Below are 143,690 nucleotides of genomic sequence, written 5' to 3'. Positions count from 1 at the left end.
CAGGGGACTGTGCCTAGCAAGCGTGACTTTCTCTTACTATTCTAAGTGATGAATTCAGCTTTGTCTTTTTATCTCAGTTCCACAGGTTCCACTGAGATCATTCAGAAGACCTACCATGGGATCCTTGGACGGTAGGAGCATTTACTGGACCCCAAACTTTGGTTGCCCTTTGGATGTGCAGCCAAGGGCATCAGTGTTGGCAATGAGTTGAGCTCCGACTATTTCTCCTGGCCTCGTATTGCTCAAGGCATTGTGTTGTCCTAGGATTTGTAACCTAGCATGTCCTTGTATGAGGTCGTTAGGCTGAGGTCTTTGTACCAAGTAACTAGATCTTTCACTGAGAGGTCCACCATTAGATAATTGACTTACATCTTTGCATAAGGCTTTAGGCCCCTGTCTGGTCTTGGAGGTGTGGCACTTGAAAAATAGTATTATGCCGTTAAACTACTTATTCTATGGTGCTTGCTTTGCTTTTGCTACTGTTTGTCTCTAGGTATAAGTCTCATTGCATAGGTTTCTGTTTTATCTGGAATGCATTTTTCTGCTGACTATAAAAATGATTGTTCTATAAGGCATGGGCTTGATAAGTTTTCAGTCCAATCTAAGCCTGACCTGAGAGCTAATGACCATGAGACCAGTGACCAATTTATGAAAAAGCAATTGGTCGACCTTTGCTTTGGGTCCCATACAAAATTTCTGTGAGGGCACTCCTGACTTGTCAGTTTGTGAAAGTATGTCATTTTGTTTCATTTGTATAACAGCTTAGTGATTGTTGAGTTGGAGGTTGTATGGCCCCTTCCTAGGCTCTGATCTGGCATCCTAAGACACAATTCACAAGCACAAACATTCTTGTGTGTCATGGTTCATCTCTGTCAAAGTCTCTACTTCTCCTTGAAGAATGTCTAGTTCCTATTTTAAAATGCATTATAATCCTAGGCGGCATCCATAGCTCAGTGGGTAGGGCACTGGCCACATACACCAAGGCTGGCAGGTTCAAACCCAGCCTGGGCCAGCTAAAACAACAATAACAACTGCAACAACAAAATAGCCAGGCACCTATTGTCCCAGCTACTTGGGAGGCTGAGGCAAGAGAATCACTTGAGCCCAAGAGTTTAAGGTTGTTGTGAGCTGGGATGCCATGGCACTCTACCCAGTGTGACATAGTGAGACTCTGTCTCAAAATAAAATAAAATAAAATAAAATGTATTATAATCCTAATTCTTGCACTTTTCTTCATAAATGCCATTCTTTTCCCTAATGAAAAGCTTATGGCAAATCAAAATCTATAAATTAGATTTTATAAATTCAGAGAAGCTCTAGAAAAATTAGGAGATAAACTTCAGTTAAAAGTCAGCTGCTTTAACTGGTATTTTGAAGTCTTAAAATAAGATTCCAACTCTTAAGACAAGTCTCAAAGATTTTGTAACCTTCCCCAACTTTCTCTCCTTGCATATTCCTCTCTGGTATACTTCTGTTCAGCTTTATCTAAAAATCCTACATGAACTACCCTTATTTCAATGTTTTCTTGGGAAAAACACAATTGTATTATAAAATTTTTAGGCAAAAGTTAGATTTATAAAATTCAAATTTAGACCCAAATTTAGAGCTAAGGTAAAAGTCATATGAAGAAATTTTCTAAACTCCAGGGAGGAAAGCAAAAAAGTTTAGAATTTAGAATATTTTTAGGAAATCAAACAAAATTCTTATTGTCTTGGACTACACATCTGTACCAACTAATTAAATTAACTGAAATCAGACCGAGTGTGGTGGCTCATGCCTATAATCCTAGCACTCTGGGAGGCCGAGGCAGGTAGATTGCTTGAGCTCACAGGTTTCGGACCAGCCTGAGCCAGAGCAAGACTCTTATCTCTAAAAATAGCTGGGCACTGTGGTGGGCACCTATAGTCCCAGCTACTCGGGAGGCTGAGGCAAGAAGATCACTTGAGCCCAAAAGTTTGAGGTTGCTGTGAGCTATGGTGCCACAGCACTCTACTGGGGTCAACAAAGAGAGACTCTGTCTCAAAAAATAGTAATAAAATAAAATAAATTAACTGAAATACCCTCACATGGAGAAAAAAATGTTTAAAAGAAGGATAGAAAAGGGGAGAATTATATAACCTTGCTATGAAAATTTACATATAAAAATAGAAAATACATATGTTGATTTCAGAAGCTTTTAAGGAAAGGTTAAATAAAGGTTCAAAATTGTAAACTAAATAAAGATAGAAAATAGACTTCAGAAAACTTGCAAGCAATATCTGGTATCAACTTGACAGCTAAAGTATAGCTTTATTCTGTCTTTCTATAAGTGGGTTTTAACCTGAATTAAGCCTAACAAGAAAAAAATAAACTAAAATGTGAAATTGCCAATTCAAAAAATATCTAATAAGGGGCTAGACATTTCATATAGACTTAAAAAGTGGATGCTCAGAATCACTCTGAGAAGTGGTTCTCTGGGTGAAACATCCTTGAAGGCCTCTGATGTCAGGGACTTAGGAGCCTACCGAGGTCAGGATCCCCTATATCTGAACCTGGGTTAACAAAGGTAAAACAGTCTATATTTAAGCTAGAATAAAAAGGATCACGGTTACCTAAGAAAGACACAGGGAACCTCTGGGACAAGCTTTCTTGATCAGAACTGGGAAATCCTGGGTCATCACTTGGGATGCCGTTCAGTCCCTTCTTACAACATTTCTAGCTGTGCTTGTTAGTGTCATAGCTGTCTGGGGGCTGCCATCCGGAACGTCACAGGCTTTGCCCAACACTTCCTGACAGATGATTCAACAAATAATTCTAAGAACAGGATAAAATCACGTTAGTTAATGTGCAATCAGAACATCAGATGTGTACAGATGAAACTCAGGGTTTGAGGACAGAACCAACAGCAGTGGTGAAGAGCTGGGTGATTCTTGAAGTCTCTCCTGAAGGTATGGCTGAATTGGGACTAAGAATAGGGGACCAAAAACTACATGTTCCCACAAACCTAGGGAAAGACTGGGTGTTCTTTAGTGCAAAGCCAGTTGTAAACTTATTTATTGTATCAATCAAGGACAATTTATCTCAATGAAGATGCTCTTAAAAGCCAACCTATGGGAGTCTCCTCACTTTTGAAATTCAGACCATTAGGGTAATCTCCTGCAGCAAACCCCCACTGGACTAACAACCAGTCGACATCAGCGGTTCATACAGATGATGTCATCTGCTCACACCTCTGTAGCCTGCCAATCCCTGACGTCCCGAGTGCCATTTAACGATAGCTTTCTGCTCTGCTCAGAGAAATTGTCCCTGAAAGCACAGCTCTCCCACTGTAGTAAGCAATACATTTCTCTTCGGCCTGTTATTTCAAGTCCTCAGTAGTGGCTGCATCACCCTTTGACAAAGCTTATCTGTCTCTTGTTCCAGTTCTAATCTCAGTGGCTGTCATAGGTTAGGGTTTGCATGAATTTGAATAAAACTCAACAGATAAAGAAACAAGAAGTGTTGTGGTTTCCCTGGGTAACACAACTAGCTGCTGGTGGAACTGTATTTAGAAACTCTGACACCCGCTACCACAGAGAAACAGTTTGTGATTAACCCTTCAACGTACGGAGCAGAGGCAGCCTCATACTGTATGTAGAGTCCTGGGTCATTTAAGGTCTTGCAAAGCCAAGGGATCCATTTTCAAAGTGATCTGGGGGAGAGAGAGAGAGAGTATGTGTGTGTGTGCTCCACACATACACACACACACACACACACACACACACAGTCTTATTCCCTGTCTCTCCCAGATCACTTTAAAAATGGATCCCTTGGCTTTGTAAGACCTTAAAGGATATATATATGACAGCACAAAGATGTTATAATGTGTTGCTTCTGCTATCTCCAAAGCAGAGAAATGAGAGAGCCCTTTATCCTTTTATAATATACCTGAGACAGAATTATAATTGCTTCCCCTTTTTAAAGCTGTATTTGGTATCGATGGTAAACCATGTTTGCCTGGGTAAGCATCCTGGTAGTAGAGGACTAATGTTCAGTGGGGCCTCAGTGGTGGCCAGTCCTCTTGCTCCTGACCTGGAATTGGTGTGGGTGCTTGCACACAGGGAACATGGCTCCAGGCAGTTTGGTGGAAGCATCCGTGTTCTTTTCCATCAGCTCTCCTTGTTCAGTTTAGAGATCTAATAGATCAGAGCTTCCCAAATTCAGTACTGTGGACGTTTTGGCCTAAACAGTCATTTGCTGTGAGGGCTGTCCTGTGCACTGTATAACACTTCCCAGCATTCCTCACCTCTGCACACCAGATGCCGTTAGCACCCTCTTCCCCTGACTTGGGCATCAGAAATGTCTCCAGACATTCCATATGTTTCCTGGGGGACCAGAGCACCCTGGTAACTGCTATATTAGATAAAGAACAGGGAGCCCCTGACTCCTTTTCTCTTTCTTTCTTCTAGAACAGCACACTCCCCACTTCTTTTCTAGCTATATCTCTGGTTCCTCTGAGCTTAACTGGGCCTGGTGAAAATTAGCTACTGACTTCAAAAAACACATGCAGAGCCAATGGCAGGTGTCCGTTTCCCTCACTGGACCAAACTTTTCACAGGCAAAAACAATGCCGTTACCATCCTTTCACCAAACCCATAGTATGTACTCAGCAAGTAATTGAAAATAGGAATTGTGTACATTTCTGATTTAACTTCATATGTGAATTAAGTTCAAGGAATCACCCTTGGCAATGGAGAGGGGAGCTGTCTACATGTCTAACATTTTCAATTTATATGTAGTTTCAGAATCTCGAGTCATTGGGTCAGATTATTAAGAGTTAACGCAAAGCAAGAAAGTGTGGGTGGGGCCAGGAGGAGGAGAAAGGCCCTGATTGTGGCCGTCTAGTGGTTGTCATACAGTAAATGCCACTTGTAGAGAGCTGGATTTTTAATTTCCTCTTCTAACTCCACTATGTTCGGGAAGATAGACAGTGGTCCTCAGTTGCACACAGCCTTTCGTGTGTGGGAGAAACACCAGAATAAACACCACAATGTGATGCAGGCAAACAATTGCCGCTGCCGGGTCTAGTGGAAGCAACATTTGTAGTCCCACATTAGGAGGGAGAGCGATGCAAAATGCTAGTAACCTAGATGATGATACCACATTTTGCAAAATCAGTTGCTATTTTGCAAAGAAACAATGGGCTGGGCTGAAACCCTGAGCTGCTTAGCCTGTGCGGGGTCGTCTTTCTGTCCAGTCTCACCTCCACCCCTTCCACCCTGAACACCCCGCTGAAAGTGCAGAAAGCCTACTGACCCAGTGTACCCCAGAGACCAGCCTATCCAGATGTTCTAAAGGGTGCTATAAATTCATAAAATTCCAGGACCAAAGGAGACTCTGGAGAATTAAGTAATCCAGACCCCTGAATCTACAAATAAAGGACTCCTCAGAAATAGCAAATGGAAAACAAAAAGAGTGATGGTGAGGACCTGACTGGCCCTGTGTGAGGAAACACGTCTGGCAGAACCAGTTTCTGACGCTCTCTTTCCATCTCCAGGTCCATTCCACCCCAAACCAAAGAGCTCTGCTTGCTACTCGGGTGGGCAGCGGGGAGGCGCCCTGGGGACGATGTCTGTACAAATGTGAGTGCCGGGCCCGGGGTCACACCCACCTGCACAACCTCGCGCACGGGTAAGACACTGTTGGTCTTCCTGGAGCCCAGGCGGACCTTGGCGGCCCTGTAGATCTTCCAGTACACGAAGAGGACCACGCACAGTGGCAGGTAGAAGGCACCGACGGTGGAAAACACGGCGTAGGAGGGCTCGCGGCTCACCTGGCACTCCTGGCGCTCCTCCGAGTAAGTCTCCCCCCAGCCGAACGGCAGCGGAGCCAGAGAGATGACAGCGGAGATCACCCAGGTGAGCAGGATCATCACGTTGGAGACATGCTTGCGAATGCGCAGTGTGTATTCCAGGTGGTGGGTGATGGACCAGTAGCGGTCCAGCGCGATGGCCGTCACGTTCCAGATGCTGGCCGTGCAGCAGAGCACGTCGCAAGTGACCCACAGCTGGCAGAGCCGCCGGCCAAGCTGCCAGCGGCGCCGGGACATCTCGTGCACCAGGCTGAGTGGCATGACCAGCGCGGCCACCAACACATCCGAGACGGCCATGGACGCCACCAGGTTGTGCGGCACGCGGTGGAAGGTGCGTACGCGGAGAATGGTTGCCAGTACCAGCAGGTTCCAGGCAAACGTCGCCGCCACCAGGAAACCTAGTAAGGTCAGAACGAGCACCCCGAAGATAGAGCGTGGGGTGGGGCTGCCGCGCAGGCCGTCTGGGCTCGGGCCAAGGCTGTGGTTGGTCTCCAAAGGGGCGGGGGTGGACAGGGAAAGAAAGGTTAGGTTCGCAGGCAAATCCATCTCTGGGCAGGAGACGGGCCCAGGATGTTTGCTGAAGGGGCGTTCAGGAATTAATTGCAAAGGAGGCGTTCAGGTGCCTTTAATTAGTTGCTGCACCCAGCGCCAATCCGGATGTTTGCAACCTCTGGCCAGTGGCGCGTTTCTGGGAAATGCCTGTGAATTCCGCCCCAGCCTCCTGCCAGTGAGCGTCTGTGGCCAAGAGGAAGGGGCTGGGCTGGAGCACCGCAGATCCGAAGCCCTCAGAGGCCAGGGTCGCAGCCAGGGCCCCTCACCGCGGCGGAAAGGGCTGTCTGGTCAGCGGAACGGGACATCTCGCAGGCTGAAGAGGCCGGCGGCCAGGCGTGTGGACGCTGGGAGAGGGGCTGGTGCGTCATGCAGCTGCCTCGGAGCGTCACCTCCTCGCCCCTCCCTCCAGACTGCAGACCAGCAGAGGAAGCCAGTTGTTCTGGGCCTCCTGCGCTCCGTCTAGGTCTCCCCGCGGCCCGTGCGGGGCTGTGGCCCCGGAGTGCAGGCTGCGCGCCCACCCGGCCCTGCCCGGTGCAAGTGGGAACCGGCGCGGCGTCAGACGTCAGCCTGCGAGCCCCGCGCTCCCCGCCCCAGCCGCAGCCTGGAGCTGTCCGCGGTGCTGCCGCCGCGCTCGCCCGGGCCCCCAGCGCTGTCCTGACGCCGGTGCTGGCGCTGTCCACTTGCTCCCCCTCGCCCGGCCCCGCCTCGCCTACCCCGAGCTTGGCGCTGGCCATGGTACCTTCGCTCCTTCCTGAAACGGGTTGCCCTTCCCTTGAAACACTCGGCTGGCCTCTCCCACACGTCCTTCGGGTGCTCTGCAGTCTTGAATGGCATCTCAGCTTCTCTGGGTGCTTGCCTCTCCTAGCAGTGCTCGGGTCCGGGGTCTAAGGGACCTTCGCCGGCTTCACCTCTGACGACGACTTCAGAGCCCGAGCGCTGGGTCTCTGCGCAGCTGCGTCTCGGGCGAGACGCCCCCAGCACGCACGCGTGTGCGCATGCGCGTGCGCTCTGCGCAGGGCTCCGAAACTTACCTGAGTTTGGTGAAACTTACCTGACGTGTGGTCTCGGGCCACACGTCAAATACACTAACATAACAAAAGCTGACGAGCAAAAAAGGTCCGTGTGTAATTTTGGTGACATCGGAGCCACCAATCCACGTGACTCAGCTTCCCGGAATGCTGGGATTACAGGCGTCAGCCACTATGCCTAGCCTTCTTTTTTTGTTTTTGTTTCACTTTGTCACCCTCGGTAGAGTGCTGTAGCATCACAGCTCACAGCAACCTCAATCTCTGGGGCTCAAGCGATTCTCTTGCCTCCGGCTCCTGAGTAGCCGGGACTACAGGTGCCCGCCACAACGCCCGGCTACTTTTAGAAACAAGTTCTCGGTCTGACTCAGGCTGGTCTTCAACTCCTGACCTCAAGCAACCTGCCCGCCTCAGCCTCCCAGAGTGCGGGGATTACACGTGTGAGCCACCACGCCTGGCCACATTAAGCTTTTTTAAAAGTGGATATAAGTAGGTTCGGCTCCTGTGCCTCAAGCGCCTAAGGCGCCAGCCACATACACCTGAGCTGGCGGGATCGAATCCACCCTGGCCCGCCAAACAACAATGACGGCTGCAACCAAAAAAAAAGAAAGAAAAAATAGCCAGGCGTTGTAGTGAGCACTTGTAGTCCCAGCTACTTGGGAGGCTGAGGCAAGAGAATTGCCTAAGCTCAAGAGTTTGAGGTTGCTGTGAGCTCTGATGCCATGGCACTCTACCCAGGGCCACAGCCTGAGACTCTGTCTCAAAAGAAAAAAAAATGTGGAAACAGCCTAAATGCCCACCAACCCAGGAATGGATTAACAAGCTGTGGTATATGTATACCATGGAATACTATTCAGCCATTAAAAAAAATGGAGACTTTACATCCTTCGTATTAACCTGGATGGAAGTGGAAGACATTATTCTTAGTAAAGCATCACAAGAATGGAGAAGCATGAATCCTATGTACTCAATTTTGATATGAGGACAATTAATGACAATTAAGGATGTGGTGGGGGTAGGAGAAGGGGAGAGCAGAAAGAAAAAGAAGGAGGGTGGGGTGGGGAAAGGAAGAGCAGAGAGAGGGAAGGAGGGAGGGGGTGCGGCCTTGGTGTGTGCCGCACCTTTGGGGGGCAAAACACAATTGTAAGAGGGACTTTACCTAATAAATGCAATCAGTGTAACCTGGTTTCTTGTACCCTCAATGAACCCCAACAATAAATAAAAAACAAACAAGCAAACAAAAGAAACAACTATCATTATTCAATTTCAGGCATTGGGGGAGTATTTGTAAATCATGCATGAAACAAGCCTTCTCACCAAGGGAAACACCTGACAGCATTTCTTCCCCATAACAAAATTTGAGCTTTCAAGTGAAAATTAGAATTTTGAAGAAACTTATATTTACCACTCTGAACTTGATAGCTTCCCAATACTTAAAAGACCTTTCTGATAAGATAAGTAGTGATATTAAGAAATGATTTTTTTTTGGTATTGTATTATGAAATGAGTCAGCATCTTGAAGATATGGCTAATTCAGTGAAGCAATATTATCCCAATGACCAATGCACAATGCTGCAGATCAATGGATTTTAATCTAACAGGGTACAAAAAGTATATGACATGATTTCAGATTCCATGTTGCAACAAACCTTTAAAAAACTACCACTTAGTGGGTGGTGTCTGTGGTTCAGTGGGCAGGGCGCCAGCCCATATACCGGTTCGAACCCAGCGCTGGCCAAACTGCAATTAAAAAAAAAAAATACCCAGGCGTTGTTGTGGGCACCTGTAGTCCCAGCTATTTGGGAGGCTGAGGCAAGAGAATCACCTAAGCCCAGGAGTTGGAGGTTGCTGTGAGCTGTGACAGCACAGCACTCTACCAAGGGTGATAAAGTAAGACTCTGTCTCTAAAAAAAAGAAAAGAAAAGAAAAACTACCACTTATGAGTTTTACTATAGCATCACAAATATCCATAATTATATGAAAAGAATATTAAAATGCTCCTCCATTTTTCAGTTATATATTTGTGTGTGGCTGGATTTTCTTCACAAACTTAAACCAAAATAACATATCACAACAAATGGAGTGTAGAGACACATGATATTCCAGCTTGAAGAGATTTGCAAAAATGCAAAAATTAGCCCCAGCTGTCCTATCATCTGCACTACTAAGCCATCACCTCCCATGGGTCACAGCTTGGCTATGAGACCAGCTGAGGGGGTCCCAGGTGGGCCAGCCTGGTGTGTTAGTGCAAGTAAGAAGATGATTGCTGCTGTCACGGCCCTGCTCTGATGTAGGCTTGGCTCAGAGGTCAGGGGCGTTTTTCCCAATAGGCAGTGCTGTAGGTGGGGCCCCTGTCAGCTTGGCAGAAAGAGAAATGGCTGAGGTGAGACCATCAGAAGGCCCCTGAGCAGTGGCAGAAGGCCTGAAAAGTGGGAGACTAGGAAATAGGAGGTCTGTAGAAGAGGCGTGCGGATAAGCCGGAGAGAATGAGCACAAGGTGTGAGCCTCTTTCTGTCCCTGCAGCACCTGCCAGAGAGTGTCTGCTCCAGACTAGGACATGGAAGACATGTCCTCTTCCTCACTTCCCTAAGGACCTATCTCCTCCATGGACCTCCTGGAAAATCGCACCCAGCCCTCTGCCTCAGAGCCCATTTCCAGGGAACAGTCCAGGACAGCAGCACTTCACGCCCAGCTGCATGCGAGGACACAAGGGTGTTAGTAAAAGCTGGGCCCTCACATGCTGTGAATATCGCTCACAGTGCTCGGCAAGTGCTCAGATGAATATGAAACACAAGCCTGGGAGAGCTAATCTGCTAAAAAAGAAAATTCAAGATGCCACCGAGCGTCTTGACACATGATGACATGCTGTCCACAAAGGACCTCACACACAACAGTGGTCTTGCAAGATCACGACGGAGCTGGAAAATTCCTCTCACCAGCGGTGCAGCAGAGACATTCCTCATGAGTCTGTGGTGACGCTGGTGTGAACGGTAACACTGTGAGGGTTTGTAACCCAGGAGCAACAGGTTACCCCAGACAGCCTGTGTGGGCGGTGGGCTATCCCACTGAGGCTTGTGTAAACACTGACATTCACACCACGGAGAAAATCACTTTGCACATTTCTCAAACGTATCTCTCTTGTTAAGTGCCTTAATTACTTTTTCTATTGAATAAAGTTACTATTCTGAAGTTAGTGAATTACTGCGAAGAGACTATTTCAAATCTTATGCTAGAACAGAACCATTCTTACTTGCCTTAACACATTCTTACTACAGAACTTCTTTGCAAAGAACAGGACACTGGTTCTTGAGAACTGGAAGCCCAGAGTTTTCAGAGGTCAGCCTGCCCGCTCCCTGGTGGGAAGCTGCAGCCAGTCTGCTCCCTGCCGCAGGACTAAAGCAAAGGTTAAAAGCATTGCCTGGCCCTATACAGAGAACAGTCTATGAAGTGAGGGAGTTTCCAGAAGGGTGAGGACCCTGGGTCCTTCATTGACAAGAAGGGCAGGAATAGAAAACCAGTTGAGGAAGAACTCACTGATTTGAGGGCACTCTCTCAGCACATGAGACTTAGTGCCCCAGAAAGGACCCCTGGGGATGGGGCCCTAACTGCAAGGGCAGAAAATGCTGCTGAATTAGCTGTAAAAAGCCTGAGCTGCCTTGATGGAGGAAGGAGTAGCTGGCCGGGAAGGGGCTGGCTGGAATAGACACATCACGTAAGGCTGAAGATTCAGACGGTTGATGTGTTCCAGGGGGCTCAGAGGATGCCCCCCACCATGCCAAGGCCAGTGGAGATGAACCGGAGGGCAGCTCAGTGGTGGATCCCCTCTGAGGCCAGGAGGGAGGGTACAGGAGGCAGGTCACAGAGCTGGGCCCACCACTCCATGCAGGTGGTGAGGTGTGAGTAATAGGGGCCAGCTGTAGGTGCTTGGTCACCAGAAGCCAGGAACTCATAAGTGCCGAGGAAGTTTACCCACCCCGGGAGAGGGGAGGGGCTAGGAATGCCCTCTATCCCTAAGGGGAAAATAGGCAGGCCGCTGCTGAACCTCTATGAGTACTCGCGTTGGCGGAGTAGGAGGCTGAGGGCCATCACCCCAATATAAAGCTTACTTTCTTGCTCAATTCCAGGAATGAAGTTAATTTTCAGATCCAGAACCCATTGACTAAAAACAAGGCCTTGTTCCTGGTAGGGAGGACCCTGCAATGTCCCGTCAGTATCCTAACAATTCCCCTGGTCCTTTCCCAAAGGAGCCTCCAGCCATTTACTCAAAGGAGCGTCTATGTGGAAAGGGGGTACCCAGACGTGTGGCAGATTGCTAGACAGAGGATCACAAAGCATCATCAAAAATTTTCTATGTTCACCTCACCCTCAGCTCTCACCTTGGCAGGTCAGGGGTTCCCTGGAAGTGTCTCCGGACCTCCGCTCCAAAAGGGTGTGGCCTCTTGGCCATCCAGCAGCACACGTCTGCTCCTAGTTATGACGGAGCAAGGGAGGTCTCTGCTTTCCAGTGTCGTGACCAGAGACCACCCATCTCTACCACAGTAAGTACATTCCTAAGTGTTTTTTTTTTTTTTTTTTTTTGAGACAGAGCCTCAAGCTGTCATCCTGGGTAGAGTGCCATAGCATCACAGCTCACAGCAACCTCCAACTCCTGGGCTTAAGCGATTCTCCTGCCTCAGCTTCCCAAGTAGCTGGGACTACAGGTGCCTGCCACAAATGCCCAGCTATTTTTTGGTTGCAGCTGTTATTGTTTGGCAGGCCCTGGGCTGGATTTGAACCCGCCAGCTCAGGTGTATGTGGCTGGCGCCTTAGCCGCTTGAGCCACAGGCACCGAGCCTCCCTAAGTGTTTTGATTGCCCCTAATATACCAGATTGATGCAGAAGGGACACCTGCCCTGAAGAGTGTGAGATAGCCCAACGCACAACACAAGCACGGGACAGGCTCCAGGGTGTGAATCAGTCACACGGATGTGCAGCCCAGGGAAGACCCTGGGCACAGTGACCAGAGGGGGTGGGGGATGCAGGCTTGTAGACAAGAGGGTGGGTGGTCCTGGCTCCAGCATAGAATGTGACTGGCATGTTTGAAAAGTTCCACAGCTGGCAGGAAGGTGAGACGCCTGAGGCAGTGGAGCAGGTGGGTGCAGCTGGCTCAGTGATGGGAGCTCTAACGTGGGGGAGGAGGAGGCCTTCCCAGGGGACGGGCATCTCAGGAAGAGCAGAGAGCTCGGAGGTTTGACCTGGGGTTCTGCGAGGCTCCAAGATGTCAGGGCAGCTTTCGAAATTTGGGGCCTTAAAGTTACCAGGTGCCCTGCTTACAGCTCCAACCATGAGGAAAGTTCCCTCCCCCTGGTGTTTTGAGGGCATCCCCAACGGTAGCTTTGACACAGCTGTCATGATTTTCAACTTGCACCCATACACTGAACCAACTGAATCAGAAACCAAGTTCAGGTTTTCCTCCTCCCTCACTGATCTCCTGGGAGCCCCAGCAAGACCCTAAGTGTTAACTAGGGAAGTGGCTCTGAAGTAACTGTGGCAAGGTACATGGGCGGCTTGGGACACCTCCCACAATCAAACCCCCTGAGCCATTGTGGGTCCTTGCCTCAGCCACCTTTTTTAATTTTTTCAGGGAAAGTCAGCAAACAGATTTACCTCTGGAAACTTTGCTTGGAGGGAAGATGGTCCTTGACGGCTGCACTTTAGAATTCCCTAATTAGGGCTTTAATGCACCGAATGTCCCCTTCCTGCTGGTGCAGCCACAGACCCACTGGCAAATAGGCTGATCAATAGCCAACCCCCCACAAGACGACAACGTGGGTTGGGGAGAGGTGGGCGAGTTCAGAAGCAGGTGGCAGGGGACGGAGTGTTCTCAGGGCCACCTCCACAGTGTTTCCGTCCTTGACGGCTGCACTGTGCACGCCAGTGCTCTGATCTATCCATCTGGATGTGGTGGCTGGTGAGGCTCCCTGCACTGTGCCCCAGACCTGGCCAGGGGCTCTCTCCTCACTGCTGCACCTAAAAATGCAGCCGGTGTGTCCCCTGGAAATGGGTCAGACCAGACTCCAGCAGGGCGAACCTTGAACCATTTTCTTCAAGGTGGTCTCCTTCTACTTTAGAGGGAAAAATAATACCCCACGTAACTAAGTGTCCTTCCAGAAACCTCCCATCTTCTGGCAGGCCCCTGTTTTACTAAGATAGCCATGGTGCTTGCTAGTCCCTTCTCAGCGGTGTAGTCAGCGTCTAGTTTATCAGCATAAGGACCAGCTGGTGTTCTTTGGGGCGTCAAGTTCCTTCAAGAATGGTACAGAGAGCAGGAGGGCTGACCACCATGCCAGGGAGCAGAGGATTGTTTCTGAGTTTTGTTGTTGTTTTTTTGTTTTGTTTTGTTTTGTTTTCCCAAGAAAAGTCACATTTACCATAGCAATGCCTGCATGCCAGGTGCCATAGCCTATATTAATTTACTCCACAGAAAATGCAATCTCTGGATGGTAGCTGCAATGACCACAGTCACCGTCCCAGACCCACCCAAGCATCTTTCTATCAGCCACACAGGTGATCGAACTGGTGAGTGCTGAGAATAGACGCCCTGATGATCTCCATAATACCCCCAGGATGCAGGGCACGGGGAACTGTCCCCATAACTGCAGCTGAAGCCAGAACTGGACCCAAGGGCTAAAGTATGTGGCAACAAGAGCTTCCCGATAGCTAGTCCTACAACCTGCTGTGTCTCACATCTTGTTTTTTTTGTTATTTTGAGACAGAGCCTCAAGCTGTCGCCCTGGGTAGAGTGCTGTGGCATCACAGCTCACAGCAACCTCCAACTCTCGGGCTCAAGCAGTTGTCCTGCCTCCGCCTCCCAAGTAGCTGGGACTACAGGCACCCACCACAACGCCCGGCTATTTTTTGGTTGCAGCCGTCGTTGTTTGGCAGGCCCGGGGCTGGATTCGAACCCACCAGCTCAGGTGTATGTGGCTGGCGCCTTAGCCGCTTGAGCCACAGGTGCTGAGCCCATATCTCACATCTTCTCAGCCCATTTTTCCCCTACCCTAGTGCAAGGACCCAGCCTCTCTGCAGTGGTGTGAAGGAAGATTTGTGGTCTACACACACCACCACATTACGGGGGCTCCCTCTGTGAGAGGACTCAGGTCTGGGAACCGCATGAGGGGCTTTAAGACTCCAGTTTGGCAATTGGAGTCAAATTTCTAGGCCTGTCCGCCAGGCCTAGAAGGGTTTTTTCGATTAAAGAAATATCTTCTTAGGGGCGGCGCCTATGGCTCAGTGAGTAGGGCGCTGGCCCCATATGCCGAGGGTGGCAGGTTCAAACCCAGCCCCGGCCAAACTGCAACAAAAATAAATAAATAAATAAAATAGCCGGGCATTGTGGCAGGTGCCTGTAGTCCCAGCTGCTAGGGAGGCTGAGGCAAGAGAATTGCATAAGCCCAAGAGTTAGAGGTTGCTGTGAGCCGTGTGACGCCACGGCACTCTACCCGAGGGTGGTACAGTGAGACTCTGTCTCTACAAAAAAAAAAAAAAAAAAAGAAAAGAAATATCTTCTTAGGATGTCTACATATTTTATTCCTAGAGATCCCAGGACTGACTAGCCACCACTTGGGATCCCCTGGTCAAAATCCTTTCTCTCTCTGTCCCTAGGGTCTATGACATTAATTTTGTGAACAGGTTTCTGACAGTTGAAGACTCCCTGACACCCCAGTATTTCTCTTTAATTTCGTATTGATGTGAGGGTACAAACAATTAGGTTATAATGCTTTCATTTATTAGGGAGAGTTCCTGTTGGATACCCCAATATTTCCATTCAAAGCAGGACTCCAATTCAACATGTAATTTTCTCTCTTGATGAGACAGCCTTCGTGGAAATTTTTAAGGATGTCTCTGCTATTTCTGACTTTTTTTTTTTTTTTACTTTTCTATGATAGAAAATTTCAATTGTACACAAAACTAAAATGACTTGTGTAGCAAAGTTCCACACACCCATCATTCGACTCCAATACCTTAGTTCATGGCTGATCTGTCTGATGTACACCCCACCTCCTTTCTCCCCTCAACCCCACAAATCCCATGATATTACGTTCATGAGCATTTTAGCATGTATCTCTGAGATAAGGACTCTTTAAAAACATAACCACATGCATTGTGGTCTACACACACCACCACATTTCAAGGGCTCCCTCAAAAACAAAAAAAAAAAGAATTAACACTAATTTCTTTTTTTTTTTTTTTTTTTTTGTAGAGACAGTCTCACTTTATGGCCCTCGGTAGAGTGCCGTAGCCTCACACAGCTCACAGCAACCTCCAACTCCTGGGCTTCGGCGATTCTCTTGCCTCAGCCTCCCGACTAGCTGGGACTACAGGCGCCCACCACAACGCCCGGCTGTTTTTTGGTTGCAGTTCAGCTGGGGCCGGGTTTGAACCCGCCACCCTCGGTATATGGGGCCGGCGTCTTATTCACTGAGCCACAGGCTCCGCCCAACACTAATTTCTTAATATGTCTAATCTCTAGTCAGGGTTCACATTTGGCAACTTTTCACTTTGGCAGCCACACTAGTTGGTTTGTTAAAATCAGGATACGGACAGGGCCCACGTATTATAGTAGGTTGATGGGTCTCTTAAGTCTTCTTACTCTATGGGCTCCCCAGGTCTTTTTTATTCTCATGATACATTTATTGAAGAAGATTGGTCATTTATCCTACACATCGTACTTCTCCAATTTCAGAGTCTGAACAAATCATCCAGGGATTTTTTTTTTTTTTTTGAGACAGAGTCTCACTATGTCACCATCGGTAGAGTGCTGTGCCGTCACAGCTCACAGCAACCTCCAACTCTTGGGCTTAAGTGATTCTTTTGCCTCAGCCTCCCGAGTAGCTGGGACTACAGGCGCCCTCACAACGCCTGGCTATGTTTCTGTTGCAGTTGTCATTGTTGCTTAGCTGGCCTGGGCTGGGTAGGAACCTGCCAGCCTCAGTGTATGTGACCAGCGCCATAACCGCTGTGCTACAGGTGCCGAGCTCACCCAGGGATCTTCAAAAAGGAAGGTTCTGATTGAGTAGGTCTGGGCTGCAGCCTGGGAGTTGGCATTCCTAGCTAGCTCCCACGGGCTTCAAGCTGCTGGTCTGCAGATCGTACTTTAAATGGTGAGGCTGAAAAGTGTCACTCTCTTGATTTAGCTAATTGTGTCCTGAATTGTGTCATCCAGCATGTTCCCCTGTCACATGTATCTCTTACCAAGTGATGATTATAACTAGAGGCTTAATCAGGAGTACTTCCTACACCGTGTTCCCAGTATTAAGAAGAAACACAGAGCTAGTTGCGATTGGTCAGGGTTCAGGTGTTGTCAGCCTGTTTAATCCCACTGTAATAGACCCCAACAGTTTCTTAACAGTTAATAATCATTTCTTACATCCATTATTTCACTTTAAGTTTCAAAATGGAGACATAGTTGATCATTTCTTCTTTAGTCAGTAGCTGGATCATTTTTATAAGTTTTTTCCTTACTAGCTATTCAGTCACATTGAAGTGTAGTTAATATATAAAAGTAGAATAAATGCTTTATTCTTCCTCTTTATTAATTTCTTGCTATTGAGACTTGAAATATGGCTAGTCCTAAGTGTGTTGTGAGTGCAAACTACACACCAGATTTCAAAGACTGATTGTGAAAAAAGAATATAGGGAGTGCCCATAGCTCAGTGGTTAGGGCACCAGCCACATACTCCAGGGCTGGTGGGTTTGAACCCAGCCCAGGCCTGCTAAAGAAAAAAAAAAAATAGCAGTAAATTTAAAAGTATCTAGGTAGCTCATATTTGCAGCTCACATTCTATTTCAGTTGAATGGCAAGATTTTAGGGAATGTCCAACGTCTCTACTTCATTGAACCAAATCAGGAGAACCTAAGAGTCTGTCACCACTGTCTCAGTGAGTGCTGAGTGCCAGGAGGGAGCACCTGCCTGCCCCTGTCTCTGTAGAGCCTGCCTGTTCCTGCTGCACACGTGACTTTCTAAGGCCAGCACCCAGAGCACATGTCTAGAAGTGTTGCCCTGGTTCCTGCCAGTACAATCACCTCCATCCTGCACCTCTTTCTGCATAGAAGCATCTTTTCCAAGAGCAGATCTGTGGCCCTAGACCACACTGGACATGTCCTTTGTTGGGCTTGGAGGAATTGGGGTCAGCAGATGTGTGGAAAGCAGCTTGGCAGGCCGGGAGTGCTCCACCTGTGGGGGTCCCTGCAGGAAGCAGCATGTTCCACAGAGGGTTCACGCGAAAGGACACTTAGGGAGGCTGGGTTGTGGGCGAGGCGTTCAGAGCCTAGTGATATTTGGAAGGCATTAGCACACACCCACCCCCCCACCTGGAAACAGGCTGCTGAGTGGTGACAGAGCCGGATCCAGGGAGGGATGAGATGGGCTGAGTCAGAGCAGTGCATACACAGAGGGTGGCCAGAGAAAGAAACTCTACCCTGCCAGGCCCCCTGCCGGGGCCTGTGCTGGCTGAGCCGGAGTGCGTGGGAGTCAGTGCCCAGGAGCCCATCAGGGCAGAGATGGGGCAGGGGTGAGAGGCAATGGGACATCATCCGCACAGGTGCAGAGCTGGATAACAACCATGTGCGTTGTGCGTATCTAGGGGTAAAAGTCTTTTACAGAAATTTTAGAGGCACCTTGACCAAAAAGCTCTACAAATGTTTTTACAGTTCCCCAATCAGCAGATAAGGAGGAGCCTGAATGACGCCATTTGGGGTGAGAGGCCTCTGGCACTAGCTCTGAATGGCAGGGAGCAGATGTCTTTCCTTGTGACTGTATGTGTGCCTTCAGGGCACACTCAGGGGCAACATTCATAACTGACTTTGATATTTGTCCTCTTATTCTTTGGTACAATTTCTGGCTTGTGAAAGATGAGTGGTGTTACGGAGGTGGCCTTTGGCTTTGGGCTGGTGGATTCTTCCACGCACAGGCACTGCAGTTGTATCCACCTAAAGGGCTCAGGAAATGGCTTTCCCATTTGCTCTCTTAACTGGTAACTTCTTTTCAAACCGACAAGCTATTTGAAGCTCTGAGAACTGATGGCCTGAAATTGCTCTGTGTGATGACAAGAGCGCAGTAGACCTGTTTTGGAGTACGTGTGACATCTGGTTTCCCTCAGTGCCTTTCATCCTTTCCTCTTCAAGAACATTTTTTTTTTTTTGCAGTTTTTGGCCAGGGCTGGGTTTGAACCCGCCACCTCCAGCATATGGGGCTGGCGCCCAACCCCTTTGAGCCACAGGCGCCGCCCTATTTATTTTATTTTATTTTATTTTATTTTATTTTATTTTATTTTTAGAGACAGAGTCTCACTTTATCACCCTGGGTAGAGTGCTGTGGCGTCACAGCTCACAGCAACCTCCAACTCCTATGTTTAGGCGATTCTCTTGCCTCAGCCTCCCCAGTAGCAGGGACTACAGGGGCCCGGCACAACACCCGCTATTTTTTTGTTGCAGTTTGGTCGGAGCTGGGTTTGAACCCACCACTCTCAGTATATGGGGCCACAGGCACTGCCCTCAAGAACATTTTTTCATTAAAATGTACTTGAATACAGTTGGCATCAACACATGGAATTTTTTTAAGTAAAACACTCAAAAGAGCAGGGGCGCGTAGCCGTGGAGACGATTGATGTGCTTCAGTCCTTGTCGTCTTCCTTGACTAGGGTCAGGCACACACGGCATGTGCCCTGCCCAGATAGAAAGGACAGAGGCAGTCCTGAGGGGGACAAAGCTCATGTAACATGACCACACATCTCCTTCCACAACCCGGAAGATGGCCTTGTCCTAAGAATGGCCTCAATACTACTGAGGCACGTTACCAGTTCCAAAGCAAAACCCACAACTACAAATGTGAGCTACAAAGTGCTTTACAGTGACCTGTACTGAGATGTCGTGTCCAGCAAAGCACAGCTCAGTGTGTGACTCAGAGGAGGTCAGGAACCCCACCCAGGATGGGGAAGGAAGAGAGAGAGACACTCGGACCCAAGTTGACTTGGCCCAGATTTCCAACAACATCAGTCCTCTCACTTCTCGCGTCACAAGCAGCAAGTTGGCAGGGGACGGAGCCGGCAGCTAGAGGGGGGAACCAGCGGGTGCTGACGAGGTGGCGGCTGGTGCCCTGCAAACTGAACAGACACCACCCAGAACGAAGGCCTTTCAAAACGGGTAGAGTTCAGATACTGCAGATGGTGAACCTGGCAAGAAGGGCTAATCTGGTTCACAAAAACTCTACAGAAACACGGCTTAACCTGAAAGCTCACCTGGCCCCTCAGGCTGACCCTGCAACAGCTGTTAGAGGATCGCCCATTGAATGTGCTAAGCATCTGAACATAACCAAGGGGGCATGACCATGAGCTGAATTTATGGCCCGACCCACTGGCCTCTCTAGTCTACCCTCTGAGTAGGAATCACAGCACTGACTCCACAGGGAGCTGGAACAGAAGCATACAGAGCCTCAACTGGGAGCCCAGAGTCCAGCCCTGACATCAGTAGATTAACTATGTCAGCCCCTACTAAACGCTCTCCTCTCACCTAGAAACCTGGGTGATCACATCTTCCCTACACGAGAGTCGCAACAAGGTGATGGTTTTTTTTTTTTTTAATTTTTTTTTTTTGTAGAGACAGAGTCTCACTTTACCGCCCTCAGTAGAGTGCCATGACGTCACAGGACTCACAGCAACCTCCAACTCCTGGGCTTAGGTGATTCTCCTGCCTCAGCCTCCCGAGCAGCTGGGACTACAGGCGCCCGCCACAAAGCCCAGCTATTTTTGTTGTTGCAGTTCGGCCGGGGCTGGGTTTGAACCTGCCACCCTCGGTATATGGGGCCGGCACCTTACTCACTGAGCCACAGGCACCACCCAGGTGATGGGTTTTTAAACATCTGAACTTTTAGTTAGTTAGTTCTGAGCAGAACAGACATCAAGGGAATGCCCTCACCTGAACAGCTTCTTCGTTTTTACCTGGTCCACATTAGAATTCTATATATGATCTGGTTTTAAAATATTAAAACCGGCGGCGCCTGTGGCTCAAGGAGTAGGGCACTGGTCCCATATGCCGGAGGTGGTGGGTTCAAACCTAGCCCTGGCCAAAAACCAAAAAAAAAAAAAATATTAAAACCAATTTAATTTTAAAAAATTACAAAAATAAAAAATGTATATATTAAACCCCCCGGGCACAGTGGCTCATGCCTATAATCTTAGCACTCTGGGAGGCCGAGGTGGGTGGTTCAGTTGAGCTCAGGAGTTCGAGACCAGCCTGAGCAAGACCAAGACCCTATCTCTACTAAAAACAGAAGAACTAGCAGGATATTGGGGCGGGCGCCTGTAGTCCCAGCTACTCGGGAGGCTGAGGCAAGAGGATCACTTGGGTCCAAGAGTTTGAGGTTGCTGTGAGCTATGACACCAGAGCACTCCACTGAAGGTGCATAGTGAGACTGTCTCAATAAATAAGATAAAATAAAATAACAAAGTAACTGAAAACTATGATCCAAGATAATCTTCCGGGTCTCTTCCTGGTTCTAGTTTTTTCAGTCCTGTGAACTGAGCCTCCATAACATCAGCTTTCCCTGACTGCACTAACTGGCAGGGACCACGGCCCTGAAGCTGACTGTGCAGATGGCTCAGCAGGAACCTCGAGCAGCCATCACCAGCCTGGGAAGGCCTGTTCTGCTGCTTTGAGGACCTACCATCACCGAAGGGCAAAGAAGCAGCTGCCTCAGACAGCAGCCTCCCCACCAGTGTCTACTCTTTTGAATAGGTTTAAAGACTAATTAAAATGACAAAGAAAATAAACATTGCTATGTGTTGTGGCTACTACAAGTAAGGTTGTCTCAACAAGATTCGGCCCCACACAGGTAAGAGGGTAGCTAAGATTTCCACCTGGCAGAATTTTCTCAACATGTAACTTATGTCTTCCTCTGATTAAGTCTTAAGTTCATTTCCATTTTCCATCTTTATCCTGAGTATGAACACCATTGCCCCTTTGTCAACAAGTGACATTGACAGGAGGAAGAAAACAGGGGTGCTTTGCTTTCATTCATTCATTTGTTCCTTTACTAAATGAAGTGGGGGTGGAAATGTGATGCTTAGATAACACTTTCGGCAGAGCTGGCTGCAAAGGCTTCCAGGCAGGGGAAACATTTAAAGATCTCTATAGGATGAGTACTCGTAGCTCAATGGTTAGTGTCGGCCTGGTACACTGGGGCTGGTAGGTTCAAACCCGGCGGCCATGGCCTGCTTCAAAAAAAAAAAAAAAAAAGAAGAAAAGAAATGATAATACAAACTGCCAAAAGGAATGCTGATTGAATTTCTAAAAGGTCAACTGCTCACACAGAGGAATGAAGAGTTATTTTGGCTGGGCGCCTGTAATTCAGTGGTTAGGGTGCTGGCCACATGTTCTGGGGCTGGTGGGTTCAAACCAGCCCCAGGCCTGCTAAACAAACAAACAAACAATGGCCAGGCGTTGTAGCAGGCGCCCGTAGTACCAGCTGCTCAGGAGGCTGAAGCAAAAGAATGGCTGGAGCCTGAATTTGAGGTTGCTGTAACCTATGACACCACAGTACTCTACTGAGGGTGACAAAGTGAGACTCTGTCTCAATAAAATAAAAAATAAAGATCACTATGGCAGGAAGAAGGGGTCGTAATTATTTTTAAGGCTGGCAGACACTGGAGAATATTTATATGATCGTGGAAGTGTTCTTATAAAGAGCAAGAAGGAGAAATTTATGATAGAGGGAAGGGAAGAAAGAGCCAAATCATTTAGGAATTTAGTAAATACTCAGATGAGGGAGCCCTCAGCAGCATTACCTTGGCTATTCAACATCCTTTCCTCCTCCTTACTGACACCCCAATTTCCTTTGGGAAAAATACCTCCACACCCACCATGTGAAGCATTGATGGGGCTCTGAATTTGGGCACCTGCAACCCCTTGCCAGGGCTGGGCCCAGCTGGGCCAAGTGGACCCTCCACTCTCTCTCTCACTGAGTGGTCCGTGTGGGGTCATCCCAGATGCAGTCCTTGGAGGATCTGACTGACTAGTTTCTGCGCCATCTTGTCAAGAGCTGCTCTGGTTTTCATTTGTTTCGGGGCACCCATCCATTTAGTGAGATACCCAATATTTCTCAAGCAAACTCTGAGAAATAAAAATAAAACCTTAAGCCCCTCAACCAACTGAACGGTTGGTTCCCTCTTAGTCAAGGGAACCCCAGAAGATGTAAAACTGAGTTCCTGGCCTCAACAGGATGAGGGGTCAGGCACATCTCTAACTCGTACCCCTCTTCTATTAACCGACATCAGGCTCTCTATCCTGAGGGTCAGACAGAACCAGCCTGGGGATGGACTTGCTCCACCACCAATTTCAACCCCTTCATGACCTTGCCTCCTCCTGTGGTTGGGACCCAGCAGCTGAGCAGCATTCCTTCCTGATGGGAGGCGGTGGGCCGGAGTGATTCTAGCTGGTCTACAGAGGGTGCGCGGGGGTCTCATGTCTGTGTAATGTATCTAGTGTACAGGGAATAAAAATGGTTAACAGAAAAATAACTTAAAATGGTAACTCAAACCCAGGTAACTGCTAAGATAAATTAAGTAATTAAAAGATTAATAATTTGAAAAAAATATGTTTAAAAGATGGCAAATATAAATTCTGCTTCTGTCTGTATGTCTATATATGCCATGTGCATGAGATACTTTGAAAGACTTGGGACAAGACCCCCACTCTGTCCTGGACCACAACGACCCCAATCAACCGCAAGAGACGGCACTTGATGCAATTAGCAAGAGGGTTTTATTCCAGCATGCTGGGGCTTAGCTCGTAACTCTCTCAGGAGCAGAGGAGTTAAGCCCTGAACAGCAGGTTTTACAAGCTTATAAAGGCAAAAACCACAAAGTAGGGAGGTGTAGCAGACATAGCAGGGGCTTTACCCATAAAGTAGGGAGGGGTAGCAGACATAGCAGTGGCTTTCTAGATAAGAAGAACTCTGGTTCATTACTCAACTGTCTTAAGACAAGATTAACAGTTAAACATTTGCTTAGCCCTTTTATCTGCTTCAGCTCGGGGCTATCTCCTGGAACAGTTACAAAAGGTCACATTCTCGTGGTAGGGGGCGAGAGGTGGTCACATTCTTATGGTAGGGGGCGAGAGGTGGTCACATTCTTATGGTAGGGGGCGAGAGGTGGTCACATTCTTATGGTAGTACTTTCCTTCATTCCCCCATTTGTTTTTTTGGGAAGTTCTAATCATGGAACTTCTGGCTCTATGTATTCATTCTCATGGCTATCGTCCCGGCGGAGAGACTGGTAATTAACTGGCATTAACACTTGTACGGCACTCACTCTCTCCCGGACGAAGGTGACTATATGGTTGAAAATGCAGGGCCCAAAGGTAAGAATTAGAAGCAGTATGATAAGGGGACCTATTAAACTGGAAACGAGAGTGGTGAACCAAGGGGATCGGCTGTACCAACTTTCAAACCACCCTTGATGGGCCTCCCGGTCTCGTCGTCTTTTTTCTAGTCTCTCCCTGAGCTTAGACATGGAGTCTTTTACCATACCAGAGTGATCTACATAGAAACAGCATTCTTCTCTTAGTGCAGCACATAACCCTCCATCTTTTAGGAACAGGAGATCGAGTCCCCGTCTATTCTGCAATACTACTTCAGATAAGGATGATAGTAACTCTTCTAGTTTTGTGATTGATTGTTCTATGGCTTTTAGGTCCTCATCTACGGCTGCTCGCAGTTCTTCGAGATACTGTGGGGTCTGGACAAGCGCAGCCATTCCTGTTCCTACTCTGGCCACCACCCCTATACTCATCAGGACAGCTAGGGTAATAGAGACTGGTTCCCTCTTCTGTCTACGGGGTCTGAGATCGAATTTTGCCTCAAAGGAACTCGCCTCATGGTAGATAACTCTAGGTATTAACTGTACGAGGATGCAGTAGTCTGCAGTGGAGTTAAACACTGATGAGGAAATGCACGGGATTAGCCCGGTGCTGCAAGCCCACCATCCTCTTTTAGGGGGCACTAGATAATAATTGGTAGTGGTTGACGGGCTCTTTATAGTCTGATTACACATTGCTGGTGATTTTCGGGGATCATGCCTAGGCAAGTGCCTCGTCCAGAGACTGCTGTAAGGGTGATCTTGGACCCCCAGTCACAGGAATTATGAGAGGTGGTATTTTGGAAGATACCTGAGAAGGCGATTCCTTCATAATAGGGCGGGCCTGAGGCTAGACACAACCAGCAAGATTCGGTAAGATTAGGGTTGGAAGTATTGAGGACATTGAAAGCCCTCTGTATTAAGTTAAGGAGTCTCTGCCCGGTGCTTGGAGTTTCCGGGGATGTTACCTGGGGAGACAGTTCCGCAGGCGATGGGGCTGTGCTGGCCCCAGTTAATTGGGTGCTCCCTGGGGTCTGGGGCATACGGGGGGAAATAGGCGGCCTGGCTGGCGGCTGCTGTCCTGAGAGTACGATGTTGGGTCCTATCTGGACAGCGACGGGGGTCTCTATTTTTAATTTGATGAAGAAGGTAAATCCTTTATCCCACCCTGACATATAGAAACGGAATCCCCATGTTCTTCCTTTTATCCAATCTCGGGCTTGTTTCCCCCTCTCCGTGAAGGAAATATTTAGGGGGTTTGACCCTGCTCCGGTACTGCTCCTCTTTACGGTTATTAAGTCCCAAGAGGAGAAGGGGTGCCAGAAGGCCTGCCCAGTCGTCTCACATCCCCATTGTTTACAATAGAAATTTTCTACCCCCCCACATCTGTTGGCTTGGCTTCTCGTTCTCCCGTCCTGGGGACAGATATAGAACTCCGTTTGTCGCATCCAGCGCTGGGCGGGCGAGTTGCCACAGCCAGGGGTGTCTGCAACGTACTGGCCTTGGGATGTGGAGCCTCGGGTAAGCGAGCGCTTTGCTAAATGGTGATCAAGGCTGATGGAACCTCTTTAAAGGTCTTATCGGGGATATCCCAATTATCTAGCCCTGCTATTAAGGTGCAAATATCTGGGGGGAGGGACAGCCACCAGGTCCAAGGAGGGTCCTCTTTTGTAGTACTCCATACTACATCACCAGTCTGAGAGAGAACCTGCCAGGTTAACCTCTGGGGGCATGGGGGTTGGGACCAGAGCTACTTATCACCGGGAGTTGTATCAGCAGGAGCAGGGCTACTGCGGCGGATGCGGAGCTTGAGGAGTTGTCCGTCTTTTCCACTTTCCACCTGGAGTCTGGCGGCGGTGCTGGTTTGACATGAGACGCGTGGATCCAGGCTGCGATGCCATCAACTTTTACTGTGGTCAGGGTTGTGAGCAGTACTAGGTATGGTCCTTTCCACCATGGTTCAAGGTTGGCTGTCCTGTGGCGCCGGATGTACACCGAATCTCCAACCTGGAACTGGTGAGGTATTTGCAGATCTCCGGGCTTGTAGGCTTCGATCAGCCGGCTCCACACTTCCTTTTGCACAGTTTCAAGGGCTTTTAATCTGGTGTATAGAGATTGAGAGGAGTAAGATTCTGGGGAAGGGAAGTGCTGCATGGCAACAAGCGGGGGGTGAGCTCCATATAGGATTTCAAAGGGGGTCAGCTTGAGAGTGCTAGGGGTGTTGCGCACATGGAACAGGGCAAAGGGAAGGAGGACTGTCCAGTCAGTAATGCCAGTCTCTAAGGATAATTTAGTCATGGCCTCTTTTAGGGTTCTATTCATCCTCTCTACCTGCCCTGAGCTCTGGGGCTGATAAGCACAATGTAATTTCCATTCAAGCCCCAGGATTTTGGCCAAACCCTGACTAACCTGGGCAACGAAAGCGGGACCATTGTTGGATCCGATTACTTTGGGTAGCCCAAATCTTGGAAAAATCTCTTCTAATATTATTTTGGCCACAACTTGAGCAGTCTCCCTCTTTGTAGGAAAAGCTTTGACCCATCCTGAGAAAGTGTCTATGAACACTAGCAAGTACTTGTATTCATACTTAGCCGGCTTAATCTCAGTAAAATCTGTTTCCCAGTAGCTTCCAGGGCGATCCCCTCGGAGTCGTTTTCCCTGAGGTAGTGTGCTAGGCTGGGTGTTTACTAATTGGCAAGGTCTGCACTCTTTTACAGTTGCATCAACGAGCTTACTTAAATCTATAATATAGTATGGGGAGGACTAAACAATAGTTCTTAGATGCTTGGGGCCCAGATGGGTTGATTTATGAAGTTGTCTGAGAAAGGTGATCGCCTGCTCCTCAGGGAGGATGATTTTTCCTTCCGGGGTTTCTCGGATCCCCTCTGGGGATTCTAAGTGGAGGCCTAATCTGTCCATCCTCTAGAGATCCCACTCTGAATATTTAAAGTGTTTGACAAGGGGGGGTGTTATTTCTTTAAGGCTAGGCCTTAAAGTGTTTTCACATAGCGGCAGGATGTTGAGCCTTTGAGCCGCTCGCTTAGCTTCTCGGTCGGCTCTTTGGTTTCCCTCGGCAACTCTGGACCCCCCTTTCTGATGTCCAGGGCAGTGGATAGTGGCCACTTTCTTAGGGAGGTGAACAGCCTCCAGTAGACTTAGGATTTCTTCCTTGTGTTTAATTTCTTTTCCTGCTGAAGTCAGCAGTCCTCGCTGCCTGTAAATGGCCCCATGAACATGGGCTGTAGCAAAAGCATACCTGCTATCGGTGTATATGTTAACCTTTTTCCCTTCTGCCAAACGTAAGGCCTGGGTCAAGGCGACCAGCTCGGCCATCTGGGCCGACGTCCCTTGCCCAGATGGTCTGCTTATCGTCCACTACCGCCGCTCCGGCCACCCTTTTACCTTCTATTATGGAGCTGCTCCCATCAGTGAACCAGGTCAGTTGGGCATCCGGCAGGGGCTGATCACAGAGGTCCCTCCGAGTTCCAGTCTCCTCAGCCAGTACTTCTTGGCATGTGTGTAATACATCCTCCCGGACAGAGGTATCAGGTAGTAGGGTAGCCGTGTTGAAAATGACAGGCGGGCCAAACTGGACTCTGTCTCCATTTAATAGGAGACTCTGGTAGTGTGTCATGCGGGCATTGGACAGCCACCGGTCAGGGGGCTGTCTGATGATGCTTTCTAAGGCATGGGGGGCAATGACTGTCAACTTCTGCCCCATAGTCAATTTGTCTGCATCTTTTACCAGTACCGCCACTGCCGCCACAGACCTCAGACAGGCTGGCCAACCACCAGCGACGGGGTCCAATTTCTTGGAGAGGTATGCTACCGGTCTTTTCCATGGCCCTAAAGGCTGCGTCAGCACCCCTCGGGCCACTCCTCTCTTCTCATCTACGTATAGGACAAAGGGCTTTGTTACATCTGGTAGAGCCAGGGCCGAGGCTGATAATAATGCCTTTTTAATGTTGTCAAAGGCCCTCTGTTGGCTGGCACCCCACTCGAAGGGAGTGCCTTCCTTGGTCAAAGGGTAGAGGGGAGCTGCCAGAGTAGCAAACCCCGGTATCCATAAGCGGCAGAACCCCTCAGTCCCTAAGAATTCTCGCACCTAGCGGGGCGAGCGGGGAACTGGAATCTGAGTCACAGTATGCTTCCTGGCTTCCGTTAACCATCTCTGCCCTCCTCTTAGGGTGTAACCCAGGTACGTTACCTCTTTCTGGCAGATCTGGGCTTTTTTAGCAGAGGCTCGATATCCTAAGCGGGCTAGTTCTTCTAGCAACAGTTCTGTGCCCCGATAGCACTCTTCTTTTGTGGTTCCAGCTAGTAGTAAGTCATCTACATATTGTAGGAGCGTCACCTGAGGGTGGCTGGCGCGAAAGTGAGCTAGGTCTTGGTGGAGGGCTTCATCAAAGATGGTTGGGGAGTTCTTGAACCCCTGTGGAAGTCGGGTCCATGTCAATTGCCCCGTCGTTCCAGAGTCCGGGTCTCTCCATTCAAATGCGAAGATGTTCTGGCTAGAGGAGTGTAGTCGGAGGCAGAAGAAGGCATCCTTCAAATCCAGGACGGTGTACCAGATATGGTCCGGAGGGAGAGAGCTTAACAGATTATAAGGGTTAGGCACGGTGGGGTGGATGTCTTGCACCCGCTTGTTTACTTCTCTCAAGTCCTGCACAGGGCGATAGTCTCCTGTGCTGGGTTTCTTGACGGGTAATAAGGGGGTGTTCCATGGTGACTGGCACTTTACTAGTATGCCCAGCTGTAGGAGATGCTGAATGTGAGGCCTAATTCCTTCCCAAGCTTCCTTAGTCATAGGATACTGGCGCACTGCCACAGGAATGGAAGTAGCTTTGAGTTCTATGACTATAGGCGGCCTTTCTGCGGCCAGTCCCATTCCGGCAGTTTCGGCCCATGCCCTGGGATATTTTTCTAGCCAGTCATATACGAGACTAGTCCCTTTCTCCCACCGCTTTTCAAAGAGTCTATGTTCATCCTCTAAATGCATGGTCAGGGCTCTCTTATTCTGGGTTACCTCTGGGCCATCAGGAGTGAAAGTGATTTGGGCTTCCATTTTGGTGAGTAAATCTCTCCCGAGGAGGGGCACAGGGCACTCAGGGATAATTAAGAACGAGTGGGTTACCCGTCCCACTCCCAGATCTACTGATCTTCGGGTAGTCCATGAGTACTGCTGATACCCTGTGGCCCCTACAACCCAGGATTTTTTCTTGGAGACGGGTCCTGATGGTTCAAGTAGGACTGAGTGTTGAGCTCCGGTGTCTACTAGGAACTCAACTGGCTTCCCCTCCACCTTAAGCATTACCCTAGGCTCGGGGAGGGGTTCCGAGCCCCGTCCCTGCTAATCTTCTTCTTCCTCTAAGGCCAGTACTTTCTTGGAGAGTTCTTTCTTCTTTTTTTTTAGGACATTCCCTGGCCCAGTGCCCCTTCTCCTTACAGTAGGCACATTGATCCTTATCTAATGGGACACGGTTGCCCAGGCTACCTGACTTCTTAGTTCTACCTTGGGTCTGTTCCTGGCTCTTCTCCCCTACTACTGCGGCCAAAATCCGTGTTAAGTTTTTCTCCTGTCTTCGGTCTCTCTTATTTTCCCTTTCCTCTCTCTCTTTCTCCTTTCTCTGCTCTTTTTCTTCCTCAGTTTCTCTTTTATGGTATACTTTCTCAGCTTCCTTAACTAAATCCTGCAAGGTATAGTCCTGCAATCCTTCAATCCTCTGCAGCTTTCTTTTAATGTCTACAGCTGACTACCCTATGAAAGTCATAGCCACGGAAGCCCTCTGTCCTTCAGAGGCAGGGTCAAATGGGGTGTAGCGCCTAAAAGCTTCCATTAGATGCTCAAGAAACACTGAGGGGGGTTCTGTGGCCCCCTGTATTACTTCTCTTACCTTAGCCAAATTAGTGGGGCGTCTTGCCACCCCACGGAGGCCAGCCACTAGAGCCGGCGATAGACTGACAGTCGCTCCCTACCTTCTGCCGTGTTGAAGTCCCAGTCAGGTCTGGAGAGGGGAAAGGCAGCCTCGATGAAGTTGGGGAGCTCGGTAGGACACCCGTCCGCCCTGAGTACATTCTTCCTAGCTTCTAGTAAAATCCTCTCCCTCTCTTCAATAGTGAAGAGAGTCTGTATGAGCTGCTGGCAGTCATCCCATGTGGGCTGATGAGAGAACATCAGGGACTCTACCAGCCCAGTCAGGCATTGGGGGTCTTCTGGAAAAGGGGGGTGATTAGTTTTCCAGTTATACAGGTCTGCGGAAGAAAATGGCCAGTACTGGAGGGGCTGGAGAGGAGGTGGTCTCTCATCTGTTGCCACCGGCGGGGGGCCGTATGCCCTCAGGGGCAGGGCAACAGTAGTGTCGGGAGAGATTCCTCCCCGGCGGTGACTCCTGGTACCTTGTGCGGGCCCCAGTGAAGGTTCTCCCGGGGGTGCAGAGGGGGCAATCACCGGATTCGGCGATGCTGGTCCTCCCTGCCCCCCGACAGGAGCCAAGGCGGGAGGGTATGGGGGAGGAGGGGGCGAGGGTCAAGGAGAAGATGATCAGTCTGGATTTCCGGGTAGATCTTCTTAGGGGGTCTGAGCTGTCACCCCCTTTTCTGGAACCAGAATATTGGACAGCAAGCACCTGAGGATTAGACGGGGGCCTGGATGTGGCAGTCCACGGCCAAACCCAGGGGGGCGGATTCTGCACCAGGTCCTGCCAGACTATGATGTAAGGTTGTTGATACAGATGGGCTCCCGGTCCTCTCTGAAAAACAATCTCTTTAGTAGCAAAAATAAGAGATAAGTCAAAGGTTCCTCCTGAGGGCCAGCCGATGTTAAAAGTAGGCCACTCCGAGGAGCAGAAAGTCTGCCATGGACCTTTTTTAACCTCTACTGACAGATCACGACCTCTTCTCTTCACTTCAGTCCAATGATCTAGAGTTAAACTCAGAGGGGTTGTCACAGTCTGTCCCATCATCAGTGGATATGTCAGAAACACAAATAGCAGGAATAACAGAAATATTACAGATACAAGGACCCACCTACCACACTTGGTCCTTCACAAGCCTATAACAGAATCAGACGGGCGCGTTTCCCATAATTTTTGATCGAACAACCAGACTCGATCAGCGCCCTTACAGCAGGAGACAACCAGGCGTCCCTGGTTCTCCTCAGTTCCTGGGGCTTCCCCCAGGATTTCAGCCTGTGGTCCTCCGAGCATGTCTACCGACCACTGTCCGGCCACTCTCACGAGGTGCCGAACAGCTGCGAAATCGAAAGCGCGCACACAAAGTCAAACAAAGGACTGAAGACACAGACCAGACAGTTTTCGGGGTACCCCTTTCTTACCTCCAAGGTCGACTCTGCAGGTGAGGGGTGGTCATTATATCCCGGACGAGCCCCCAAATGAAAGACTTGGGACAAGACCCCCACTCTGTCCTGGACCACGACGACCCCAATCAACCACAAGAGACGGCACTTGATGCAATTAGCAAGAGGGTTTTATTCCAGCATGCTGGGGCTTAGCTCGTAACTCTCTCAGGAGCAGAGGAGTTAAGCCCTGAACAGCAGGTTTTACAAGCTTATAAAGGCAAAAACCACAAAGTAGGGAGGGGTAGCAGACATAGCAGGGGCTTTAACCACAAAGTAGGGAGGGGTAGCAGACATAGCAGGGGCTTTAACCATAAAGTAGGGAGGAGTAGCTGACATAGCAGGAGCTTTCTAGATAAGAAGAACTCTGGTTCATTACTCAACTGTCTTAAGACAAGATTAACAGTTAAACATTTGCTTAGCCCTTTTATCTGCTTCAGCTCGGGGCTATCTCCTGGAACAGTTACAAAAGGTCACATTCTCATGGTAGGGGGCGAGAGGTGGTCACATTCTTATGGTAGGGCGCGAGAGGTGGTCACATTCTTATGGTAGTACTTTCCTTCAACTTCACTACCAAAATACTCAGAAGAGCTCTCTTTAATTTACTTTAAAAAGGTAAAGTAGGGCAGTGCCTGTGGCTCAGTGGGTAGGGTGCCGGCCCCATATACCAAGGGTGGCGAGTTCAAACTCAGCCCTGGCAAAATGGCAACAAAAATGTAGCCGGGCGTTGTGGTGGGCACCTGCAGTCCCAGCTACTCGGGAGTTGGAGTAAGCCCAGGAGTTGGAGGTTGCCGTGAGCTGTGTGACGCCACAGTACTCCACAGAGGGCGATAAAGTGAAACTCTGTTTTTATTTAAAAAAAAAAAAAAAGGTAAACACTTAAATATTTTATCAGGAAAACAGAAAAGAACTCAAATGCCTTTTTGCTCTTTTGACTTTGGTAATCTTTGATAAATAAAACTAGTTTTGTTTTGTTTTTTTGAGACAGAGTCTCACTCCGGCACCCTGACTAGAATGCCATGGCGTCATAGCTCATGGCAACATCAGCTTCTTGGACTCAAGCGATTGTCTTGCCTGTTTTTCTATTTTTAATAGAGATGGAGGTCTTGAACTCCTGAGCTCAGGTGATCCACTTGCCATGGCCTCCCAGAATGCTAGGATTACAGGCCACTGTGCCCAGCCTAATAAAACTATTATTAAATTTCACATGTTTAAAAATCATAAAATCGCCACTTCTGTTGTATTGATAAATTTTGCTGGATTCCACAGTGAGCTTACATTCCTAGTTTCTGAGCCTCTGAATCCCAGGGTCTGAATAGTGGCCATGGAAAAGCCTGGGGACACCGTCCTGCTGTCCACACCAATAGCCACAAGGCACAGGATACCCTACGGGGCCTCTTCTTCCCACCCCAGTTTTGCCCCTGGTCATCCCTGGAGGAATTTGACTCTCCAGTCCTTTTGTTTTCTGTTGCTAACCCTAACCCTGCCCTTTGTAGCCATGTTTGATGCCCCATGGTCAAGTGAGATTTAGGAAGATCAGAAACGAGATTAGTGTGGTGCCTATGTCGTTGTTCAGAACTCTTTTCAGCAACTTAAAATCTTAGTCACACTATATGAAGTAAAAAAAAAAAAATCATAAAATGCTGGAGTCATTTGGTTATTTATGTTATGTGTTACAATTATTTGGAAAACCGAGTCTTTTCTCTGTCAAAGAGTAAGATTTTTGCTTTATAAAATCTTTTAGGGCTGGGTGCAGTGGCTCACACCTGTAATTCCAGCACTCTGGGAGGCCAAGGTGGTTGGATTGTCTGAGCTCAGGAGTTGGAGACCAGCCTGAGCAAGAGCAAGACCCTGTATCTAAAAAATTAGCCAGGCATTATGGTGGGTGCCTGTAGTCCCAGCTACTGGGGTGGCTGAGGCAAGGGGATCACTTGAGCCCAAGAATTTGAGGTTGCTGTGAGCTATGATCCCACAGCACTCAAACCCAGGGCAAATGAGTGAAACTTGGTCTCAATAAATAAATAAATAAAATCTTTTCATTATCAGTTTGGCTAAGTAAGTTATGGTAAACTATGATCCTATTTTATGGAAAGTGTTTTTGATAAGAAAGGTTAAACAGAAAGGATTGTATAAGAAAGGAATTTGTGTGGTAAACTTTTGTCCTAAAACAGAATGACTGGTTATTTAAGGAAAGGGCAAGCAAAGATGAAACAGAAGGTTTTTAGAATGTTTGTATAAAGGGCAGGGTGGGATAGAATTCATGAGAATTTATGAAGGAATTGGCATGTAATTGGTTGACTATAATTTATAAAATTTAGTTAAAGTAACAAATTTTTCTTTTTCTTTTTTTTTTTTTGTTTAGAGACAGAGTCTCACTTTGTCACCTTCGGTAGAGTGTCGTGGCATCACAGCTCACAGCAACCTCGAGCTCTTGGGCTTAAGCGATTCTCTTGCCTCAGCCTCCTGAGTAGCTGGGACAACAGGTGCCGGCTATTTTTTTGTTGCAGTTTGGCCAGGGCAGGGTTTGAACCTGCCACCCTCAGTATATGGGGCCGGTGCCCTACTCGTTGAGCCACAGGCGCCACCCCAAACTTTTCTTGAGATGTTAATTTTCTCTTGATAAAATTACATAACCTATTTCACTTCAGTTTAAAAATCGCACTATAGGAGTTATTTTTTACCTTTTCAGTAACTGGCCAGAAAGAAGCAAAGATTTTATGCTTTATCAAGGTAACCCCTATGTTCTCTTTATTAGGGTTTTGGCTAACTAGAAAAACTAAACTTTAAAAGGGTTGAGGTTTACACTCATCTAACTTCCTGTATCAAAAGATTCAGAATCTTTTGGCTACTGTCACTCTTGGTTAAATCAGTGACTTGTGATTTTATTTGAACACGTTTTAAGCCTTTGCTATCTGACAAACCCTCCAAAATCAAAATTCTTAATTCAGTCTTTTTGACCTCAAACTTTTAATATTAGGACCACTGAAAGCCTAAGAGAGACATATTAAGTTTATTTCTTGTGTTAAAACTGTATAGGAAATATTATCAAATAGGAAATGGTGTTTAGTTTTCTTTGGATTATGTTTGTATATACATGTTAATATATGTCCCAATTATAAAATAATGATATGCCTTACGTTATCACCAATAACTATGGTTATTATGTTAAATTGCTGTGTGCCACAAAAATGACCAGCTTTGCCAGTTTTCTCTTTAACCACGGCTATTCTAAGACTTTTGTCTTCTTTTTTTTGTTTGTTTGTTTTTGTGGGTTTTTTTTTTTTTTTGGCCAGGGCTATGTTTGAACCCGCCATCTCTGGCATATGGGACCAGCACCCTATTCCTTGAGCCACAGGCGCCGCCATGAGACTTTTGTCTTCTATAAACAATTACTATCTTATTTTGATTTATCTCAGGAAGTGTTTTTATTTATTTTTTTATTGGCTAAGTCCAAGGTTGCTCTCCATGAAAAGCCATGGAAAGGTGAAACGTTCTCTTGGAATATAGATTTCTGATAGCTTTGGAGGTTTTATATAATGGGATTAAAACAAACTTCCAAGACTTTAATTAGGAAGCTGATCCGTCCACGAGCAGTGCTAACTCAGCCTCGCACAGAACAGAAACTAATTACGTGAGACTGAGCTTTTGTTTAAAGCGTTACTGGTTCTCTTTATTTTCCAGTCAACGACAAGTTTTCAGTAAATAGCAAGTGTCCCTGATATCTCCAGGATTTAAAATTATTGAATCCCTCCAGGCCCAACCTGTTATTCCCTGATAACCCCCAGCTACACAACACCCACCCTCTGGGCCCAGGGACTCAGGGAAGAAAGGGCGTGTGAGATTACAAGGGCTGAGGGATGGAATTAGTTTAAACACTCCAGATCAAGGATGGGCTCACAGAAGCCTAAACAAACACTAAGGGAGAGACTTTGCCTGTGCCGTCACGTGGTGCAGATATACGTCCCTACCATAAGAATGTCCCGCTTCCCATAGACTCAGAGTTTCCTGAGTATAATTGTTATAAGGTTTATGCAAAAGAAGATACAACAAGAAATTGATCAGCCACCTTAAAATAAATTATTAAAGGCCGGCGCCTGTGGCTCAGTGAGTAGGGTGGCGGGTTCAAGCCCAGCCCCGGCCAAACTGCAACAACAACAAAAAAAATAGCCGGGCGTTGTGGCAGGTGCCTGTAGTCCCAGCTGCTCGGGAGGCTGAGGCAAGAGAATTGCATAAGCCCAAGAGTTAGAGGTTGCTGTGAGCCGTGTGACGCCACGGCACTCTACCCGAGAGTGGTACAGTGAGACTCTGTCTCTACAAAAAAAAATAATAATAAAATAAATAAATAAATTACTAAAGAGAGTAAAAGATCATGACACAACAGAAGTCTCTAAGTCCCTTAGCTTAAATGGTTAACAATGCTTATGTTTGCTACAAGCTTGCAACTAAACCCAAGAATATAGTAGCTCAGCACTTATAGACAAATGAATTTTGTAGTCTTGCCTTTGACATTTTGGTTTTTCGCTTTTTCTTTTCTTTTTTTTTGAAACAGAGTTTCATTCCCTCGCCCTGGGTGGAGTGCCATGGTGTCATCATAGCTCAGAGCAACCTCAAACTGTCAGGCTTGAGCAATCCTCTTACCTCAGCCTCCGGAGTAGCTGGAACTACAGGTTTCTGCCACAACACTCAGCTAGTTTTTTTCATTGTTAGTAGAGACAGGGCCTTACTCTTGCTCAGGCGATCTAATCATCTCATCCTCCCAGAGTGCTAGGATTCCAGGTGTGAGCACCGCGCCCAGCATGGTTTTTATTCTTACATTGCTTAGAAGGGTTAGAGCAGTGGTTCTCAGCCTGTGGGTTGCAACCCACAGGCACTGTATTAAAGGGCCACAGCATTAGGGAGGTTGAGAACCACTGGTTTAGAGGTTGATGAGGGCCTGTTCATCTCCAGCCTCATCTAGCCTAAAACACTTCATTGGCGATCTTAGTCAAAACAGGGGAATTGTGAACTAAAATAAAATCATAAGGTTCTCCCACAGTGGCTGACTGATAGGACTCCTTCTTGGCCAAAGGGATCTCCAAAACTGAGTTGCTAGCCCTGAGAAAGGGGATCATGCCTCATCGTACCCCTTTCCCCTTCTTAGAGACATCCTTTGTAACTCATTAACAGGCCTACAGCTCTGCAGGACACACCTGCAGGTCCTCAATATACACAACAAACCCTGGAGTCTAGGCATGCCTCTTGTAGTTTATCTCTGATTAACAGACCCTTATCTTAACTCAGCACTCCTTTTCTTTCTTTCTTTTTTTTTTTTTGAGACAGCCTCAAGCTGTCGCCCTGGGTAGAGTGCTGTGGCATCACAACTCACAGCTACCTCCAACTCCTGGGCAATCTCTTGCCTCAGCCTCCTGAGTAGCTGGGACTACAGGCACCTGCCATAATGCCCGGCTAGTTTTTGGTTGTAGTCGTCACTGTTTGGCAGACCCGGGCTGGATTCAAACCCACCAGCTCTGGTGTATGTGGCTGGCACCTTAGCCACTTGAGCTACAGGCACCCAGGCTCAGCATTCCTTTTTCATTAACTCCTGGTCTATTAGACAGGGCCTAACTCTTCCAGCTAATTGTCAGCTAAAGAATGTTTAAACCTATCTATAACAGTAAGCCCCTGCTTTGAGACATCCCACCTTTTCATGCCAGACCAACATCTTGATGTATGACTTTACCTGTAATTCCTGTCTCCCTGAAATGTGTGAAAGCAAACCCCACCACAGCAAGGCCATGTGCTCAACGCTTCTTGGCTGCGGCTCTAGGTTATGGTCCCCAAATTTGGCTCAGAATAAACTTCTTAAACATTATTTTACAGACTATGGCTTCTTTTTCATTGACATCTGGAATTTATCAGAGACAGAGCCTAAGCAGCTGACAAAACTATCTGGGCAACGTCATTGACTCTGTGTCCGGGGCTGTCATCTGAAGGCGTCAGGATGGTCAGCAGGAAGCCGAGACTGGCCTGGACCCCTCATTCATCTCTCGCTGCTTCCAATTCTCCAGCTTCAGCGGTGAGGCAGCCTGAAGGAGGAGCTGCGGGACTTCCACACACCTGCCCCGGGAGGATCGCACAGGATCAAGAAGAGCTGTGGCCCAGCTGCTGCCCAGTGCAGGTGCAGACATGAGCCCGCAGGTAAGGGGCAATATGTGCAGTTGCAGTGGCACCTTGTAACCCTGGCTGCTGTCCCATTTCTGCCTCCCAAATCTTGACCAAATGTCTCTCCTGGCCTCTGCTAACCTCTAAACCATGAAGAGAAGGTGATTCTGGGAAGTTTAGATCCTACGTGGCTAAACTGACATAATACAATTCCAGCACAGTTCCATCCTTTGTCAGCTTGGCATCTGGAAACACTGCTTGTAACCATGTTTAACTTCTAATTATACACAGTTGCAAGGTCATTGTCCCCAACATAAAGTAATTATCCTTCATACCACTAAGACATGCTATTCCTTTCCAAAATTGGATGCAAAGACTCTTTCTTCAATCTTAGATGATGTTGATCCCTCTTCTAATTGAGTCACCAGCCCCCCTTTGCTATCCCATAAACTAGACACTAAAATCTGAGGTTAACTTCTCTACACATTACATTAGATTGTAGGAGTGGGGAGGGGAAACAATGTTGGTGAATATATTCATAAGCATATTCATATCAAAGTAAGGAAGAAATAGAAGAAATACTATGACAGCCTTTGTTTCTGCAACTGGCATGTGATCAGAGCTGGAAGCTCAAGCTGTTTTTCTTCCACCACCCAGTCCATATTTCCATTGCTGTTGCACATGCTTTGGCTGATCGTGGGTTGCTGCAGTTTTCCACTGAATTTAACCATGAGCATGGGAATAAGAAAAGTCCCCCCCACCCAGAGTGGTAAGACGAGGGGTATGCAGGTGAACTGTGAGGGAGCCCTCACAGGTTGTTACTAGAGGGGCCCAGAGAGAAGCTGGCCTGGGAGGGTAATGCAAGCTAATAGCAGCAACAGAGGCCCAGCAAGGAACAGAAGTGGCAGTGTGGGGAAGCAAGAAGTTTTTTTGTCAATGTCTTGGGCGGGGCGCCGTGACTCATGCCTGTAATCCCAGCACTCTGGGAGGCCGAAGCAGGTGGACTGCCTGAGCTCACAGGTTCGAGCCCAGCCTGAGCAAGGGTGAGACCCCGGCCTCTAAAAAATAGCTGGGCATGTGGCAGCTGCCTATAGTCCCAGCTACTCGGAAGGCTGAGGCAAAAATTCATTTAAGCCCAAGAGTTTGAGGTTGCTGTGAGCTGTGACGCCACAGCACTCTACCGAGGGCAACAAAGTAAGACTCTGTATTAAAAAAAGGATAAATATCCCAACAAAATGCTTAATTATTATGAACCAAATTATTATTGCAAAATGCAAGGTGAAAACAGCATCTATACCCAATTCTGCTGCTTACTCTACCCGTCAAGACGTCTCCATGTCATCCGCCTGAGCACCGAGGAGATGGGAGGAAGGGATGCTGAGTCGGGCACCACCAAGGGGAGGGTCAGAAGCAGACAGCAAAGGACACACTTGGGAAGAGCGCAGGAAGAAAGGGACACGGGGACAGTGCTCAGCACTGGTCAGCAGGAAGACAGGGACACGGGGACACTGCTCAGCACTGGTCAGCAGAAAGAAAGGGACACGGGGACAGTGCTCAGCACTGATCAGGAGGAAGAGAGGGACACGGGGACAGTGCTCACCACTGGTCAGCAAGAAGAGAGGGACACAGGGACACTGCTCAGCACTGGTCAGCAGGAAGACAGGGACACTGCTCAGCACTGGTCAGCAAGAAGAGAGGGACACAGGGACACTGCTCAGCACTGGTCAGCAGGAAGAGAAGGCCATGGGGACACTGCTCAGCACTGGTCAGCAGGAAGAGAGGGACACAGGGACACTGCTCAGAACTGGTCAGCAGGAAGAGAAGGACATAGGGACACTGCTCAGAACTGGTCAGCAGGAAGAGAAGGCCATGGGGACACTGCTCAGAACTGGTCAGCAGGAAGAGAGGGACACGGGGACACTGATCAGAACTGGTCAGCAGGAAGAGAGGGACACTGATCAGCACTGGTCAGCAGGAAGAGAAGGCCATGGGGACACTGCTCAGAACTGGTCAGCAGGAAGAGAGGGACATGGGGATACTGCTCAGCACTGGTTAGCAAGAAGAGAGGGACATAGGGACACTGCTCAGAACTGGTCAGCAGGAAGAGAAGGCCATGGGGACACTGCTCAGAACTGGTCAGCAGGAAGAGAGGGACATGGGGATACTGCTCAGCACTGGTCAGCAAGAAGAGAGGGACACAGGGACACTGCTCAGAACTGGTCAGCAGGAAGAGAAGGACACGGGGACACTGCTCAGAACTGGTCAGCAGGAAGAGAGGGACACGGGGACACTGCTCAGCACTGGTCAGCAGGAAGAGAGGGACACGGGGACACTGCTCAGCACTGGTCAGCAGGAAGAGAAGGACACGGGGACACTGCTCAGAACTGGTCAGCAGGAAGAGAGGGACACGGGGACACTGCTCAGCACTGGTCAGCAGGAAGAGAGGGACACGGGGACACTGCTCAGCACTGGTCAGCAGGAAGAGAGGGACACGGGGACACTGCTCAGAACTGGTCAGCAGGAAGAGAGGGACACGGGGACACTGCTCAGCACTGGTCAGCAAGAAGAGAGGGACACAGGGACACTGCTCAGCACTGGTCAGCAGAAAGAGAAGGACATGGGGACACTGCTCAGAACTGGTCAGCAGGAAGAGAGGGACATGGGGACACTGCTCAGGACTGGTCATCAGGAAGACAGGGACACTGCTCAGCAGTGGTCAGTAGGAAGAGAGGGACACAGGGACACTGCTCAGAACTGGTCAGCAGGAAGAGTGGGACACTGGGACACTGCTCAGAACTGGTCAGCAGGAAGAGAGGGACACGGGGACACTGCTCAGCACTGGTCAGCAGGAAGACAGGGACATGGGGACACTGCTCAGAACTGGTCAGCAGGAATAAAGGGACACGGGGACACTGCTCAGCACTGGTCAGCAGGAAGAGAGGGACACGGGGACACTGCTCAGCACTGGTCAGCAGGAAGCCAGGGACACGGGGACACTGGTCAGCAGGAAGACAGGGACATAGGGACACTGCTCAGCACTGGTCAGCAGGAAGAGAGGGACACGGGGACACTGCTCATCACTGGTTAGCTCAAACCCTGGCAAACCCTCCATCGTTATTTGCAGTTTGGGATCTTTATTTGGCATGAAAAATGCTGGAATTTTTAATTTTACATCTTGGCTCGGCACCTGTAGCACAGTAGTTACAGCGCCAGCCACATACACCAGGGGTGGCGGGTTCAAACCTAGCTCGGGCCAGCTAAACAATTGTAACAAAAAATAGCCAGGCATGTGGGGGGCGCTTGTAGTCCCAGCTACTTAGGAGGTTGGGGCAAGAGAATCACTTAAGCCCAAGAGTTGGAGGTTGCTTTGACGCCACAGCACTCTACCGGGGGTGACACAGTGAGACTCTGTCTCAAAAAAAAAAAAAAATTTACATCTGAAAATATCCAAGTCAGACGGCCATACCACCCTGAACGCGCCCGATCTCTTCTGAAAATATCCAAGTCAGATATGAGCCACTATTCGTACAAGAGGCTGTAGAAGCCACTGCCCAGAGTGACACAGTGCGGCAGACTGACCACCACCAGTGACCACCACCAGTGGTGGAGCTTCATGGAAATACCACTGCTAAAAAAAGAATGAATGGTGCCAGTGAATGTGTTGTAAATAGAATGGACTACATAAATTACACAACCTAAAATAAGATGTACAAATTTGGTTGTTATGATATTACTACACAGTGGCAGGGATTGGGACACATTACCCCAAGACACAGCACTTTGGCATATTGAATATTTCAAGCTGAAGGACAATTTCAGAAATGGTCAGAGAGTCTCAGCCCAGGAGGTTATGTGAGAAGTACGCTCCCTGCACACCTCATTCACTGTGCCCAGCTCATACCCTGTCACATTTCCCCACAGCATTCCGCTCTTTATCAAACCGAGCATAAAGACACTCAGGTGTATCCATTTCTTTGGGTCTTCACTTCCTTATGAAGCCTCCTGTGCAAAACTTACAATAAAGAAGTGCATATACTTGGGTCTTGTGACTCTGTCTTTGCCATGGGAGTGCTGCTCTGAATTTAAACAGGTAGAAGGAAAGATATTTTTCCTTCCCTACAACACATATTCTCCAATACACTGAAAATTTCTGTAGGACTGGAACATGGAATTCAAGATTACCTGCCTACTCCCCTGATTTTTTACACTTCTATTCAAGTTCTCATAGCTGCCTCCTATGGTATATAGGTTAAGTAAATTCTCTCACTTAGAATGATTGCAGAATTATTCAGAACTCTATTAAGTCATTTAAACACTCAAATAGTTTCCTGGGCATAGTGCTCTAAAAATAAATGCTTTCCTGTTCGTGGAGGTTGCTCTTTGCTTTCCATAGTCTCACTTTGCTTTCTCTCCACAGGTATGGAGCAGACTCTCCCTTCTGGGTAGCCATGCGAGTAACACGGAAGCAAGAGGAAAACCAATATTCTTAACATGGACCCCAGTAAGTTTTTCTTACATTCCAGGGGAAGTAGCAGAGAGTCCATGCCACCCATCAGAGCGTGTTTCCTGCCTGGAACCATCTTTCTAACTCATCCTGTCTCATCCACATTCCCGACCAGTAATGCTCTTACTATTTTGCCTTTGTGTTTCTAGGAGTCTTTTTTTTGAGACAGAGCCTCAAGCTGTTGCCCTGGGTAGAGTGCTGTGATATCACAGCTCACAGCAACCTCCAACTCCTGGGCTCAAGCGATTCTCCTGCCTCTGCCTCCCAAGTAGCTGGGACCACAGGCGCCCGCCACAACGCCCACCTATTTTTGGGTTGCAGCCGTCATTGTTATTTGGCGGGCCGGGGATGGATTCAAACCCACCAGCTCAGGTGTATGTGGCTGGCACCTTAGCGACTTGAGCCACAGGCACCAAGCCCTAGGAGTCATTTTTAAGTGAAGAAGATGAACTTACAACTGAGGAGAGAATTACTTGCAAACCCTATTTATGAAAGACAGTGCAGTATTAGCATTTCTACATAGCTGAAAATGTGTCTGGAGCATTAACAGGGAATAAAAAATTCATAACAAGAAGTGACTCACAGACACTTTTAGATGTGCAGTTTCTAAATTTGTTCTATGCTTAAAGTGCAAATACTTATTCATGAAAGACTAAAAAATATTTTAATTCATTTAAGGGGCCACATACCTAATTACGTGGCCATTTTCTCTTTGTGAATATGTTGTTCATAAGAATGGTTATCACACATTGAAACATCTGCCTTTTTTTCCTAATAAAAATGGTTTTTATTAATACATATGCAAAATGTTCCTACAAATATCTCTGCATTTATCTTGATAGACACCAAATTATTTTAAATTCTTTAAACTAGTGCTGTCCTTTTTTCCATGATCTTCACTAAACAATAGGCACTTACGTTTTCTATCCTATGAGCAAATTTCACTATGACTATTCATTTTCACCTGTGCTGCGCTAATAAGCCTCAAATTAAACAGCCCCGACAAGTCTCAGCAGCTGGCATTGTGCCCCACTGAGCATCACAAACTGGAAAATGATTATTTGGGGAGGCTTCATAATTATACTAAGATGAAAATCTTGGCAGCTAGGAGATACATATTTTTCAAGATTTGAGAGAAGATTTAATGAAAGTGCCACAAATATATTACTTAGGATGATAGTTTGCACTTAATATGAGGCCCCTTTTCTCTGTGGATTTCAAAGTCTTGACTAATTAATTAGCCCTAATTCCCTTGTTTTCCTAGTGGTCAAGCGTTCAGACAGCCTTCTGAGACCACGGACGAACGCCATGAAGTAGAAAGAGGGCCGGCCGTGCTGGGGGCAAGCAGCTGGCTAGCCAGTGAACACCTGTTGGGGGTTGGTCTTTATTTCTCCCAATTGCTTGTTTGTGACTTTCAAAGCCCCAACACGGATTTGGCAAATGAAGGCCCACAGAGTGAATCTGGCCTGTTGCCTGTTTTTGTTTTATTTTTTTTGGACATAAAGTTTTATTGGCATACAGCCTTGCCCATTGGCAAACATTATGTCTACAGTGGCTGAGTTGAGAGGGCACAACAGAGCATTTATGGACCACAAAGCCTCCAGTGTTTTCCATTGGCATTTTTACAGAAAAACGTGTGCGGACTCCTGACCTAACCTTCCTCAACTTGTTTCCCTATAATGTAATAGTCCATAACAAAGTGACTTTATTAAAAGTGTATTTTTTATATTTGTATTGTGATGCTCATCTTTGAAAATGCCTTAAAAGTAAGATGAAAAATCTCTAGCCATGATTTTCTTTTTTTTTTTTTTTTTTTTTTTGGCCAGGGCCAGGTTTGAAGCCACCACCTCTGGAATACGGGGCTGGTGCCCTACACCTTTAAGCCGCAGGCGCCGCCCTCTAGCCATTATATTCATTCATTTAAAATGCATCCATCCATAGGCTGGGCACCAGTAGCTCAGCGGCTAGGGCTCCAGCCACATACACTGGAGCTGGCAGGTTCAAATCCAGCCTGGGCCTGCCAATGGCAATAACAACTACAACCAAAAAATAGCCAGGCTTTGTGGTGGGTGCCTATAGTCCCAGCTACTTGGGAGACTGAGGCAACAGAATTGCTTGAGCCCAAGAGCTTGAGGTTGCTGTGAGCTGTGATACTAAGGCACTCTACTGAGAGCAACATAGCGAGACTCTGTCTCGAAAAAAAAAAAACTCTTCATCTCCAACCACTCCTTAAATATCTGTCCATCAGGCACCACACTGAGCATGGCAGAGAATGTGTGTTATGGGAAAATAAAACCCACTTTAGCAATAGGGGGTGGGCTGGTGGTGAGATGGTGAAGTATTTCAAAATAAAATCTTTTTATGTTTTAGAAGCAAGCTTTATCATGAAGGTAAACTCCCACATTTTAGGTTCCCTTCAGCCTTGTTTGTACTCCTTGCCCTGACAATGGTTCATAGCAGCGTCACACCAGCCATCATATGGGCTGAGATGAGCTCTCTTGCAGCTGGTTGGGTTAGTCTATCCTTAATCTATGTCAAAGGGCTGCCAGGTACATAATTTATTCATATTTATGTATAATCACAAGTAGAAAGGACCAAAGAAATTCTACCTCAAGGGATCGGAGGTGCTTCCTGACATGAGGCACTTGAGCTTGGCCATAGGATGAAGAGCTAAGATTCACCGGCCTGTGTTTGCAGGTGGTTGTTTCTGGTGGAGCAAAGCCGTGGCTGAGGCGGGAATGCCCTGGGTGTGTTTGGAGAAAGTCCTGTACAGTAGTCCAGTCTGGTGGGAGCAGCAGATGACCCACACGTGGGTGAGCAGATGGTGGGGAGCCATAGATCTGCAGGTCAGCGGAAAAGAAGGCCAAGAGGACCCAGCAAGCCGTGGGAGCCGTGGGAGCAGGACAGTGAGTAAACATGGTCCATTTAGGACCTTCGGTTGCTGTGGAACTAACTGTGCTACTTTGCTTATTATAAACTGGACAGGGACAAGTATTTTCCAAATAGAATCAAATGAAAGACCAGTGTCTACTGTCTCAATTTCAGCATGTAAATTTTTTTGAAAGGAGTTTAAAATAGATGGATTCTCACCTGTGAGAAACGTGGGCAGTTACTGTTTCTTCACATAGATCTTTCCCCTGAATGTCTTCCACCTACTTCTCTCCAGGTGTCTCCAGGGCTCTGTCCCACCCCCGCTGTTCCTTCCTGCCGCGGACCGCCAGTCGAATGAGTCTCAGTCCGAGGGCTTTCAGGGTGAGAACGGCTCAGGTTGATTGAAAGGGCGACGCAGGAAAATGACAAACTGCCACACACCAAGGATGATGAAGAAAGCAGTTGTACTTTACTGATTTTTAGGCATGGTATTTATACATTTTTGACAATGTCTTACAAACTACAAAAGATATTTTTATGACTTGCTGATGCTTACAAAGTTCTTATCGAGTTTTGTAGATGGGAGTAGTCAACTGTCTTTTCTTAGACAATGTTTCTGCCCGTAAGGGGGAACAAAGGACTGCTGCTTATCAGCAGTTACTCTTTTACTTCTCTTTATCTATGTTTAAACCTTCTTTCTTTGTAAAACTGCTTTGTTCACATTTTGTATTTTTATATTTGATTATGATTTTTATGTTGTTAGTGAATTGATAGTGAATTATGTATATGTTTTAAGTGTATAGTGACAAAATTATAGAGAAAGCAATTTCATAGAAAACTTATTTCAAAGAAACAGTTTCAAAGGGACATAAGGTAGAGATAAGAGACCGGAGGGAGCGGGTATCTGGTAGGAACATCTTAACTTATCATCCCTGCATTCTCTTGATACATTGTTTCAATTAACTGACCTTTATGGTGGGAACGTGTTCCCTTGGAGACATTTAGTCTCCATTGTATAGATGAAGTCATGGATTAGTAAGTCATTATGTTTATTCTTAGTTTCTGAGGACATTCAAGCAACAATTAACCATTCAACTCAACAAACAAGTTTCAAACAGGTTTCAGGGTAAAGGTTATTCAGGCCTTTATGCCGCACCTCATGAATTCTTACGTTCACTAAAAGGCATGCTAGGCAACTTATGCGCTGCTGTCGCAAACCAGGGGGACTGGGGGCAACGCTCCGAGAAGCACCCACCGCCTTACCGCAGTTTTTACAACGCGGACAGAGCCATCCCGCCGCGGCTTGATGCCGGGGGTGCGGCATTTCCCCCTTTTTTGTTAATGAAACGTAGTTCAAAGAGGTCTTGGCGAACAGCCTTTAAAGAGGAGAAGACACAACGAAGGAGACAAGGTAACAGTAAAACAACACAGAATATCAAGCATCCAATAATGACAATAAACACAATGTACTGAATCCAGGACACAGGATTTAAAGATTTAAGATTGTCAGAGAGGGATTGAGCCAGTGAATCAAGAGAAGTGCTAGGTAAATGAGCTTCACTGATGGCAGTGATATCTTTTTGAAGAGTATGTAAATCATGTGTAATATCATTGTCCTTCCAGACACCCTGTAGATGAGCTTTAGTTTTGTCCCAGGAAGTGGACATATTATAAGGTAAAGGAGTTACACAAATAGCAGGAAAGGCAGAATGACATCTGGTTTGAAGTTTATGTTGTATAAACTTTATATCTTGTCCTAAGGCTAAAACTACTTCTTCTAGGATGTTAAGTTTTGCTTCAAGTTTATTATCTATGCTGGCTTGAGTCATTAAAGCTAGAGTTATGTTGCTGCTGAGAGAATTAACAAAGTGAGCTGTGTGAACTTCTTGAACCAAAGCAGTAGTGGCTACCGCAAATGTTGTGACTATAGAAATTAAAGCTAAAATACCGAGAATTAAAGCAGCTACAAACCTCTTAGGTCGAATTAACTGATTAACAGTATGTAAAACTTGTAAAGCAGAATTATCATACCAAGGATCATCTTGTAAATCAACAGGTAATAGTACATAAGAGGGTCTTTTAACAATTAAAACAGAATTAAACAAGCGTTCATTGAATAAATCAGTAGAAGTAAGACAATTTGTAACTTTACAAGCGGTACAAGAAATATGATAAGAGTTTTTAGATTGTGTAATAGTTAAATACTTATTTGGAGCTAAAAGTAGAGCATATGGATATCCAACACAAGTTCTTACTGACATTGCATTTGGTTTTGGCATATTAGGTTTCTTTTCTAAGATTAAGTTAGAAGCAGCAATAAGTCTAAACAAGTCATAATGTATTTGAGTTCTATTGTTGTATTGAGCCACCCATATGGGCTCAACTAAACCAGGTGTGAACCACCTCCGTATTGGCTGAGGGGAACCAGACCATTGATACTTATGATATTTATCCAATTGATTAGATAAATATTTGTTATGATCATAGCAGGAAGTAGGAGAATAATCCCAGATAATTGTATTAGAATTAATGGGAGAATGTTTGTTAGCAGCGTCTGGGAATCCGCAAGAAAGCTAAGTAGGGGTTTTTGTTAAAGAGGATTCCCAGAATTGATTTTTATCTCTATATTTTTCTTTACAATTAGGGAGAGGCAAGTGGTCCACAGACAAACAAGTTTCATTATAATCAGGACTTCCAATAGTTTGTATTTCATATTCCCAAACATAACGTCTATTTGCATCATGAGGATCTGGAGCATCAGTTAAAAATACCCTGTAGCTAGTAGGTAAACAAAAAGGAGGTGTGTTGCCTCTTAAAGTAAAGCAAATAGGCAAGGAGTCGGCTTTGCCAGTGAAATTAATTAAAGCCGCAGCATGATGTCTGGATTCTGAGTCAGTTAAACCTCCTAAGCGGATAGAATCATTAGAAAGAATTTTTATGGGGTCTGGATCTAGCCAGCCCACAGGGTGTAGCAGAGGAGGATTAGGCACATAAGACCAATAAGCTGCAGTTTCTACCTTAGGAGTAGAGATTAGTGATAGAAACGCAAGAAAGTACATTGTAGGAGTTAGAGGGTTTCCTTGAGATATGAGAAGTTGTTTAGCTTGTTTCACCAGGGCACGGATCTGTGTCCACGTGGTCTTGGAGGGTTTCGGTGAAATTTCCACAGTCGTCCTCATTTGTGCAGATAGGATCTTCATCCGCCGCAGGCGTTGTCTTCTGCGCCGGGGTCTCCGGAGGAGCCGGTTTGATGAGCCGGTCTGGAATCCAGACGGGAGAGTCGGCATCCTGTGGAAATATGCAAGCATAGCCTCGTCCGGAGGTTAACAATACATCAGGGCCTTTCCATTGGCCCGATAATAAATCTTTCCAAAGAACTTTAGGAAGGGTGGCAGCCGATTGTGGCTGCCAATGGGAGAGAGCAGGGGTTAAATTATTGGAGTTTACATTAAGGTGATTTAGGACGAATAAAGCATGGGTTAAAATATGATGAGGAGAAAAATATTTATGAGCTTTTTGTAGGCGTTCAATTTGTAATTTTAATATTTGATTAGTTCTTTCAACAATCGCCTGACCCTGAGGATTATAAGGGATCCCCGTAGAATGAGCAATTTTCCACTGTATACAAAATTGTTCAAATGCTCGAGAGGTATAAGCTGGAGCATTGTCTGTTTTTAATTGATGAGGAACACCTAGCTGCTGAAAGCAGTAAAATAGGTGTTGTACAACATCTTTGTAGGCCTCGCCAGGTCTTGCAGAGGCACAGATAAAATGAGAAAAAGTATCAACAGTAACATGTACATATTGTAATTTTCCAAAACTAGACACATGTGTTACATCCATTTGCCATAATACATTGGGGCGTAAACCCCGAGGATTAACACCAAATTTTAAAGGATGATGAGTAACAGGACAGGATTTACACTTTAAGACTATTTGTCTTGCCTGTTCTCTAGTAATTTGAAACATTTTTCTTAATGCGTTAGCATTTTGGTGATGTAAGGCGTGGCTTTCTTCAGCGTCGGCCACTGATGCCACTATAGTACGTGTTAATAAATCTGCAGTGGCATTTCCTTGGGCCAAAGGGCCAGGTAAGTTAGTATGTCCTCTTATGTGACCAATATAAAATTGATTATTCCTTTGCTGAATTAAAGTTTGTAGTTTCTTTAATAAAGGTAGAATAGTTGAGGTTCCTGTTAAAAGAGCAGTTTCAAGAGCTGGAAAAAGAGAAGCAATATATTTTGAATCTGTGTACAAGTTAAACCTTTGTTTGAAATTATTAAAGGCCGAGATTAGAGCCCATAATTCTGTTTGTTGGGCAGAGGCTTGTGTGACCTCTTTAATAAGAGGAGACAGGCCTGGGCTAAAAACTACAGCTCGACCTGTAGAGGAGCCATCTGTGAACAAGGTTATTGCGTCAGACAGAGGCTGTTTGGAACACATAAGAGGAAATATAAGTGAAACTGTTTTTGTAAATTCAATTAAAGGATGTTTAGGATAATGGTATAAGATTTGACCTGCATAGCCTTGTAAGGCCAATACCCAATCATCATTATTTTGAAATAGTTGTTCCACTTGAGTTTTATTATAAGCAGTTACAATTACATGAGGATCTTTACCAAATAATTCCCGTGATCTTTTTCTTCCTTTATCAATTAATAAAGACACCAGGTATGGATAATCAGCAACAATCTTTGTCTGAACATGTGGTAAATGAATCCATTCTAAAATACCTTCCTGCCATAGGCAAGTTGTAGGAGTATACTCAGTAGAAAAAATGAGTAAAGACCATGGGTTTTGATAATTAATTTGTTTTACCCTAGCTTGAGTTAAAGCCTGTTCAACAACTTCTAAAGCCTGCAAGGCTTCTGGAGTTAAATGTCTAGGGGAACGGGGATTAGAGTCTCCCTGTAAGATAGTAAACAAAGGACTAAGGGTTCCCGTAGTAATCTTCAGAAAAGGTCGAATCCAATTTATTTCTCCCAGTAATTTTTGATAATCATTAAGAGTTTGTAATTTATCTCTCCTTATTTGCACCTTTTGAGGTGCAATATAGTCAGAGTGAATCCATTGTCCCAGATAACTTAATGGTTTATCTCTCTGAATTTTCTCTGGGGCAATGACTAAGCCAAATTTAGTTAATTGTTCTATAGCCTTTTCTAGCATTAGCTGTACTTTTGGCAGCTCAGGATGAGCTAGCAAGATATCATCCATATAATGAATTATGTAAGCACTAGGAAATTGTTTTCTCAGTGCTGCTAATGCAGCCGCCACAAATTTTTGGCATAAGGTAGGGCTGTTTTTCATGCCCTGTGGTAAAGTTTTCCACTGATATCTTTTAAACGGTTCCTGTAAGTTTAGAGAAGGAACACTGAAAGCAAAACGAGGACAGTCCTCAGGATGTAAATTAATAGTAAAAAAGCAGTCTTGCAGATCTATAATTATAAGTGACCATTGTTCTGGTACTGCTACAGGAGACGGAAGCCCAGGTTGAAGGGAGCCCATGTCTTCCATAATGGCATTTACTGCTCTTAAATCTTGTAAAAGTCTCCATTTGCCAGATTTTTTCTTAATGACAAACACAGGAGTGTTCCATGGACTAGTGGATTCCTCTAAATGACCTTTATCTAATTGTTCTTGTACTAAAATTTGTAATGCCTGTAACTTTTCTGTTGTTAGGGGCCACTGACTAACCCACACAGGAACATCTGTTAACCATTTTATCTTACAGGCATAGTTTTCTGCAGTGGCCCCTATGAAAAACACTGATCGTTCAGTTGATCCCCTGTGACTAGTTTCATGTCTAGGACATGTAAAAGATCTCGTCCCCATAAAGTATAGGGTAGAGAGGGTAACACATAAGGTTGAAAGTAAATTTTCTTGTCCTTATATTCACATAACAAATGAGATGTACTACGCATGACACCAGAAACAGAACCGAGACCAACTAAAGAAGACCCAGTTCGATGAACCGGCCAGGATCTCGGCCAGTCGGAGGCAGCAATGCAGGTTACATCAGCGCCTGTGTCCATCAGGCCCTTAATGGGCCTGCCTTCTATTTTCATTTTTAACATCGGTCTATCATATAAATCATGTATAAGAGCCACACAATCTTTATCAGTAAATCCAAACTGTCCCTCTCCCCTGGCATCATGTAAGTGATAAGTGGGGAGTGGTATATATGGCAACAATAGTAATTGAGCAATTCTTTGTCCCTTATGAATTTGTGTAGTTTCTACTAGAGACTTTACCATGACTTTAATTGTATTTTCAGTATCAGAATCAATTACTCCTGGAACAACTTCAAAATGTTTGGTGTAATTGGAACTACGTCCCAATATAACACCAACAGTACCTGGTAATAACTTTCCTTTTATTCCTGTGGGAACTAGCACAACACCATCATGTTTGGATATGATTATATCTTTAGAACTGGCAAGGTCTAAACCTGCACTGCCAGGAGTCCCACGTGGGAGATCATGAATTGTCCATTCAGGTGGTATACAATTAATAGTAGATGTGGGCTCTAACTTAGGTCGTACTGCGGTAGAAGCAGGAGACTCTCCCTTGGAGTCGGGGCTAGGAGAACGCCCCTTATCTAGTTTTTTGTCTGGTTGGTATCAATAAAGTTAGCACCCTTGTCTGACAAGGGGGTTCCATCTTTATGAAATTTAGATTTACATTCATTTCTCCAGTGCCTGCCCTTCTTACAACGAGGGCATGGTCCCGGGGGTAATCCACGGGACTTATTATTATTATTATTAGCACCGGTGGATTTCTTACAATCCTTCTGTATATGACCTGGCTTCCCACAGTTATAACAAGTGGGTAAGTCATGTGGGGGATTACACCCAAAACATGTATTACTGGGGTCTCTATCAAAAGCACCTTTAACATACGAACTAAATTTCTGACCCCGCATAGCTGCAGCAAACGCCATTCCCTGGACAATTGCTGGTGAGGCATCCATGCATGCTTTAATATAATCTTGTAAGGTATTTGTTTTCCTGAGTGGACGTATTAAGTCCTGACACAGCGTATTTGCATTTTCCCAAGCCAATTGCTTGAGTAATAATTCTGTGCCTTCTGATGGTGGAAGCATTCTATTAATAGCTTCTTCCAGGCGAGAAATAAAGTCAGGATAGGACTCTTCCATACCCTGTTTTATGCCTGCTAAAGTTGTGCCCTTGGTTCCCGGAGGAGGTATTTTTCGCCAAGCGGAGACTGCATTATGGCTGACTATCTCTAAAAATTGTCGGGGTAGTTTAATTTGATTTTCAAAAGAAGCAAATTCATCTGTCCCTAGAAGCATGGACAGCGTGGGCTGTGCTTTTCTTCCTACATGTTGATTAATACTTTCTTTACATCTATCTTCATACTCTGTTCTCCATAAAATATAATCACCTGGGGAAAGCGTGGCTTTGGCCGTTTGCTGCCAATCATACGGGGTAAGCCATTGACTGCTAATTGATTCCACAATTTGTAAGGTATAAGGGGCAGAAGCTCCCGATGTACGGACAGCCTGTTGCAGTTCTTTAAGCGTTTTTAACGACAGAGGTTCCCAGGTGGGTGGTGCCCTATCCTCAGTGGGAAAGCGTACCGGGAAAGCAAATGTAAAATCTCCCTGCTGACGGGTTTCTCGCACCGCCGCTTGAAAGCCCGCGGGCGGCGGAGGGAGACAAGGAGGTACACGGGGAAGCGGAGCTTGTGAGGTTGTCTTAGATGTGACTTTTGGGACACGAACTGCCGGGTAAGCTCGGCGGGGGTGAATAAAATCATTCATTCTGTCCCTCTCATCTGGTTTAGTAAATTCATCGACCACATCCCACTCGTCACTGTCTGAGGAATTATCGACCGGTGGGAGTGGTGGTAGAATGTCTTTGAGCGTTGGAGCCGAAGGGACAACGCTCTCAGTGTTTGGTACCGGTTCAGGATCTTTAAGAACCTCGGGGGGAACCTCATCAGGAATCGGTGCCCCTTTAGATTCAGGATCACCAACCTCCGAATCAGTTTCTCTTATAAATGCTTCTAAAAAGGTATTGTCAGCTAAAAGTTCTCTAACTTGTAACCATAAAGGAAAAGCCTGAGGGGGCAAGACCTTCTCTCCATGTTCTTGCATGTATTTCCGCATTTCGCGTCCCACTCTCTTCCAGTCGGAGAGAGAGAGAGAGCCTTCCTCCAGAAACCAAGGACTAACCAACTTTATGAAATGCATAAGCTCCTCCAACCGTTTGAGAGACACATGAAAACCATTTTTTTCTAACAAACGCTGTATCATGACACTGAGCATGTGTTCTTCCTTACCCAATGTATGCCCCATGTTGTCCTGCGGATTACTCACACTTAACCGGTCAGCCTTTACCGGCGGGACTGCAGCTCCCTGGTGAGAGTCGCCTTCAATCTGAAAAAGAGAGGAAAGAAAGAAAAAGAAAGATCACCTGTCCTTCAGGTCCCTGTTCGAGGCGCCAGCTGCCGCGGACCGCCAGTCGAATGAGTCTCAGTCCGAGGGCTTTCAGGGTGAGAACGGCTCAGGTTGATTGAAAGGGCGACGCAGGAAAATGACAAACTGCCACACACCAAGGATGATGAAGAAAGCAGTTGTACTTTACTGATTTTTAGGCATGGTATTTATACATTTTTGACAATGTCTTACAAACTACAAAAGATATTTTTATGACTTGCTGATGCTTACAAAGTTCTTATCGAGTTTTGTAGATGGGAGTAGTCAACTGTCTTTTCTTAGACAATGTTTCTGCCCGTAAGGGGGAACAAAGGACTGCTGCTTATCAGCAGTTACTCTTTTACTTCTCTTTATCTATGTTTAAACCTTCTTTCTTTGTAAAACTGCTTTGTTCACATTTTGTATTTTTATATTTGATTATGATTTTTATGTTGTTAGTGAATTGATAGTGAATTATGTATATGTTTTAAGTGTATAGTGACAAAATTATAGAGAAAGCAATTTCATAGAAAACTTATTTCAAAGAAACAGTTTCAAAGGGACATAAGGTAGAGATAAGAGACCGGAGGGAGCGGGTATCTGGTAGGAACATCTTAACTTATCATCCCTGCATTCTCTTGATACATTGTTTCAATTAACTGACCTTTATGGTGGGAACGTGTTCCCTTGGAGACATTTAGTCTCCATTGTATAGATGAAGTCATGGATTAGTAAGTCATTATGTTTATTCTTAGTTTCTGAGGACATTCAAGCAACAATTAACCATTCAACTCAACAAACAAGTTTCAAACAGGTTTCAGGGTAAAGGTTATTCAGGCCTTTATGCCGCACCTCATGAATTCTTACGTTCACTAAAAGGCATGCTAGGCAACTTATGCGCTGCTGTCGCAAACCAGGGGGACTGGGGGCAACGCTCCGAGAAGCACCCACCGCCTTACCGCAGTTTTTACAACGCGGACAGAGCCATCCCGCCGCGGCTTGATGCCGGGGGTGCGGCACCTTCCCAGCCTCAGGGCTCTGCTGGGCTCTTCATCCACATGGGAATGGGCCTTCTCTTCCTGTCATCCTTCAAGCCCTCTCCAGGCTCATCTGCTCAGAGAGGACCTCCCTAAACTCGTCCATGGGGTCTCCCCCTCTCAATTCCATCATCCTACACTACTCACATTGGCATTAAGCATGTTGCTTACAGACTGGGACTCAGTCACCCTACGCAAGTGCCTCGAGTGCTAAGTAAGCCCTGTCTGCAATGCACCTGAGTGCTCAGTAAGTATTTGCTCAACTAAAGTTGATTTCCCACAATTGGACCAATTCATCCCACTAAATATGGTGGACTTAAGTTTTAAATTGTACCACCACTCAAGCTTTCTCCCGTAACCTCCAGGTGGATCTGGGCCTCTCCCAGGTGGTGGTGAAAGACACGTGGTTAAAGCAGCCACTGTGTCCATTCTCTGTCAGTCTGCCTGAAGTGGACTGGCTGCCCAAATTTATATTCAGAAGCACTTCAAAAGTGGGAAGAGGATGGGCCGGCTGGCTCACACCTGTAACCTCAGCACTTTGGGAGGCTGAGGCAAAAGGATTGCTGGAGGCCAGGGCTTCAAGACAAGCCTGAGCAGCATAGTGAGACCCCTTCTCTACAAAAAATAAAATTAGCTGGTAGTCAGAGCTACTCGGGAGGCTAGGGTTGGAGGTTCACTTGAGTCCAGGAGTTTGGGGTTACAGTGAGCTATGATCTAGCCACTATACTTTAGCCTGAGCAATAGAATGAGACATTGTCTCTATTTAAAAAGAGAGTGGGCTCGGCACCTGTGGCTCAAGCGGCTAAGGCGCCAGCCACATACACCTGAGCTGCTGGGTTCAAATCCATCCCAGGCCTGCCAAACAACAATGACGGCTGCAACCAAAAAAATAGCCGGATGCTGTGGCGGGTGCCTGTAGTCCCAGCTACTTGGGAGACGGAGGCAGGAGAATCGCTTGAGCTCAGGAGTTGGAGGTTGCTGTGAGTTGCGATGCCATAGCACTCTACCTGGGGTGACAGCTTGAGGCTCTGTCTCTAATAAAAAAAATAAAAATAAAAAGAGAGTGAGAGAAAAGAAAGAAAAAAGGAAAGAAGTGGAAAGAGAAGGCAAATTCAGCCATTTTGTAAATGCAGTTTCATTTTTGCTCTCTAAAAACACTTCACTATATTAAAACATAGTTACACACCCCCAGATTGTTTATATGTATTTTTACCTATATGAACACCCAGTGACAAGACTGATTTCCAAAAGTCACATATATATTAGGCTTGTTTTTACTCTGAATCTTCCCAGAATGTCATCATTTAGTCCATTAACAAGTCTGAGGAAAAATGAAATATTTTGTCATTCATACCAAATTATAACTTCAGACACTCTTTTTCATTACAATTATTTAGTATTTAATAGTAATAATCAATAATTTCTGATTATTGTCTGTAATTGAGATCAGGTGACAGACTATTTCATATAATATAAATAATTTCTGATTATTGTCTGTAATTGAGATCAGGTGACAGACTATTTCATATAATATAAAATTCTATGTCCTAGGATATCTTTTCTTAAAGGATATATCCATTGAGTTCTAATTTGGTAGAAATTATTGAGTCCCACCTCAAGTTTTTATATGCACCATGTTTCCAACAAGCCAGAAATAACCTTTGCATTTATCTGATAACTTACCTAAAGTTCCCTTTAATCTGTCCTGTTCCTGCCACTGATCATAAAACAATAAATGTAAAACTTGGCAATATTCCCTCTTGTCATAAGCTTTTCAATTATTGAAAATTAAGTAACTCCCTATAGAGGAGAAATCATTAAATATATAGTAAATAATGAGGTTAATTAATTTAACCCCTCTAATTAGGAAGCTAATTAAATCAGAAAATTAAAACTGACACAAGACATTAAAATTGGGAAGTTCTGAGTCTAGATCTAACAGTTGTCTCTCTCACTTCAACCACTTCCAAAAGGCTATGTTAACCACTGTGATAAAAATGTGTCAAATGGTTTATGAAGTGAGTGTATGATGCCCCATAATCATATCATTGTATACAGTTATGATTTAATAAAAAAAATTAAAAAAAAAACAAAAAGAAAAATACAAATCAGCTACAAAACATAGAAATCCGTGGACTATTTTCAACCTAAAGTTAAATCTTCCATAGTATAAATACTATTTTTGGAGAGTTGATCTCTTTTCTACGTCTATTATTATATATTAAATTAAAACTCTTTCCTTTTAATTAATTTAATGAATGTACTAGAATAAGTCCAAAAAGATGGGCTACTCTGTTAATAACTGACCAGGAGCAAGTTACTTCAATTCCTTGGGCCTCGGTTTTGTCCTCTGTGTGCACCGACTTCCCTCATGCGGGAAAAGCCAATCAACTTAAATAGGAGTAACGCACCAAAGACAGTTGGGGAAATTGTTAAAAATCTTTGTCAATGTAGTTAGAACACAGAACCAGACCCCAGCTTAAGGTCTTTATTAATTAGCTGATGAACCAAGATAAAATTAAGGATATACTTTGCACACAAGCTCAACTCTCTCTACAACCCCAAACTGTCATGCCTGTTCACATTATTTTTGGATATAAATGTTTATCTTCTGGGAAAAGTCTCAGAGCAAAAACTGAATAAAAAATAAGAAACACCATTGAGAACAGTGCGTCTAAACTTAAAAATATCCAAACAGGTATCCTGCTGGAATTTATTTATTTATTATTTATTTATTTATTTGTTTATTTTGAGACAGAATCTCAAGCTGTTGCCCTGAGTGCTGTGGCGTCAAAGCTCACAGCAACCTCCAACTCTTGGGCTTAAGCAATTTTCTCACCTCAGCCTCCCAAGTAGCTGGGACTACTGGTGCCCACCACAACGGGCCAGCTATTTTTTTTTTTTTTTTTGTCACAGTTGTCATTGTTGTCTAGCTGGCCTGGACTGGGTTTGAACCCGCAGCCTTGGTGTATGTGCCTGGAGCCCTAACCACTGAGCTACAGGCACCGCCAGAATTTTTTTTTTTTAAACATTGTTCTCAGGGTCCAAGCAATTGACAAGGGCATTAGGCACTGTGGGTAGGGAGGAGGTGAGCTGATAAGAATTCCCAAAAGTGGGGCGGCGCCTGTGGCTTAGTCGGTAGGGTGCCGGCCCCATATACTGAGGGTGGTGGGTTCAAACCCGGCCCCGGCCAAACTGCAACCAAAAAATAGCTGGGCGTTGTGGCAGGCGCCTGTAGTCCCAGCTACTTGGGAAGCTGAGGCAAGAGAATCACTTAAGCCTAGGAGTTGGAGGTTGCTGTGAACTGTGTGAGACCATGGCACTCTACCGAGGGCCATAAAGAGAGACTCTGTCTCTACAAAAAAAAAAAAAAAAAGAATTTCCAAAAGTGGCTCAGCTCTTGTGGCTCAAGCGGTTAAGGCGCCAGCCACGTACACCTGAGCTGGCAGGTTCGAATCCAGCCAGGGCCTGCCAAACAACAATAGAAAAAGTTGAATATAAGGAAGAGAAAGTTTTGCTAGTGTAAGCAGGACCATTGTCTGTTTTGATTAAACATGGGATTCCTAGAATATTAAAAGTGGTTAAACAATGAGCAATAACATGTTTAGCAGCTTTATCTTGGCATGCGGAAGCAAAAATGAAACCAGAGTATCAACTGTAACATGAATAAAAGAGTTTTTCAAATGATGAGAAACGAGTAACATCCATTTGCCAAAGTTGACCAGGAAATAGGCCATGTGGATTTACACCAAGTGAGGAATGGGGAGCTGTTGTGGGCAAGAAGGGCAATTTTTTACTATTTGTTGAGCTGCTTCATGAGGGAGATGAAATTGATGATGGAGGGCAGTGGCATTTTGATGATGAATCAGTGACCATACTTGCAATAACTGAAGTAGAACTATCTGTGCTAACGGTAGGGAACGGCTCGGCACCTGGGGCTCAAGCGGCTAAGGCGCCAGCCACATACACCCGAGCTGGCAGGTTCGAATCCAGCCTGGGCCCGCCAAACAACAATGACGGCTGCAACCAAAAAATAGCCTGGCATATTCCCAGCTGCTTGGGAGGCAGAGGCAGGAGAATCACTTGAGCCCAGGAGTTGGAGGTTGCTATGAGCTGTGATGCCACGGCACTCTACCCAGGACAACAGCTTGAGGCTCTGTCAAAAAAAAGAAAAGAAAGAAGGAAAGAAAAGGAGAGGAAAGGGAAGGGAAGGGAAGGAAGGAAGGAAAGGAAGGAAGGAAGGAAGGAAGGAAGAAAATGGTAGGGACCTGAGTGATTGGTTGGGAAACAAGAGTAGAAGGATAAAGAAGTGATGGAAGCAAACTGAACAATTTTATCCCGTGGGTAATGAGAGTTACTTGGCCAGTGAATTAGCAAAGGCAGCTTGCCAAGAGGATATTTCCCAGAGCCACTGTTGTTGGTCAGCAGAATAAGGGACAATGATAAACGCAGGGTCATGTCTTAGGAGTTGCCAAAGTCATCGGCGATCTTTAAGCATTAAAGCAGCAGTCATCTCATTATAAGGAGTTAAAACCTTTTTTGGTGTTGTCACAATAAAGCAGTGGGAGTATGAGAAGTAGGGAAAATTAGTAGAAAGACTGGAAAGCTGGGATCAACGCAGGTAAGTTGTGCTTGCTGTAGGGCTCTCTCTACTTTAGTTAGGGCTCTGAATGTTGCAAGAGTTAAAGAACAGGAAGATGGACAAGTTGGACCTTTAAGAATATCAAAAAGAGGCTTTAAATCTCCAGTAGTAAGTTTTAATGAAGGGTGGAGCCAATTAATATTTCCTAGCAACTGCTGAAAATCATTTAAAGTAATGAGTTTGTTAGTGCGGATTTGAAGTTTTTGCAGTTGGATTTGTCTGTTCTTGATGAGTTGACTTAAATAAGAGACAGGAGGGGCTCGGCGCCTGTGGCTCCAGACATATACACCAGAGCTGGCGGGTTCAAATCCAGCCGGGGCCTGCCAAACAGCAATAACAACTACAACCAAAAAATAGCTGGGCGTTGTGGCGGGCTCCTGTGGTCCCAGCTACTTGGGAGGCTGAGGCAAGAGAATCGCTTAAGCCCAGGAGTTGGAGGTTGCTGTGAGCTGTGACGCCACGGCACTCTACCCAGGACAACAGCTCGAGGCTCTGTCTCAAAAAAAGAAAAAGGAGGAACACTTTGTATTTTTTCTGGAGTTATACATAACCTGTAAACTGTTGATGAGCTTCTGTAAATGAGAGAGGATAATTGTTAATGTAGAAGAATCAAGGTGAGAAAGGAGAGTTTCATTCACACAATGGACAATGTCAGTAGGAAATTGTGTACAAATTGGCAATATTGTGGCAGCAAGAATTTCGCCACCTCTGGCATATGGGGCCGATGCCCTACTCCTTTGAGCCACAGGTGCCACCCAGCAGCAATACATTTTTGACACAAAGTGGGGCTATTAGCCATCACTTAGGGAAGGACCATCTACTTATACTGTGTGGAAGTTCTGAAATTAGTATCAGGTAAACTGAAAGCAAAACCTTTAAAATCATCAGGCTGAAGTGGGATAGTAAAAAAGCAATAGTGCCACGCAATAGCTGTTGGGGATGGAATTCCTGGTTTGAAGAAGTCTTATAATTTCCAGGGTTTTTGTTTTTTAATTAATTAATTTATTTTTTTTGGCTGGGGCTGGGTTTGAACCCACCATCTCTGGCATATGGGGCCAGCGCCCTACCCTTGTGAGCCACAGGCGCCGCCCAGTTTCCAGGATTTTAATAATAGCTCTAAGATTTTGTGTACAGAATGGGTAGGGAGAAGTAAAAGTTGGGTAATTTTCACATCAGGAGAAATAGTGATGATATTTTGAGTAGCATAAGCTATAACTCGTATTTCTTTTATATAATCAGAGTTAATTACTCTTGGCAAAATAAAAAAGACCTTCCATAGGTAAACCGTGTCCTAAAAGAAGTCCCACAGTATTTTTAGGTAAAGGCCATAAACGCCTGTTGGGATAGCCTAAGGGCCCATTTCTGGTAGTAGGACTAAGGTCTAACCCCCTGTGCTGTCTTTGGTGGCTCTGAATAGTTGGGAAACAAATAGACATTGCCCTGCTGTGGACGGGCCGGGCCGGGCAATGTCAAACTGGCCTTTCGACCTGTTACCTGAAATAGGATTTCCAAGTAACGATTTTTGTTCTGTTTGAAGTTAGGTTAGTAATACTCTTGGACATGTTAACGTTGTAATTAAAGTCCTTGAAGTCTGTTTTTAATTTCCAAAATAATTTCCTTTGTAGGACAAACTTTGGATTCAGTTACTTTTTGAAGACACTTTTTTTGCTGGGCCAGGTTTGAACCCGCCACCTCTGGCATATGGGGCCAGCACTCCACTCCTTTGAGCCACAGGCGCTGCCCTGCCTGGCTATTTTTTTGTTGCAGTTTGACTGGGGCAGGGTTTGAACCTGCTACCCTCGGTATATGGGGCCGGCACCCTGCTTACTGAGCCACAGGTGCTGCCTGGAAGTATAGACATTTTGACAATGTTGATTCTTTCTAGCCATGAGCGTGGTATCTTCTTCCATTTGTTAATATCCGCTGCTATTTCCTTTCTTAGGATTTCATAATTTTCTTTATAGAGGTCCTTCACCTCCTTTGTTAGGTATATTCCTAGGTATTTCATTTTCTTTGACGCTATGGTGAAGGGAGTTGTGTCTTTAATTAGCCTCTCATCTTGACTGTTATTGGCATATACAAAGGCTACTGACTTGTGGACATTGATTTTATATCCTGAGACATTACTGTTTTTTTTTTTTTTTGTAGAGACAGACACTTTACTGCCCTGGGTAGAGTGCTGTGGCATCACATGGCTCACAGCAACCTCCAGCTCTTGGGCTTATGTGATTCTCTTGCCTCAGCCTCCCGAGCAGCTGGGACTACAGGCATTACTGGGTTTTTTGATGACTTCCAGGAGTCTTGTGGTTGAATCTTTGGGGTTCTCTAAGTATAAGATCATATCGTCAGCACAGAGGGAGAGTTTGACCTCCTCTGCCCCCATTTGGATGCCCTTTATTTCCTTCTTTTGCCTAATTGTATTGGCTAGAACTTCCAGCATTATGTTGAATAGTAGTGGTGACAGAGGACAACCTTGTCTGGTTGCAATTCTAAGTGGAAAAGCTTTCTGTTTTACTCCATTCAGTAAAATATTAGCTGTGGGTTTGTCATAGATAGCTTCAATCAGTTTCGGAAATGTGCCACCTGGCTTGGCGCCTATAGCTCAACTGGCTAAGGCGCCAGCTACATACAACACAGCTGGTGGGTTCAAATCCAGCCTGGGCAACCAAAAAATGGCCGGACGTTGTGTCAGGCGCCTGTAGTCCCAGCTACTTGGGAAGCTGAGGCAAGAGAATTGATTGAGCCCGGGAGTTGGAGGTTGCTGTGAGCTATGATACCATGGCACTCTATCCAGGGTGACAGCTTGAGGCAAAGGAAGAAGGAAAGAAGGAAGGAAGGAAGGAAGGAAGGAGGGAGGGAGGGTAGGAAGGAAGGAGGGAGGGAGGGAGGGAGGGAGGGTAGGAAGGAAGGAAGGAAGGAAGGAGGGAGGGAGGGAGGGAGGGTAGGAAGGAAGGAAGGAAGGAAGGACCTATGCCTATACTTTTCAGTGTTCTAATTAGAAAAGGATGTTGGATTTTATCAAATGCTTTTTCTGCATCTATTGAGAGGATCATATCGTCTTTGTTTTTGCTTCTGTTGATATGGTGAATAATATTTATAGACTTGTGTGTGTTAAACCAGCCTTGTATCCCTGGGATAAAACCTACTTAATCAGATGTATGACTTCTTTGATGAGAAGCTGTAATCTACTGGCTAGGAATTTTTGCATCTATATTCATTGGTGAAATTGGTCTGAAGTTCTCCTTTTTATTTGGGTCTTTTCGTAGAACGTGTTGGGGGAAGGTTCCTTCCGCCTCAATTTTTTGGAATGATTTCTGGGTATAAGCTCTTCTTTGAAGGGTTGATAGAATTCTGGTGTGAAGCCATCTGGACCAGGGCTTTTTTTTTTTGTTTTTTTTGCAGTTTTTGGCCAGGGCTGGGTTTGAACCCACCACCTCTGGCATATGGGGCCAGTGCCCTACTCCTTTGAGCCACAGGTGCCACCCAGGGCATTTTTTTGTTGGGAGATTTTTTATGGTTTCTTTGATCTCAGTGCCTGAAATTGGTCTGTTCAGGATATCTAGTTCTTCCTGGCTAAATCTAGGGAGAGGGTGTGATTCCAAATATTGATCCACTGCCTTCACATTGTCAAATTTCTGGGCATAGATTTCAGAGTATAGTATTCAGAGATAATCTCTTGTATCTCTGTGGCATCTGTTATTATTTCCCCTTTATAATTTCTGATTGAGGTTACTAGAGATTTTACTTTTCTATTTCTAGTTAGTCTAGCCAAAGGTTTATCTATTTATTTTTTCAAAAAACCAACTCCTTAAAAAGAAAAAAACCAACACCTTGTTTCATTAATTTTCTGAATGATTCTTTTGTTTTCCATTTCATTGATCTCTGATTTAATTTTGGATATTTCTTTTCTTCTGCTGGGTTTAGGCTTAGATTGTTCTTCTTTTTCCAATTCTATAAGATAGTTTGTAAGTTGTTGATGCTCTTTCTTTCTTTCTTGCCTCAAGCTGTCACCCTAGGTAGAGTGCTGTGGCATCACAGCTCACAGCAACCTCCAACTCCTGGGCTCAAGTGATTCTCCTGTCTCAGCCTCCCAAGTAGCTGGGACTACAGGTGCTGGCCACAATGCCTGGCTATTTTTTGGTTGCAGCTGTCATTGTTTTTTGGTGGGTCTGGGCTGGATTTGAACCCACCAGCTCAGGTGTATGTGGTTGGCACCTTAGCCGCTTGAGCCACAGGCACGGAGCCCTCTTTCTGTTTTTCAAATGTAGGCATCTAAAGTGAGAAATTTTCCTCCCAGGACTGCTTTTGCAGTATCCCACAGACTTTGGTAGCTTGTGTCTTCATTGTTGTTATGCTCAAGGAAGTTAATGATTTCCTGTTTTATTTCTTCCTACACCCAACTGACATTCAACAGAAGGTTGTTTAATTTCCACGCCTTTGTGTGGGCTTGAAGGTTTTTGTTGTAGTTGAGTTCCACCTTGAGTGCCTTGTGGTCTGAGAAGATACAAAGTAGAATTTCAATTCTTTTGATTTTGTTGAGGTTTGTTTTGTGTCCTAGGATATGATCAATTTTGGAGACTGTTCCATGGGGTGATGAGGAGAATGTATATTCTTTAGCTTTGGGATGGAGTGTTCTATTTGCCTATCAAGCACAGTTGTTCTGGAGTCTCTTTTAAATCCCTTATATCTTTGTTTAATTTCTGCTTAGAGGATCTGTCCAGCTCTGTAAGAGGAATGTTAATGTCCCCTGTTATTATGGTGTTATAGGATATCATATTGCTCAGACTAATTGGGGTCTGTTTCAAGAATCTGGGAGCATATAAGTTGGGTGCATAAATATTTAGAATTGAAATGTCATTTTGTTGTATTTTTCCCTTGATCAATATGAAGTGTCCATGTTTGTCTTTTTTGATTTTAGTTGCTTTAAATCCACTTGTATCTGAAAATAAGATTGCAACCCCTGTTTTCTTCTCAATTGTTTTCCGGAAAAATTGTCTTCCAACCCTTAACTCTGAGTTTTAATTTGTCTTTTGAAGCTAGGTGTTTCCTGCAGATAGCAAATGGATGGCTTTAATCCTATCAGGCAGTCCATGCCTCTCGGGTGGGGAATTCAAGTCATTAATGTTTATTGAGATAACTGATAAGTGTGGTAGCATTCTATTCAGCTTATTTTGTCAAAGTGCATTGCTTAGTTTTGTCTTTTGCATCATTGTGGAAGCTAGGTTCTGTCCTTTAATTGCTTGGTGCTAACTTTGCTGGTGGTCCATTGTGATGGTCAGTGTGTACAACAGGTTGAAGTATTTCCTGTAGAGCTGGTCTTGTGACAAACTTCCTCAATGTTTGCATATCAGTAAAAGATTTGATTTCTCCATCAATTTTAAAGCTTAGCTTAGCAGGATATAGAATTTTGGGCTGGAAATTGTTTTAAGTAGATTAAAGGTAGGTGACCATTGTCTTCTGGCTGGAAAAGTTTCATAAGAGAAGTCTGCAGGCACCCTGATGGATTTGCCTTGTAGGGCAATTGGTGCTTACTCCTGGCATCTTGCAAAATCTTTTATCATAATTCTTAAGATGCTCTCTGAAAAGTGTGAACTGTGCTTTAATCACAACCAAAAACCCAGCAAACACACATAAAACATGAGTCCGCATTTCCAGGGCAGTAGATGGCAGTGGAGGTTCCCCAGAGCATGCTTCTTGTCCTGTGGGCTCTGGACTTGCCCATCTGCCTTGCTGTGGTCAGTGGAAACTTAGTATGGGTTTCTCAGAGCAGGGCCTGAGACAGGGCTTGTGTGCAAATCCTCTAACTGGGAAAGTGACTCCAAGGAGCAGGGCAACAGTTCAGAGGGTGAAAAGGGAGGGAGGGGTGTATGACCAAACTGGTTACCCAGTGGGGTCTAGTGCTCAATCCAACAGGGGTCTTCTGAGGAGCTGGGTGAAAAGTGTCTCAAAAATGGGGGAAAGAAAGGAAAGCTTTCACTAGTGAGTTCTTAGCCCCCAACCATCAAGTGACTCCCCAGGTCACCTCCTCTAGATCTTGACCTGTGAGGGCAGTGGCATGAGGTTCAGGGGTTATGTGTGACTGCAACGTAATTTAGGAAATGTTAACTGGTAATGAACTTTGAAGAACAGTCCCCACACTCAAGGCAGGGAGCTTTCCTGATACCTACCAGAGGGATGCTGTATTGCTCTGGCCAGCAACCGCCTCATGTGTGTCCTCTTCCAGATGGGGCTGTCCCCTGCGTTGTCTTGCCCCCCAGCTCTACTGTGTGCTGGGGAATTGGGACATCGGTTACTGGGCACGGTCATGGGTACACATGGAAGTAAAACTCAGCAGAAAGTAAGCAGTGGGTGGGGGAGAAGGCAATGAAATTCACACTTAATAGTATGACACACGCTATCTGGCTGATGGTATACTTGTAAGTTTGACTCAAACTGTGAAGAAGCAATTCACGTAACCAGCGATTTGTGTGATATTAAGCTGTCTGTACTCTGGGTCTAAGTTCATCTCCTTTTAGAAGGACACCAGTAACTAGATTTAGGACACCACCTAGTTCATTATGACCTAATCTTAACACGATGACCAAATAAGGTCACATTTACAGGTCCTGGGTGTAGAATCTTAAGAGTCAATCTATCTTTTAGGGGAACATAATTCAACTTGTGATAAGAGTTAATCCCTTCCCCAGTTTGACACAAAGTTCTCAATAGCCAGGGAGCTATTTTCTTCTCTTGTCACAGCTGCAGGGTCATGCTGTCTGAACACAACAGCCACCACTGGCAGGACTTGGGGGTCTTCATGTACACAGCTGATTATTTTTCGTCATTCCTCATGTTTACCATACATCAAATGATCAATTATTTAACATCTAAAATGGGCACTTTTTTATTCAGTAATCTCAGTATTCTGACCTCTTATCTGTGATTGACTCCTCCGCCTTCACATCTGCTCTATCCAGAAGTTTCTTCCAGCTATTCTGATTGCAGGGACCTTTTTCTAAATCTCTTCTGAATTTATGATTAATTTTACTTGTGTTAGGCTTATGCATCCAAGTATTTGTTAATTTTTGGAGGGCAAACTTAGTATTTTAAGGAAAGAATTTCTCATCCCTATTAAGGCAGCAGTTCTCGACCTGTGGGTCGCGACCCACAGGAACTGTATTAAAGAGTTGCAGCATTAGGAAGGTTGAGACCCACTGCTATAAGGTTTCACATTGATTACAGCAGGGTCACCTCTGCAAACAGCACTTAAATTAGGATGTTCCAAGAAAGTTTATCAAGGTACTACTCACAGAAGTGTAGGTGGGATGTATGGAGAAGGGAGGAACTGAGGAAAGAGAAGGGGAGCCCTCACAGCCCCAGGAACAAGGGACGAGAGGAAGGAAAGAGCCCAGAACCAGACAGAGGGTTGTATTGAATGGGTTCCTTTGCCAGCTCAAGGCAAGCTGATGGGGGGGACCTGTAACATAAACGGGCTCATACCCCTCTCCAACTCTCCTCATTTTTCAATGTTCTGCAGGGGCTCTCCATTAACCAAATTCAACTGGAAGTTGGAGTGACCTCCAAGTAAGGTTGGTGCCTTGGGGTGGAAAATAGATGAAGGATGGAGTATAGATCCCTGGTGAGGAGTGGGACAAAGGAAAGATATCTAGCACATATCTATTACAGGTGGATATGCAAATACCTCAAGTGTTTGCTTTATTAAAAAAACACTATTAATCCTTTTTATGTAGAAGCCAATAACCCCAAACAGACAAGTATCTTTTGAGTAGCTAAGGGTTTTTTCAAGGAAAGAGAATGTTTTGTTAAATTGCATTCTCTTATAGAATTTTTTTGAAAACTAAAATGGCAAAACTTAGCAAGATTCCATGAATGCCATTTACTTTTCCTGCACACGTAGGAAGTCCTCATTACCCAGCAGCCTCCTGTGCAGCCTCAAGTGGGGTCTCGAGACCAGGTTCTGGATGGTGAAGTAGATGGAGGTGACATGACAGCCTCGGGTGGGGTCCTGAGCCCAGGTTCTGGATGGTGAAGTAGACGGAGGTGACATGACAGCCTCGGGTAGGGTCCCGAGACCAGGTTCTGGATGGTGAAGTAGATGGAGGTGACATGACAGCCTCGGGTGGGGTCCTGAGCCCAGGTTCTGGATGGTGAAGTAGATGGAGGTGACCTGACAGCCTTGGGTGGGGTCCCGAGACCAGGTTCTGGATGGTGAAGTAGATGGAGGTGACATGACAGCCTCGGGTGGGGTCCTGAGCCCAGGTTCTGGATGGTGAAGTAGATGGAGGTGACATGACAGCCTCGGGTAGGGTCCCGAGACCAGGTTCTGGATGGTGAAGTAGACGGAGGTGACATGACAGCCTCGGGTGGGGTCCCGAGACCAGGTTCTGGATGGTGAAGTAGACGGAGGTGACATGACAGCCTCAGGTGGGGTCCCGAGCCCAGGTTCTGGGCAATGGAAGTAGATGGAGGTGACATGACAGCCTCGGTGACATGTCACCTCCATCTACTTCCATTGCCCAGAACCTGGTCTCGGGACTCCACCCAAGGCTGTCATGTCACCTCCATCTACTTCCATTGCCCAGAGACCAGGTTCTGGGCAATGGAAGTAGATGGAGGTGACATGACAGCCTCGGGTGGGGTCCCGAGCCCAGGTTCTGGATGGTGAAGTAGATGGAGGTGACATGACAGCCTCGGGTGGGGTCCTGAACCCAGGTTCTGGATGGTGAAGTAGATGGAGGTGACATGACAGCCTCGGGTGGGGTCCTGAGCCCAGGTTCTGGATGGTGAAGTAGATGGAGGTGACATGACAGCCTCGGGTGGGGTCCTGAGCCCAGGTTCTGGATGGTGAAGTAGACGGAGGTGACATGACAGCCTCGGGTGGGGTCCCGAGACCAGGTTCTGGGCAATGGAAGTAGATGGAGGTGACCTGACAGCCTCGGGTGGGGTCCTGAGCCCAGGTTCTGGATGGTGAAGTAGATGGAGGTGACATGACAGCCTCGGGTGGGGTCCCGAGACCAGGTTCTGGGCAATGGAAGTAGATGGAGGTGACCTGACAGCCTCGGGTGGGGTCCTGAGCCCAGGTTCTGGATGGTGAAGTAGATGGAGGTGACATGACAGCCTCGGGTGGGGTCCCGAGACCAGGTTCTGGATGGTGAGGTAGGCGGAGGTGACATGATAGCCTCGGGGTGGGGTCCTGAGCCCAGGTTCTGGATGGTGAAGTAGATGGAGGTGACATGACAGCCTCGGGTGGGGTCCCGAGACCAGATTCTGGATGGTGAAGTAGACGGAGGTGACATGACAGCCTCGGGTAGGATCCCAAGACCAGGTTCTGGATGGTGAAGTAGATGGAGGTGACATGACAGCCTCGGGTGGGGTCCCGAGACCAGGTTCTGGGCAATGAAGTAGACGGAGGTGACATGACAGCCTCGGGTGGGGTCCTGAGCCCAGGTTCTGGATGGTGAGGTAGGCGGAGGTGACATGATAGCCTCGGGTGGGGTCCTGAGCCCAGGTTCTGGATGGTGAAGTAGATGGAGGTGACATGACAGCCTCGGGTGTGGTCCTGAGCCCAGGTTCTGGATGGTGAAGTAGATGGAGGTGACATGACAGCCTCGGGTAGGGTCCCGAGACCAGGTTCTGGATGGTGAAGTAGACGGAGGTGACATGACAGCCTCGGGTAGGATCCCAAGACCAGGTTCTGGATGGTGAAGTAGATGGAGGTGACATGACAGCCTCGGGTGGGGTCCCGAGACCAGGTTCTGGATGGTGAAGTAGATGGAGGTGACATGACAGCCTCGGGTGGGGTCCTAAGCCCAGGTTCTGGATGGTGAAGTAGATGGAGGTGACATGACAGCCTCAGGTGGGGTCCCGAGACCAGGTTCTGGATGGTGAAGTAGACGGAGGTGACATGACAGCCTCGGGTGGGGTCCCGAGACCAGGTTCTGGATGGTGAAGTAGACGGAGGTGACATGACAGCCTCAGGTGGGGTCCCGAGCCCAGGTTCTGGGCAATGGAAGTAGATGGAGGTGACATGACAGCCTCGGTGACATGTCACCTCCATCTACTTCCATTGCCCAGAACCTGGTCTCGGGACTCCACCCAAGGCTGTCATGTCACCTCCATCTACTTCCATTGCCCAGAGACCAGGTTCTGGGCAATGGAAGTAGATGGAGGTGACATGACAGCCTCGGGTGGGGTCCCGAGCCCAGGTTCTGGATGGTGAAGTAGATGGAGGTGACATGACAGCCTCGGGTGGGGTCCTGAACCCAGGTTCTGGATGGTGAAGTAGATGGAGGTGACATGACAGCCTCGGGTGGGGTCCTGAGCCCAGGTTCTGGATGGTGAAGTAGATGGAGGTGACATGACAGCCTCGGGTGGGGTCCCGAGCCCAGGTTCTGGATGGTGAAGTAGATGGAGGTGACATGACAGCCTCGGGTGGGGTCCTGAACCCAGGTTCTGGATGGTGAAGTAGATGGAGGTGACATGACAGCCTCGGGTGGGGTCCTGAGCCCAGGTTCTGGATGGTGAAGTAGATGGAGGTGACATGACAGCCTCGGGTGGGGTCCTGAGCCCAGGTTCTGGATGGTGAAGTAGACGGAGGTGACATGACAGCCTCGGGTGGGGTCCCGAGACCAGGTTCTGGATGGTGAAGTAGATGGAGGTGACATGACAGCCTCGGGTAGGGTCCCGAGACCAGGTTCTGGATGGTGAAGTAGACGGAGGTGACATGACAGCCTCGGGTAGGATCCCAAGACCAGGTTCTGGATGGTGAAGTAGATGGAGGTGACATGACAGCCTCGGGTGGGGTCCCGAGACCAGGTTCTGGATGGTGAAGTAGATGGAGGTGACATGACAGCCTCGGGTGGGGTCCTAAGCCCAGGTTCTGGATGGTGAAGTAGATGGAGGTGACATGACAGCCTCAGGTGGGGTCCTGAACCCAGGTTCTGGATGGTGAAGTAGATGGAGGTGACATGACAGCCTCGGGTGGCGTCCCGAGACCAGGTTCTGGGCAATGGAAGTAGATGGAGGTGACATGACAGCCTCGGGTGGGGTCCCGAGACCAGGTTCTGGATGGTGAAGTAGATGGAGGTGACATGACAGCCTCGGGTGGGGTCCTGAGCCCAGGTTCTGGATGGTGAAGTAGATGGAGGTGACATGACAGCCTCGGGTAGGGTCCCGAGACCAGGTTCTGGATGGTGAAGTAGACGGAGGTGACATGACAGCCTCGGGTAGGATCCCAAGACCAGGTTCTGGATGGTGAAGTAGATGGAGGTGACATGACAGCCTCGGGTGGGGTCCCGAGACCAGGTTCTGGATGGTGAAGTAGATGGAGGTGACATGACAGCCTCGGGTGGGGTCCTAAGCCCAGGTTCTGGATGGTGAAGTAGATGGAGGTGACATGACAGCCTCAGGTGGGGTCCTGAACCCAGGTTCTGGATGGTGAAGTAGATGGAGGTGACATGACAGCCTCGGGTGGCGTCCCGAGACCAGGTTCTGGGCAATGGAAGTAGATGGAGGTGACATGACAGCCTCGGGTGGGGTCCCGAGACCAGGTTCTGGATGGTGAAGTAGATGGAGGTGACATGACAGCCTCGGGTGGCATCCCGAGACGAGGTTCTGGGCAATGGTAGTAGACGGAGGTGACATGACAGCCTCGGGTGGGGTCCTGAGCCCAGGTTCTGGATAGTGAAGTAGATGGAGGTGACATGACAGCCTCGGGTGGGGTCCCGAGCCCAGGTTCTGGGCAATGGAAGTACATGGAGGTGACACACGTTCCACCCACCACCCCCACCCCATCTAGGTGGCAAAGCTGCATGTGACAGGAGCCTTGTGTCCTCATTTGGAGGAAAGCTGAGAAAGCCACCCAGATGCATTTGAGAAACTTGAACAGCCTAAATCCACTGAAACGTAGTCACGATGTGCCCTCAGCCCAGGGTTCTCAGCAGTACTACTGACGTTTTGCACAGGGTCATTATGGAGGCCTGTCCTGTGCACTGTAGGATGTTTAGCAGCATCCTGGCCTCTCCCCGTTTGTGACAACCATAAATATATCTCCAGACATTGCCAAATGTCCCGAGTAAGTGCCCAAGGTTGAGAAGTGCTGAGGCACGGAGCTCAGTGATGGGACTGAGCACTGGGCAGCACAATACATCACACACACATTCTTGTTTTTTATTATTGATAATATATTTATTTTTTATTAATTCGTAACTGTGTACATTTAGGGGTACAATGTGATGATTTGATATACAATGTGGAATGCTTAAATCAAACTGATTAACTTAACCATAGCTCACTTATTTTTTGTGGTAAAACATTTATAATATACTTAGTTGTTTTGATAAAACACATTCTTGGTGGAAATATACTCTCACTTGCATACTTTTAATTTAAAACTATTTAAGAACTATGGTTCTGATTATCGTATGTATTTTTCTAAGTCCAATAAAGCTACATATGAAAATGAAAAGAAAAAAAGAAAAATACAAAATAAAAGCACATTCTTGGGCGGTGCCTGTGGCTCAGTCGGTAAGGCGCCTGCCCCATATACCGAGGGTGGTGGGTTCAAACCCGGCCCTGGCTGAACTGCAAACCAAAAAATAGCTGGGCGTTGTGGCGGGCGTCTGTAGTCCCAGCTACTCGGGGGGCTGAGGCAAGAGAATGGCTTCAGCCCAGGAGTTGGAGGTTGCTGTGAGCTGTGTGATGCCATGGCATTCTACTGAGGGCGATAAAGTGAGACTGTCTCTACAAAAAAAAAAAAAAAAGCACATTCTTGTTTTAACAGGACTGCTTCATCACTGCATTGTTTACAACTGCTAAATTAAAAACAAATGTTTAATACAGAGCTAATTAGGGTACAAACAATGGAGTATTAGTATCCATTAAATGAAGTAGATCTATTATTTACTGACAGTGGCGTGACTTTTTTATTTGAAGGGGCAACAAAAGCCTATATGGGAAGTATAATTTTTTTTCTCTTTTTTGAGACAGAGTCTCAAGCTGTTGCCCTGGGTAGAGTGCTGTAGTATCACAGCTCACAGCAACCTCCAACTCTTGGCACAGAGATCCTCTTGCCTCAGCCTCCCAAGTAGCTGGGACTATAGGCGCCAGCCACAATGCCCGGCTATTTTTTTTTTTTTTTTGCAGTTTTTGGGCCAGGGCTGGGTTTGAACCTGCCACCTCCAGCATGTGGGGCTGGTGCCCTACTCCTCTGAGCCACAGGTGCCACCTGCTATTTTTTTTTTTTGGTTTTGGTTGTCATTGTTGTTTGGCAGGCCCGGGCTGGATTCGAACCAGCCAGCCCTGGTGTATGTGGCTGGCGCCTTAGCCACTTGAGGTACAGGCACAGAGCCATAATTTTTTTTTTTTTTTTTTAGGAAAAAAAATCCCTGGAAGGAATTCAGTAGTGATTGGATACAGGACTTGGGGCAATTTGCACTTTCTCGTAACTTGTGAGCTCTACCTTTTCCTACACTGGTGTAGTTAAACTTTCAGTTGAGTGAATCTTTCCCACAAACAATGCCCTTTGGTTTCCCAGTTTCTCCAATAAAACCCCGGGCTGTTTGTACCTCTAAAGTGTTCTGTCCGTTTCATGAGGTTAGATGGCAGAGCCTATAAACTCAAGGTTTACTTAAAGGTTTACTAAAACTTTAATGTCTAAGTTTAAGGCATGTGTGGTTACTTAAACTGAACAGAACATGAGATCAAAACTGAGACTGCGGTATACAATAGATAAACGTTTTTAAAAAGTCATTTGGAAATAGTTTAAATAACTGCCTTAAATTTCCACCTGTAGGTGCAATTTGAGTTAAATATCACCATTTCTGCTTTTGTTGTTTTCTAATTTCATATTGAACTTATTTTTCTAGGTTCAGGTAATCTAATTTTGCAAAACAGAAAATGAGAAATGAATTATATTTATCCAAAATTGTATCAACAGTAAGCAGGCTGTTTACTCTCTGAAGGTTACCAACAAAATAATCATACTTTCAAATTAAAGTCTAAAACTATTAATGCTCAGTGTCACATTTGGGAGTATCATATGTATCAGTTACAGAAAAGAAATGCATAGCTTCTGTTTAATGAACTGATGCTGTTATTTCCTTAAAGTTGCTCATCTTCTAAGTGCCACAAAAATCAGCGGTAAGAATTATCTATGACTAAAATACAGCAGCCTCAACATGGTATTTTATCCCTATAAGCTAGCATATGGACATTTCACATTATAGAAATGAACTTTCTTGTGAAGATTATTTTTATAGTTTTGCTGTTTATCTTTAAAAATTGAGGTAAGTTACTCCTCGTGATGTCAGGTGTAGGTTTTATAGACTCTCGGAATACTCATTATTTACATAAAATTAATTCAATGTAAATTTTCTTAGTTTTCATTACTGGCCAGGCAAGTGTCGAGGCATTCTGAGGTATGTCTCCTGTGTGGTACTGCCTCTGGGCTTTCCTGATGCCGGTGCCGTTAGGTCCACCTGTGTGCACCACACTGGACTTGCACAGTTCATACATGACATTGTACAAATTCCAGCAGGTTTCTTAATCCCCCAGTCTGCCTTATTGACTATTACAACTTCAAGTAGTAAGGTAAACTTGTCCTTCTAAACATTTCTAATCACTTTCTTAATTCACAAAATAAAATAATCTGGTTGAGGTCTCCTTCAGGTCTTTTTTTTTTTTTTTTTTTGAGACAGAGCCTCAAGCTGTTGCCCTGGGTAGAATGCCATGACATCACAGCTCACAGCAACCTCCAACTCCTGGGCTCAAGCGATTCTCCTGCCCCCTGCCTCTCAAGTAGCTGGGACTACAGGCGCCTGCCGCAACGTCTATTTTTTGGTCATTGTTGTTTGGCGGGCCGGGCTGGATTCAAACCCACCAGCTCAGGTGTATGTGGCTGGCGCTTTAGCCACTTGAGCCATAGGCACCGAGCCCTGTTTCAGGTCTTTTAACATAAAGTGACATGCTTAGTTTGTGTTTAATACAGGAAAACAAAGACTAAACAAGTTCTCTCACATAGATCTGTAAAAAGGCACGTTCTGTAGTTGGAACTACAGTTTACTATCTTGGTTTTTAATTCAGGCAAGCGGTAAATGTTTTTACTATAGGTCAAGTATTCCTTACTGCAATGTTTATAAATATTTTGGATTTTCTTCAAATTTTGTAATATTTGCATATATATATTTTGGGACAGTACTCTGAACAAGGAATTCAATTATGTTTCACATACACCTACTACATAGCCTGAATGTAGGCTAAAATGTCATTTTATATACATTTTTAATAATTTTGTGCATGGAACAAAGTTTTCTTGTTGTTGGCAGTTGTCATTGTTTTTAGCAGGCCTGGGCCAGGCTGGAATCCACCAGCCTTGGTGTATGTGGCTGTTGCCCTACCCACTGACCTATGCGCGCCATGACTGAAACAAAGTTTTGATTGTGTTTTGACTTTAACCCATCATATAAGGGTAAATGTAGAATTTTCCACTTGTGGGGTCAAGTAGTGCTCCTAATTTTGGAGTATTTTAGACTTCAGATTTTTAGATTAAGGATGCTCAGCCTGAATTTCTACAAGAAATCTGTTAACCTTAAAATAGGGTTAAGATTGTTCAAGAGACAAATGGAAAAAAAAAAAAAACCCAGAAAACATTACAGTGATAACATTACACATTACAGCAATCGTCTGTTTCTTTTCTGAATTTATCTTCCTTCATTCTTTACGAGGTTTTTGTTTCTAGTCCTTAAACACTGTTATGGTTGTTAAATTTTAAGTTTAATTTTGTGAAGGCAAAAAGTGGAAACCTAATAAACACGTGTATATGTAAAACATTACAGTGATAAAATTCACTTTCCGCCCATACAAATACAAACTGAAAGACAATCGAAACTAAATTCACCCGATTAACAAGAGCCAGTGTCTATTACGAGCTGATCAATGAATCAACCATATCAACTTTTATTTTCAGAACTTCTATCAAACTGAAAAATGGTAGAACAAAGGCCAATTTAAAAAGGCTTGGTGGCACCTGTGGCTCAAAGGGGTAGGGCGCTGGTCCCACATGCCGGAGGTGGTGGGTTCAAACCCAGCCCCGGCCAAAAAATAAAAATAAAAAGGCTGAGAAGGGATTTAACCTGTTATATTAGGGCATGAGAGTAATTTTAAAAGGCTTTTCTTATATCCAATTTCACTAACATTTACTTCTTTTTTGAGCGTTTTAATATAATTGCTGCACAGCAATGATTCCTGCTGTGTAGTGTATATAGACAATACTCTAGGAATTAGAATATATATTCAATAACAAAACTATATAGTATTTCAAGAACTTTTCACACATATGAATACACTCATTTAGAGCCTCAACTTTTTAATCCCTGACATTTACGTTAAAAAAGGTTTTGTGCAGGGCAGGTGGTGACTTGAGGCACGTGGGGAAGTAACGGTGGGCCTGATTCATAGCCCTTTAGCAAACCAACGCTCAACAACCCGAGGACCACTTAATATTCCGGTAAGCCACCGAGCAGCTCAACGTGAAAGGCGCAGTCATCCTCGTGGCCTTATTTCTTCTCTCGACTTGGCGATTCTCTTGCCTTAGCCTCCAGAGCAGCTGGGACTACAGGCACCTGCCACAACGCCCGGCTATTTTTTTGTTGCAGTTTGGCCGGGGCCGCGTTTGAACCCCACCCTCGGTATATGTGGCTTATCGTTAAGGCGTCCAGGAAGGCGAACCCGAGGTCATTCTGACGCATTTTCTGATCGAAGGAAGACCAGACGTAAATAAAAGCGTGCCGAGGACCACCGGTATCTAACATTCGCACGTCCAACGCGGGGCTTCACGAACGGGGCTGGAATCCCGCAGGTGGGCCCTGCCTTCTTTTACAAGTCCTCAGTGTGGACAAAGGGACACCTGCCGGGGACCACGTCAGAGGATACACCCCAGCCTAGACAACCCGAGGTGCGGCGGGGCCGCGGGGCCCTCCGGACAGCCCAGCCCGAGAAGCGGCGTCCTCTCCGCGCGCGCGCCCGTCCGCCCGCCCTCGCCACCGGCCTCAGACCCGGCCCACGTACCCGCCGCGGCGGTGCGCGTTCCGGGAGGCGCCGGCCTCGGGGACCCCGTCACCGCGGGAGCCAGGTCCAGCGCGGATGGAGACCGGGCCACGCGCCTCCCTTGGCCAGTAGGGCTGAGACGTTACTCCAGGATCGACGCGCTCGCGGCCACCGCGAACAAGGCGACGCTCAACCACTCTACCCGCCGCCCAGAGGCCGGAGGAGGCCGCAAATGAATGGCCGACACCGTTCTCGCCGCCGAGGCCCCGCCTCTTCCGGCGCGCGCAGGCCCCGCCCTCGAGCGGCCGCGTGTGGTGTCGGGAGGGGCCGCCCCGTTCCCTTCTTTCCCGGGACCGGCTTACTCTGTCCCACTAAGGGGGAGGGCGGGTTTCTCCATGTCCCTAGGGCCTCCTTGGTGGACAGTGGCGGCCACGGGCCTCCAGTGTCCAGAGTGAGCTTCACTATTCTAGGGCCCACAGCGTCGCGGGCGGCAGCAGAGGTGCTGGGCGGCTCTGGCTGCCGGACCGCTCCTCGTACACTCCCCCTCGGCGGCCAGGGCGGGATGGTGCGTCCCGCAGGGCGCGCGCGACTCCCGCGCTTCGGGCGCTCCGCGCGGGCGGGGGCGCAGAGGGCGGGGGAGCGGGCCCCGATTCGCAGGACCGGGCCGGGGCCGCGCGGGCCGGGCAGTTGGCGGAGCGAGCGGTGGCCCGGGTGGGGGGTGGGCGGGGCCGGGTGCCTCCGCGGAGCCTTCCGGGCCGCCGCGATCATGTCGGAGCAGGCGCCCGAAGTTCCAGAGGAGATGTTCAAGGAGGTCAAGTATTACGCGGTGGGCGACATCGATCCGCAGGTACCGCGCCCGCACCTGCCGCGACCTCCTTTCGTGCCGGCATCCGCGTCATCGTTTCCGCTCCCGCCGCGGGCGCGCGCTTGAGCGCCAAACGTCGGGTCCGCAGCTGTCCCGCGGAGGGTCGCCGGCCTGGCTGTGCGGGGCAGGGGTGGCCAGGCGCGGGCTCCGGCCCTCCGCGTCCAAGAGGGAGGGACGGTGGGGGGAGGGGACCTGGCGGGTCGGAGCCGCCGGGAGGCACGTGGGGAGCCTGCGTCTCGGCCCGGAGCCCGGCCTGGCGCCGCGGGCCACGGGCCGCCGGTCACCACCCCCAGTCTGGCGGTCCCCAGCGCCGGCCGCCGCCTCGGACCCCACTCCAGCCCAGCTCAGTTCTGCAGCGGTATTCGTGCGGGGACGCATCCTCACCCTGCCCCGCTTCGGGTGTCTGAAGTGGGGACGAAGAGACAGGTGGGAACGGGGCACACCAGCAGCACAGAGGAACAGTGGCAGTCGGCGCTGCCCGGGCATCTCGGGTCGTGTGCGGGGCGGCGCCGCGCCCCCTTCCCACCAGCCTGTGCCCTTGCTGGGGGGCTGGCATTCCTACTTTTTGCTTTTCCTAGTTGGGTGGAATATACATTTACCATATACATGATAAATGTGGAAAATACCCTATCATCACGTTAAACGTTTAATTTTCTGCAGTTTGGGCTCAAGGCAAGGGATATTGTGGGTTTTCCTAAGTAATACATCTATTTAGTCATCACCGTTGTCAGTCCGTGGTAGGAATGCATCCTTGTTGAGTGGCCTCTTCAGGTTGATCTTCTGTATACTTCTTTTCTTGAAGTTTGAGTATGCAGTTGTGTTGGCTTGGTTGTCGCATCAGCGGGGCTCAGCTTGGAGGATGGAGATGCCCAGTGATCAGAACTTAGGCCTGCAACGGTAGAGACTGATACAATACTGAGATGAACTTGGGTAGGGTGGAAGGCTGATTGATCTTGGCCTTCTGGAGGCTTGTATTAAATATTTGTTGTCTTAGTACTTGAACTTTCTTGCTCGGATTTGTTTTCCACTGTAACTTTAGGGTGATAAGAGTTCTAGCTTTGAATTTAAAGAGAAGAGGTGCTGAGCCCAGAGTGATCAAAATGAGTGCCTGGAATGCTGGTAGCGAACATCCGGTATATTCCAGGCATGGGACTAGGTGCCAGGTATAATGTAAAGAAGACATGGTACCTATGCCTGAAGACCCCCTTTTGGTGGGGAAACAGAGCACCTGAATTCTTTACAGTACGAAGTGACAGGTGTGCAGTAAGAGCAGGTTTCCCTACTAGAAGCCTGGGAGACACCCCTGAAATGTCTGTAGATGCCATTTCCATTAGGCCTTGAGTTAAGCAGGCATTAAGAGCGAAAGAAAGATTAGGCCTGGCGCAGTGGCTCATGCCTATAATCCTCGCACTCTGGGAGGCCAAGGGAGGGTGGATCACCTGGGCTCAAAAGTTTGAGACCAGCCTGAGCCAGAGCAAGACCTCATCTCTAAAAAATAGCTGGGCGTTGTGGTAGGTGCCTGTAGTCCCAGGCTGAGGCAAGAGAATCACTTGAGCCAAGAATTTGAGGTTGCTGTGACCTGTTGACACCATGGCACTGTACCGGAGGCAACAAAATGAAACTTTGTCTCAAAAAAAAAAAGTGAAGGATTATTTTCTTCATGTGGAATGTGTGTGCCAAGGAGTGAAGAGATTAATATTCTGGGGATGCATCAGTGTGATGGGTGGTCTGGAGCAGAGTGACATGAGATAATCTGTTGAGAGAGCGATTCAGCAGCGTGGTGACTGAAAAGAAGCTTTTGTTTTGGGTATCAAAGTTGGTAAGATACTGAAGTATTTTCACTAGTATTGATGGAAGGCGCTGCCTGCAGGGAACTGAAGAGGGACTAGGAAGTGAAGACAGGTAACTGGTCATTGGAAGGAACCAGAGAAAGGTGTCTGCGCAAGAGAGAAGGATAGGGGCTGAGTGTGTTGTGTGCAGGGTTGTCCTAGGATGCGGGAGACTTGGTGGGTGGAGGGAATATAGCTGTGGACAGGAGGGACTGGAATTACAGGCTCATAGGAAAGACTGGAGGTCTGACTGCACACTGAGGCCAGGAGAAAGGGGCATCTTTTTTCTGTTAGACATGTCACATAGATGTGAGAAGCTAAAGCTGCTGGGAGGTCAAGGGAAGAGTGAAAGGGAGAGTGGCTCCTGGCTAGCAAGCATTGCTTTTTCTTTTTTTTTTTTTTTTTTTGAAATCGAGTCTCATTATGTTGGTACTTGGTAGAGTGCCCGGTGTCACAGCTCACAGCAACCTCAAACTCTGGGGCTTAAGTGATTCTCTTCCCTCAGCCTCCTAAGTAGCTGGGACTACAGGGACCCGCCACAATGCCCAGCTATTTTTTTGTTGTAGTTGTCGTTGTTTAGCAGGCCTCGGCCAGATTTGAACCCACCAGCCCCAGTGTATGTGGTTGGTATCCTAACCACTGAACACAGGCGCTGAACTGCAATCATTGCTTTTTCATTTATTAAACAAGTTTTAGCTCTAGTTCATGTCTAGAACAATCAGTAAAATATTCTAAAAATGTTGTCCTGCTTGTGGGTCACTTCAGCTATGTGACCCACAACATTGCTGTCACCTTGCTCTCCTTCTCCGGCCTTTGACTGCTCCTGGCTTCCCTCAACACTGCTTTGCTCTGGTACTGCCCGCCCCAAATCCTGCACCTGCCTCGGAACCGTCTGTTACTGGTCGTTAGCCCCAGTCCTACACTCTGAGGATCTTATCCCTGTCATAGCTTTGGCCCCTCCTATCTAGAGAATATGCTGGTGACTATCAGGAGAGACCCCCGTCCTCTTATGATAGAACTGGATGCCTCTTGCCAGGTACTATACTCGCCCCGGAAAAGCAGTGTGCTCCAAACCAAAGCATGATCTCGGGTCCTTCCCCTCTTTTCTTCTCACTCTCCTGAGTAAGTGGTGCTCCTGCTCCCTGGCATTCTGTCTTTTCTGTCCTGCTTACCCTGCTCCTGTCACAAGTGCTGCTTCTCTGTGTCCTTGGCGACAGTGTCTAGCTTCAGTCACCTGCCTCTCTCACCTGGATTGTTGCAGTTTCTTCCCTGGCCTGTCTTTACTCATATAGTCAACTAAATTTCTTCTTCCCATGCTGATAGTCATCTTTCCATGAAATCTGATGTGCTCTTTGTCCTCGTGAAATACCTCAGTGACTCTGCAGATACCTCAGAATGAAAAGCAAACTTTTTTGCATAGTATAGAAGGCGGTTCACCATGTGATCCCTGCTCACCTGCCTGGGGCCTGGAACACTGCTCCCTCCACCCCACTGTGTATACTTTTGCCTGCCTGACAACTGTAAATTCATAAGGATTCTGCTTATGTGTCTGCTCTTCCAGAAGCTTTCCCTAATTGTGACATAACTACCATCTCTGTGCCTCTAAGTTGGAAGCCCAGGAGTGACATGTGGGTGATCAATTCAGGAGTTAACTGTGCTGTGTCCTTGTCTGTCTAAAGGACAGATAGTTTCGAGAGCCTGGCCCTCTGTAGTGTCCATACTTGGCCAACAAATCAAGATTTGCTGCTTTTTATTATCCCCAGGTTTTTCACTGGTGCATTATTCAGAGTAAAAGGAAAGGCTGGTTAATTTTATATGGGAACATGGTGTGTTTTTATTAAAAATATTTGTTATTCCCAATAAATATTTATATAAATCAAGAATACAATGCAATATGTTTTATTTTAGTTTTTGTGGGGTTTTTTGTTTTGTTTTGTTTTTAGGTTATTCAGCTTCTGAAAGCTGGAAAAGCTAAAGAAGTGTCCTACAATGCACTGGCTTCACACATCATTTCAGAGGATGGGGACAACCCAGAGGTTGGAGAAGCCAGGGAAGTCTTTGACTTACCTGTGGTAAAGGTCAGTAGTAAATACAGTTAGTTTTGTGTCTTTTCTCTGTCCTGCTCTCTTCAGGGCCTCTGCTGAAGTACTGCTTTATGTGGAAAGTTGCCAGATGAATAAAGGCCTTTAACATCTAAGGTAATAACTTACCTTAGCTTCAGGCCCTTTCAGTTAAATCAAGGTACAGCAGGTTTTCATTTACGCCTATATGCAGATCTCTTATAATCACTGCCTGGAGGCTCTGTAAGCCCAGGAAACCTGCCTGGAAAGTAGACCTGTTACCTTGAATCAGATTGGTGTTTGATTCCAAACGCTGGCTAAGGCCTGTCCGGAGCTAACTCCTAAAGACAGGGTTATTTTCCATCCCCACTGTGACAAGTGGTCCTCATTTTCAGTTAGACCAGCCAGAGGGCATCCTGTTCTCCATTCATTTTGCCATTTACATTCTGACAGGGCTCACAATACCTTCGCACTGTCCACCTGCTGTCTGTCTGGACTGTTATCCACCTTGACCCATGGGTGGTTTATTGTACAGAGTCGGGGCTTCAGCTGGTGGGCAAATTCTGCAGATTTTAGTTGCTGCTCTGTTGCAGCTGATAAGTGAGTTGACTGGTGTGAATTTATGCTTTTAAAATTTGTTAATTTTGTAATTCTGATCTTTTAATTGTAGTTCTATTATTTTTTACTATATATTTAAAAATAGTTCTATACCATTACCATTTTTTCTTTCTTTTTCAATTCTTTTTTTTTTTTTGTAGAGACAGAGTCTCACTGTACCGCCCTCGGTAGAGTGCCGTGGCGTCACACGGCTCACAGCAACCTCTAACTCTTGGGCTTACACGATTCTCCTGCCTCAGCCTCCCGAGCAGCTGGGACTACAGGCGCCCGCCACAACGCCCGGCTATTTTTTTTTTGTTGCAGTTTGGCCGGGGCTGGGTTTGAACCCGCCACCCTCGGTATATGGGGCCGGCGCCCTACGCACTGAGCTGCAGGTGCCCCCCTCTTCTTCAATTCTTTTGCCTTGAAAAAAAATGGGTATGAAAGTTTTATGATTTAATAACAACAGTGTTAAGAGTTAAGAAAGCTTTCCAACTGGGTGTAGTGACACATACCTTTAGTTCCAGCTACTTGGGAAGCTATGGAGGGACAATTGCTCAAGTTAGGAGTTTGAGGCTGCAGCTTGCCATGGTCACAATCAGTGAGTAGCTACTAAACAACCAGATCCTGTCTCTAAAGTAAAGTGGAAAAAAGAGTGAGAGAGAAAGATTGACTATTAAGTCAAATTGGGAAGCAGGGATGCTGTCTGGTTACTGAGAAGTGGTAGCCTCACTAGTATCCAGGATTTGAAACTCTGCTTTGAAGGCTCCCAGACTTGAATTTTGAAATTAAAACTGAAAGTAGATGTCTTTTTTTTTGAGACAGAGTCTTACTCTTTTGCCCTTGGTAGAGGGCTGTGGCATCATAGCTCACAGCAACCTCCTGCTCTTGGGCTTAGGCGATTCTCTTGCCTCAGCCTCCTAAGTAGCTGGGATTATAGGCGCCCCCCACAACGCCTGGCTATTTTTTTTGTTGTTGTTGCAGTTTTGCCGGGGCTGGGTTTGAACTCGTCTGAGCCACAGGCCCCACTCACTGAGCCACAGGCGCCACCCAGAAAGTAGATGTCTTAAGAGAAGATTTTTATAAACCAAGGTCTCAGGAGACTGCTGAGAAAGTCAGAGCGACTTCTGGTCACAGTGGGGGACGTGCCCGCCCTGTGCCTGCGCTCCATGCCTTGCGCGGCAGCCTGGACTGTGCACCGTTGGTGTGAAGCCTGGTCACCCTCAGGGTTCCGCTGGGTGCAGCTGATGTCACTTGGATTCCTTGCCCCCAGGACAGGGCTTGAGCCAGGATCCCTCTTCCTTGGATGAGGTTTTTGTCCTTGGTTTGCTGCCATTCTTCTTCCCATAGGTACTGTCTCTCAGTCCCTTTCCCTTCCTACACCTTCCTCCTCACAGATGAGAGTTTGGACCTATTGTCTTATTAAAGTGGCTTTGCATATCTTATGCAGATTTTATAGTGAAAGAATAACTTCTTTTTGGGGGGGAGGAACAGAGTCTCACTTTGTCTTCCCTTGGTAAGAGTGCCACCCTTAGACCGTGGGGTTGTCCTCACAACTCTCAACAACCTCAAACCTCAAACTCTTGGGCTTAAAAGAGTCTCTTGCCTCAGCTTCCCAAGTAGCCTACACTACAGGTACCTACAACGTCCAGCTATTTTTAGAGATGGTTCTCCAATTCCTGAGCCCAAGTGATCCACCCACTTCAGCCTTCCAGAGTGCTTGGATTACAGGTATGAGCCACTGCAACAGGCCTGAAAGAATACTCTTTTTTTTTTTTTTTTTTGAGACAATCTCAAGCTGTCATCCTGGGTGGAGTGCCTGTGGCATCATAGCTGACAACAACCTCGAATTCTTGGGCTCAAGTCCTCTGGCCTTAGATTTTCTATTTTTAGTACAGACAGGGTCTCGCTTTTGTTCAGGCTGGTCTCGAACTTGTGAGCTCAAGCAGTCCACCTTCCTCAGCTTCCCAGAGTGCTGGTGAAAGAATAATCTTATTAACACATTTTTGGAGCCTAGGTCATTGTTTCCTGACTAGCTATAGTAGTAGTTGTTACCCTTCTTGTATAATAAATAATTTGTAGTACCCTGACGTGATTTAATATAAAGTGTATATATAATATAAATTGCCCAAACTGAAATGTAATGAGAAATAGAAGGAAAGCAAATAATAATAAAAAGTAGAACCTCTGTAAGTTGACCACCCAAAGGACTGTAACAAACTGGTCAACTTATGGGGGTGGTCAACATAAGGAACCAGACCTGCTGTGCTGATGGATATGTATATATAACATATGATATATCCATGTGGTGCGTCTGGCCTGTGAAATTAGATTGTCTTAAGGAGGTGGTCAGTGTAGGGAGGAGTCAGCTATTACATATTTCAATATATAAATACATCACCATTAGAGGGTCAGGTGAAGTTTCTTTTATTTATTTATTTTTTATTTTTTTTTTTTTTGAGACAAAGCCTCAAGCTGTTGCCCTGGGTAGAGTACTGTGGCATCATAGCTCACAACAACCTCCAATTCCTGGGCTTAAGCGATTCTCTTGCCTCCACCTCCCAAGTAGCTGGGACCATAGCCACCTGCCACAATGCCCGGCTATTTTTTTGGTTGTAGCTGTCATTGTTGTTTGGTGGGCCCGGGCTGGATTCGAACCCACCAGCTCAGGTGTATGTGGCTGGTGCCTTAGCTGCTTGAGCCACAGGCACCGAGCCGGGTGGAGTTTCAAATGCTGTGTGTGGAGCCTCTAAACACGATTGCTACAGAAGTGCAGGTTGGTCCTTGCACAGTGGAGTCGCCATCTATGAGGTGCCATTTTAGAATGGTGACCATTTATTGGTGAAGTGGTGAGCTAAACAAAGCAGTCTTCTTACATTTTACACAGTACTCGTATTCTTGGTAAAGTGGGGATATAATAGGGTACATGAAAACATCCATTGCTTGTACAATTAGCAGTTGGCTTCTGCAGTTATCTCCACTTTGCCTATTCAATTTGCTGCATCCGAATCCCATTTCTTTCCCCTATGGATATTGTACTTTAAACAAATGCCAAGCGTTACTCATCTGTACTTAGTTCAGCATTCCAGCCAGCTGATAATTTGTGGCAATACCTGTATTGTCTGGCAATTGTTGTATTATATTTCAGAATAACAGCTTCCCTAGGCCGGGCACAGTGGCTCACGCCTATAATCCCAGCACTTGGGAGGCTGAGGCGGGTGGATTGAGCTCACAGGTTTGAGACCAGCCTGAACCAGAACGAGACCCCCATCTCTAAAAAATAGCTGGGCGTTGTGGCAGGTGCCTGTAGTCCCAGCTATTGGGGAGGCTGAGGCAAGAGGATAACTTGAACCCAAGAGCTTGAGGTTGCTGTGAGCTAAGACACAGCTTGAGGTTGCTGTGACCATGGCACAAATGAAGCTTTGTCTCAAAAAAAAAAAAAAAAGAATAACAGCTTCCCAGAATGTAGCATTTTTCATTACCTTAGAGTGAACAGAAACCATTGGATTCTAGTAGCAGGTCCTAATATTCTTAGTTTTGTCCTTATAGGCCCTTCCTACGTTGGATCCTGTTGCTGAAGAGGTCTGTCCTTTGCTTTACCTTGATATCAAATTTGGCAGAACATTAAAAAAAATAAGGCATTTTTACACATAGTGAGACTTTATCCATCATTTATTTTATTTTTTTATTTTTACTTTTTTTTTTTAATAAAAAAATTGTATTAGAGCATTCAAAATGTCAACAAAACAGCTGCAACTTTTTTTTGCAATTACAGAGTGGTATTCAGTTAACAGAACAACAATTATTTCGTATAAGCTGCACCAGAGAGACAACTGAAGATGAAAAAAACTACCATCCCCATATATAACTAATTTGTGCTGTGCACCAACAAGAACCTGCTTTAAATTTCCATGCCAATTTACAACCCCCAGACTGTACCAGGCAAGGTTAGTGGCTGTTGAAAATACCACCAGGACAGGGCTATCTAAAGACACATTCGGTAGTGTGTTAACTATACAAAAAAAGACACTGCACAGTTTAAAACAAATCTTACACAGCCTTACGTTTCAATTTTTTTCTTTTAAAAAAAAACGCTAGAACCAACTTATTCATCATCATCTTCTTCTTCATCTTCCTCCTCCTCTTCATCCTCCTCATCTTCCTCATCTTCCTTCTTTTTCTTGCTTTTTTTCAGCCTTGAGGACTCCCTTTTTCGCTGCATCAGGCTTTCCTTTAGCTCGGTCTGCAGCCATATCCTTTTCGTATTTTTCCTTCAGCTTTGCAGCCTTCTTTTCATCAGCTGCTTGTCCTCCGCAGCAGTGTTACCCCACATCTCCCCCAGCTTCTTTGCAACATCACCAATGGACAGGCCGGGATGTTCTCCTTGGATTTTTGGGCGATACTCAGAACAGAACAAGGAAAAGGCCGAAGGAGGCCTCTTGGGTGCACTGGGATCCTTGAACTTCTTTTTTGTTTCCCCTTTAGGAGGGATGTAGGTTTTCATTTCTCTTTCATATTAGGCCTTGTCCACCTTTGCCACGTCTTTAAATTTTCCTTTCTCTTTAGCAGACATGGTCTTCCGCCTCTCTGAGCACTTCTTAGAAAACTCTGAGAAGTTGACCGAAGCATCTGGGTGCTGCTTCTTGTGCTCCTCCCGACAAGTTTGCACAAAGAATGCATAGGATGACATTTTGCCTCTCGCCTTCTTAGGATCTCCTTTGCCCGTGTTTAGTTATTTTTCCTCAGCGAGGCATAGAGTCGCCCAGTGCCCGTCTGGCTCTCACTTGCCCCGGTGCTGTCTCTATGGAGCTCAGTGTACTGCAATGGCTGTGAGAGCGGGAGCCAGACGCAGCCTCCTCACTCTTCTCCGCTCTGTAACCTTTTATTTTTTTTTTAGAGACAGAGTCTCACTTTGTTGCCCTCAGTAGAGTGCTGGGGCATCACACAGCTCACAACAACCTCCAACTCCTGGGCTTAGGTGATTCTCTTGCCTCAGCTTCCCGAGTAGTTGGGATGACAGGCACCTGCCATGATGCCCAGCTATTTTTTTGTTACAGTTTGCTGGGGCCGGGTTTGAACCTGCCACCCTCAGTATATGGGGCCAGTACCCTACTCACTGAGCTACAGGCGCTGCCCAATCCATCAGTTACATGTTTTAAAAATGTCTAAAACTTCTTTGGACCACGAAAACTTTTTTTTTTTTTGAGACAGACTCTCACTTTGTCATACTGGGTAGAGTGCCGTGATGTCATCATTGTTCACGGCAACCTCAAACTCTTGAGCTTAGGCAATCCTCGCACCTCAGCTTCCTGAATATCTGGGCTTGTAGGTGCCTGTACAATGCCCAGCTAGTTTTTCTATTTTTAGTAGAGATGGGGTCTTGCTGTTGCTCAGACTGGTCTCAACTCCTGAGCCCAAGTGATCCCCCTGCCCTGGCCTCCCAGAGTGCTGGGATTACAGGTGTGAGCCACCATGCCTGGCCTTAAGTAATATTTTTAATAGAGATATTTTTCTCAGCAGTCTTGGAAATGCTAATTCAGCTGACCTGTAGTGGGATTATTATTATTATTATTATTATTATTTTTTTTTTTTTTTTTTTTTTGAGACAGAGCCTCAAGCTGTTGCCCTGGGTAGAGTGCTGTGGCATCACAGCTCACAGCAACCTCCAACTCTTGGGCTCAAGCGATTCTCTTGCCTCCACCTCCCAAGTAGCTGGGACTACAGGTGCCAGCCACAACGCCCGACTATTTTTTGGGTGCAGCCGTCATTGTTGTTTGGCGGGTTGGGGCTGGATTCGAACCTGCCAGCTCAGGTGTATGTGGCTGGCACCTTAGCCACTTAAGCCACAGGCGCCAAGCTGTGTCTTTAGGATAAGTAGTCCCTATTACTCTGCTTTTGTAGTTCTCTATCTCTGCTTTATACTGTGGCCTACGTTTTTTTTCTTCCTTTTTTTTTAATATCATACCTTTGCTTCATTGTGGCCTAGTTATTAACTTTGCATATTTTATCTAGACTTGTCTGAGTGAGGGCCTCAAGTTAATTCTGCTGGTTGAACAGGACTTTATGGTAGCTACACCAGGAGTCTTTAAACTGGGGTAGCTAACCCCCAGCCTCCCAGGGGAAGACTGCAGGGTGTATGCTGCGTGGAATGTTGTAGGGGGCACTTCCAGGTTAGTTCTTCCTGAAGCTGTCTGAGAACATGGCTGTGTTACAGCGCCCCTTTCCACTTGATGCAGGAATTACAACATCGCCCATCTTAATCTTACAGTGCATTGGACGGGGCTCTGAAAGTCTTAGACACCAGACAGAGGACAGTGAGAAATGCTGGTTTTATGGCATCCTCCCTTAGGGCTGTATCCTGGGCCCTGGGCCCTGAGGGCCTTCTGGGTGTCATGTTGAGAATAATGCTTGGTCCACAGGAAGATGTTCTGTGTTCAGAAGACTCAAAAGCCAGTGATGTTCTTCATGCTGGCCTATTCCTTCAAGTTAGCTGGAATTTCCCCGGGACCATTACAAATTGTGGAGATTTTTGTTGGATAAAGTGCATGGGTAGAAACAATAAGTGTTTTCTTTCAGATTTGGTGCAGCTTATTCAATAAGTTAGTTAAAACCTTTGGTGAAGGGCGGCACCTGTGGCTCAAGGAGTAGGGCGCCAGTCCCATATGCCGGAGGTGGCGGGTTCAAACCTAGCTCCCGGCCAAAAAAAAAAAAAGGTAATACATGTCTCTTAGCCGGGCGTTGTGGCAGGCGCCTGTAGTCCCAGCTACTCGGGAGGCTGAGGCAAGAGAATCGCTTAAGCCCATGAGTTGGAGGTTGCTGTGAGCTGTGTGAGGTCACTGCACTCTACCGAGGGCCATAAAGTGAGACTCTGTCTCTACAAAAAAAAAAAAAAAAAAACCTTTGGTGAAATTATCAAATCATCATGAAATAATTACCCCAAGTCCAACCATTCTTTATTTTATAAAATATTTAATATGTCTATCTCACAGAAAATATGCTTATTTTAAATTTGTTGAAAAATTATAGATCTTATCTAAAAAATGACAGGGGGAGCACTTTGTCTGAAATTCCTTTAAGGAACGCGTGACAAAGATGATTAGAAGATCATTAGCTTGGAATGTGCAGTGCGGGAGGGCAGAGCTGCATCTCTGTCATTGTTGCATCCTCAGCACCTTGCTCATCTCTGCACGGAGGAGGTTCCCCACAAATATTTGAGGAATGAATTAATGGATGGGTAATGAGTATATATATATATATATATATACACACACACACACACACATATATGTATTTTTTTTTTCAGTTCACTAAAGTTTCTGGAATTCATATGGCTCCCAGAGTATAGTAATGTGGGCATTACTGTATTTTTTTGATACTGTGAAGTAGAGCTGTCAGGACAATGATTGCTGTAATTTTAAAAGTTAAATATAGAAAAATAATTTTTCAAAGATGTCTTAATCAAATAGAAAGTAATCTTTTATAATGAGTCAGAGTTTGAGAATTTATAAAAATTTACCAGATAGAAATAATTCGTATGGTTTACAAACATTGTATGTACTTGGCTTCACTAAAAAAAAAAAAAAAGACAGACACACAGCAGACCTCATGAGTTGAGAAAGGGTTGAATTCAGTGCTCAAGAAAGGGCTGGGTGAGGGCCAACTGCACCCTAGGTGAGGGATGGCAGGGTGGGTGGGGAGCAGTCCCTTGTCCCTCTGGCTCTGAGGCAAACAGTAGTAAGTGTGAAAACCTGGAACTTAAATGTCTGTGTGTAATAAATTTTTTTTATTTTTTTTGAGACAGAGCCTCAAGCTGTTCCCCTGGGTAGAGTGCTGTGGCATCACAGCTCACAGCAACCTCCAACTCCTGGGCTCAAGCGATTCTCCTGCCTCAGCCTCCCAAGTATCTGGGACTACAGGCGCCTGCCACAACGCCCGGCTATTTTTTGGTTGCAGCCGTCATTGTTGTTTGGCAGGCCCAGGCTGGATTCAAACCTGCCAGCTCAGGTGTATGTGGCTGGCGCCGAGCCGGGGTGTAGTAGTTTTTAAAACCGGTAGTGCTTCATTTTATATTTGTGTTTTTCACTGTGGACATTAATGATCTTTTCTCCGTGAATACTCATACTTGTCATCTGGATGTTTTCAGATTGTTCATAACAGAGCCTTTTAATCACTAGTAAAGAAATGCCACTTTGATTATAAATTGAAACAGTTTTCACTGAGGTGACCATCTCTTTTACAGCCTTCTTGGGTGCTGCTGTCTGTCCAGTGTGGAACTCTTCTGCCGTATCCTTTTGTTGAGGGCGGGGAGGAGAGAATAACTCTGGGTTTAAGATGGTGATGACGCTTACTGAGTGAAGGATGGAGTCCTTGGGTAGAACAAATCATCTTGTCTGCATTCTCTATCCCTCCTGTTCTCTATCCCTTCCCACATTTTACGTACCTGATCCTGTGTAAAAAGGGGGACCAGCTATGAGAAGTAGCTCTAGGGAGCTGGAGGCCCAAGTTCTAGTTCTCTTCAGCTTTTGTGCTGCTAGCTAGACAAAAAATGTTTCTAAAACTTCGAGTGTGTGTAAACCAAAGCATGAACTATTTTTTTTTTTTTTTTGTTATGGAGACAGAGTCTTACTTTGTTGGTCTTGGTAGAGTGCCGTGGCATCACAGCTCACAGCAACCTCAAACTCTTGGGCTCAAGGGATTCTCTTGCCTCAGCCTCCCAAGTAGCTGGACTACAGGTGCCCACCACAAAGTTTGGCTATTTTTTTGTTGTTGTTGTTGTTGTTGCAGTTTTCATTGTTATTTAGCTGGCCCAGGCCGGATTTGAACCTACCAGCCTTGGTGTATGTGGCTGGCGCCCTAACCACTGAGCTACAGGTGCCGCCCAGGAAACGAGATTTTAGAAATATGTTACACAGGCTGCTCGGCTCCTGTGTGCCACCCACCTCTCTCCCTTCAGTCTGCCCTGTGCTCTCTTTGGCTTTCCTAAGTCTGTTGCTTTCCGAAGTGGACTGAGTGGGAAGGAGGGAGGGCAGGGAAGGGTTACGTCTGTTAGTGAAATACGGGTTGCACTAATCTTAATTCATTGTAATCTTAATAACTATGAAACAGAGTAAGTGGTTTTTCTCCAGAGTCGTGTCAGATCTTTTTTGGAGTCACTGCCTGCCTTTCTCAGGTAAGCATGGTTGAGCTTGTCTCGTGGTGTGTACGTGTGCCCGTTCTGAGTTCCCAGAGGATTGGATTGATGACCTGTTTGTTGACCATCCAAGAGAAGCTGTTTACTCAACTGTATGTGCACATGAACTAGGACACACTTACCTGTATTTAAATATTCATGGTTACTTTTAAGATTTAAAGCTTTTGATGGGTGAAAATGTTTCTTCTAACTTTAAAAAATTAGAAAGATTTAAAAGTTGAATATGAAAACATTAAAAATGATGACAAGGAGAATTCAGTCAGAAGTACAAGCAGAGACTTGTCCTAATGAGTAAAGGGCTCCTGTGGATCGGTAAGAAAACACAAGGGCCTTGGGCGTCACCTGTGGCTCAAAGGAGTAGGGCACCAGCCCCATATACAGGAGGTGGCAGGTTCAAACCCGGCCCTAGCCAAAAACTGCAAAAAAAAAAAAACCCACAAGGGCCTTGAAGATGAAGCAGAGGGTACCTGTGACAACTGGTAGAGGGGTCCCAGTAGTGATCAGTGTGTGAGGTTGGTGCACTTTACATATATGTGAACATTAGTTTTTTTTTTTTTTTTTTTTTGAGATAGTCTCAAGCTGTCACCCTGGGTAGAGTGCTGTGGCATCAGAGTTCACATCAACCTCCAACTCTTGGGTTCAAGTGATCCTCTTGCCTCAGTTTTTCTATTTTTAGTAGAGACAAGGTCTCGCTTTTGCTCAGGCTTGTCTCAAACTCTTGAGCTCAAGCAGTCCGCCGGCTTCCCAGAGTGCTGGGATGACAGGCATGAGCCACCATGCCCGGCCCACATGACCGTTTTAATTGCAGTGGGCAGGAAATTGAGACCACTGTCTTCAGTGTTGGTAGGGATGCTGAAGACAGTCTTTCCTCCTCATTGCTGGCAGGGCTGTGAATCAGTGCAACAGTTTTCTAGAGAAGGTTTCGTCCTCAAGAGTCTTCAAGTACTCATCCCATTTTCTCCTACAATTGTCTTGTGTATACAGATTTATCCTGAGTTGATAGAAGTAAGGACAGATGGATGCATAAAGATGTTCACAGCATTATTTATAAGATGATAAAATTGGAAACAATTAGATTACTCGCTATTTGTAGGTATTTACAAAACCTATATATACTTGTGCAGTAGTCTGGCTACCTAGCTTTTTTTTTGCTACAGAGTCTCACTGTGTCGCCCTTGGTAGAGTGCCATAGCGTCACAGCTCACAGTAACCTCCAACTCTTGGGCTCAAGTGATTCTCTTGCCTCAGTCTCCCAAGTAGCTGGGACTACAGGCACCTGCCACAATGCTCAGCTATTTTTGTTGCAGTTGTAATTGTTTAGCTGGCCTGGGCTGGGTTCAGATCCACCAGCCTTCAGTGTATGTGGCTGGTGCCGTAACCACTGTGCTACAGGCACCGAGCCCTACATAACTATTTTTGAATTATGTTTTATGAAAATATGTAAAGACTTGGGAAATGTTTTAAGTGAAAAAAAACAATGTATGACATAGGTATTTATATTAGCTGATTCTAGGTAATGAGAGAGGTGAATCTGCAGAAAATTTTTTTTTAATTGTATTTTGTCCTGGCCCCCAGCTAAGAACCTCAGGTCATAATAAAAACTCTTATTAAAAATCAAATTGGCATTATTTAAATTCATTTTAAATGACATGCATTATTTGTTTACAATCCGTGGTGCTTTGACAGGAAACCGTGCACTGTGGAGTGTCCTTTCTCATTGGACCTCATGGGCCTCGTCCCAGGCTGCTGTTTTGGTGCTAATTCTCCTTTTCTATGCAAGCCTTTGAGATATTAAGTGAAATGGAAAGGAAATTGATTATACATCACTTTTCCTTACTCCTTTGTGAGAGGGAATTAGGGACCAAGGTAGCTTTGCATTGTTAGGTGGTTGGCCAGAGTCAACTGTTCATACAAAGGGCACTGCCAGTCTGGATTTTACCACCTTTGTCTAAGTAGTATGTGAATTAGTTTATCTGTGGCTTCTGTGTTTTTGTTTCTGTCTGTTGCAAATTCTGGAAGTTCTTTAAACTGTGCTCTTTTTGTTTTTATTACATCAATTTGATGGAGAGCCTTAAAAGCAGAATTGTTTTTTTTCCTTCTTTAACAGGAATTTTGTTGATATTTGTATTTTGCAACTTTTTTTCATATCTGTTATAAGTGTATATTTACATGAGTGATCTTTAAAGTTGGTTATAATGAAAACTTTAATGGTGGGTGCTCTGGTTACATGTAATTTTTATTGTTTTCCTTATACTTCTCTGTATGTTCCAAATTTACAGTCAACATATCAGAACTAAGTTTTTAAAACATTTTATTATTACTTAGGTATAAACACAGTGTACTTTGGCTAATATGTGAATTTGTCATTTAATTATTTGTCTTGATTGGATTTCTGGGTTTCAGAGACTCAGAGCCCATTATCCAGAAAAGATTTGAATTGAATGAAGCAGGAAGAAGGGCTTGGCTGAGCTGGGGGCAGAGGCAGAGTCTTATGGGCATTTTTCAGAGATTGAAGTAACAGTGATGTGGGATTTAGCAAACTTGAAATAAGAAAATCAAAAGTGTGTGAGTATAAGGTGATTACAGTGTTTTAAATTAGGTAATTAGATATTATTAAATCTAAAGTATGAGTTTAGCACCAGAGAATACTACTAGTCTTGCAAAGAAAGAGCTAATAATTATATTTAACAGAAGTTATAGTATTTGTAAGTGATTGTTATGTAGTACACATTGTAAATGAGGTATTGTATACGTGACACAGGCCTGACAGTGTGCTGTCAGGGTACAAGCGTGACTGTGGGTCCAGGAAGAAGGGCTTCAGTCCGGGGAGCCGGTGAGGAAAGCCTGGCTGGAGGATGTCCCATCTGCAAGGGCCTGAGGGAGCAGGCAGGGGGCAGGGCATACCAGTCGACCACGGAGGAAGGAGAGGTCAGGAGTGCACAAGAGGCCAGTCACTGGACACTGAGTTAAAGCCAAGGCCATGTGTCTGCGTGTAGAGAGGGATGAGAGGCAGGTGGACCCAGTAGGGTAGGCAGCAGGATGTTTCTTCACTCTTTTGTTTATGTAATTTTGATTATAAATGTTTATAAATGTGGGAAAGAGAGAAAAGCAAACAAGATGAAACTCAGTTGGGGTGGTTGTAGGTAAAACTGGTCTGTGAGCTCTGAGGGGGACGCAGGGCAGGGCAGATTGGAGTTTCGCTAGGTGGAGACCCAGGTCCAAGATGGCAGGAGGAACATGGATCGCGGCAGCAGACAGGACCCCACCTGTCTCGGTGCCTTGGGACACTGTGGGGCCTCTCCCTGTGTTAAGCCTGCGGTGGGTGCCTTTCCACCAGCACCAGGAGCGAGAGATGACAGCGTGTTCAGACGAGGAGTCCCCACGAAGTGGGAGCATTGCTGGTGGAGGTGGAGTGTGGAGGGAAGCCTGGTCTGTGAGGAAAGAAGGAGGTGCTGTTTGTCTGGCGTGTTGAGTTGTCCAAGCATAGACAACGAGGGGTACTGTGTCACAGAGGACAGTGCCCAGCATGGTGAGAGGTGCAGATAACCGGAATGCATGCAGCCTGGGGGACAAGAAAAAGGAGCTTGAGAATACTAATCAATAGAGACATACTAAAGGAGTAGAATATTATTTTTCGAAACCAAGAGGAGGGTGGTGCCTGTGGCTCAGTGGGTAGGGCCCTGGCCCCATATACCAGGGGTGGTGGGTTCGAACCAGGCCCCTGACCAAGCTGCAAAAAAAAAACTAGCCGGGTGTTGTGGTGGGCGCCTGTAGTCCCAGCTACTTGGGAGGCTGAGTCAAGAGAATCGCTTAAGCCCAAGAGCTGGAGGTTGCTGTGAGCTGTGACACCACGGCACTCTGCCAAGGGCGACAAAGTGAGACTCTATCTTTAAAAAAAAAAAGACACCAAGAGTAAAGTTGAACTTAATCATTTTTAGTTTTTATTGTGGGAAGTAGTAATGTTTCAGATAAAGGTTTACAGCACAGATTGGCAGGAGGTAGCTGTATGTATGTATCTTCCTGTGTTCCCTCAGTCCTGACGTGTGACCGAGGAGGACGAGGGTATCAGGAAATGATGGAGCAGCATTGATGGGCTCGGTGAGGGCCGCACAGGCTTCAGGGTCGGAGGGTGCAGGTGTGGTCACTGTTGATGGAGACCGTGTCCCAAGCAGGAGCAGGTGAGCAAGCTGTCAGAGCACATGAGTGTCTAGACCAGGTGTCCTCAAACTGCGGCCCGCGGGCCACATGAGGTGGTGTGATTGTATTTGTTCCCATTTTGTTTTTTACTTCAAACTAAGATATGTGCAGTGTGCATAGGAATTTGTTCATAGTTTTTTGTTTTAAACTATAGTCTGGCCCTCCAGCAGTCTGAGGGACAGTGAATTGGCCCGCTGTTTAAAAAGTTTGAGGACGCCTGGTCTAGACTGTTAGTGGGAGAATGTCACTTGATTGTGTGGGCTGGGCAGGGCCTACTGCTCACCCACCTCCAGATGAGAGGCCAAATTTTATAGAGGTGCTAACTGGATTTGGTGGACAAAAAGATGAATTTATTAGCAAGCTCTTTGATATTATTTTATATCCTTTTAGCACATTCATTAGGTAAAAAAATTAGAACAGAATCGGCTTGGTCTTTCTAGGTCTTCTTTGCACTCACTGTCACAGTTCAGCACTTACCCAGGGTGTGATGAGAAAGATTGTTCACATAAGGTTGGGGAGGCTTTGATAATAGCCCATGTGAGGAAATCCTGGAAATTTTAGTTTAAAAGTACATTGGGAGCACTAATACTTTGTGGTTGCTAAAACATATTAACTTGTTCTTAAGATATGCTAATAAACGTATGTACAGTGTACATCTGAGGGGCTTTGGGTCAACACGTCTTTCTTTGATGAGTACTTGCTCTGTGACAGGAAGAATACAAAGCAATTAAGATGTGATTTCTCCCTCAGTAAACACTGTTGCAGGGGACACACATGCAAATAAATATGGTCTGTTGTAAAATGTGCAGAAACCAGTGGGTCCTAGGTATAGAAACACAGGCGGGAGTGGTCACAACGGTTTGTCTCCGCACACGACACGCCCGAGTGCGCACACACGCAGATGCACACACAGGCAGGGCCCCACCGCTAAAAAGAACTGTTTGCTTGGTTCTCAGTGACCTTCTGTCTTTTCCCGTCAGGGTGTTGATACAAGCTGGAGCTCTTTGTTGGAGTCTTCCAGAGCTCTCCCAGGGAGAGGTAGGGAAGGGAGCTTGTCCGGCAGAAGTTGGGAAGCACACAGATCACCTGCCTTCTTCTGACGCGGTATTGATGAGGCTGGGCCCTGTTGTAATGTGCGGGGTAGGTTTCGGGGACTAGGTCAGGAGTCTGATGGAGAGCCTGGCCCTGTTGTAATTTATATCCAGAAGACTAAAAATGAAAGTCCTTTCCATCCTATATCTCAACCAACAGTATTTCTTGACTGCCTACCCATGTGCCTTGCACTGTACTAGGTACTGTGAAAGATATCAAAGAAGTTTTAGACAGAATTTTTATGGAAGATTCTAGCCTTTAATAAGCAGTGTTAGAGTTCATAACCAAGATTGCGCAGGGAGAATGGAGGAGTGTCTTACAGGGCTGTGGAGGGTGTTCCTGATTGGTTTATTCCTGGGTCAGAGAGATGAAAAATTCTAGTGCCCTGTTCCTAGTTGCTTTCCAGTCTAGCAGGGGAAAGACAGCTGAGCAGGCACAGAGGTTGAGAGGTGCTTAGGCTTCTGTCCAGCTTGCTTGTGGGGCGCAGTGGGCAGTGATACCTGAAGTGGGGTGGGCAAGTCCTGGGCACAGGGAAAGCAGAACTGTCTGAGGAATGTCATTATAGATGGCGGGGGCTCAAGGGTTCAAGGCGCATGTGGGGTGGCACTGACGGAGAGGAGGTGGTCAGCAGCCAGACACATAGGGAGCCTGGACACCATGTGGGGGATTTTGTATTTTAGCCTGACAGGCATTGAGGAGACAATCAGAGCTTTATTAGCCAACTAGACAGGATTAGTGTTTTAGAAAAATGGCTTTAAAAAAAGAAAAGCACATTTCCCTAATTATAAAATTAATGATTTTGAAAATTTGGAAAATACAGAAAAGTATAAAAATGAAAATAAACTCCCCATCATCTTATCACCATTAAGCAACTTGTTAACGGTTTGGTGTGGAAAGAGCATTCTTAATTATTAATTGTGCTGATGGAGATTCATTAAATGAGTTGGTATGGATGTTCAAAGTCAAACTTCAGTGAAGAATGTAGGCCGTGGGAGTTTCCCCGAGTTGACACAGCTGGTATGGGAGACAGGTCCCCTGCTCCTCCCTGTCTGGTGTTCTTTCCACAGCAACACCTGTGACACGCTGCGCCCCGCGGAGGCCTGCACCTGTGACATGCTGCACCCCGCGGAGGCCTGCACCTGTGACACGCTGCGCTCCGCGGAGGCCTGCACCTGTGACAGAGGCCGGGTAGGATAGGTGACTAGACTCACTGCAGTCAGGAAAGAAAGTGATACCTGATATGGAGCCAAATCTTGGTAACAAAGGCATATGAAGGTTGTTTTCTAATGTCATTTTGAATAGAGATTATATGATGAATCACAGGATTAATTACTATGTATTACCATGTAATTAAATCTCAACTCTCCAAATGCTACAGGATCTAATTGTCTTTGTGAAAGCCTAAAATAAAAACAGGCTGATCCAACCTTCTGACGTGTGGCATTATTAAATTAAAGACATAAAATAATGATTTGAAGAGTGATTTTAGAAAGTTAACATGTTCTTGTTAATATTCATAGAGTATGGAATACAAAATAATTTCTAGAAATATTTATAAAATAAAAGAGTAGATGAATATTAGATTATTGGCAAACTGCATAATGGCAATTAAGAAATTAACATGCTACTTTTCAGTACTTTTAAAAAATTAACTTGAGACAAAGTTCAGGATTCTTCAACAAACATAATCCTCAATATACAATAAACTTATCCAGAAAAAAAATCACTTGGTTAAATGATTATCTTAGCATTAATGCTCATATCTTTATTTTTCTTAAATGTTTCTTTTGCCTTTCAGACTCTAAAATTTATTTTGTTTTTTTGGAGATCGTTGGTTACTTCCTTTAGTAGTAACTCCCTTAAAGAAGCAGAATGAGCCCGGGTGGATTTAGACCTGGGTTTAGACAGAGCTGGGTTTTAAAGGCCAGCTTTTCTGATGCTTAGTTATAATTTAGTTGCTTCCTTAGTATTAAAGTGGGGCTAATGAATCCTATTTCAGGTGGCGGCTGTAAGGAGTAGGAGTGTACAGAAGGCCTTGGCACAGTTCCTGGCACATAGTAGGCAGGCAATAAATGGCAGCTGTTTTCACTGTTACAGCGAAAGCCTGTTTCACAGCATCCGCCATCGCACCTGGAGTCTCCTCCCTTCACCTCATCGTGCGCAAGCATAGGGTTCTCCTTTCATGCTTGTCTTCTCGTTTTGTGTGTTAAGTAATATTTTACGTTTTTCCCCAAGCTTACAACCACTGTATTCTTTAATCTTTATTTTGTCCATTTCATAATTAGTATTTGTTACCATTAGCATTAAGGAGTTCCTTCAATATGGTTTTGATATTGCTGTTGTATTTAAACATTTTCAGAAATGACACACATGGAAGCTAGGATGGTGTGTTAGGTCTTTCTTTTTTTCTTTTTGTGCTTTTTATAGACTGAAGTGATCCTCCATTCAGTTTTTTGGAATGTGGGTGTGAATTTTTTGTATTCATTTGGGGATAAGGCAAAAATAAGTACTTACATGTAAAAACCATAATTATGAGAAGGAAGTTTTTATTATAATCAAATAGCTAAAAGCTTCTCTGTTTTTCCCACTAATATTCCTAGGTTAATTTAATAAAGAAGCAGAGTAGATAAAGTGAAATTGTTGTGCTGTCACACTGTATTCTAATAGTAAAGTAAAACTATGAGCAAGCACAGATTAAAACGTGTGATAAAGGCCTCGCTTCACTTTCTGCCAGGTGTCGTCTGGAGACAGAAGTGCCCTGTGGGCTTTGGTTACATTCTATGGGGGAGACTGTCAGCTGACCCTCAATAAGAAATGCACACATTTGATTGTTCCAGAGCCAAAGGGGGTAAGCATTTCACGTGCCTTCTTTTCATATGTCATTAATGTATTTCCAGTAATCAGATGTCTTTTCTTGAGCTTCTTTTAAATTATTAGATTCCATTTACAAAAGGCGATTGTATTGGTTTATGTTATTTATATCCAACTTCATTTTACAAAAGATATGAGATGATTATAAATTATCTAATGGGTTGAAAATGACTTCTAAATATAAAGAAATTTGGCTTTATTTCCTAGGGCCAATAGGAAATTTGTTGTTGGTTTTTTTTTTTTTTTTGTGGTTTTTTTTTTGGCCGGGGCTGGGTTTGAACCCACCACCTCCGGCATATGGGACCGGCACCCTACTCACTGAGCCACAAGCGCCGCCCGGTTTTTTTTTTTTTTTTTTTATCACTTTATCGCCCTCGGTAGAGTGCTGTGGCATCACAGCTCATAGCAACCTCCCGCTCTTGGGCTTAGGTGGTTCTTTTGCCTCAGCCTCCTGAGTAGCTGAGACTACAGGCACTGGCCACAACGCCTGGCTATTTTTTTGTTGTAGTTTGGCCAGGGCCCTACTCACTGAGCCACAGGTGCCACCCCAATTGGTTCATTTTTATTTGTTGAAACATGCATTTTTAGTCCCATTCACAATTTTTTAAAAGACCTATGCCAAGTATAATTATAAACATACATTTGGGGAAGTTTTTGATATGTTTCCTTCTTAATAAGCTAGAATAGGTACAAACTATGTTTGTCCTGATAAGCACGGGGCTCTCATCCCTCAACCCTGAGCCATATGGATTTTGGTTCCACAGGTGGAATCTCAGTAGCACCTGTATCCCCTGGGGACTTGATAGAAATGCAGTTATCAAGTCCTCTGGTAGGTGATTCTACGATGTGTACTGAATTTTGCAAATTTTTCTGTCCCATGAATAATTTGTTTTTTATAACTTTGAGAATCAAGTTTAGTGTATGTATGGTAGAAAAGTCTTTTGGGTGGTGCCTGTGGCTCAAGGAGCAGGGCGCCAGCCCCATATACCAGAGATGGCAGGTTCAAACCTGGCCCCGGCCAAAAAAAAAAAACCTGCAAAAAAAAAAGTCTTTTGACTAGTTCACTTTTTCCATATGTCAGTCATTTCCTTCATTTTTTTTCATTTGCTTTCAATCTGAATCATTATGATCCTATTAGTCCATCTGAGTGCGCTGACTCACGAGGGAACACGGGCAGCAGAGCTTGCAGCATGTGGCGAAGGCCCTGGGTGAGGTGGGAGCCGGGCTGGTGCCGAGGCACAGACCTCACCCTGCCAAGAGTATGCCATTGTTAGGGTCTTTGAGCATGAGCTGTTCATGGTAATTTAACAGAGACTTTGGGCCGATGACTTTGCTAATAGTACACTATTATTCACCAAGAAACTCTGAAAATTTATGGTGCGACTTTTAGATTTTATTTATGTAAAAATACTTATATTTTACATGATAATTTAAGAGATAAATAGAATGCTTTGTGACATTGGTTGGTCCTTTTTGTATTAATATCGATTTTTATTTGCATACCTAGTTTGATGGGAAAATGAAATCTTTATAACTTTTTTTTTTTTTTAGAGACAGAGTCTCACTTTATGGCCCTCGGTAGAGTGCCGTGGCCTCACACAGCTCACAGCAACCTCCAACTCCTGGGCTTAAGCAATTCTCTTGCCTCAGCCTCCCGAGTAGCTGGGACTACAGGCGCCCACCACAACGCCCGGCTATTTTTTTTGGTTGCAATTTGGCCGGGGCCGGGTCCGAACCCGCCACCCTCGGTATAGGCAAATTATAAGTTAAGAAGCACTACATGTATAGAATTTGTTAAAGGTGTTTTAAATTGTGATTTGAGTTTTTAATTCTGCAGTCCTAAAGAGTTAACTCCTTGGGTTTAGGCTATAATATATATTTTAAAGCATTTCTTGACTTTAGATTAAATTTTTAAGTTGTATAGCTAAAAGTGAAATATTTAAGAATTTTTTATTTGGAGGAAAATCCTATCAAAGCCAAAAGGTATATACTATACACACACAGTACATATACTTTATTTCGGCTTTATCCCAACATAGAAGTACTTGAAAAAATCATTTTATTTGGCTAAGACACACTTGCGAATAAGACAAGTATGCTAAGTAATCATTTTTAGAAAAAGCAAATGCTCCATGTATTTTAGAAGTTGATACTAACAAGATGTTATATGTACACATGCATTGTGCTTGTATACCTGAATTATCTAAGTCTATCTTGGAATTATAATATTGTCTTATACAATTTACTTACTCTTAATTCTTGATTTTATTTATAAACTGGAAAAGAAAGATGTCTTTTTTTGGTTTTCCAATTTTAATTTCTCAGACCTAAAAGAACTAATTCAGCTTTTAGGGAAAAAGAAAGTATTTTATTTTTGTTTGCCTATTTCTTTTTAAAAATGTAGTTTTTAAAACTAGAGACAGACCCTTGCTATGTTGCTCAGGCTGGTCTTGAACTCCTGGCTTCAAGCTATCCTCCTGTCTCAGCCTCCCAGAGTGGTGGGATTACAGGCCTGAGCCACTGTGCCCGGTCTGGAACTACTATTTAGTGTTTATTGCATTTGTCTCGCAGTGGTAAATACTTGGTTAAAATCGGGTTTTGTATTTATTTGCCAGTGATACAAATAATGACAGGCAGCTGTTAGGAAGCACTTATTTACCAAATCCCAGTCTAGTAATGGTCAGAGCATGCTAGGACACAGTGCTTCCTGCAGTCACCAGGAAGAAGCTGAAACGCAGACACCTGCCTCCCCTTTAGTGACAAATTCTTATATCTGTACAAGTTTTATTGTTCCTAAATAATTTTTAAGAATTGATAATGCTTACATGTGAAATACAAAGAAAGCAATTATTAATGAAAAGTATATAGGATTTTTTTTTTTTTTTCTTTTGGCCGGGGCTGGGTTTGAACCCGCCACCTCCGGCATATGGGACCGGCGCCCTACTCCTTGAGCCACAGGCGCCTCCCTATATAGGATTTTTGAAATGTTTAAGCACAAGTACTCTGGAAGACAGTGTAGAGGTGAGATGTTACCTCAAGTAACATAGACGTATCCTCGAGGTTGTGGGTTTATATAGCAAAATCACAAGTACATAGTATAACAGCTACAAAACAAAGACGGTCATGGTGTTGGTTATAATGACAAAAACCTTGAGTGATGTTGCCCTTAGTCATGTGATATTCTAGTAAAATATAATTTTTAAAAGATACATGAACAACTTCTAGTAACTTTTTGAATAAGACAAATAATTACCCTTTGATTATTTATTTACTTTTAGTTTTAGATAACTGCTTTCCTGAAAAATTAATGTCTGTACCACCAGATGCTTTTCATCTGAATGTTTGGTGGTCCAGTGTTGGAATGTTGTCTGCAGGATAATTCTTTGGCCGTGCGGCACCATCTAGGTCCGTTTAGGACTTAGAATTTCCCCAGTCCCTGTCCCCTACCGGCTTTTGTGAATAATAAAAGGCTCCTCTCCTTAAATTTCCAAAGCGCAAGAAGTGGTAGCAGCTCTTCTTAGGTATCACTGTGTTAAAATCTGTACCCTAGGGCAGTGCCTGTGGCTCAAAGGAGTAGGGCGCCAGCCCCGTATACCGGAGGTGGTGGGTTCAGGCCCAGCCCCGGCCAAAAAAAAAATTTGTACCCAGTCTGTCTGCCCAGCTTGGGTCAGGACTGGCTGTGCAGCTTGCAACTCGGTACTTCCCTCTTCATCTGTCCCCTTCTGCGACTCCTCCTAGCTTAGCCTGGAGGCCGAGAAGCACCAGTCTATCAAATGAAAAGAGGGAACTGTGTGTTGTGGTGTAGGTCTGTAATCTATTCAGACATTAATTTGTAAACTAATATTGGTGAATTTAAACAATTTCAATTCATAAATTGTATGGGTGCTAAATAGAGATTAGCTGACTACACACAAAAATAAATGGCAGTTTCTTTTGAAATGAATTCATGTTTTTGCATTTTTCTATGAGTACAAAGAGAAAACTTATGAAAATGGTATCATGAAACTACCTTGCATGTTCTTGAGGTTGAAAAGTTTCAATTTAAATTGATACAGAAGAAGAAATTTATAAATTTAAAACCAAGGCCAGGCCCAGTGGCTCATGCTTATAATACCAGCACTTGGGAGGGCGAGGTGGGTGGATTACCTGAGCTCCCAAGTTCGAGACCAGTCTGAGCAAGAGCAAGACCCCGTCTCTAAAAAAGTAGCCGGGGGTGGTGGCGGTTGCCTGTAGTCCCAGCTACTTGGGAGGCTGAAGCAAGAGGATCACTTGAACCCAAGAATTTGAGTTTGCTGTGTACTAAGACACCACGGCACTCTACCAGGGGTGACCACATGAGACTCTGTCTCAAAAAAATAAACTTAAAACCAACTGTGGTTATTAGCTCTCAGGGAGAGAGACCCCTTTGTAGCATTTGCAGATTTCCAAGTGTAGCTACTTCTGCCATCGCCATCTGGAGCTACTACTCTTGGCTGGGGGGGTCCCGGGACCAGCCGGCCGGCTCCTGCCCACCACTGGAACCCTGACCCTCAAACCTCGCTCTTAGCTCCTGAGGCCCTTGGTACTTAGTAAGTTATAGTTTTTGATAATTCAAGGATCTGAAGAATGTGATGAGGTGGCTGAGGATAAGGCTTTTTTTGTTTGTTTGTTTTTTGTTTTTTGGCTGGGGCTGGGTTTGAACCCACCACCTCCGGCATATGGGACTGGCGCCCTACTCCTTGAGCCACAGGTGCCACCCGAGGATAAGGCATTTAAACACGGCTGTGCTCTCCAGTCATCTTTGTAGAATCAGTAACTGTTAATGATAAAAACTACTTATTTTGTGAAAAGTGAGAGAGAACTTCATTGAAACATGATAAGGCAGTTTACTGAAATGTTTTACTTAGATTTGCATAGCAAACAGTCAAGGCCAGCACTGTATACAAATGAACTGATGTCTACCAGAGTGGATTCCAAACGCTGACGGGAAGTCCTCTTGTTACTACCCAGAAGTGTCAGCGACTCCTCTCCATGGCAGTAGTTTTGAGTATTTGTTAATGGAATTAAAAATTATTTTATTTCATATTTTATTATTTTAAGAAACATCTTTCTCCCTTAGAAAATGGTATGTAAACCATGTTAATATACAATAAATGTTATTTAAGCATATCGTATATTTGTATTAAATATTTAGTTTATATTAATAAATATTTTTATGTATATCTGGACTTTGTATTCTCCTAAAATAACTCTGAGTATTTTTGCTGGGTAGTCTAGAAATTGAAATTCTCTTCTATATTCTATTATAGAAACTTACTATCTATATTTACTGTGAGGGAAATCTATATAACATTTTGTATTTAAATATTTAAGCACAACTGATTTTTAGGATAGGAATAAAAAGTTTTACAATGGAGGGTGTAGGTAAATGGATACACTCCTGTGTAGCTGATGGAAGTATGAATACCCTTTTTGGGAGGAAGTGCAGTTACAGATATGAAGCATTAAACCTGTATTACTTTTAAAACTTGAACACAAAAACCTAGGAATTTGCCATAAAACATTACTCTAATTTGTTTCTTTTTTTTAACATTTCATATATTTAATAACCAATAACATAAATATACGTGCTTAGGAAAATGTAGGAAGAACATGCATGAAAAATGTTAACAATAAGTATCCTTAGGAGGTGAAATTATTATTATTATTATTATTATTTCATCTGGATATACCTGATATTAAAATTGGAAAAAAAATTATAAAAGGAAATTACAAACATATTCACTTATAGATGAGGATGCAATATCCTAAACAACAAATTAACAATTTGAATTAAAAATTATTGTTCAAATAATGTACTTTGGTCAAAATTAAATTCAATTTATGTGAGAATTAGTCACTATTATCGTTTTTTTTCCTTTTCCTTTTCCCCACTCCCACCCTGCCTTTCTCTCTGTCTGCTCTCCCCTTCCCCTGTCCCACACCGTGTCATTAATTGTCATTAATTGTCCTCATATCAAAGTTGAATACATAGGATTCATGCCTCTCCATTCCTGTGACGCTTCACTAAGAACAATGTGTTCCACGTCCATCCAGGTTAATACAAAGGCTGCAGAATCTCCAGTTTTTTAATGGCTGAATAGTATTCCATGGTGTACATATACCACAGCTTGCCAATCTATTCCTGGGTTGAGGGGCATTTAGGCTGCTTCCACATTTTAGCGATTATAAATTGAGCTGTGATAAACAGTCCAGTACAAGTGTCTTTATAATAAAAGGTTTTTTTTCGTTCTGGATAGATGCCCAGTAATGGGATTGCAGGATCAAATGGGAGGTCTAGCTTGAGTGCTTTGAGGTTTCTCCATACTTCCTTCCAGAAAGGTCGTATTAGTTTGCAGGCCCACCAGCAGTGTAAAAGTGTTCCCTTCTCTCCACATCCACGCCAGCATCTGCAATTTTGGGATTTTGTGATATGGACCATTCTCACTGGGGTTAGATGATATCTCAGGATGGTTTTAATTTGCATTTTTCTAATAATTAGGGATGATGAACATGTTTTCAGATGTTTGTTAGTCATTCATCTGTCTTTAGAGAAGGTTCTGTTCATCTCCCCCATTGATATATGAGATTGTTGGCTTTTTTCACGTGGATTAATACGAGTTGTCTATAGATCCTAGTTATTAAGCTTTTGTCTGATTCAAAATTTGCAAATATCCTTTCCCATTGTGTAGGTTGTCTGTTTGCTTTGGTTATTGTCTCCTTAGCTGTACAGAAGCTTTTCAGTTTAATTAAATACCATTTGTTTATTTTTATTGTTGCAATTCCATGGCAGTCTTCTTCGTAAAGTCTTTCCCCAGGCCCATATCTTCTAGTGTTTTTCCTATGCTTTCTTTGAGGAAAGCCTTCTTTCATGCCTTAAATTTAAGTCCTTTATCCATCTTGAATCAGTTTTTGTGAGTGGAGAAAGGTGTGGGTCCAGTTTCAGTCTTATACATGTGGATATCCAGTTCTCCCAACACCATTTATTGAATAGGGAGTCTTTCCCCCAGTGTACGTTCTTGTTTGTTTTATTGAAGATTAGGTGGTTGTAAGTTGTTGGTTTCATTTCCTGGTTTCCATTGGATTCCACATGTTTATTTTTGTTCAATTCCAAAATGTCTATTTTTTTTTAGAGACAGAGTTTCATTTTGTCGCCCTCGGTAGAGTGCTGTAGCATCACAGCTCACAGCAACCTCTACCTCCTGGGCTTAGGTGATTCTCTTGCCTCAGCCTCCTGAGTAGCTGGGACCACAGGCGCCCGCCACAACGCCCGGCTATTTTTATTTGTTGTTGCAGTTTGGCCGGGGCTGGGTTTGAACCCGCCACCCTCAGTATATGAGGCTGGCACCCTACTCACTGAGCCACAGGCATCGCCCCTCTAATAGGTCTCTGTTTTTGTGCCAGTACCATGCTGTCTTGACTACTATGACCTTGTAGTACAGCTGAAACTCTAGTTTTTTTTTATGGTAGCAAAACACTAGAAACAATAAGCAACCAGTAAGCAGAGGGGGACTGAGTAGGTCACGAGTTGGGGAGAGTGCTGACGCCAGGCCCCTCTGTGTCGCTGTGAGCAGGCTGCGAGCCGGGCAGCAACCTGAGCGAGGCTTGCCTGTGAGGTGAGTCACAGTAGCTGTCACCGGTGTCACTACGGTGGTGGTTCAGAAAGTCTTTATTAGAGATAAATAAACAAAGGCAGGTGGGAGACAGATGAGGCAAGGTTTGTGAAAGCAAGGAGTTCATGACAATAGTCTCTAGTTTGGGCTGCCTTTGAAAATGTCCATTAAAAAAGTTAAAAACAGAAGTGCCAGCATTAAAGCATACATCCTGACACAGGACAGTGGTTTCCAACCTTCCTAATACTGCAGCCCTTTAATACAGTTCCTGTGGGTCAAGACCCACAGGTTGAGAACTGCTGACATAGGAGATTGTTCACCACATATTAAGTAAAAACACAAAAAGTATTTGTATACTGACAATATATGTCCTTCCTTTACTCCTTAGGTTATATACATACATATTTATAACAGAAACATACGCTAGAAATGGTAGCTGTGGTCCTCTAGGAGGTGTGGTGGTGGTTGTGTTCATTTTCTTTTGCTTAGCCTTTTATTCATGTCTCCCAAGACTAAACTTTACTTGTATAAAAAGATGGAAGAATGGGGCGGTGCCTGCGGCTCAAGGAGTAGGGTGCCAGCCCCATATGCCGGAGGTGGTGGGTTCAAACCCAGCCCCGGCCAAAAACTGCAAAAAAAAAAAAAAAAAAAAAGGTGGAAGAACGAACATCCTTAAAAACAACAGGTTGGATCACTTTGCCCTGTGCAGAGCTTACTGTGCCAGGAGATGTCTCCTGGGTTTCTTGGGCTCAGCAGTCTCCATACTGCTCATGCCGAGGACTGAAGGCTGCAGGTGTTGCTTGGGTAGCCGGCTCCCTCTGCCCGGCCGTGCCACAGGTGCCCCGGGGGCTGCATGGCAGGACGTGGAGTGGTATTTAGGGCCCCACTCATATATTTGCTAGAGAATTGCTGTTATGTACCATGCTTTTAAGGGCAGGTGGGAGAGAATCTGTTAGGTAATGGAGCCAAATTTATAAACTTGTTTATTTTGTTATTGTATTAATCGTATTTAAGATCTTCCATCTATTTCTGCTTTCCCTTGGTGTTCCCCATTCTGCGCCCTTCCCAGGGGAGGAGCCTTCTGCCTGTGCCCACACCTGGTGTGTGCTCCCTGCACACAGCTTTTCCATCCTGCTGTGTCCTCTGCTTTTCCTGCTAACTGCAAATTATCGTTCATGCCCCAGCCACTGCTCACCTTTCCCCGAGTCCCCTAGCATGTTGCTGGGATCCTTTCCCAATCTTTTACCACATCATTTAGCACTGGTTTTACATTGTAATTTCATTGTGTATTTATTTCTCTTTAGAACTGAATTGTGAACCTTGTCAGGTCAGACCCCAGTCCTGACATATGGAACCACATGGTTAGAACCACCCCTCCTGGGGTGGCGAGGTGCTCTGTCGCAAGGCCACCTTATACAAGCCTGGAAAACCAGCTCTGTAAACATTACCAATAAATGAACACTTAGATTACATAGCAATTATTCATTTTAAAATTTTGCATACGATTCCTAGCTCTCTTTTGTATTTAAAATATTTTAAAAAGATAATTTCAGACAAGTCATTTAATACTCTTCTTGCAGGCACCGTGCCTTCCCAGGCTCCTGCACGTAGGGCATTAGAACTTCTTGGCTCACGTCCTCTGTCTCAGTGCACATTTTCCTGTGTAGAAAATGGCAGTAACAGTTGCTGAACATTTCAACTGCATTCCTCTCCTAAGGTTCCTTTTTAAAAATGCCTGATTGTAGTAGATTTTATGGAATTCACAGCTTTGTTGTGTGTGTGTTGTGCTCTGCTCACAGGAGAAGTACGAATGTGCTTTAAAGAGAACAAGCATTAAGATTGTGACTCCTGACTGGGTCCTGGACTGCATATCTGAGAAGAGCAAAAAGGATGAAGCGTTTTATCATCCTCGGCTGATTATTTATGAAGAGGAAGAGGAGGAAGAGGAGGAGGAGGAGGAAGTGGAAAATGAGGAGCAAGATTTTCAAAATGAGGGCAGCACGGATGAGAAGTCCAGCCCTGCCAGCTCACAGGAGGGGTCTCCTCCAGGTGACCAGCAGTTCTCCCCTAAGTCCAACATTGAGAAGTCTAAAGGAGAACTGATGTTTGATGACTCTTCAGATTCATCACCTGAAAAACAGGAGAGAAATTTAAACTGGACCCCAGCTGAAGTCCCACCGTTAGCTGCAGCCAAACGCAGACTGCCCCAGGGAAAGGAGCCTGGGCTGATTAACCTATGTGCCAATGTCCCTCCAGTTCCAGGGAACATTTTGCCTCCTGATGTCCGGGGTAATTTAATGGCTTCTGGACAAAACCTCCAAAGTTCTGAAAGATCTGAAGTGATAGCTCCCTGGAGTCCAGCCGTGCGGACATTGAGAAATATCACTAATAATGCTGACATTCAGCAGATTAACCGACCATCCAATGTCGCACACGTAAGTCACACTTTAAAAAACAAATAAAAATAATTGGATTTTAGAATTGGATTTCACAATTACAGTACAGTTTATTGTTTCTGCTTCTGAATAACTTATGAGCAGTATTTATTTGTGTGAGAACTTGTTTTATAGTCACATGTACAGCTTTGTAAATTCCGTCGAGAAAGAGGGGCACAGGAGGCAGGGAGTGGGACCAGGACACCGGGGGTAGAGCACTGTCCCTTGAAGGAAGGTTGCCACTGTCACTGGGTTTAAAATTAGCATTGGCAGCAAAGGGAAGCATGAAGTTCACCAGCTGTTCTCAATTTGTTTATAGTGAACTTCATGGTAGTAAATAAAATCCATTCATTCATTGAAGAAACCTTGATTTCAGCTGATAGAGATTGATACAGAATAGATCTTAAATGTTTTAAGTAGATGTTTTTCAGTTTAAGACAGAAAGAAGGTGGTTGATGTGGTACATTGGCCACTGTTTGCATTTTTCTGGACACTGGAGATAAAGTGGTACAAGCAGAAGACTTCTGATGCACATGGTAGTGGCCAGCAGTAGCACTCAGCAAGAAGGCGGCTGTCCTAGATGAGGTGGTCGGGAGTGAATCGCGATGAGGGGTCTCGGGTCCGGCTGGAAGTCAGGGAGCCATTGCAAGAACAAACAGCAGAGAGTTCCAGAAGAAGGGAACAGTACCCACAAGACCCAAAAGTGGACATGGCTTTGCTGTGTTATAAGAAAAGAAAATGAATGAACGTGGTAAGATGAACGAGTGCTAGGGAAGATGGGAAAGGAGCCTGGCCGGGGCCTGTTTCCTGGGAGCAAACCCTGGGGAACCTTGAGCGAGCTGAGGTCTGAGAGGTGCTATGCAAAGGGTGGGCCATAGAGGGCAAAAGAGAGGCAGAGACCTTGGGCCGAGTGGGAGAGAGAAGCATGGAAGGAGAGGGCCCTGCTCCCCAGTGTGAGGACGGAGTGGAGGTGATGGCAGTTCAACAGTAAGGGCACTCACTGGAAGAGCTGCAGGCTTTAGGCTCCTCAGAAATGCTGGGTTTGAGGTGTCTGAATCCTCCCAGGGAAGACGTCTGGCTGTCCCATAGAATGGCTTGCTAGAGTTAGCCAGGTGAGACTGTGCTGGTGGAAGCTGTGGGAATGTCACAGGAGTCTTCAAACTTTTTAAACTGGGGGCCAGTTCACTGTCCCTCAGACCGTTGGAGGGCCGGACTATAGTTTAAAAAAAAAAAAACTGTGAACAAATTTCTATGCACACTGCACATATCTTATTTTGAAGTAAAAAAACAAAACGGGAACAAATACAACCACACCACCTCATGTGGCCTGCAGGCTGTAGTTTGAGGACCCCTGGACTAGGATGTGTAAGGACCCAGGGCAGGCTGGGCTGTGCTGCGCTGGGCTGGCAGTTTGCCTTGTTTTGGACACTTGCATTTTACATTTTTGTTTCCTGAGTAGCAGCTCAAAGTCCCAGAGAAGTGACTCTGGGGTCTGGGAACTATCTGAAGCAGGGTGCAGTGTCGTACACACCCACTCTCAAGGGGGGCTCGATGTGCAGCAAGTGGAGATTTGCATGTGGCCTGCTGTTAAGAGTCACTGCTGGTTTCATTGGGTGGGATGATGGAGATGGCTTTAAAAGCCTTTATTGGTTAAAGATGCTGAAAAACACCTCCCTTTCCTCCCTAGGCTTCAGTGGCTCTGGGCAGTGCCTGGTTCTTGGGACCCTGGAGGGGGGATAGCATCCCGAGTAAGGGAGAGGCACACATCCTTTAGATAGCAGAAGGGGAAAGTTAGGATGGCGTGAGGCAAGGGGAGCAGAGAGAAGAGAACCAATTGTGAAAGTTCAAAGATCAGGAAAACAGTGGTCCATCTGGTAGCGTCTTTGTCAGAATCAAATGAAATGCGTAAAAGCCTCAGTAGCTGGGGAATGCTACTCTCCCCGCCGTAGTTGTGGACAGAGTCAGTGGTGGTTGAAGGTAGGCTGTGCCCTTTGCTCCTCACTTAGCTGCAGCGCAGAGAATAGTGTTAGCAGTTACTGATCAGCTCTGTTTGTTCCTGCTGTATTCTATGTTTTTCAAATATAGTGGATGTTGGTTTAAATCCAAAAGTTCCTTATTTTCTTACATTTGTATTTGAAAATATAAAGAGGAAATAATCTCATTTGAAATGGAAATAAGTGGCTATAACAGGGAGTTTGGCACATGTCTGCTTTTGAAATTGTCCTTAGGAGACAAATTTATCCTCATCTGTGGCTGCTGAGCTGACCTGGGTCAGCTCCATCTTCTCCAGTGCATGGGACAACTTGATCACTAGTGAGAACAAGTGAAAAAAGAGATTTTCTGAGAGTTTTTCTGCCATGCCAGAGTGAACATAAGGACGTTTTACTGCTAGATGTGAAGAACGTGAGTTTTTGAAATGTTAGAAATATGAGACAGATTTAGTTCAACATTAAATTATGGTGGGAAAGGGGGGTGTAATCATCGAAATCCTATTTAAATTGCAAATTTATAGTGGCTTCCAGCCATGTGGTGTGTACCATAATGCTTTATATATTGTGGCATTCAGTAACTCAGTATTAATGTAATTTAAATGAGGTTTATGACAGTTGTGATGGGAAAATTTAAACTTGACATTCATTTAGAATGGTTGTTTGCAGTATAGCACAGTTACGTAATCAGCCATTAAGATCCTGTTTCTTATGTTCTTCAGGATTAACATATGTTTTCAGCCAGAGGCAGATGAGAGGGTTGGAAGGTGATCTGGTGAACCTGGCAGGGGTTCTAGGAGACGCCCGGGGACAGCGGCCTGTGGGTGCCCCTCCCTTGCTGCGCTCTACTTTGCAGGTGCAGAGGGCTCAGGCCAGTGGCCACCTGAAATCTCCACCTGATCTCCTTTAAAGAGTAGAATTAGCAGCAGATGGGACCCTTCTCAGCCTGTTCTCCTGAGGCCCTTAGTAGAAGCAGCTGGACGCTACCCAGGCTTCTTCCCTGCTCAGGTCATGATCACCTTATGTGCACAGCATGCCCAGCTGAGTCTTATGGGCCAATCTGTGAGGCATGAGAGGGCAGAGAGGAGCAGCCTGTCCCCTAGTGCCCGTGTGTTTGTGTGGGTTCTGCATCCCCTTCAGAGCGCCTTTTATTTAACACCGTGTGGAAAACAACTGGTTCAGGCCTGCTCCCCGTGGCAGGTAATAGACGCTCATTTCCTTACTGGCCACCAGATTCCATGGGGTGTCATGTCTCAAGGTGAGAAAGTAGTATGTGCTTACGATTTAAAAATTCGATGATACCTAAGACCGTAGAGTAAAAAGTTAAAACTCCTTCCCAGGAGGCGGCCACTGCTCCTCAGCTGTTTCTTGGGTCGGGCTCATGGCTGATCTGCACGTGGGCAAGAGGTACCCTGTTCTCCCCTGTGGAAAGTCAGCACACAGAGCAGGTACCCTGTTCTCCCCTGCGGAAAGTCAGCACACAGAGCACGTACCCTGTTCTCCCCTGCGGAAAGTCAGCACACAGAGCAGGTACCCTGTTCTCCCCTGCGGAAAGTCAGCACACAGAGCAGGTACCCTGTTCTCCCCTGCGGAAAGTCAGCACACAGAGAAGGTACCCTGTTCTCCCCTGCGGAAAGTCAGCACACAGAGCAGGTACCCTGTTCTCCCCTGCGGAAAGTCAGCACACAGAGCAGGTACCCTGTTCTCCCCTGCGGAAAGTCAGCACACAGAGCAGGTACCCTGTTCTCCCCTGCGGAAAGTCAGCACACAGAGCACGTACCCTGTTCTCCCCTGCGTAAAGTCAGCACACAGAGCACGGGTCAGCTGTTTTGGGTGGTATGTGGTGGGGCTAAATTTCCCCCTACTGGTTATTTGGAGAAGAAATAGTTATTTTATTAAATTTGTTTAAAAAACATTTTTCTGTCTAGAGTTCAACTGAGATGTTTCTAAAATCTTGACTCTCCTTGTAGAGATGTCTTATCTATAAGGTGACTTAAGGGCATATGTGCCAAGCTCTTGAGTTTGACTTCAATAATGAACTGAATTATTTATCCAAAGCCTGTTACCCGTACAGATCATACAGTTTTGATTTTGGAGTCTTATTTAAGTGAAAGATGTATGTTAGAATCATATTTGAAGTTTTGGTATGGTTCTTAGAATATGTTGAAATTGAATTTCTAGAGTTTTATTTAAATGACAGACTTTTAATAGGGTTAAGTTGTGTGGATTGAGTTTTAGTATTATAAAATCTGTACTGGTCTTCCTGACCGTAGGAAATTGTATTCAGAGTTTTGTTATTTGGGCGTGGTGAATAGAATTCATGATGTATCCTTTTTCTTCTGTTTTGTTCAGTGCCCTGTAGGATATAACAAAAATAACGTGCAGCTTGAGGGGCATCTCGTGGCCACTGTCCCTTCCCTTCCTAGCCCTCATGACTAGGACGACTCAGGGCACAGGACTCAGCTTACCCCTGTCATTGGGAAGCAGAATGAACCAGAAGGTAGAGAGTCTGGCCTGGATGATTCTCTCTAGTTTGCAACATTTTCTCCCATCTGAGGACCTCAGTCGTTTTTGAGGAAGCATAATTTTCCACCTATAATGACCATTTTTTAGTTGGGGGAAGGTTTACCACTTAAACCTACTGCTGGGGTCTGGCCTGTCCCCCTTTGGTGGAGCGTGTTACTGTAGGAAGGGGCTCCTGGAGCCACAGCTGAGGGCCCGCTGCTTTCATCTGGAAATTGACTGAGGACCTTCCTGTATGGGACTCTGGGTGGTGAGGTGAGGGGGAAGATTCAGAGTGAGGCTGAGCTGACCGCCTGGTGCCCTCGCCCTTCTCCCTGTGGCAAATAACAGACGCTTGTTTCCTTACTGACCGTCAGATTCCATGGAGTGTTCACGTGTCAAGATGAGAAAGTAGTGTGTGTACAATTTAAAAATTCAGATGATACTAAAGGTCGTAGAGCTTCCCCAGAGCTGTGGGGAGGGCAGCAGGTGCTGGAGACGCTGCGGGTGTAGCACGTGATGTCTTGGGGGCCCAGAGTCTGTCCGCTTTATTGAAGTTGATGAGATGAAGTAAATACTAAAGAAAAATACATTGTTTTTGAAGTTTTCAATCATTTGGCACATCTATCTTTTTGAATATCAAACATGTTGAATATACCATTATCCATTAAGACAGTATTAGTCCACTTCAGGAGCTATTGATAATGACGTCACCTAACTTTTGCTTTCTAGATATTACAGTCCCTTTCTGCACCTACAAAAAATTTAGAACAGCAGGTGAATCACAGCCAGCAGGGACATGCAAATGCCAACACGGTGCTGTTTAGCCAAGTGAAAGTGAATCCCGAGGCACACATGCTGCAGCCGCAGCCCCCGCAGCCCCAGCACCCAGTCCTGCACCTGCAGCCCCAGCAGATGATGCAGCTCCAGCCACAGCCACAGCCGTACCCCCAGCCACAGCCGCACCAGTTCCCGCAGCAGCAGCAGCAGCAGGTCCACCAGCACCAGTTTCCGCAACAGCAGCTGCAGTTTCCACAGCAACAACTGCATCCTCAGCAGCAGCTGCACCGCCCACCGCAGCAGCTCCAGCCATTCCAGCAGCAACAGGCCCTGCAGCAGCAGCTGCACCAGCTGCAGCAGCACCAGCTGCAGCAGCACCAGCTGGCACAGCTCCAGCAGCACAGCCTGCTCCAGCAGCAGCAGCAGCACCTGCAGCAACACCAGCTGCAGCGTGTGCAGCAGCAGCTGCAGAGCCAGCCTGTGCAGCACCTGAGTCAGCCGGCCCCTGCCCTGCAGCACCAGGCCCCACCCCAGCCGCCACCACCACCACCACCGCCGCCGCCGCAGCAGCAGCTTTTTGGACATGACCCAGCAGTGGAGAGTTCGTAATGGGGGTTTTCTCTCTCTCCCCAAAGTCTGCACCTACACGAATGCTTTGAGAGTGTCTGGGGTGTGGGGTGAGGGTGGTCACTGGAGCACCCAACAAAGGTGGGGCTGGAGTGGCATAACTGTCCTTCCTTTGGTACTTCGGAGGTTGGGTACTGAAGTGCATGTTAATGCTCCACAGAACATCTGGGCTGCCATCTGACCCGGAGTGTTGGCTGTTCACGCATAAGTTATGTTTTATTTTTCAATAATCATTTATTTATTATTTATTATTTTTTTTTTTTTGTGGTTTTTGGCCAGGGCTGGGTTTGAACCCGCCACCTCTGGCATATGGGACCAGCGCCCTACTCCTTGAGCCACAGGTGCCGCCCTCAATAATCATTTAATATAGACAATCAAAGCAGTATATTTGTAGCAGTATTCCAAATGTACTTGAATTGCCTACAGATATATTATGGTCGAGGCTGAATAACTTAATAAATTTAAGTCCAACTTGGCAAAATGGCACATTCTGTGCAACCATATTCACGGGGTTTTAATTTTCCTTTTCTTGTGTAATTCTATTCTAGTTCCAGAAGAAAGCTTCTTACTGGGGTGTGTGTTTGCAATTGCGGATTATCCAGAGCAGATGTCTGATAAACAACTACTGGCCACCTGGAAAAGGGTGAGGTTGTCCCTGAGAGAAGTTAAACTTTGACCTGAAAATGTTCCTCTCTCAAGTAGACGTAACTGTGTTCACTGTGTGCTTTCATGGAGATGGTAGAAGATGCAGCTGCGTCTGTTCTGGGCAGTTCTTATTATTAACATTATCATTCTTAAGGTTCTTTCATCTCTGAGATTTTAAGGGGTGCTAATGACCTGTATATAATTAAGGGTACAGAAATAAGGTCTGCTTTTTGGTAACCTAGGATAACAACCATTAACGTGTGCGTGTCTTGGTTATTTCTGTTTCTACAAAGGCAAATGGTAGAAGGTCCTAGAATCTCTACTTTAGATGGGACCTCAAAGTCTTCTAGCCCAGAAGAAAACGTAAACGTAAATACCTTGCTATGCCGTGAATCAAAACTGAGCCAAAACATCTGAGTTTAACCTCAAAATAAGTCTTGAATGTGCTTCACTGTAAGCATTCCTGGTGTTTGAACCCTTGCTTATGTGCCAGGCAGGCTGCGAGACTGGGGAAGCGTGCCAAGTAAACAGGCTGAGCACCTGTGGAGCAGTGGGGACACACAGGCAGGAAGCGTCTGCTGGGTCCTGGGCAGGAGCGAGGCCCAGGGCATCGTGAGAGCCTGAGGAGCGACATCACCCATCAGCCTGGGGGCTGTTAGGGACAGTCTCCTAGAAGAGGCGCTTCCTAAACTGAGGCTCATAGGACACACAGTGGTATGAATTAAGGCAGGATTTTTGTGGATGGAGCAACACAAGTGAGATTGCAGGGGTTGCTGAGGCAAGCAGCAACAGACATGCTGCTCAGGGGACTCCGTGGGCCTGGGGAGCAAGAGGAAGGCTGGCTCGTCTCCTGAGACCGGCTTTCAACGTTGCTGTGGGGTTTGCATTTGTCTTCTTGTAGTCTTTAGAACAGGGGTCCTCAAATTTTTAAAATGAGGGGCCAGTTCACTGTCCCTCAGACCGTTGGAGGGCTGGACTATAGTTTAAAAAAAAAACTATGAACAAATTTCTACGCACACTGCACATAATTTGAAGTAAAAAAAACAAAACAGGAACAAATACAATCACACCACCGCATGTGGCCTATGGGCCATAGTTTGAGGACCCCTGCTTTAGAACATATAGAAAGGGGCAGGTGCAGGGGTCAGCTGCAAATTAGCAAAGTTTTCAGTTTGAGAACGACCAGGAAGACGACTGTGGCTGGCCGACTGAGAGAGGCTGATGATGTGGGCCAGGGCAGGTAAGGCAGGGGCAGTCCTGAGGTCAGAGGTGTTCCCAGATAACTTTTAGAAACTGTCCAAAACTCAAAGGTAAGAAAGATAGTGGAGAAAATTTTGTGGAGTTTCTTTTGTTTGTTTTTAAGTTAAACGATTAGCCCAAAAAGTCTAACATTAAATAATAGGAGTTTGGATACAGAGAAAGTGATGGCAAGAAAGTTATTAAAAAAATTAGCTTAACAACTAATGGAACTTGAAAAGAGTGATGATAAGGCAACTGTGACTGTTTGAGAGAAAGAACTTTTCTCCCAAAGCTCAGTAGAGGGAAGGCCTTGAAAGATTAGGAATCGGGATGGTTCAGGGCATCCCAGACCAGCACCTGGGACTAGAGGACAGTGGAGCAGTTTGTTCACGATTTTGAGGAAAAACAGTGTCTAACCTAGAATAACATATGCAACCCGTCAATCGTGAGACTGTGGAATAGAGAAATTTTCGTTCTCCCAGAGTCAAAATTTATCTCTCTGTATACTTTCTTAGGAAGCTAAGAGAGTCACACTCTGAGAAACGGACAGAGATTGGGAGGGGATTGTCAGGTGCCAGAGCAGGGCTAGGAAGAGCCACTCGGTACCAGAAGAGAAGGAGAAGAGACATATCCACGTTTGCCCTTGAACAGGGTGGGGACTGGGGACACTGAATGTTGGACTTCCCCAAAACCTTACTATTGATAGACCACTGTTGACTGGAAGCCTTACCAATAGCGTGATCTAGTGGCCGTGCATTTACTATGTGTATTACACAAATGCTGTGAAACTCATAAGGAAGAGAAGCATTTGCTGTTCACTAAGTGGAAGAAGGTCATGATAGAGGCCTCTATCCTCATCTCAGGTGTGTAGGCTGAGGGGTGGCGGTTGGCAGAGGGGGAAGAAACTTGAAAGCTACTCCTGTGCTACAGCAGTTTGCTCTTGCTATGTAACAGCTACCCCAGAGCTTAATGATTTGAGGAGCAAATATTGTCATGGGTCAGAAATCCTGCAGTGGCCTAGCGGGTGGTTGGTTCAGGCTCTCATGAGGCTGCCACCAAGATGTCGGCTGGAGGCCTCAGGTTTAGTCTCAGGGGCTTATTAAGCCATGCGTCTGAACTGTGTTGTATTAAATCACTCAAAACTGATGTAAACAAGAATCGTGGTATAAGCAAATTTGGAGGGCTTAAGGCCAGGTAAGGTGGCCTCCATTATAGGAGGTCAGTAGGTAGGATGAGAAACTGGAAAATAAACAAACAGCAGCATGGGGCAGCTAATTAGAAATTATTGTCAGAAGAAACAGCTTAAAGAGCTGAATGTGATTGCTTCGGCAGAATGGAAGGCAGGGGAAGGAGGGGAAGCCACAGTTGTCATACGCCTCATTAAACTATGCTTGTGAATAAGCTATAGTAAAAGTAAGTCTTCAAAAGTAGTAAATGAAACAAGTGAGTTTTGGAGGTACAGAGACCTTCTTAATTTTATATTTTAATATATGATAGATTTCCCCCCTTTTTTATATAGTATTTTGAATTTTGACAAATGCCTTCTGCTTTCTAACCACCATCACAAGAAGCAGGACAGTTCCTTTACTCTCCAAAACTGTATCTGTTTTTAAAAATAAATTTTTGGTCTTTACTAATTTTGTTCTGATTTGCTTTTTAAGTTTCCTTTTAGAATAGTGGTTTTGAGGGGGTGAATCTGCATCCACTGGTACATTTAGCAGCTGTCTGAAGACATTTCCAGTCGTTACAACGACAGGTGCTGCTGCTGGCCTGTAGTGGGCAGGGGTCAGGGAATAAACATCCCCCAGTGCCCAGGACAGCTCCTGCCACACGGAAGGAACTGGCCTAGAGTGTCAGTGGTGCGAGGTTGAGAAATTCTGTTTTAGAAGAAGGACCTTCCATTGTTCTTCCCTTTCTTCCTGGAAATTCAGATGAAGTGTGGGTGTTCATTTTAATTTTATAGTGCTGGGTAGAAAAATCTATAAATGTAACTGTTATATGTCTTTTATTCTTTGGGGAAATATACCATATGATAAATATATGACAGGTTCTTTTAACAGCTGTCTCATGTGACATGCTGATTCTGCTCTGTTCTCCTGACTGATCAGTTGGGTCTCTTTGTCTAGATAATCCAGGCGCACGGTGGCACTGTGGACCCCACGCTCACCAGCCGATGTACACACCTTCTCTGTGAGAGTCAGGTCAGCAGCCTGTATGCCCAGGTAAAGAGAATGGCCCCGGCTGTGACGGGGCGCAAAGCCTGTGCTTTTTAATATGCAGTCTTAAGATTCTAGTGATTATTATTTTGGGGAAGGACTTTTTTCTATCTCTTAAAATAGGAGAGCTGCTTCTTACTTTTGTCATTGCCTTGGTGGGATTGATGCCTTTGATGACACCAAATGGAAGGTGGCAGTTGCAGGCAATATTAAGAGTAGACACTCCTTCCAGTCATTACCCTGGTGCAGTGGGCAGAGCAGGACGTGGGGCTGCCCTGCAGCCGTGCACACAAGCCTGGGAAAGGCACACACCTCGTAATTTTGCTCCTCTGGGGCTCAGGCTTTCTACTATGCATTGCCTCCTTCACCCCCAAAGTTTTATCTTTTTATTAAAATGTTCTTATTTGTAGATAGATTGATATTAAAGTGTATGTGACAAATGACCTCTAAGAAACCCCTCTTATAGAGGATACCCATTGACTACTTTTCATCTAAAACTGTAGAAGCACCTGTGTTGGTTTTAGGTGGGTGGTTGTAACTGTTACAACTGGCCTTATGTTGGGCCCTTTGTGTTCCTATGGGGGACTTCAACTTTGATTACAAATGTTATCTCCTTCATGATTAAAGTTATTTTTAAGGTTGTCAGAAAATTTGTTGCTTTCATCCCTCATTGCAGGCTCTCGTTCTCACTTAAACTTTTAAACTACACTGTTACAATTTGTTTGTTACTTAAGTAAATCCAGTGCTAAGCGTCATGACATTATTTTATTATGGGGCTTCTAATGAAGGTAGTGTTGTTACATAACTTATAATTTTGTGTTTAAGTCTGCAGCAAAAACCCGCAAACAACAAACCTATAATTTTATGTTGATAGGCAATAAGAGAGAGAAAGAGATGCGTCACTGCACACTGGTTAAACACGGTCTTGAAGAAGAAGAGAATGGTGCCCCCTCACCGAGCCCTTCACTTCCCAGTGGCGTTCCCGCCGGGAGGGAAGCCGTGTTCCCAGCATGTAAGGCAGAGGCCTTTTATTTTGATGCATTTTTTAAAAATCATTCTTCTGTTTTGGCAGATAATTGTGTACTAACGTGTTGGCACACGTGCTGGCTTCTGAGTCAGTGTTTTTCTGGGTAATTCGGCCTGGTTTCTGTGTGCCTGCTCAGTAAGAGATAACTTTGTTTTGTTCCCATAGAACAGTCACAGTTTTCTGCATATAGTAGATAGTGAATGTATGCTGGTCTTTGACACTATTAGAAATCCAAAAATAAATGAAGTGTTTTGCACCATAGGCTGAACTATATTGAGTTGTGGGTTCTCCCACTCAGGTGACCCCAAAATCGGGATCAGGGAGGGAGGGAGGAGGAACTGACTCGTGTATGTTCATGTGGTTAATAAAATACTGTGTGAAAATTATCTGGGCAATGTCAGGTTAACAAAAAAGGTTTTCCTATATCCGTCCCCTCATGTTTATCCTGTTTGTTCCTTCCGCCAAGGCTATTTATGTAGCATTTTTACTGTTAATAAAATTCTGGTCATGTCATTCTTAGGAATGGTATTACCAAATGTGTCTCCTAATGCCAAAGAAATAATGAAAAAATAATACACCTATAAAACAACTAAGAAGAAGCTATAGTACTTGCCTCTAATAGTTTTTTTTCCTTCGTTTGCCCTTTTTTTCCTTAGATAATTTCTGTGACTGGATTTGTTGATAGTGACAGAGATGACCTAAAATTAATGGCGTATTTGGCAGGTGCCAAGTATACGGGTTACCTGTGCCGCAGCAACACTGTTCTCATCTGTAAAGAGTAAGCGTCTCTTGAACCACTCTGACCTTCAGTGTACACACAGTATGGTGCTATGCCACAATCTCTGTTTCTTATGTCATGGTTTGGTGGAATAAGTTTGTAGAAATCAAAATCTGATAAAAGTCTGGCAATGATATTCATGGTAACCTTAGCAGAAATACTGCGGAAACATTTGAATTAATGAAATTTGCGTTACAGGCATTAGGTGACAGGTGAGAGCAGGACTGGTGGACGGTCTTCTGGTCCTTCTGACCTTGCACCTTGAAGTGCATTTGGTCACCAGCCGGGGTTACTGGCTGCTTGGCCAGCACATGCTTGTCACTCCTGTTAGGAGAAGAGGTTTTATCGGCTTTTGTTGAAAATAAATATAAATTCAGACTGCAGACAATGCTAACATTTAATCAATGTGTTTTCTCCCCCCCCCACAAAAAAAAGACCAACTGGCCTAAAGTACGAGAAAGCCAAAGAGTGGAGGATACCCTGTGTCAACGCCCAGTGGCTCGGGGACATCCTCCTGGGGAGCTTCGAGGCGCTGAGGCAGGCTCAGTGTAGTCGCTACACTGCCTTCAATCTGCAGGACCCGTTCGCCCCTACTCAGCATTTAGTTCTCAATCTGCTGGGTAAGTGCGCCCCATGTGCTGTCTTAGCAGCGGCCAACCACCACGCCTGGCTGCGTCTTCTGTTCACTTCTTATTTCCTTTCCACACTCCTTCCTCCTCCTCTCTGCTCTGTTCAGGGTTTGGTGTTTTTATTTGCTTTTAAAAGGCCTTTGGAGATGGAAGGAACCCTCAAAAGACCCTTTAGTCTTGTCTCTCAACCCAGTTATCTTTGTGAGAATGTCCCCCACTCTACAGAACAGCCCCTGCTTTCCTTGAATTGACTCACTGTTGCATCTGGAATGTCCTGGTGCCTCGTGTGGTCAGCAGGCAGACGTCTGTTGCCACACCACCTTCCAGCAGACACTGCTCCTGAAGGAGTAGATACTACAGCACTGAAGTGTGATTAGGCATGGCCCTGTGTCCACTTTACTCCACAGGGTGAGCATGCTGGTCCCTTCGGCCAGCCCCTGCTTGGGGGGGGGTCCCTTCTCTCGACCACCTCGTGTCATAACCAGTGTGATAGAGACCAGACTGTGATTCCCAGAAAATGTCTAACGAGACAGCGCACAGTAGGACCATATACTGTTGCTTGAGAAAGGAGGTCTGCTTTCTTGACTGCTGCTGACTTTCCTACTGCTACTTTGTATCGATAATGCACAGTAAACTGGGAGCGGCCTGCTCACCTCTCCTACCTTGCAGTAGAAAACTTATAAATCTAAGTGTAGAACAGTGGTTCTCAACCTTCCTAACGCCCCGACCCTTTAATACAGTTCCTCATGTTGTGGTGACCCCCAACCCTAAAATTATTCCGTTGCTACTTCATAACTGTAATTTTGCTACTGTTATGAATCGTAATGTAAATATCTGATATGCAGAATGTATTCAGGTGACCCCTGTGAAAGGGTCGTTCGACCCCGTTTGCGACCCACAGGTTGAGAACCACCGGTATAGAACATGGCACTTAAGTTTATCCCTATTAAACACTTGTGGCTGATCTACCTACATTTCTAGGACTATCAGCCTTAGGAGGCTTTTACAAGAAGGCTTTTCTATTTAAACAATGTGAAAAATAACCTATTTCTCTCTTTAGATGCTTGGAGAATTCCATTAAAAGTGTCAGCAGAGTTGTTGATGGTATGTCAAATTAATAACCTTACTTTGGATATACTATGCTATTAAAATCTTGCTCCACATTTCAATGGTATGAATGTATTTTTAAATTAAAATTCCTTTTTTTTTTTTGAGACAGAGTTTCACTTTTTTGCCCTCCATAGAGTGCCGTGGCATCACAGCTCATAGCACCCTTCCAGCTCTTGGGCTTAGGCGATTCTCTTGCCTCAGCCTCCCGAGTAGCTGGGACTACAGGCGCCCGCCACAACGCCCGGCTATTTTTTTGTTTTTGTTGCAGTTTAGTTGGGGCGGGGTTTGAACCTGCCACCCTCGGTATATGGGGCCGGTGCCCTGCTCACTGAACCACAGGTGCCGCCCGTTTATTTTTATTTTTATATTTTATTTTATTTTTTGTATTTTTTGGCCAGGGCTGGGTTTGAACCCACCACCTCCAGTATATGGAGCCGGTGTCCTTCTCCTTTGAGCCGCAGGTGCCACCCTAAATTAAAATTCTTCTACTAATTTGTCAACATGGTAACAGATGGAAGCCGTGTCTTCACTTGTCATCATGACTGTCCTAGGCTTGTTTTTCTCTTAGTTGTTGATATGATTGTCAGTTGTTCAGACATATGAGGGACATTATTTGCTTCAAAGAGCTACACGATTGCTTGAAGAATTGGAGAACAGAAATATGATAAGGTGACTTCTTGTTTTTCATGGGATAGAAAGGCAAGAACTTTGAGAACTATTAGAAGCGATAGACCCATACCCTACTTGAGGCCCAGCTCTCGGGGTCCCAGGTTGGGGGTTGTATGTAACACACTGGTTGAGGTCTCCGATGGGACGCTTTTCAGGACAGGCCCTTCTGGGCATCTGAGTGCTAGTGGTGGTCAGTTAGGAGACAAGCAGGGGCAGTGCTTTAGGCAAGGGGCTGTCTCATGCTCCTGTGCAGATGTGAAGAGAGAATGTGAGTTGTGTTTTCTGCTGTTTTCCAGCGTTAGTACATTTTAAGTTACAGACAGGACCATTTCAGTAATTTTCACTTTCGACTTTTCTCTGCAAGTACTTGTCACTGACTGCACATCACTACTGTAGATAGCTGGTGAGTTGTAGTGTAATTTAAGGCTTAACTTGATGTTCATGGTGCCATATATATTAACTTTTTTAAAAATGGACATCCATGTCATGTGCCCAGCAATCTTCAGTGCATTTCCACCGTATACAGAGGGAGTGTAGGGTTTGTAGGTCCTTGAACAGCCGAGGAGAATGTTCTCATCAGGTTTACAGCCAATGCCTAAGCCTGTGTTCTGGTTGTTGACTCTCTGACTCCTTTTGCACAGCTGATCTGGAAGCTGCTGCTAATTGTCCCGAGTCTTTCAGGAAGCCCAAATACGGGGTGTCCATAAAGTTCATGTGCATTTACCCTTTTCTTTCTTTCTTTACCTTCTTTCCTCCCTTCCTTCCTTCCCTCCCTCCCTCATTGAGGTTACAAAGAATCAAATTACATTGCTTGCATTTGTTAGGTAAAGTCCCTCTTAGCTTGTGTCCCGCCCCGAGAGGTGTCACACACTATGTTAAACGATTTTAAATTGTACATGAACTTTACTTCCACCCTGCATATAGGGCAGTGTCTTATTAATACTAATGGTAAGAAGACCAGGTTATACATATATTTTTCCTAGCCTAAACTAGTAATTATGATTTTTAATAAAACACACAGAAGCCAAAGCAAGTATTCTCTACGGATCCTCTTTTAGAACTGTGGATTGCTCCTTGGTACGGCATCATCCTTGTAGAGTTGTGTTCCAGGGTGCAGAACGTGGGCCAAGAAGGCACCTTGCTCCCCTGGCCTGGGGCCGCGTCTTTGCCTGCATGTGGACCGCTGTGCGGCAGGCAGATGCCACAGCCTCTGCTGAGCTGCTGCGAGATGGAGAAGGCTTTAGAAGTACTCAGAGTTACTGCTAAACTACACGAGCAGTGGGGGAATTTGGATGAGAGAAAAGAGCTGGCAGCTGTTTCCAGTAGGATACCAAAACCACTTCTAAACACTGAAGAAGAAGAGGTCTGCGTGAAGCCAGGACTCTGGCTACGGCTGACTAAGAGTGGTGTTGGAACATCCCCACACAAAGAAATGAAAATCCTGTGGTGACAGACACACCAGTTAACCTGGTTGGGTTTGATTAACTCACAAGACATACAACTATTTTGTACCTATAATTAAAAAAAAAAAAAAAACCTCTGGTATAGCCAATTTTATGACATCCCAAAGAATTCCGTAATGGGCCACTTGAAAGTGACCCATTGGATAGATTTCAGTAATGTCTTCAATGGGACACGTAAAATGAAGAGGTCACTTCTGTCAAGCATATTGGAAAGTGTTTTTATTTTTGCAGAATAAATTTTTCTTCATTTGATTCTAGTGTATAATTGATTAATCTCGATTATATTAATCAAAATAACTTGATTAGTATTTTTTCTTTTTTTTTTTGTAGAGACAGAGTCTCACCTTATTGCCCTCGGTAGAGTGCTGTGGCGTCACACAGCTCACAGCAACCTCCAACTCCAGGGCCCAGGCGATTCTCCTGTCTCAGCCTCCCGAGTAGCTGGGACCACAGGAGCCCCCCACAACACCCTGCTATTTTTTTGTTGCAGTTTGGCCAGGGTCGGGTTTGAACCCTCCACCCTCGGTATATGGGGCTGGCGCCTTACCAACTGAGCCACAGGCACTGCCCAACTTGATTAGTATTAGTCATAATTAGTTATTAATCAAAATTAATAACTTTTGATTAGTATATTTCTTAATTTTGAGAATAGAAATTATAGCTTTTTATTAAGCCAAGAAATGTGGAACAAGATTTCTTACTTTTTTTCACTTTATGGCCCTCTGTAGAGTGCTGTGGCCTCACACAGCTCACAGCAACCTCCAACTCCTGGGCTTAAGTGATTCTCTTGCCTCAGCCTCCCGAGCAGCTGGGACTACAGGCGCCCGCCACAATGCCCGGCTATTGGAACAAGATTTCTTTAAAATTCTCTTTGGTCATTGAGGCCCCCAAAAAAGACATAAAAAGTGAATATAGGAGGAGTTTTAATCTCTAAGTTTAATATTGTATTTAAGGAATCAAATCTTAGAAAATTCTGGAAGGTTTTGGTAATGATGCAGATAATTTTAGGGCAATTAATCAAGCCCTTGCTGATTTAGAAGTGTCTTTCATTCAGTGTGTTGGTTCATTGCTCCAGAAGGTAGTAGCCTGCCCAGCAGAAAACTGCAGTACGCATAGCAGACTTTGACGTTTGGAAAGTCACATTCCAGAGCCACTTTGAAATACTATGCAAACTTTAAAAAACAAACCCCTGCATGAGGTCACTTGTAATGATCAGACATCTTGAAAGCTTAGAAAAGCCATGATGTTGAAATTTGTTAAAATTTTAATGCTGGGCTTAGCCGCTCATGCCTGTAATCTTGGCACTCTGGGAGGCTGAGGTGGATAGGATTGCTTGAGCTAGGAGTTTGAGACCAGTCTGAACCAGAGCAAGATCCCATCTCTCAAAAACTAGCTAGTCATCGTGGTGGGCGCCTGTAGACCCAGATACTCAGGAGGATGAGGCAGGAGGATCGCTTGAGACCAAGAGTCTGAGGTGGTGAGCTGTGATGACACCATTGGCAATCCACCCAGGGAGACAGAGTTTGTCTCAAATAAATAAATGAATGAAATGTTCATTTTTACTGTGAAGAGTTGTTCATAAGATGAGCACACTAGTTTAATTTTGTGTCTTTGTGTTTGTATATTTGCTGCAGGTGCCCTGAGCCAGGAACACCTGAGGTTTCAGACTAGTTAGAGTCTGGCTGTTAATTCTCATATGAGTGTAGGACTTCCTACTAAATGTCCATCAGGGGGTCTGTGCTGTCTGTGGAGCTTTATCATTTTCTTCAGAATGATAGAGAATGATAAATAAAATTTGTGGTCAAAAGATATTAATGTACAATTGAAGGATTAAAGTTCATAATAACTTCGTAACAGTAGGTTAGAAAGAAGGGGTATTGTCCCTGTTCATTTAGGTGACAGAAATTCATGGCAGTTTCTGCGGCCCTGCTGAGAAAGTGATCACCAGCTTCCCTCCCAAACCAGACTGACATTGCTCGAGTCTCCAGGAGCCCGTCTCTCGCGTGCCTTGTCTCTCCTGCCTTTTGTTTCTGCCCTTGCTACCAGGGGTGCTAATTTGGAGACTTAGATGTACGGTGATCCTTGGAAGTGGAGGGTTGAGAGATGGTTTTCTGTGCAGGTGGTGATAAAAGGTGGAGATAAACCTTCCTGCTCATTATAAAACTTGACCCTCCGTGTCTGACAGGCTGGTGGGCTGCGTGGACTTCCTGTGCACACTTTTGTATTTGTTGTGGTTGTCTAGAATATTTAGAAAACGTAAGTTATATTTAAGGTAAGTTAATAAGATTGAGAGATAGTTCCTTGAAATGGTAGGTCGGGAGCAAGTGTTTTTTTGAAAGAACATCTGAGTTTAGAACGTGAGAAAGGAATGAGGGCAGAGTTGAGGTGCTCTCTGCAGCGGCCCTGGGGGGTCCTGCCGCCTCCTCTCCGGGCTGGCTCGGCTTCTGCTCCAGACTCAGGTGCTGGAGCTGGTTCTAGTGGAGGTGGGGGTGTTCCTGAGACAGCGCAGGTTTCAGCACCATCTCATTGTCACGTAGCAACTTTCTGAAACCTCAGGTGGGATTTCGGTTTTACCAGTACTCTTTTGGGGTTGTGTAATTGCAGTGGTTGTGTTTTCCCCTCTGTAAATTGGGACACAGGACAAATAATTTGAAACAGAAATGGTCCTGAGAAGTTCAGAGTGAAGGACCGCATGTATAACATGAGGTGAGGAAAGAAAGGGCTGGAGATATTTTCGGGAACTGAGGAGCTTTGGTGAGTCAGAGGCAGAACACACAAGTGAGACAGAGCTCCCCGGAAGGCGGAGCTTCTCCTGCGCTTGCTGGTCCCCTGCCCAGCTGAGCACTCAGAGGTGCTGCAGGGAGAGCAGGGTCCTCGTGTGCGACTCAGTAGTTCCATTATTTGACATAAATCTCTTGGAAGCTACCGTATTAATTAAAGTAGAAAATATTTTTATTACAGGGTGGAAGACTACCTCCCAAAACGAAACAAAATGAAGTAACTAATATCCAGCCGTCTTCCAAAAGAGCCAGGTATGAATAATAACCTAACATTTTTATGCTCAGCTATCTTTCATAGGTCTGTTTTGAAAAATTGTTGGCAATTAGGGAAAGTTTCTAAGGATTTAAAAGCATTTGCCTTTTGCTTCATAGCTGTTGTGATACATCTCATTTTATTGCTGAAGATAGTTTATAATCACATAGGCCTTTACACATAGGCGCCCATAAAGTTTGTGTGCAGTATGAAATAGTTGTAAATTTTAAATTGCGCATGAACTTCATGGATACCCTGTATGTTTTTATTGTATTTTTATTGTTTTTTTTTTTTTTAGAGACAGAGTCTCACTTTATTGCCCTCAGTAGAGTGCTACGGCATCACAGCTCACAGCAACCTCCAGCTCTTAGGCTTAGGCGATTCTCTTGCCTCAGCCTCCCGAGTAGCTGGGACTACAGGCACCCTCCACAACACCTGGCTATTTTTTATTTATTTATTTTTTTAATTACAGTTTGGCCAGGGCCAAGTTTGAACCCGCCACCCTCACTATATGGGGCTGGCGCCCTACTCACTGAGCCACAGGAACCACCCTTTAGTGTATGTTTTTATTTAAAAAATTTTAAGCGGCACTTTATCAGAACTCCCCTCACCCAGCCCCCATGTGTAAAATAGAAGCTTCTGTGGTGGAAATGGGGTGGGAGGTCTAGAACCAGCTGGGAGGTGCCCCCTGGAGTCCCAGGCCCCCAGGGCACTGATGAGGAATCCCTACTCAGGAGGGGGGTACCTTGGATCTGCCAGTTGTCATGGGACAAAATAGTATTATTAGCCTTGCCATGGTGGGAAAAAGGATCTAAGACCTTTGGAAGGCCATGTCCACGGCCCCCGCACCCGTGCGTGGTGTTGCCTTGTGGTGAGGGGGTTTAGATGTGTATCATGGCCGGCCAAGAACGAAGCCCGCTGGTCACTTAGTCAGTGAGCAGAACAGAGCAGAGCAGCTGCACACCCAGTCCAGTCCTCTGCTTCCAAACTGGACCTGGCAAGACGCAGCTGCCTGGCTGGTCTTCTGCAGTGGCTACTCTCCGGTATTCCCTCCTTGCATTCCACACACTGAGCTTTTGACTTTGTGGTAAAATCCTAATTGTGTGATATTTTTTAAGGCTGTGATCAAATTGCTTCAAATAAATTTTTCCTGGACTGTCTCGTTTAAATATAAGGTAAAAAGGATTTGGGAAGGGACACGTAAAGAACTAAATGGCTTAATTTAACATGTGTGCTTGACTAAAACAGCTGTTTTACACTTCTGGAAGGAGACAGAGGACTAGAATTAAAAAGGTCCTGGTGGCTATCAGGACTTGCCTCTGGGCTGCTTGTGGTGACGGTGAACATGCATGCCAGGGGTGGCCTGAGTCACACAAGGCTGGTCTTTTAAAAAGAAAGCAGCCATGATAATGTTTAAACTAGCCAAATCAGGGAAATACAGAAACCAACTCTGCTTTCTTTTTAAAACCAATTAAAAAAAATTAGTTGGGGGGGGTGGAATGAAGAAGAGAGTCCTGACATCACTGTAGGTGACTGGGAGGTCTCACGTTTGTCCTCTGGAGACTGACTCTTTGTAAATGCTGGGGCAGGACAGGGAGCTCCTTTTTCCTTTAAGAATAAGAGCCACACACAGGTAAAGGTGGTAAGGCTAGCTAAACCACTGGACTCCCTCCTTTTCTAACTGTGTCACCACTTTGCATGTCTTTTGCAGAATAGAGGACATCCCGCCTCCCACTAGGAAGCTCAGCCCAGAGTTAACCCCTTTTGTCCTGTTCACTGGATTTGAGCCTATCCAAGTTCAGCAGTATATTAAGGTGAAATTTCGTTCTCCTCTGTACACAGTCGTGTTCAGCAGTGTGCTTTGTGTGTGTGCTCACTTCAGGCCAGCAGCTGGTTGGACGTTACGTGGGGTGGCGTCTTGTTCTAACAGTCTGTGCAGGTCTGGATGGCCTGCTGCCCTGCTGGGTGCTGTTAGGTGCTTGCTTTCTCAGTAGTAGAGGCCAAGAGTACAAGTGTGTGTCATCTGGCCTCAGGACTGTGCCTCTTCAGGTTCTCCCATTGAAACCGTCTACCAAGACGAGTTTTCTAGAGTGAGGCTAAAGGGGCTTTCTGCAGTAGTTTAGATGACAAATGGAAGTAGGTTTTAAATATTTTTTTTGAAATAATTGCACAAGGGATGATGGGGTTTGTTTTGCTCCCTCTTTTTGGTGGTAGGTGGGTGGTTGAGAGTGTAAGCTGATGTGTATCATGTTGGATTCATACATTTTATCCCTCATTTTTTTTAAGGAAAAGAAGCAATTGTGGCGGCGCCCGTAGCTCAGTGGTTAGGGCACTGGCCACATACACCCAGGCTGGCAGGTTTGAACCTGGCCTGGGCCAGCTAAACAACTATGACAACTGCAACAACAAAAAAAAATAGCCGACGTTGTGGCAGGCACCTGTAATCCCAGCTACTTGGGAGGCTGAGGCAGGAGAATCGCTTAAGCCCAACAGTTTGAGGTTGCTGTGAGCTGTGACACCACAGCACTCGAGGGTGACACAGTGAGACACTGTCTCAAAAAAAAAAAAAGAAGAAGAAGCAATTATAAAAGCTACTGTTATAAATTTAGTGCAATTTTATTTTTCTGCTTTTAAAATATGAGGCTTGTTAATAAAAGGTTATTTCATATATGTCTCCGTCTGTATGCCGTCATATTTTATAGCGGAGCCCGTGCCAGTGTTAACGTGCCTCAGTAACAGCGTCAGCGCGGGCTGGGCGCACTCACTCTAAGATGAGCCGCCTCGTTCTCCTGCAATCATAGATATGACTGGGACTAGTGTTTGGAGAGTTTATGTCTTAAGTGGTGTGGAATTCACAGTAATGTAAATGATAAATTCTGATTTTTATTTTTCTCCTATAGTTTTGTGGGTTTTCTTTCATTTTGCCTTTTGCACTGTTTGGGTGCTGAGAACCACGTTCACACCTTGTTCTATCTGTCTGCCCTGTTGGTTGCTCCCCGGGAGCTGGCTTTTCCCTTCTGACTGTGTTTGTGACCTTCAGAAGCTCTACATTCTTGGTGGGGAGGTCGCTGAGTGTACGCAGAAGTGCACGCACCTCATTGCCAGCAAAGTGACGCGCACGGTGAAGTTCCTGACGGCCATCTCGGTGGTGAAGCACATTGTGACGCCAGAGTGGCTCGAGGAGTGTTTCAAGTGTCAGAAGTTCATTGGTGAGTGGCAGCCCAGCGCATGTGTTGGAACGTCAGATAAACATCGCCATTTTTATCCTAACAAACATCTATATGAAGGATGGGTTTTTCTTCCTCAGAGCAGTAAATATACCTAGATAATTTTAGAATCTTTCTTTTTTTTTTTTGCAGTTTTTGGCCGGGGCTGGGTTTGAACCCACACCTCTGGGATATGGGGTTGGCGCCCTACTCCTTTGAGCCACAGGCACCACTCAATTTTAGGGTCTTTCAATTTGTTGAAAATTAACTTGCCAATTGACCAATTTAGTGAATGACCAATTCACTTAATTTTTCAAGGTTGCTCATTTGTGAAAGTTGATTTCTATGTTGATGAATATTATAGTTGATAGGAAGTTTAGTTGACTGCCTTTCATTCCTTTAACATTGTTGTGTTGATATCTGAGGGATATAAAGTGGTTTCGTTATAAACATTTAGTGTTTGGGAAAACATATTTTGTATTTTATCCTCCAAATTTCAGGATTTCCTAACCTAAGAGAATTTTTGAGTTTATAATGATCCTTTTTTAAAATAGACTTCCTTAGGGCAGTTTTAGATTCACAGGAAAATTGGACAGAAAGTACAGAGAGGTCCCGTGTACTCCCAGCCCATACACATGCAGGAGCACCCCTGCAGGCAAATCCCGCACAGAGGGACGTGTGAGGCACTAGCTGAAGTCCAGAGTTACGTTAGTTAGGGTTAACTCCTGGCATTAAACATTCATTGTGTTTTAACAGCTGTGTGATGACATGTGTGTACCATGATGCGGCCACACAGAGTCATTCACCTGTGCTCTGCCTGTTCATCCTCTTATCCCCACAGCCCTTGGCAACCACTGATCTTTTTACAGTTTGCATAGTTTTGCCTTTTCCAGGGTGTTGCAAAGTTGGAGTCACATCGCATGTAGCCTTTTCAGATTGGCTTCCTTCTCTTAGAGATATACATGTAGGGTTCCCCAAATCTTTCCCTGGCTTGATGGCTCACTTCCTTTTAGCCCTGAATAATATTCCATTGTCAGGATGTACCACAGTTTGTTCATCCATTAACCTATTGAAGGACATTTTGGTTGTTTCCAAATTTTGGCAGTTACCAGTAAAGCTTCTGTAAACATCAGGGTGCAGGTTTTTGTGTGGATATGAGTTTTCAACTCTTTTGGGTAACACCAAGGAACGTGGTTGCTGGATCATGTAGTAAGGGTATATTTAGTTTTGTAAGAAGCTGCCAGACTGCCTGCATGTGGCTGGCCCGTCCTGCCTTCCCGCCAGCACTGGATGGGGTGTTCCTGCGGGTCCGCGTGCTCCCGTGTCTGGTGCTCTGGCTGTTCTGACAGGTGTGTGGCGGTGCAGGTGGTGGTCAGGTGCGCACTCCGGTGTCGTGACGCTGCTGAGCATCCTTTCCCATCTGTGTGTTTGCTCTGGTGAAGCATCTAGATCTCTTGCCTGTTTTTAAATCTGGTTCGTTTTCTTATTGTTGACTTTTGAAGAGTTGTTTGTGTATCTTGGATAACAATCCTTTATCAGACGTGTCTTTGCAATGTTTTCTCTCAGTCTGTGAATTATCTTCTCATTCTCTTGGCATTGACTTTTATGGATCAGAAATTTTTAATTTTAATGAAATTTTTCTTTCATGAATCATGTCTTTGGTGTTGTGTCTAAAATGTCATCTCAAGCATTTCCATAGTATAATGGTTGTCACATAAAATGTCATCTCCAGGGCCCGGCATGGTGGCTCACGCCTGTAATCCCAGGTCTGTGGGAAACTGAGGTGGGTAGATTGCCTGAGCCTACAGGTTTGAGACCAGCCTGAGCAAGAGCAAGACCTCGTCTCTAAAAATAGCCAGGCGTTGTGGCAGGTGCCTGTAGTCCCAGTCACTTGGGAGGCTGAGGCAAGAGAATCGCTTAATCCCAAGAGTTTGAGGTTGCTGTGAGCTGTGATGCCACGGCACTCTACTTAGGGCCACAAAGGGAGACTCTGTCTCAAAAAAATGAATAAAAAGTCATCTCCAAACAGAAGGTTACCTAGATTTTCTTCCTTGTTATTGTCTAGGAGTTGTATAGTTTAGCACTTTCCATTTGGGTCTAAGAGAGGAAGGTCGGTGTCCAGATGCTTTTTGTGTGTGGTGTCCACTGCTCAGCACCATTTGCTGGAAAGATGCTGTCTCCCCCCCATCCCCACCCCCCTGTTGCCTTGGTCTCCTCCAGTCAGCGCTCAGTCAGCTGCACTCCTGTGGTCTGTTTCTGGCTCTCTATTCCACTGATTTTTTTGTGGGTTGGTTCGTGAATGCTGTAACTTCAGTGTGTCTGGGAAGAGCCGTGTCCGTCCTCGAGTCTCACTCTCCTCCACTGTTGGCGTTTGCTATCTGGGTCTGTCACTTCTCCAGAGTAAACTTGAGGATCAGCGTTCTTGGTAACTACCAATGATTTATTTTAAATACATATTCAAAGACATTTTGCTTTAATAAAAGTTTGTGTTTTTAGATTGTTCTTGAAGTTCCTTAAGAAGATGGTTCATTATCTGTAGCAATCAGTAACTGAAATGTTGCTTCCTGATTTCTTACCTTTATCCATCTTGCAGCGTTTTAAGACTTGGCTTTTGGATTTTTGGTGGGGACATATTTTTGGAATTTTGTATTTATGTTTAATTTAAATAAAGTTTAAGACATCAATATTATCACTTTCTAGACCATTCATGTCTTTTGTGTTTCTGTGAGAAGTTTAACTTTCAGGTTGAATTTTTTCTGCACATTACTATCCGTTTGACACAGTCATTTTCCTCCTTTTAAAAAACCAAAATGTCAGTACCTCACCTGTGACAGGATTATTTAGCTCCTTTACTTTGTCAATGTTATTTTCTCTGTCCTAAATGCACCGACTGCATCTGGGCGATGTTACCAGCTTCAGAAGGCATATCAACTTGAATTTTTTTCCCTTAGAAGTAAACATTTCAGGGCGGTGCCTGTAGCTCAGTGGGTAGGGCACCAGCCACATACACTGGGGCTGGAGGGTTCAAACCCGGCCCAGGCCTGCTAAACAACATGACAATTGCAATAACAATAACAACAAAAATAGCCGGGTGTTGTGGCGGGCGCCTATAGTCCCAGCTACTTGGGAGGCTGAGGCAAGAGAATCGCTTAAGCCCAAGAGTCTGAGGTTGCTGTGAGCTGTGACACCACCCACTCTACTGAGGGCAACATAGTGAGACTCAGTCTCAAAAAAAAAAAAGAAGTGAACATTTTAGATATGCCATTTCATGTGTGAGAGTACTCTTTCTGTTCATTTTTCTTCTTTTTATTTTAATCAAGGCAGTTCCTTTAATTTAGGCAAGGAAGTAGCACAAGCACCTCAGTGTGCCCCAACGTGAAAACGTCTCTTCCACACCATCCCCGCCTCAAGGTATAATTTGGGGAGAAGAGAAGTATTTTTCTCTCTGGTTCTCTGTGTTACCTGCTGTGACACCGTCTTACAAGGCAGAGGCAGTGTCATGTCCCAAGTGGGCATCTCAGGAGTGGAGTTTTGGGAGGTGAAGTTTTCATGTGCTCTCAGATGAAACGGCACCAGGCTTACTGGCAAGGAGAGCGTGAAGGTGACTCGTTTACATTTCCAGGTTGCCTCCATGTAAAAATCAGTTTTATAGCTTCCTTCATTAAAAAGATTTGATCAAAAAAAAAAAAAAAGTCTGATCACAAGGCATGGCACCTGTGGCTCAAGCGGCTAAGGCGCCAGCCACATACACCTGAGCTGGCGAGTTCGAATCCAGCCCGGGCCGCCAAACAACAGTGATGGCTGCTACCAAAAAACAGCCGGGACTGTGGCAGGTGCCTGTGGTCCCAGCTACTTGGGAGGCGGAGGCAGGCGACCAGGAGTTGGAGGTTGCTGTGAGCTGTGATGGCACGGTACTCTACCCAGGGCGACAGCTTGAGGCTCTGTCTCCAAAAAAAAAAAAAAAGTCTGATCAAATAATCTTACAAAGGAAAAGTAATCTTGGCTTGGTGCCTATACTTTAGCAGCTAGAGCACCAGCCAGATACACCGGAGCTGACAGGTTGAATCCAGCCCAGGCCTGCCAAACAACAATGACAACTACAACCAAAAAATAGCAGAGCATTGTGGCAGGCACCTATAGTCCCAGCTACTTAGGAGGCTGAGGCAAGAGAATCGCTTAATTCCAAGATTTTGAGGTTGCTGTGAGCTTTGATGCCACGGCACTCTACCAAGGGTGACATAGTGAGACCGTCTCAAAAAAAAAAAAAAGTAATCTAACCTCAAGTCTACCATGTAAGAGCAAAGAGAAAATGACTGCTTTTCTGCTCAGCTGTGGCATTTAGGACCTTCACAGGGTGCGCGTTAGCTCCCAGGGGCACTGCTGTCTGTACCAAAAGCTTCATGTACTCTTCCTGGGCATGGAAATGGTCAGCTGGACAGGTCACTTGCCATCCACCTGGCCTCCCACAGGTGGCACTTGGCCATCACGGGATTCTTCTCAATCGTCATGAAGGATGATGGTTTCTGCAGGGACGTTGTCATGTCTCCTTTCTTCACAAAAGTCTGGGTCTTCTTGTCCTCTGCATCTGTGGTAAAGTGGCCACTCCTGTCTAGGGCGTAGCCAGTGTCATCGTGCAAGTGTAAATGCTCTTCGACACACATCTTAACCTTGTCTTCATCTAAGTGGTTTATCTTCTGTTATGGTTGTTATGTCCATTCAAGAATAGTTTGTGCATGTTTGAATCTTTTCTAATTCTGGATCAAGATCCAGCTTCCAGTAGGGTCCCCCAAGCCCATGCAGCTGCTCCCAGCCCCCCGGGTGGCTGGTCTCAGGATGGTGGGGCCGCCTGGGTCACCGTGGCTGGTGGGCGGAGGGCCGGGCTGCCTGAGTCACACTCAAGGCTGTGAGTGCTCAGGAGTCGGCTGAAGCTTCTTCCTCATTTTTTATTTCTCCAGTTTTTAGACATTCTTAACTTCTTTTACCTGTGAAAGTACTGGTTACTGATAGATGAAGTTTGTATTTGTAGCAGTAACTATTCTAACATTTCTGTAGTAATGAGATTGCTATTCCCAGTAAACTGTGGTTTTACATTTTTAAAACATTGTTTAAAAAAACAGATAAAGAATATACAACAGAAGTAACATATGGCCCACAAGTCCTAAAATATGTGTCAGCTGGTCCGTTCCTGTCTGCCGACCCTGCACCCCCACTTGTCACGTGTGCATTGTCGGGTCTGAGCGGGCTGTGTCGGCCACACGGTGGGTGGGAACGGAAGAGGTGCCCTCCTGAAGACTGAGACGGTTTGTGACCTTTGGCTTCTGACAAATTGGACTATGAAACCTCTGAAAACCGATTACAAATTTTCAGAAGACTGTAAAAATTGGTAAAATTATCTTTTATAAATAGCTGTGCGCTTTTATGTTCAAATTTGATAGATTCATAGAACTGATTACCAGCTAGTTGACTCTGATGACCCTCGAGCATTGAGGAGCTGGTCATGATACAGGTCCTGGATATGACAGCCACTGAAGCTTGTCCTTCTGTACTTGGAGTTAGGGTCTGTGAGGCTGCAGAGTGTCTGAGAGTATAGCTGAGGGGGGAGGCAGGGTGCGCCCAAGGAGGGGGTCCAGAGCCTTCAGAGAATTTTTTCTTAAAGAGTTTATGACCCCAAAAGGTTAATCAGCACCTACCTAAGAGAAAGAATACCTGCTTGTATTTTTTTGGTCTGGTTGTTTTCAAGGGGAAGTAATTGAAATATAATGGTGGGCTTTAATATCTAAAGGACGTACAGGTAAACATAGCCATGAGTAGTGTGGGCCTGAATAAGCGTGAGTTCTGGGTGTGGGCTGCGCCCGCCACACTTCTCAGAGGGCACACTTCTGTCTTCCAGACGAGCAGAGCTATATCCTCCGCGACGCCGAGGCTGAGGTTCTTTTCTCCTTCAGTTTGGAAGAGTCCTTAAAGCGGGCACATATTTCTCCGCTCTTTAAGGTACACTTTAAAGGAAAAATCAGATGCATCCAGGTAGAGGAAGTTAAGAGGTGATTTGCTGGAAAGTGCATCCCAGGGAAGCTGGGCTCACCCTGGCCTCCTTGGCGTGGCCGGTCTCCTCCTATGGACGCTGCCACTGTCAACCCCCAGGAAACACAGTGCAGCTCCAGAAAGCTTCTCTTTACTGGAATTCTTGAAAATAGGTACAAAAATTGAATGAATAGATCTATTACAAATAAGGTACCTAAAGAATATGTCTATTGAATAATTTGATAAGAGACATGTAAATTCAGTTTTTTGCTTTTAATAAATCTTTGGAGGACATGACTTAATACTATTCTCAATAGATGTGTGTTCAGCTGGAGAAGCTACTTGGAAAAATACTAATTGAATGTGTACATAAATAATTTACAACTGAAGATATTTAAATATTTGTTACATAAGATATTTAGAACAGTTCTGAAAAACTTTTGTGTTAAATAACTGATAAAGTAAATCAGTAAAGATAATCTGTTCTTTAAGCTTCTTAAGAAGCCAACTTTAGAATTAGAAATGATATGCAGTAGTGAGTTAAGATTTTTTTTTTAATTAAGTCATTTGTACATAGATCATAAATACACTTACGACATTATGGGATTCGATGTGTTGATTATTTGTACAAATTGCAGTGCTTACATCCTACTAATCAACACAGCTTTCACCCAGTTACAGCCTTAAGACATTTGTGTTCTACACCTGATAGATCCAACTTGTACTTGCAACGTGCTCCATAGAAGCCTGGGATGAAGGAGGGAAGGGGAGGGAGAAGGGATGGGAGGGCGGTGGGTTGTAGGGGGACCACACCTATGGAGTTAAGATTTTTATTACCAAAAATAGTCTAATTTTTTTGAATGTTTGATTTTTTTATTCTATGAGCAGCTTTGTGATATACTCAGAAGCAAGCTTATTAGAGAATTAAATCTTAAGTGTCAGTATCATTTCCTACTCTGAGTCCACATAATTTCAGAGAAAATAAAGAGGGGCGCACAGGCCGGGAGCCGCACAGGCGTCAGGCTGCCGCTTGGCAAGATAAAGGGGTCAAATGTGATACCCGTTTAGGGTTTTACAGAAATCGCAAAAAGTGTTTATAAGATTCTTGCTTACTCGCAAAGCACTTTGTTTTAGGAACTTTTAATCATCACAGGAAGTATGAAAAATGTAATGATTGATGCTTCATTATTTTCCAATTTGCATAGCTGGGCTCCTCTCAGCCCACTGCAGGCTGAGGACCAGCGGGAGAATACTACCTTTGTAATTTCATGAAATTATACATTTTGTCAGAAATCTCAAGGCAGAGTATATGAAAAATTAAAAGCATTTTAGGAATATAGTACATATACTTTTATTTTTAGACAAAATATTTTTACATCACACCGGGAATCTGCCCGAGTCTTTCAACGATGAAAGCCATTGTGGAATGTGCAGGAGGAAAAGTGTTGTCTAAACAGCCGTCCTTCCGGAAGCTCATGGAGCACAAGCAGAATAAGGTGGGTGGAGGGAGCGGCCGCTGAGCCCACCTGTGGTTGAGATTCAGCGTTGAGTCACTGATAAACTCATTTTCTTTTCCTTAGAGTTTGTCAGAAATCATCTTAATATCCTGTGAAAATGACCTTCATTTATGTCGAGAATATTTCACTAGAGGAATAGGTAGGTTTGCTGCTCTTGCTGCGTGTCAGCGTGTGTGTGTGTGTGTACACGTGCGTGCGTAGTACATGCATATGTGTGCGTGTATCTGTGCACGTGTATATGTGTACACAGCCCGTGTTGGTTGAAGAAATCTCTGTTTCTGTTGCCTGCAGACGTCCACAATGCAGAGTTTGTTCTGACTGGAGTGCTCACACAGACACTGGACTACGAATCATATCCTTTTTGAAAGATACCGAAAAGTGGATGGGCTGAATGTGAAAATGGGTTTTTGAGATTGATAAAACACAGTTTTTACTGTTTTACAAGCCATTTTTTCTTGCTGTGCTGTTACTATTTATTTTCAGAATATTCATTTGAGTTTTTAAGTAAAAACACTATCTTACTGAGGGTTCACTTTCAGTAGGTGACATTAATTAGAATCTTTACAGTCTGGGTTATGTAGATATTTAAGTACTTGACAGGTAAAATAGAAAAGAATTGCAAGAATTAGTATGTTCTGTGTGTTTCTTTTTATCAGCTCATGTTTGAGTTTGTAGTTTTCAAAGTGAAATTTAGTGAGTGTGTGATCTTTGTACTCAGGAACTTTGTGATGGGGATAAAAGCACAGCTTGGTAGAAGCGTCAAAGTGACCTCACTTACGTAAGTCAGATTGCCAAGGTGAATCTTTGCAATAATGCATTTTGACAGTTAGGCTTTTCTGTTTTCAGGCATTCAGGAAAAAAATAAAGCTTATTATTTGTTATTTATAGTCCTTATTTAAAATCTCTTAGTATCTTAACATGTGAATAGCCCATCAATGAAGCAAAACATGCCTCACAAATCTTTATGAAAAACACATATGAAATTTCAGCTTGAGTTTCCCACTGACTAGGACCTGCTCACAGGTGATGTCTCTTGGAACTTTTCCCTTGGTGGTGTGATCGGGCTGAGGGGCCAGAGTCTCCCCTTCTCTGTACCTGCAGCAGCATCAGGATTAGCTGGACCTTCCTGACCAGGCAAGGTGATGTTGTGTTTAGATGGACACATCTAAGTGAGCCACAGGGTCAGAGTGACATCGTTGTTCATGAGGTTCATTCCCCTCCATATGCACCTGTTTCATCTGGTTAATTATATTTACCAAAGAGTGTCTTTAGCCGTATAGAGCTTATATCTGTCAGAAGGCCTTGATATAATTGGGTGTAAAGCACGTTTAGGAAGATAACCTACCTAGTTGGAATGGCGCATGGTGCAGAAACTCTCTTACCATTAATATCAGTGCTTGCTGTATTCTATATCTCCACTGATTAGGAAATTTTTGTAGGAATTGCTGATAGAAATGATAAAAGATCTGTTAATTTTTTTTTTGTTTTTTGCAGTTTCTGGCCGGGGCTGGGTTTGAACCCGCCACCTCCAGTATATGGGGCTGGCACCCTCCCCTTTTGAGCCACAAGCGCCACCCAAGACCTGTTACATTTTTGCAGAGATGCTGTGAGCATTTGGTTTTTATATAGTGTGCACTCTTGGGTTTTTCCAGATTTTTTCCCCTACCATTCATGTTTATATCTGTGAAAGCTGTACTGTTATTACATTTACTTTCAGAAGGAAGTTGCTTTTGTGGTTATGTGGGTGGGTTTTTTTTGTTTTGTTTCTTCGTTTTTTGTTTGTTTGTTTGTTTTTTGCAGTTTCTGTCCGGGGCTGGGTTTGAACCCGCCACCTCTGGCATATAGGACCGGCGCCCTACGTCTTTGAGCCACAGGCACCGCCCTATGGGTGTTTTGTGAGTGCATAGCCTGACTACTTTTGCTCACATGGTTTAGAATTGCAGAGGTCAGCAGGTGTTCTCTGAGATATGGTTTGAAATCACTTATTTGTGGTGGGGCTTTGGGGTCGTCCACCCTTTGGGACTGTGCATTGTATGTGTTAATTTAAAGGCAACTCTAGCTATTACTGGGCTCAGCTTCAGCTGTGTGATGCAGGTGAGTCCGGTGCTAGGGCCAAGTGAACAGAGTGTTGGGTCTTAGAGTCCCCCGTGGTTTGTGCAGCAAGGCCAAATGGTTTGAACAAGTCAGGAAAGTGCTGCGGTTTCTAAAGTAGAGCGTGAAACTGGTCACCGACACTGGGGTCTTCATTTAGTGCTTTTTGTCTTGCTTTTGAAAGTTGTTCTCCTCAACAAGCCCACATATAAATTTAACTGACGGCGTCTGGACTGTGCTGTGGCTGGAGTCCGCCCTGAGACATCCGTGCTGTGGGAGGGAGCCAGTGGCCTTCTCCAGAAGCTCTTGTTTTCCAGCTGCTTTCCTAGGGCACAAGACTTTAAAGCAGGAAAACAAATATAATAAATATACTGCATCTTATTTAGATGTGTGATTTTTATCCTGAGAAAACATAAATTATGTTTTGTATTATATGACTTTCGGAGCCCACGTTAGGTTTTATGATTCATTTGCCAGGCTTTTAAATGTTTTCACAAAACCGTCACGGGACTTCAACTACAAATGAAATGGTGTAAATAGAGACCTTACTATCTCTAAATTATGGATGTTAAAGATTTGAGATGTTTTGTACTTGGATTATTTTTATTTCTTATACTCTGTTTTCTTTTATATTGATATCTTGCCCACATTTTAAATAAATGTACTTTTGAACTTAGAATTGAGTAATCCTTTTTACCATATTTTTTGCATAATTTATATGATTTGCATCAAACTGGATCACATTTTAAGTAATTTTCAGGCAACATACTCTCTACTAAATTTTCTCCTTAAGAAACAATTTGTGGAAGTTAGCCCCTTTTCTCTTTTTATCAATATAATAAACTCTCCGGCACAGGTAGACTCAAAACACCTGGAGATTGCTAAGCACAGTCACCAGGCAGCTGAGCCAGTGGCACTGCAAAGGCCACACCCACCTGCCTCTGCCGCACTGTCGCCGAGTGTGCTCATAGGGCGTGGGCACAAGGAGGCAGGCGGAGACGCCGAGACACCACGTTAGCCAGCACGGCCACAGGTCTTCAGAGCGGCCTTCTCTTCACTTTGCTTATCAGATATTTTCCTGAAACACTGGATTCGCTTTCATGATACTTATGGAAAGGAATCTCTTAGTAGAAACATTTGTGATACGTTGAAAGCTTATTCTTTAATAAGCTTCCTCTGTCACCCAGGCTAGAGGGCAGTGGCGAGGTCATAGCTCATTGCGGCCTTGATCTCTGAGGCTCAAGTGATCCTCCCATCTCCGCCTCTGGAACAGCTGGGAGACAGGCGTGCGCTGCCACACCCAGTGAGAGTTTATTCGTGTATACTCCCTGTGATTTTATTCTTGAACACAGTTCAGGTGGAGCACATGTATTAAACAAATGGTGACATAGAATGAATTCCATTCTTAATGGAAATTCTCAGTATTCCTAGGGGGGCTTTGACATTGCTTGTACATTCCAGACATGATTACTTCAGGTGTTTCTTCCAACTCTGATAGGGTCGGGCCATGTAGAGTTATCTCTGGAGGCGGAAAGGAAATCTAGCTTTATAGGCATCACCACACAATTTCATACTTTTAAAATAAGGATCGATACCTTCAACATCATCAATTCCCTGTTCAATCCCTGACCTGGAGGGATTTCCTGGTGGTCTGTTTATAGTCTACCAGAAATATTTATCTGTGGAGCTATTTAAATTGTTTCCAAATAGCAATGTTTTTTCAGATGTACAGTAAGCTGACCCTGGTATTTTTAAACTTCGTGCCTCAAAATCATCTACTTTTTAATCATCTTTTAATATGCACATATATTTATACTTAAGCAAACTTAGAGATACTTATCTATAGAGCAGAGCTTTTCCCTTCACGTACAACAGGTAGAATCAGTGTTGCTGTGGAATATTTTAGGTTCTATAGAATCCTGGAAGTGCAGAAGAGTTTTATAAATGTGGAATAAGATTTGCAAAGTATTCAAAATACTGCCCTGCTCCATAGAAACTCAAAGAAAAGTGAAGATAATTACAGAATAAATGGACCTTCTGGGTAGAGTATACTGCATTCTGTATTCTTTGGCGGAGACAAGGTGTTTATTTAACCAATGTACAAGTATGACTGATTTGATTAACCTTTCAATTAGTGGTTTTTCTTTTTTTTTTTCTCTTCAAAATCTGCCAAGAAATAATCCTTAAAAACTCCAGGAGCTGTCTAAAGCCAACTGGCTGGCGCAGCTGTTAAGCATTGATCTGGTGGCTAAGAAGGACTTCACATGAACATAAGAATAAAAAGATTTCAAGTAAATTTTTTTAAGAATAAATGATTAGACAGAAAAATTATTTCTCAGAAGAAAAGAAATTCCCTTTGTTTAATCCTGAATTTTTTTCTGGCTCAGTGTCACCTAAGTAATAAAATAGAAACCACATATGTAATTTAAAAATTTTATTATAGTGGCCATAATGGAAATTTTTTAATGTTTTTTTTTGTTTGTTTTATTTAACCCGTAGGCCTAAAGTATTTTGGCTCTAAGAATATTTTTAGAAATTAATGAGATATTTTAATCTTATTTTGGGTGCCAAGTCTTTAAAATCCAGTGCGCATTTTACACTTAGAGAACACATCTCAATTATGACAAATTTTTATTGGAACCATTTAATCTGTATTTAGATTTCGTTCCATTTACAGTGGAAAAAGTAGATCTACATACCTAAGTTATTTAAAACATAGTTAAATGTTTTCCAATAACAGAGTGTCACTTTTTAAATTAAACTTCATATTGAATAAAATTAAATAAAATAGAAACTTCTATCCTCCCTGTACTAGGCACATTTTCTGTGCGCAGTGGCCAGGAGGAGCTCTCTTGTTTAAGAAAATAAGCGTCTTGGGTGGCTCCTGTAGCTCAGTGAGTAGGACGCCGGCCCCATATGCTGAGGGTGGCGGGTTCAAACCCAGCCCCGGCCACACTGCAACAGAAAAATAGCCGGGCGTTGTGGTGCGCGCCTGTAGTCCCAGCTACTCGGGAGGCTGAGGCAAGAGAATCCCGTAAGCCCAAGAGTGGAGGTTGCTGTGAGCTGTGTGACGCCACGGCACTCTACCCAAGGGCAGTACGGTGAGACTCTGTCTCTACAAAAAAAAAGAAAAGAAGCGTCTTTCTGTAACGGTGCCGTCTCCCCCTGAACGATACCACCTTGGCAAGTAAGGAGGTGGAGTGTGAATGCCGGAGATGAAAGTGTGTGTCCATCAGAGGCATTCCAGCGTTGCTTGTTCGTGTTGAACAATTAAATGTGAGTTTTCTCCTCGCATGGGATAGATGACAAAAGATTTGTTACTAATCTTTGTAGACACCAGGTACTGGGAGGAAATTTGGAAGAAATGAGCATCCTAGCTCTCTGGGAGTTACAGTCTTAATACTAAAGCAAGACATCCTTCGCTCTTCTTTCTTGTTTCTGCGTATGTAAATGAATGCTTCTCTACGGAGGAAAAGTCACGAAAATGAAGCTCATTCCACCACACAAAGTCTACAGCAGACTTCCCACTCCTGAGCCAAAAGAGCAGTCACA

The 143,690-nt window shown here is 45.2% G+C and overlaps 2 protein-coding genes across 7 annotated transcripts in view; one reads left to right on the top strand and one right to left on the bottom strand.

Moving 5' to 3' along the window:
• The window catches only part of HTR5A (5-hydroxytryptamine receptor 5A), an 11,516-nt gene extending 5,007 nt beyond the window's left edge, over positions 1 to 6,509 (bottom strand). The window contains exon 1 of the mRNA XM_053609474.1: positions 5,630 to 6,509. Within this exon, the coding sequence (XP_053465449.1) occupies positions 5,630 to 6,376 (747 nt within the window). The 5' untranslated portion in view covers positions 6,377 to 6,509. The remainder of the gene's footprint in view (positions 1 to 5,629) is intronic.
• Positions 6,510 to 76,476: 69,967 nt separating this feature from the next.
• Positions 76,477 to 140,814, top strand: PAXIP1 (PAX interacting protein 1). 6 transcript variants are annotated; one of them, XM_053609438.1, is made up of 21 exons: positions 76,477 to 76,677; positions 80,468 to 80,602; positions 89,421 to 89,464; positions 90,287 to 90,350; positions 98,395 to 98,508; positions 107,962 to 108,597; positions 113,820 to 114,468; positions 115,043 to 115,137; positions 118,505 to 118,600; positions 119,469 to 119,606; positions 120,278 to 120,399; positions 120,835 to 121,019; positions 122,089 to 122,132; positions 127,232 to 127,302; positions 129,015 to 129,117; positions 130,344 to 130,512; positions 136,400 to 136,500; positions 137,892 to 138,026; positions 138,111 to 138,186; positions 138,339 to 138,403; positions 140,349 to 140,814. In XM_053609438.1, the coding sequence occupies exons 1-21, from the start codon at positions 76,597 to 76,599 to the stop codon at positions 140,358 to 140,360; spliced, it is 3,135 nt and encodes a 1,044-aa protein (XP_053465413.1). In that variant the 5' UTR covers positions 76,477 to 76,596; the 3' UTR covers positions 140,361 to 140,814. The 6 variants fall into 6 exon arrangements, with proteins under 6 accessions (XP_053465413.1, XP_053465414.1, XP_053465418.1 ...); XM_053609442.1 differs by lacking the exon at positions 76,477 to 76,677 and adding an exon at positions 76,915 to 77,121; XM_053609440.1 differs by lacking the exons at positions 76,477 to 76,677; positions 80,468 to 80,602 and adding an exon at positions 95,549 to 95,708.
• The last annotated feature ends 2,876 nt before the right edge of the window (positions 140,815 to 143,690 follow it).

Source organism: Nycticebus coucang, chromosome 11 (genome assembly GCF_027406575.1).
Source record: "Nycticebus coucang isolate mNycCou1 chromosome 11, mNycCou1.pri, whole genome shotgun sequence".
NCBI classification, from domain to species: Eukaryota; Metazoa; Chordata; class Mammalia; order Primates; family Lorisidae; genus Nycticebus; species Nycticebus coucang.
This window is presented reverse-complemented; position numbering and strand designations above follow the sequence as displayed.

Excerpts from the sequence above, each read along its gene's own strand:
- PAXIP1 (XM_053609438.1), top strand. The coding sequence starts at position 76,597 with ATGTCGGAGCAGGCGCCCGAAGTTCCAGAGGAGATGTTCAAGGAGGTC. Across the intron at positions 121,020-122,088 it reads TTTAGTTCTCAATCTGCTGG|ATGCTTGGAGAATTCCATTA; the intron begins GTAAGTGCGCCC and ends TTCTCTCTTTAG. Across the intron at positions 127,303-129,014 it reads CCGTCTTCCAAAAGAGCCAG|AATAGAGGACATCCCGCCTC; the intron begins GTATGAATAATA and ends TGTCTTTTGCAG.